The 144179-nt window shown below is 41.3% G+C and overlaps 4 protein-coding genes across 15 annotated transcripts in view; 2 read left to right on the top strand and 2 right to left on the bottom strand.

The window, feature by feature from the left end:
• Positions 1-15534, bottom strand: part of ORC1 (origin recognition complex subunit 1) — a 41058-nt gene extending 25524 nt beyond the window's left edge. Inside the window, exons 1-3 of one of the 2 annotated variants that reach the window (XM_043491251.1) lie at positions 15358-15534; positions 11856-11949; positions 10955-11082 (exon numbers count right to left, since the gene is read on the bottom strand). In XM_043491251.1, the coding sequence (XP_043347186.1) occupies positions 10955-11082; positions 11856-11944 (217 nt within the window). In that variant the 5' untranslated portion in view covers positions 11945-11949; positions 15358-15534. The remainder of the gene's footprint in view (positions 1-10954; positions 11083-11855; positions 11950-15357) is intronic. The other variant, XM_038414347.2, reaches the window with a different exon arrangement.
• An 88-nt stretch (positions 15535-15622) lies between these two features.
• PRPF38A (pre-mRNA processing factor 38A) lies at positions 15623-20607 on the top strand. Its single transcript, XM_038414348.2, has 10 exons — positions 15623-15872; positions 16339-16498; positions 17362-17483; positions 18006-18091; positions 18251-18361; positions 18922-19034; positions 19201-19227; positions 19306-19403; positions 19785-19833; positions 20178-20607. The coding sequence occupies exons 1-10, from the start codon at positions 15743-15745 to the stop codon at positions 20218-20220; spliced, it is 939 nt and encodes a 312-aa protein (XP_038270276.1). The 5' UTR covers positions 15623-15742; the 3' UTR covers positions 20221-20607.
• Positions 20608-25608: 5001 nt separating this feature from the next.
• TUT4 (terminal uridylyl transferase 4) lies at positions 25609-99533 on the bottom strand. Of its 10 annotated transcripts, none has more exons than XM_038414762.2 (32): positions 99372-99519; positions 96204-96261; positions 95484-95678; positions 88361-89036; positions 86031-86194; positions 84628-84744; positions 80298-80475; positions 76215-76303; positions 70630-70681; positions 65598-65667; positions 64112-64238; positions 60859-60978; positions 59021-59239; positions 58699-58873; positions 55447-56198; positions 52938-53088; positions 50628-50714; positions 48371-48474; positions 48139-48196; positions 47942-48045; positions 47199-47288; positions 42947-43060; positions 41549-41626; positions 40985-41162; positions 40562-40609; positions 40385-40467; positions 37394-37509; positions 36373-36533; positions 32010-32110; positions 29552-30077; positions 27203-27376; positions 25609-26124 (listed from the first exon to the last, which is right to left on the bottom strand). In XM_038414762.2, exons 4-32 carry the CDS (start codon positions 88920-88922, stop codon positions 26033-26035), a joined length of 4890 nt encoding a protein of 1629 aa, XP_038270690.1. In that variant the 5' UTR covers positions 88923-89036; positions 95484-95678; positions 96204-96261; positions 99372-99519; the 3' UTR covers positions 25609-26032. The 10 variants fall into 10 exon arrangements, 9 of the variants coding, with proteins under 9 accessions (XP_038270690.1, XP_043347182.1, XP_043347180.1 ...); XM_043491247.1 differs by having other exon boundaries at positions 88361-89033; XM_043491245.1 differs by lacking the exons at positions 95484-95678; positions 96204-96261 and adding an exon at positions 89301-89439 and having other exon boundaries at positions 88361-89033; positions 99372-99523.
• A 5820-nt stretch (positions 99534-105353) lies between these two features.
• GPX7 (glutathione peroxidase 7) lies at positions 105354-139617 on the top strand. 2 transcript variants are annotated; one of them, XR_006273904.1, is made up of 4 exons: positions 105354-105810; positions 129371-129632; positions 134091-134423; positions 137367-139617. XR_006273904.1 is itself a non-coding variant. In XM_038414771.2 (3 exons), the coding sequence occupies exons 1-3, from the start codon at positions 105577-105579 to the stop codon at positions 134252-134254; spliced, it is 660 nt and encodes a 219-aa protein (XP_038270699.1). In that variant the 5' UTR covers positions 105354-105576; the 3' UTR covers positions 134255-134708. The 2 variants fall into 2 exon arrangements, 1 of the variants encoding a protein (XP_038270699.1); XM_038414771.2 differs by lacking the exon at positions 137367-139617 and having other exon boundaries at positions 134091-134708.
• Positions 139618-144179: the final 4562 nt, after the last annotated feature.

The raw sequence follows: 144179 nt of genomic DNA, 5'->3' as shown, positions 1-144179 counted from the left end.
ATAAAGAATGCACGAACGTGAAGCAACAATGACTTTATTGCCTCTGCAAGCGGTGATTGAAGAGGGGAGGGGAGGGTGCTTAGCATACAGGAAAGTAGAGTGAAATCGGGGGGGCTCGAGGGGTCCATCAAGGAGAAACAAACAGAACTTTCACACCGTAGCCTGGACATTCCTGAAACTGGTTTTCAAAGCTTCTCTGATGCGCACCGCGCCCTCCTGTACTCTTCTAACCGCTCTGGGGTCTGACTGCGCGTAATCAGTGGCCAGGCGATTTGCCTCAATCTCCCACCCTGCCATAAACGTCTCCCCCTTACTCTCACAGATATTGTGGAGCTCACAGCAAGCAGTAATAACAATGGGAATATTAGTTTCGCTGAGGTCTAACCGAGTCAGTAAACTCCGCCATCGTGCTTTTAAACTCCCAAATGCACATTTTACCACCATCCTGCACTTGCTCAGCCTCTAGTTGAACAGCTCTTGACTACTGTCCAGGTTGCCTGTGTATGGTTTCATGAGCCATAGCATTAAGGGGTAGGCTGGGTCCCCAAGGATAACTATAGACATTTCAACATCCCCAACAGTTATTTTCTAGTCTGGAAAGAAAGTCCCTTTCCCTGAAGATGTACCTTTTCCGGCCATCCCATGTTGATGTTGGTGAAATGTCCCTTGTGATCCACCAGTGCTTGCAGCACCATTGAAAAGTACCCCTTGCGGTTTATGTACTCGCTGCCTTGGTGCTCCAGTGCCAAGATAGAGATATGCGTTCCATCTATCACCTCACCACAGTTAGGGAATCCCATTGCAGCAAAGCCATCCACTATGACCTGCACATTTCCCAGAGTCACTACCCTTGATATCAGCAGCTCAGTGATAGCATTGGCTACTTGCATCACAGCAGCCGCCACAGTAGATTTGCCCACTCCAAATTGATTTCCGACTGACTGGTAGGTGTCTGGCATTGCAAGCTTCCACAGGGCTATCGCCACTCGCTTCTCAATTGTGAGGGCTGCTCACATCTTGGTATTCTTGCGCTTCAGGGCAGGGAAAAGCAAGTCACAAAATTCCATGAAAGTGCCCTTACGCATGCGAAAGTTTCGCAACCACTGGAAATCGTCCCAGACCCGTAACACTATGCGGTCCCACCACTCTGTGCTTGTTTCCCGGGCCCAGAATCAGCGGTCCACACCATGAACCTGCTCAACTGACACCATGATGTGCACATTGCAGGGGCCCATACTTTGTCAGAAGTCTATGTCCCTGTCCTCACCAGTCTCGTCACGGCACTGCAGTCGCCTCGTCCTCGCCTGGTTTCACTTTTCTTGCAGGTTGTGGTTCTGCATATCCTGCTGGATAACGTGCGCAGTGTTTATAGTGCTCATAATTGCTGCGGTGATTTGAGCGCGCTCCATGTTCCCAGTGCTATGGCGTCTGCTGAAAAGTGGTGCGAAACGATTGTCTGCCGTTGCTCTGACGGAGGGAGGGACGATTGACAACATGGCTTACAGGGAATTAAAATCAACAAAGGGGTGGCTTTGCATCAAGGAGAAACAGAGTGGCCCCCTCAAGGATAGAACTCAAATCCCTGGGTTTAGCAGGCCGTTGATTTCATGGAGGGAGGGAAGAAGGGAGGAGAAAATGAATCCAAAACAAATCTGGCCTATTTCTTGTTTTGATCCACTTCATCTATCTTTATATATCTTGTTGGCAGCAGACGGTGCAGTACGACTGCTGGCCATTGTCGTCTCCTGGCTGCTCATTAGAAGACAGTGCAGTAGGACTGCCGGCAGGACTGAATTGCCATGAGACGAAACTTAAAAAGGAAATGACCTGGCTGAGTCATTCCCATGTTTGCCCAGGTGCCCCTGACTGACCTCACCGAGGTTGGCTAAAAGAGCACCCTGGAGTACGGCGACGATGGCTACCAGTCATACTGCACTGTCTGCTGCCAAAAGGCAATGAGCTGCTGCTGTGTAGCAATGCAGTACTGCATCTGCCAGCACCCAGGAGACATACGGTGAATGCTGAGCTGAGCGGGCTCCATGCTTGCCATGGTATGGCGTCTGCAAGGGTAACCCAGGAAAAAAGGCACGAAAAGATTGTCTGCCATTGCTTTTACAGAGGGAGGGAGGGAAGGGGGTGCCTGACGATATGTACCCAGAATCACCCGCGACAATGTTTTTGCCCTATCAGGCATTGGGATTTCTACCCAGAATTCAAATGGGTAGCAGAGACTGCGGGAACAGTGGGATAGCTACCCACAGTGCAACGCTCCAGAAGTTGATGGTTGCCTCGGTACTGTGGACGCACTCCGCCAACTAAATGCACTTGGAGCATTTGTGTGGGGACACACACAATCGACTGTATAAAAACGCTTTCTACAAAACCAACTTCTATAAATTTGACCTAATTTCGTAGTGTAGACACACTCTAAGTAGGCCAGACACAGAGAGGGAGAAAGAAAGTACTATTATCCTCATTTTCCAGACTGGAAATTGAGGAACATAGAAATTAATTAACTTCCACAAGCTCATACAGGGAGTCTTTGGCAGAGAGAGGAATTGAATCCAGAATGTCTAGGTCCCAGCCCAGTGCCTTAACTCCAAGATCATCCTTCCGCTCAATAACTAATAGCCACAGTCATTCTAGCTAGACAAAAATAGAAGGCACATAAATCCTTGTGCTACAGTGCATAAGGCTACCTTACCTGAAAAAGGTTAAGAAGAAATTCACGTTATGAACCGTTATTCCACAAGTGTTCACTATAGGGTTTGTTGCAGCTTTGTCTAAAAACTTCAGGTCACAATCAGTGAAAGGATACAAAACTAAATGGATTACTGGTCTATTTCAGTATGGCAATTCTTATGTGTCTATTCTACTGTGAAGCTGACAGGCCTGCACATAAAAATTGAAATCCAAAATTGTGATTTTAGGAGGAAAATACTTTTTTACTGTGAGTTAAAGTCTAACCTTTCTCCCAGATTGTGTGTGTGTCAAAAAAATGCTGTTCAAAACTGACCTGCTGCCGAGTACCAAAATATAAAGACGTTATAAGCATCTCTCTGTAAAACACAAATTCTCCCTCTCTGGGCATGGCTGAATGAACATCTGATTGGTGTATTTCTATGATTTCAGTTCCAATTTTTTTCTAGCTTTGTATTTTTGAAGTTATTTTTGTATTGGGAGTTTAGGATGGTTGAGATAATGTCTGTGGACTATGACCTCAAATGTCCCAAAATACTTATTAACCTGACTGACTGTCAGTATATTTTTGGATCGGTGGACTTTCTGAGCCCAAAGTTATAGGGATGGGGAAGTTCTTCATTTGCATGAAGGTGACCTAATCAGACCCCACTGGGTGATGCCAGTGATGTTGGGAGTGCCCCATTTTGATTCACTAAGAAGCATCTGGGAAAGGAGGAACCAAAAAGGAGGAACCAACTATATCACCATGTTCAAAAATTGAATGAAAGGAAGAAGTCTCATTACTGGTCTCGAGCTATGCAATGCCACAATGCCTGACAAAGAAGTGGTGACACTGGCAAACCATCTAACCTGTGTATGACCCATAACAACTTAACAAGAGGCATTACAATTGTATCAGGACAATTCACTTGTATGTGAATATCAAAGAGATGTACTAGACCAGCAATCACTAACCCATTAATTTATAGTAATAGAAATCAAGGGTAGATGCTAAATGTGTTTGTCTGGGTACCTGTACCCTTTTAGAAGTTTACCAAATTAGATTTTAGATATTAAATCCTTTTCATGTCTTAATTACCTTACATTATGTATGCAACTGTGTTTAGTTAACCTTAAGATCAAAGATGTGACACACTGCAGGAAATTAATAATAATATCTAATTGTCCTCAGCTTATCTATCCTTGTTATAATGAATGACCGGCTGTTACCTTATTGTGTAACTAGATTACCTGGTATGCATAGGAAATTGAATGTTAACTTCAAAGTGGTGGGTCAGTGTGTCCTCAACAAGGAAGAATCCTCAGTCACATGCTGTGCTCAAAACACTTGACAGCCTGACAGCCAGCTATAAAAGTGAAACCTCCGGCCTGGTCCTGCATCTCTAGTCTGCTGAATTTTAAACAGGGAAAGTTTAAGCCATGGGATTGAGATCTTCCAAGTAGTTATTTGGAATACCCTGGAAAATGCATGGAAAGACTCTAGCAGACTTTATATTTAAGTGCATTTGTATTCTAATCTTTTGGGATGATTCCAGAGATTTTTGCAAGCCAGCAGATTCATCCATCACTGCCACAAATCTGATATAAGGACCTTGCCGGCGTTTGTAATGTATATAATCTTTTAACTATTCAATAAGTCTTCTTTTCTTTTATTAATAAATCTTAAGTTAGTTTACTAAGAATTGGCCGACAGCATGAAGTTTGGGTAAGATCTGAGATACATACTGATCTAGGGATAAGTGTCTGATCCTTTGGGATTAGTAGAACCTCACATATGCTGAATTGGGTTTTCAGGAACCTCTCACTATATTAGATCTGTTTGCCTAGATCAGAGCCAAGGGCTGGAATGCCTAAAGGGGACTGTGTTTGCCTTCTTGTTAACCTGTATGTTGCTGCAGGAGCTCTTTTGATACTGGTTTGGTGAGACCAATTATAGAATAAACCTCCAGTTTTGGGGGACTGTCTGCCCTGAGTGTGGCATTTTCAGTGTGGTCTATCCCAGGCATCCGGTCTCAAAGACCTATGCTACCTCCACTCTTCTGGTTGGCCACCAAGGCATAGGAGTCCAACATACAACATCTATATCCTCATTGTCTAAATGACCACAAACATATATTTCATGGGTTACGAATTGTATACTTAATCCTGAGAAATGTTATTTCCACCTAAATTTGTCATTGAACTATTATATGTAACAAGATGTCCCATCCTGAGTTATATTGGAATGGACATAATGATAAAGGGAAGGCTAACCACCTTTAAATCCCTCCTGGCCAGAGGAAAAACCCTTTCACCTGTAAAGGGTTAAGAAGCTAAAGATAACCTCGCTGGCACCTGACCAAAATGACCAATGAGGAGACAAGATACTTTCAAAGCTGGAGGGGGGGGACAAAGGGTTCTCTCTGTCTGTGTTTTGCTTTTGCTGGGACCAGAGCAGGACTGCAGGCCAGAACTCCTGTAAAGAGTTAATAAGCAATCTAGCTAGATATGCGTTAGATCGGTTTTGTTTAAATGGCTGATAAAATAAGTCGTACTGAATAGAATGTATATTCCTGTTTTTGTGTCTTTTTGTAACTTAAGGTATTGCCTAGAGGGATTCTCTATGTTTTGAATCTGATTACCCTGTAAGGTATTTACCATCCTGATTTTACAGAGGTGATTCTTTTACTTTTTCTTCAATTAAAATTCTTCTTTTAAGAACCTGATTGATTTTTCATTGTTCTTAAGATCCAAGGGTTTGGGTCTGTGTTCACCTATGCAAACTGGTGAGGATTTTTATCAAGCCTTCCCTAGGAAAGGGGGTGTAGGGCTTGGGGGGATTTGGGGGAAGAAAGACGTTTCCAAGTGGGCCCTTTCCCGGTTATATTTGTTAGATGCTTGGTGGTGGCAGCAATAAAGTCCAGGGACAAAAGGTAAAATAGTTTGTACCTTGAGGAAGTTTTAACCTAAGCTGGTAAGAATAAGCTTAGGGGGTTTTTCATGCAGGTCCCCACATCTGTACCCTAGAGTTCAGAGTGGGGAAGGAACCTTGACATGGTGGCAAAGCAGTGGGATTAAATTGAAATCATTTTGAGATTTTTTGAACCAGCACAGATTTTAAAAGGAAATATTTTTTTTTCCTTTGGGCTGCTGCAAAGCAGGTTTTAAACTGAAAGGAGTTAGAGTTTTTTTGTCTCTGCTTGGGGGCCAGAGCAGAGACAAAAGGATTTTTGTCTTTTGTGAGTTGGAGTTTTCTTTACCTAAAGGCAAGGTAGTTAACCTCCTGCAGGGAAATTCACAAGTCTTCACAGACCTGAAGTTGTTTTGTTTTTTTTTTGTTTTTTGTTTTTTAACTTAAGAGCAACTAGAGGGGTTTTCTGTCTATTTGCCTAGAGACAAAGGTGTTAGTTGTTTTGTTTTTTTTAAAAGGATTTTTCTGTAGACTGACAATCACTATCAGAGAACATAGGTATCCAGTTACAGCACAACCTATTTTTTTTTTGACAAGCCAAGTTTTTGTTTGTTTGTTTTGTTGTTTTCTTTCTAACTCTCGGATGTAAAGTTAGTTAAAAACAGAGAGGCTAACATGACAAAAACCAAGGCACAACACGAATTGGAGTTAACCAGACTGGAGGCAGCAAAAGAGGCAGAAAAAGCCCTAGAGGCTGCCCACAGGAGAGCTATGGAGGCAAGGGAAAAAACTGAAGGAAAAAGAGAGGAAGCATGCACTGGAGATGGAGAAGGTAAGGGCTGAGCAGAATCTACTGGATAACTCTAATCATCCTTCCCCAAAAATCCACAAATGGGAGCAACAATGTCCACAGTATGATGAATCCAGGGATATTGCTGAATATTTTCTCACCTTTGAGAGACTGTGCACTCTCCATAAAATTCCTGAAGCTCAAAAGATGACTACATTGGTCGCAAAATTGACTGGAAGAGCTCTGGACATATTCAATAAGATGCCTATTGATGAGGCTTCTGACTATAATAAGTTCAAGGATTTGGTTTTAAAGTAATTTAGATTTACATCTGAAACGTACAGAGTAAAATTTCGAACCCTTAAGAGAGGGCCTGGATTAAGTAATGTGGCTTATCTAAACCAGATGAAGGATCTGTTAGATAAATGGGTCCAAGGAAGGGGTGTCACTAGCTTTGACGGAATGTGTGATTTGATAGCTCAGGAGCAACTCCTGACTATGTCCAAGGAGGAAATAAAACAGTGTTTATGGGATAAAGAAATGGACTCAGCAGAAAGTCTTGCTTCTTATGCTGATCGATACGAGCAGTCCTAGACCGCCAGAGAGGCGGGGCAAGCTGGAACAAAACGGGTGGAGGGAGGAGAGGAACAACCCTGGTCGCAGTTGGAGCAGATACCAGAAGGAACACCCTCAGATCACACCCTACTACCAGGGGCAGCCCAAGACCCCAACTGCACACCAAAGAATACTCCAGACACCTTATCGTCCTGCCACACCATTCTCCAGCAACCCACCTCGCCCCAGTGACCCGTCAGCTGGATGATGTTTTAAATGTAATGAGTCGGGGCATGTGAAAGCCAACTGCCCCAAGAACCCCAACAGATTACAGTTCATTGCACCGGAATCATACCAGAGGTCCTCAGGCCCAGATACCTCCCAGATACCCTTGGAGCAGAGGAAAACTGTGAGTGTCAGCGGGAAGAAGGTCACCGTGTGGAGGGACACCGGAGCGCAAGTGTCAGCTATCCATGCTTCCTTAGTGGACCCCAATTTAATCGAACCAGAGATCCAAGTGACAATTCAACCCTTCAAGTCCAACTCTTTCAATTTGCCTACAGCCAAGTTGCCTGTCCAGTACAAGGGCTGGTCAGGAATGTGGACTTTTGCAGTCTATGATGATTATCCCATCCCCGTGCTGTTGGGGGAAGACTTGGCCTATCATGTGAAGCTAGCCAAGAGGGTGGGAATGGTCACCCGCAGCCAGGCTAAGCAACCCATCTCGCCTAGCTCTGTTCCTGAAACTTCTACCAGGACCCGGTCAGAGGTGATGGAACCAGACCCCATGCCAATGTCTGCAACAGCAGTAGTGGATCCACTCCCAGAGACCCATACAGAGCGAGCCCCAGAACCAGAACTGGCGGAACAACCAACACCAGACCCATTGCCAGCACTGAATCCAGCACTTGCAACCCCAACACTAGAGGGCCCCACCAAACCTGAACCAGCAGCAGCCAATAACCCTACACAAGAGGCTCAGCCGGAGCCTGAACCCCAACATACTGCACCAGCGGAGAGCGGTTCACAGTCAACGGAAACAGCCCCATCCCCTACATCACTTCCAGAGGGACCAAGCCCAGATCCACAATCCAATGAGGAACTGATGTCTCCAGCATCAAGGGAACAGTTCCAGACTGAACAGAAAGCAGATGAACGCCTCCAGAGAATTTGGACAGCAGCACGGAGCAACCCACTGCCTCTCAGCTCTTCTAATAGATCCAGCGAATTAAAGGTTTGTCAGTTTACAGCCCAGGGAGGAGATGACGCTGAGTGGCTTGAAGGTGTCTCTACGAAGGGAAAAGTGGCGTGGAAGCGGCGAACCTCTCCATGACCCTTGGGCGTATGCAGCGACAGAAGATCAAGAAGCTGTGCACTAGCTATGCGCCGACGTTCTCAGCCACCCCAGGACTGACTGAACAGGCATACCACTCCATTGACACAGGTAATGCTCACCCAATTAAAGTCCAACCTTACCGGGTGTCTCCTCAAGCTAAAACTGCTATAGAATGGGAGATCCAGGATATGCTACAGATGGGGGTAATCCACCCCTCTGGCAGTGCATGGGCATCTCCAGTGGTTCTAGTTCCCAAACCAGATGGGGAGATACAGCATTTAGCTTACGGTAGTCCACGCAAAAATGTAACTCATCCAGACAACTATCCAACGTGATGCACAGATGAACTATTAGAGAAACTGGGACTGGCCCAGTTCATCTCTACCTTGGACTTAACCAAGGGGTACTGGCAGGTACCGCTAGATGAATCCGCCAAGGAAAGGTCAGCCTTCACCACATGTCAGGCTGTATGAATTTAATGTATTCCCTTTCGGGCTGCGGAATGCACCCGCCACCTTCCAAAGACTTGTAGATGGTATCCTAGCGGGATTGGAAGATATGCAGTCGCCTACCTAGACAATGTGGCCATATTTTCAGATTCCAGGGCAGAACACCTGGAACATCTACAAAAAGTCTTCGAGTGCATAAGAGAGGCAGGACTAACTGTTAAGGCTAAGAAGTGTCAAATAGGCCTAAACAGAGTGACTTATCTTGGACACCAGGTGGGTCAAGGAACTATCAACCCCCTTCAGGCCAAAGTAGATGCTATCCAAAAGTGGCCTGTCCCAAAGTCAAAGAAACAGGTCCAATCCTTCTTAGGCTTGGCCGGATAATACAAGCGATTTGTACCGCAATACACCCAAATCACCGCCCCACTGACAGACCTAACCAAAAAGAAACAAGAGTGGACCGAAGAGTATTGGAAGGCCTTTAACCAGCTTAAAGCGACACTCATGTCTGACCCTGTGCTAAGGGCCCCAGACTTTGACAAACCGTTCCTAGTAACCACAGATGCGTCCGAGCATAGCGTGGGAGCAGTTTTAATGCAGGAAGGACCTGATCAAGAATTCCACCCGGTAGTGTTTCTCAGCAAGAAGCTGTCTGAGAGGGAAAGCAACAGATCAGTCAGTTGAAAAGAATGTTACACCATTATCTACGCTCTGGAAAAGCTACGCCCATACGTTTGGGGATGGCGTTTTCACCTGCAAACCAACCATGCTGCGCTACAGTGGCTTCATACCGCGACGGGAAATAACAAAAAACTTATTCGGTGGAGTTTAGCTCTCCAAGATTTTGATTTTGACATACGACACATCTCAGGACCTTCTAACAAAGTGACTGATGCACTCTCCCGTGAAAGTTTCCCAGAATCAACTGGTTAAAATCGTCCTTGAGATGTGGAAAATATTGTTAGTCTTTATATACTTGGTAGTATATTTAGGGGTGCATGTGTCTTATTAACTCTGTTTTCTCCTAGAGCTCCAGGAAGAAATCACAGCCAGCGTTTCACCCTATCTGTGATTTGGAGGGCATGTCATAAATATAAAGGGAGGGCTAAATACCTTTAAATCCCGCCTGGCCAGAGGAAAAACCCTTTCACCTGTAAAGGGTTAAGAAGCTAAAGATAACCTCGCTGGCACCTGACCAAAATGACCAATGAGGAGACAAGATACTTTCAAAGCTGGAGGGGGGGGACAAAGGGTTCTCTCTGTCTGTGTTTTGCTTTTGCTGGGACCAGAGCAGGACTGCAGGCCAGAACTCCTGTAAAGAGTTAATAAGCAATCTAGCTAGATATGCGTTAGATTCGGTTTTGTTTAAATGGCTGATAAAATAAGTCGTACTGAATAGAATGTATATTCCTGTTTGTGTGTCTTTTTGTAACTTAAGGTATTGCCTAGAGGGATTCTCTATGTTTTGAATCTGATTACCCTGTAAGGTATTTACCATCCTGATTTTACAGAGGTGATTCTTTTACTTTTTCTTCAATTAAAATTCTTCTTTTAAGAACCTGATTGATTTTTCATTGTTCTTAAGATCCAAGGGTTTGGGTCTGTGTTCACCTATGCAAACTGGTGAGGATTTTTATCAAGCCTTCCCCAGGAAAGGGGGTGTAGGGCTTAGGGGAATTTGGGGGGAGGCAGGGGGAAGATGTTTCCTAGTGGGCCCTTTCCTTGTTAGATGCTTGGTGGTGGCAGCAATAAAGTCCAGGGACAAAAGGTAAAATAGTTTGTACCTTGAGGAAGTTTTAACCTTAGCTGGTATAAATAAGCGTAGGGGATTTTTCATGCAGGTCCCCACATCTGTACCCTAAAGTTCAGAGTGGGGAAGGAACCTTGACAGGAATGTTTTATTGTATCTATGGTGGAGTGAAGGGAGAGAGATCAGCTACCACTTAACCACCAATAATTTGGGAAAGCTGTCAGTTAAAATGATGGTGTTTTTGTTTTAAATGACATAGGTCCTGAGTTGTGTTCTGGCACTGACTTACAATGTAGCTTTGGGCAAGTCATTTAGCTTCTCTCTGCCTCAATATCCCTCATGCAGCCTTCATCTATAAATAAAATAAATGTAATACCTATTTGACAGTGGTGAAGAAGTTTAGTTAGCGTTTGTAAAGTGGCTTAAGATCCCCAGATAGAAGGCACGATGGAACTATTATAATGAAAATACTTGCTCTTACCATCTTCATATAGTTTCAGGAGTTTTGCCACAAAAGGTTGATCCGCATTCTCCCCTTCTACTAAAACAAATTCTCCAGGTAGTATACACATTTCTGTTAGACTTCTTTCTGATTTAATCAAGACCCCCCTAGAAAATGGAGGTACATATAGATTAACAAATTCATTTCATATTCTTTACAGATCAGAGACCATCAATTTAAGTCAGTGAGATTTGGGTCTTTTTCTCGCCCTCTTGCCAGATCTCCTTGCAAAGTCCATGCATATGTCTCCTCCTCAAATGCTTCAATTCTTTTCACCCACAACAGCAACTAATGTAGGTAGGTCAGAATCCATGACTAACGGGACAGCCAGCTAGCTTGCATGCAAGCCATGGAGTTACATCAGTGATGCTACTAAGGAATTATCAGAAACAAGCCCCCTCTCCCCCCTTAAAAAAAAAAAAAAAAAAGAGTCACAAACATACATTTTTATAACCCCTTTTGTCCCAAAGAATCCAAAGTGCTTTACAAACTCAAGCCCACACCACAAGAGTCACTTACCTCCACCAGTGAAATGTAGAAAATACAACAGCACAGAGCATATATATAAACTGTTTAGGTTGGAGTGTTGAATACCTTATCCAGTTGCCCAGATGTCTAATTTACAATGCAAGAGCTTTGTGGCCAGAGTCTTGTTTGATGTTTACAATATCATACATGCCAATAGCACTGAGCCTTATTTGAGATGATGGTTTTCATAAGATATTGCTTATGTTTATTCCAACCCTGTTACATATTCCTGACACAAGTGCTAGTAATACAGGTAGTTGTTACTACAGAACTTTTGTCCATGATTACTCCCTAAAAAAATGGCATGTTTCTTTAGGAGTCTCTGTCTCAGCCTAAAATAAATATTATTTACCTATATTGAAAGGTCTTCAATTGCTGGTCTGAGCTCTTTGCTCTTCCAACCCAGGAGTAGATGCGCTTGCACTGCTGTCTTGTGTTCATGATTTCTGCGGCGAGATTTTAAAAAGTATCAAATTGATTTTGCTGGTGAATGCAAGTAGTATTGTCTAATGACCAAAGCAACAAACTGGAGTCAGTATTCCTGGATTCTTAATTCCTAGCTCTGCCACTGATTCACTGAGTTACCTTGGGCAAGTCACTGGACCTCTCTATGCCCAAGCTTCTCCAGCTGTCAACTGAAATTATTACACATTTCAGAGGTGTTAAGAGAATTAGAAAAAAATATTTAAACTGGGTGGCTAAAGTTAAGCACCTAGATAAAGAAGTCTGATTTTAAAAAGTGCTGAGCTTCCAGTGATTTCCATGGGACAGAGTGCTTTAGCATCTTTGAAAAAAATCAAGCCCAGTATTTTATGTAGTAGGGCTCAATACCCATGTGGTAAAATTGTAGAACCACGTGATAACTGCACCTGCGAATGCCCAACTTGCACTCTCTCCACTAACGCATCTCCATTAGGACCACTTCTAACTTTCAAAACCTCTGAGCCACTCAAACAAATCCTAATGTGTGATTTCTCCCCTCTGATTATACTGATTCAAGATTCAGAACTAGTAATAGTCATTTCTGTACCCAATACTAGCACATGAAGGTGGGAAAAACTCTCCTTTCCCCCCAACCAGCAATGTCCTACTGAGAAAACTCAGCCTCTCTGGTACTGGAAAGAGAGAAGATGCAGAGATTTTTAATAGCAGACTGTCCTTGGACCCTGCACTGGGGCCTCTATTTTTTATATCAGCAGCTGGCTAACAATGATCTGATACATATTAAGCACCCTTGTAGCTGCTGGAAATGAGATATACGTGTTTGTCTTTTCACCCCTCCCAAAAGTCACTGCCAGGATTGAAGATCCTTCTTCTGTCTCTCACCAAGATCCTCCTGACTGTTGCAAGCAGGCAGTGAGATAAGGTCCATCTACTCCTCCCAAACTCCATTTTCTGTATCTTCCTCCCCCACAAATAACTCCAATGCCTCCTTCTGCTGATGGCTCAGCTTTTTCCCCAAGAGCAGTAGAAAAATCACATGATTGTTATTTATGGACTTGCTGTTGTGCATAGTCCTTGATAGCAGCAAAGAGGACAAACATAAATCTAGTCAATTTCAAAAGAGTTTAAAATAGTTTAAGGTATTACAATGGCCTGAGTACCACCACGATTTATGCTTTTTACAACTACATTAGATTGTGAGCTCTTCCTATCTGGGATCTATCTCCCTATATCTGTATAGCACCTAGGACAATGGGCCCATTTGAAATGTTTTTCTTTCTGTTACTGTGTCAAAGACCCACACAAACACAAGAGGAAACTGAAATTTATACAAAAAGAGCTGCCAGGCCAGAAGGGACCATCCGATCATCTCATGGCCACTAAACCCCACACATTTACCCATGTATTGAATCCAATAACCAGGATTAAACTACAGTATTATAACCCTCAGGAGACTGAACTATTGTGTGCCAAATGCAAAAAACAGGAGAGACTGAGGTGTACCAGCGCCCAAGACTCCTGCAATGGCAAAGAATTGATTTGCTGAGATATACCCAGAGCCCTGAAAAGAATTTTTTCTCTAGTCCTATACAGTAATTTTAAATGTTGTTTGTAACAATAGAAGATAAAACATTTTCAGACTCATCCCTTCAAACTCTGCAGAAATTGATGGGGTGGGTCTACCAACCACCAGAAATTGATATATTTAAAGTCTTCTGTTCAAAAAAGGCTGGTTTTGGTCCAGAGCCCACAATTTGCTGCACTCATGCAAACTAAAGTACCAGTAAAATCTTTTCAAACACAAGAAGATTTTTAAAGTAGTTTTTTTCTGAAATACACTATTCACAGAACCCTGACAGCATGGTGCACTTAAAGGTTTTATTTACACCCACCTGTGACCCATAACCATCATCCCCAGGTTATTTAGGGTATAGCTACAATATAAGTGCTGCTGCAGCTACACCACTGTAGCATAGAAACATACTACAGCAATAGAAGGGTTTTTTTCCTGTAGTTGTAGTATATCCACCACCCTGAGAGACAGTGACTAGGTCATCAGAATAATTCCTCAGTCAACATATTGGAGTTTTCAGTGGGGGTCAACCTAATTACATTGCCTCGGGTGTGAAAGTTTTCACAGCCCTGAACAAGCTAGCTAGGTTGACCTAAGATTTCAAGATGTCAGATTTATGCAAGACACGAGAAAGCACCAGGCAGGGCTCCAGCCTAGGTTAGACTTGAGGCTTGTCTACATGAAAGTTTAGGCCTTGTCTACACTTAAAGTTTATATCTATATAGCTACGTCTCTCAGAGGCATGAAGAATTCACACCCCAGTGTTCTAGCTATGCCAACCTATCCCCCCAGCGTAGCAGCTAGATCATGAAAGAACGCCTCCATCAACTAGCTACTGCCATTTGGGGAGGGGGACTACTTATAGCGATGGAAAAAACCCTTCCTTCACTGAGTCACAACTCTATGGCACTATAGGGCAGTACAAGGCTTAAATTCAGCTGTGTGGGACAGGGGTCTTGGGGCATTAGCCCCATGGGGGGGGAGAGGGAGAAGTTCCGGTAAATATTTTCAAACCCACAGCAGAAGCCCGGATGCACCACTCCACCTCCCAGCGAGGCTAAAGCCATGAGATCCCTGCCCCTGGGGCCCCGAATGTGTGTGTGGGGGGGGGAGAGGAGGAGGTGGTGTGAGAAGCTCCAGGAAATAATCTCTGAGAATTTAAACCCTGACGGTGCGAATGTACCACTGTAGTGGCGATAGCGTAGACGTGGCCTTAGTTTGCAGCAAACTGTGGTGTAAATCTAGTCAACCATGCCTTAAGTGTCCACATGGAGATCAGTTCCTTAATGCGCTTCGATCTGCCCAGCTTTGAAACCGGAGTAGATTAAAATGCACCAGGGGAACTTTTGCTGCACAGCAGCACGCTCCACATGGACACTTAGGGCACAGCAGGTTAGATCTAGACAAGCCCCGAGCGAACGCTAGGCAAAATTCCAACAAGTAAGGATTTCTCCGCACTGGAAAGTTAATCCGGATTAAGGGTGGGCGTGAATTTAAAGCACAATAATTCTAGAGTAACGCCACGTGTAGCCAAGGCCAAGGTCACAGCTGCTGTCTTCAAAGCCCAAGGCACCAAGGAGGTGTCGGACTGGGGTGGGGACCGGACTGGGCCATTGCCCCCCCCCACCACTGAGACCCCCAGGCAGAGGCTCCTGAGGGACCCTATAGCTGAGGGAAACAAAGGGAGGGAGGAAGCAGGAGCAGCGCTCCACGGGGCTTCTACCAACCGCCACCGCGGAGAAGGGTCAACAAGCCGGGCCTGCTCCGGCCGCTCCCAGGGCTCTCCCCCGGAGCCTTCCTACAACGGGGACCCCGCGCAGCACCCCCCGCTCCTCACCTGCTCAGCCCCAGGCCGGCTCGGTAGCTCGCGACAGCCGAGTCGCAGGATAGAATTTCGCGCCAAACCCAGCGGCAAGCTCCGCCCACCCCCCCGCGCGCGGAGGGGGGGGAGGAGGGAGCTAGAGCGAGCGCGCCCTGCCGCCATCTTGGTTCCGGGCGCAATTGAAGCCCGTAGCGGGCGGGTTGCCCGAAGCTAAGATGGCAGCCGGCGAGCGGCCACAAGACAAACTCCTCCTTTCCCCTCCCCTCCCGCGCGCCGCGAGACAGACCCGGAAGTGAAGCGAGGGATCTGGGCGGAAGCGGAGCCGTTCTCCCCGGAAGCGGAAGAACGTGAGCGCTCCGGTGTTCAAGTCCGTTCGTTCCTCTTTCCTCTCGGTCCGGCCATGGCGAACCGGACGGTGAAGGACGCGCACAGCATCCACGGCACCAACCCGCAGTACTTGGTGGAGAAGATCATCCGCACCCGCATCTATGAGTCCAAGTACTGGAAGGAGGAGTGTTTCGGCCTCACTGGTAGGGGGGCCGGACTGGGCAGGAAGGGCCGGAGTAGAGGCGGCGCCCCAGCCTGCCCGGTGCTGGGGTTTCGGGGGGAGCCTGGTGGGGTGCAGTCGGCCCCCTCCGCATCCCCGAGCCCAAGCGCTGGAGGGGGCTCTTGCGCGGGGTCGGCATGTTGGGCCCCTGACGTGGGCGCAGGCGGTGACCCAGGCTGGCAGAATCCTTCCTCGCGCTTACCAGCCCGGGCACTGAGTCCTCTCACCCCGCTCTGCTCTGGTGAGGACCCAGAGGCTTGTTCCCCCCCCCGCCCCGGGCAGCGTGAGTCCCCCAAATCCCCCTCCTATGCTCTGCCCCGAGCCCCGCTAGGGCTCTGGAAGGGGTGACGATTGATATTCGTTGAGAGCTGACAACGTGCTTAGCTCTAATTTAAAGCCTGTCAGCTTCGGATGTTTCAGCTGTTTCCTTTCGTAACCCCCTGCTCTAGCTGAGCTGGTGGTGGATAAAGCCATGGAACTGAGATATGTTGGTGGCGTTTATGGTGGAAACATCAAGCCTACACCATTCCTCTGCTTGACCCTGAAAATGCTGCAGATCCAGCCTGAGAAGGACATCATTGTTGAGTTTATAAAGAACGAGGATTTCAAGTAAGCAGATGTTGTTTTTCCTTTAGCGGTCATATCAGAGACACAAACTCAAAGCAAACAGGAAAAGAATAGGTGATATAGATAAAGCGGCCTGGAGTGCCAGGCTTGGCTGCAGTAGGGAGCCAGTTGATAGTCTTTCTCCCATGCACTGTTCATAGTAGAGTCCTCTGGACAAATCATGCATTTCTCCATGCCTACTCTCCAAAAATGTGCTCCACACCATGCAAGTTTCCCTGTCACAACTACTTATCTCAGTGACACATCCTTTCTACCATTACACGCACTTGTGTTTAAGGTGCTCAGATTCACCTGTTTCCTCTAGCATAGTGATATTCAGACCTCAGTGTTTCAGGAGCCAAATTAGTGATCAGCATTACCTAAAAGAGCCACAGTAGTATGAATTCATTGTTTCATTTACTACAGTCTATATATATTCATATTTAAACAGTATGACAGGAAATATTTAATTTATATATTCTCACAGTAAAATGACTGACCCAAGTATTATTATATTATCAACTAGAATTGGTTAATATAGTAAAAACATCCTGATTTGGTAAATGATATTAAAACATTGATTTAATTATGTGCTGCAAAGAGCCACAGGAGACACTTTGAAGACTCAGTCTGAGTATCACTGGTCTAGCGTTTTCTTCAGCTGTGAGACTGATGATGCAGTCCCTGCATGTGCAAAATCCACACAGGGGCTTGTGGGATTGGATACTAATTGAGAAGAATTGAGCAGTCTCCTGTATTGTGTGTGTTGTACTAAATCAGTCTTCCTCTGAGAAAGACTTAGTTTTAGATTAGCTGTGCAGAATGATCAGATTTGTAAACTGCTATGTGACACTTTTGTGTTCCAGATATGTCAGAATGCTTGGTGCATTGTATATGAGATTGACGGGCACTGCCATTGACTGCTACAAGTACCTTGAACCACTGTACAATGACTACCGAAAAATAAAAAGTCAAAACAGAAATGGGGGTATGTATGAATTCCTTATGTAACCAGCGTTAGGTACTGCAGCATAGACTGCCTTTTATCAGGAATCTAGAAGTCTGCAATGCTAATTGTATACTTTATCAACATAGGCTAAAGTATGTGGGGGAAGAGTATCTATTTGGTATATTGCTTTTGTATTTATTCACTGATCACTGCTGTTCATTCACTGATCCTGGACCTGCTACATTGCCTAGGCAGTATTAACTCAGCTGCCTTGATTCTGTGTACGTGTCTTCAACTTGTTTGTTTGTAACAGTGGAATTGATTTTCAGTAGACAAGAGAAAAGAGGTATGACCGGAGCACAGAATTGGACCTCAGGAACTTTGGAATTTTAGTTCTGCCATGATCTCCTTATCTATAAAATAGTTTTAATAATCTTCCCAGCCCTTGGGACTTTGAGGATTAGTTTTATACAGCACTTTGCATGGAATGACTCTCAAATGTTAAAAATGAGCAACTCAGGTAAAGGTGACTGCTCTAAATACTAATTCTTTTTCTTCCAGAATTTGAGCTGATGCATGTGGATGAGTTTATTGATGAACTCCTTCACAGTGAACGTGTGTGTGATATCATTTTGCCTCGACTGCAGGTATGTAGGCTGGTAATCAAAGCCTTGTTAATGATAGCACATTAGGAGCTTTCTAAATTACCAGCTTAAGGGCCTGTCAAGTGCAAAGTCAGTCTGATTTTGATGTACTGTATGTTCATATTTGGATTATATAAAATGAAAACTTGGTGTTTCTCTTAGAAACGTTATGTTCTGGAAGAAGCGGAACAACTGGAGACTCGGGTTAGTGCTTTAGAAGAAGATATGGATGATGTAGAGTCCAGTGAGGAGGAGGAGGAGGAAGATGAGAAGGTTTGTGAATTATCCCACAGTTTCTATTATTTTAAAGAGATATTTACTTTTGGTGCTGAAATCTCTTATGCAGTAAAGTGCTCTCAGATTATTCTAACTGATATGGGGAGGCCTGACCTTTACCTGTAGTCCTCACATGAGTGGAGAAGATATCTTCATGTACTATGCCAATGGAAATTTTCTTGGTCATAAAATAGCAACAAGATACTCTATTCTTCAGGATTCTTCTTTGCTGAACTCTACTAACTTGAATCTATTCTGTCCTATTTAAATGGATTCCTATACAAAATTATCAGCTTCTGATGATCTGATTTTTTTTAGTTTGTCCATTTTGATATATGTTTTTGGAGGGTAAGAGAAAAGCAAGATATGGGTTGCCTTAATTTTAATGTATTTGTATACCACACAATCATCAAAGCCAGGCAGTTTCATTTTATTTAAAGTACTTAATTTGAGTAGAAGCTACTGATCTTTGAATTGTTGCTTGGGCATCCTGGTTCATAACTAATATGAAGGTCAGGGGATTCTTACAAAATTGTGTATTTTTGCAATGCTTTCAGCTGGAGAGGGCACCTTCCCCTGATCATCGCAGAAGAGGCTACAGAGACCTAGATAAACCTCGAAGATCTCCAGCTCTGCGATACAGGAGGAGTCGAAGCAGGTCTCCTAGAAGGTGATGTATTTAAACCATCTTCTTTTGTTATAAATAGTTTCACTCCAAATAATATTTATCTGGTGATGCTTGCAAAGCATTAAAACTAATGTTAGTGAGTTGTGTGAATGCTTCACCAAAGTTCTGAAAAATCCATCCACTCTATTTTTTCCTTTTTAATTCCCAGGCGAAGCAGATCTCCAAAAAGGAGAAGGTAGGAGAGTTATTGCTTTAAAACTGCATTATAAAAATTGTTTAAAATTCAATTGTCTAACAGTCTTCTTCCTACTAGCCCCTCCCCACGTCGGGAGAGACATCGCAGCAAAAGTCCAAGGCGACACCGGAGCAGGTCCAGGGAGAGGCGCCACAGATCAAGATCTAAATCTCCAGGTACTCTAGTGCTTCTTATTAGTGACTTATGGCAAGCGTGTCAGCAATGCACCTGGTGGTGGAAAAATCTAGTTCCTGCTGTCAGTTAGTATATATGTTTAGCTTATTAAAGAGCTCAAGTTGTAACAAGTTAAATTTTGCAAACTGGTTTAATATGTGAGATTGCAATGTAAGTTTGTTTTTCAAATATCTCTACCAATAACTCAGTATTTATGAAGAAATTTTAAAGTTAACTGCCCACTGAGGACAAGTGTTCAGTTATTCTTTGACATTTTACATAGGGCATTGACACAGACTGCATTAATGGAAAGGGAGAATAGTCATGTAATTGTTCTGCTCATGATTACCACACAAAAGTAATTTTACCTTTTATCTTAACAGGGCATCATCGTAGCCACCGACACAGAAGCCATTCTAAGTCACCTGAAAGGTATAGGCTAGCTGTCTTATTTCTTAAAGATGTCCGTTCACGTTGAAAGTGTCCCTCCAAACAAATACAGGGGCTTCTTTCTTTACAATGAACCTGAATTTTGAGAATTTTTTACACCACTTTTGGGGGTACTGACTTCTCAATCACCTTTCTCCTATAATTGGTCTTTTAAAGCCAAGCCAGCTTATGGGGCAGCTTTCTATATTAAGCATGGAGTGATGCATCCTGAGTGCCAGTACTGGAATTATAGTAATGTTGTTTGTCCTGCATAAAGCAATGTACAATTTCCGTTGTCTCAGATTATCTTTAACACGTAATGACAAGTAATTTTGTTGCTGTTTCAGATCTAAGAAAAGCCATAAGAAGAGTCGGCGAGGGAATGAATAATGGACTAAATCCACTAGGCAGTTTAGGGACCTTGAACTACAATGTTTGTAGATAGTGACCTATTTACGTTATGGAACAGCAGGACAGGTACTGGCTGCTTTGGCAGTCAGATTTTTTTTTTTTTAAATCTTCCTTCCAACCACCCTTTTATCCCCTTCTTGTACAAGAGAGTTTTTTTTTTTTTTTTTTAAAGGCAGAGAAACTTTTAATGTACACTATTCGTTTATCCTCCTAGTAGAAAGCATTTCTTAGTGGGAGGATGGTTGTTGTCTTTAAATGGCTTTCTTGAAAGCCAGTGTAAAATATCATAAGAGCAAGATCGAGTTGTTTAAAATACTTTGTACATTTTTTAAAATTGTTATTAAATGCTCTTGTTCCTAAACGCCACTTGCTGTTCCCATATTACTTTGTTTGCATTCATTTACACAAACACTGCCAAATGAATTGAAAGAACATTTCTATAAATATTTTTGTTATAGTATTAATCAGCTATCAGATATGTAGCAATGCAACTTGTTTGTATGTTACATTTTTGGCGATAGTAGGTCTGTATGTGTTGTAAGCAAAGTATATCAGTACCATTCAACACTGAATACACATTTAACAGGCAGGGGGAGTCAAAGTGGCTACAACATGCAAAGCTCAGAGTTGCAACCCTCAACTCTTATTTACTAAGAAATTCTAGTTATTAAAAACCCCTCCATGTTCTAGCCTAACAAATCACATTGCTTTTTTTATACTTAAACCATTTTTATCGTAACACGTTAAATAAATCAAGCATACAAACTGCTAGTACACTTCTAATACTAGCTTCCAACTCAGGAAATTGGGCAAGTGTTAGCTCAAATGGGCAACTCAGTCTAAGGTAGTAATCGACTACAGTTATGTACATAAACTGTTCATATCATTTGGATCAAAGTTTAGAGAAACAGTTTCAAGTGTATAGTTGTAGAAGTATACAGTCCTTTCTCCCACTGATGATTATCTGAGTGGCACAAAGTTTTGAGTAGAACAACTTGAGGTTTATGAATAGTAACTGGTCTTAGTTGTCATTTATTTGGTACGCTACTATCACATTCAGCATCATGGGGAGGAAAAGCTTCACTGCATGATCAGTCCTTTATTCTTCCTCTGTGTATCTGTTTTTCCTTTTACACTTTCTTCTCTGTCTCTGCACTAATATTATCCATAATGAAGTAGCTAATGGTTAAATTATGAGCCCTCTGCTTAAGAATTAACACCTAATGAAATTGAGGGGTTGTGGGTTCCCTGTTAGCCATTGTTTCAGACTGTCCTTACACAGACTCAGGAAGAAAACACTGCATCAGTTCCTAGTGTTTACATTTGGAAGGCTTGTTCATAACCATGAAGCTTATAGCAGTTAACAAAAAGCACAGAATCTGAAGCAATTGCATCAGCCATGTAAGCCAGAACTGCACAAAACAGGATGGGTTGATCCCCTTGATCCCTTAAGCTGTGTCTTAATTGCAGTTAAGTTGGGCTTTTGTCTCTAATTCTCCCCTCCACACACACAAACCTCTCAGCTGAGTTTGGTGGTGTTTTCAACCCAAGTTAGTTGGCTCACTTGGGGCTATAGGCTAATGCCTGCATGAGACTTTTGCTTGGACTAGTAACCCACACACGCAGCAGTGAGGACACAGGTTAAATTTATCAAGTGTAGATAAGTATGTTTGATTAAACAGCAGAGGTCACTCAAACCAAAGCAGGTACCTTCTGGAACAGTGAAATCCACAATAAATGAAGCAAATAAAAACTGAACTATGGCTGGTAAGAAATCAACAAATTCCATGAAAAGTTATTCTTTATGTATAACAAAGGTAGGACATGAAGAGGGAGACTATCAAATTACATGTGCAGTCAAGGATCAGGCTCATTACAGATGAGATAAATTTCTTTACGTTGCAGATGACAGTGGAGAGACAAACTCTTCAGATAACAAGGTATCAGCAGAGACTGAAGAATAAAGTAGTACTGAAACAAGCTGATAAATACCCACAAATCACTCGGACCGGTCACTCAAGTGCTGAATGAAGTGGCTGAGCTGCTAATAAAGATGCACTCATTAAAATCAGTGACTGGAGAGCAGTGCCTATTCTGCTTAAACACACTTTAGCAACTCTTAAAAAATAAAAAGGCTTTAGGGGTGACTTTACAGACCACTGAGCCTTACATGTGTAACAAGGGGGGTAGTTACTACTCAATGCACAGCAGTGTTCAAACACAAACAAAATGTTGATGTATGAAGGACTGAAAGATGAGAATATGCCATCTAAATCAATAGAGCATTTTCACTAGGAATGCTGAGTTCAGGTTTGGTCACTCTGTCTTAAAAACGATATAGGAGGAGATAAAACAGAAGTAAGTCATCATATAAGGGCCATAAAAATATTCCTCTGTGAACTGAAATTGAAAAGACGAGGACTGGTAAATCAAATGTTGTTTATTGTCTAGTTTTACAAGAAGAAGAGTTTATCCAATGAAACTAAACAGCAATGCATTTTAAACTGAAAGGATTTTTTTAAACAACTAGTGCAATAAAGTGTCAAAGTCTAAGAGCTTAGCAGAACTCAAAAGGATTTTATATGATTAATGAGAATACCCTTTGTTAGAGAGGATTTTTTTTTTTTAAAGATGCTTATGTTTCAGGGCATAAGCCTGTCACTAATAGAAGGAGGAAGAAACTTCCACGAAGGCCAGGTTATTCCATAACAGTTTTACAGAGATTCTGACGCCTTTTTCTGAAGCATCTGGTACTAGCCACAGTTGAAATACTGATATTGAAATAGGTGGACTCCTGGTATGATTCAGTGGGGGAAATTTCTGTGTTCCTAGCAGCATCTGCTTCATTAACTATCAGCAGGAAGAGGGGAGTGACTAAGCCCATAGCTGTTTAATACATCTGAATGAGAACAACTGTACTGTCAACATTTCTGTTTATCTTTAATAAGAGTTTAGCAACTAAAAAGCTGAACGAGCATGTTGTTCCAAAGCCAAGGGGGCAAGAGCTGAAACATTAGCTTAGACTACCTTATAAACAAAAATTCAGAGGAAGGATATGCGATTTTCATCATTTAAAAAGTGTTATATGCTCTTACAAATAAACATGGCTATAAAATTAACACATCAACTGACACTAACCAAGTGATTCAATGAGGTGAGCTAGGGTTACCCAAAAGACCCCTACATAGAAAAACGTCTCAATCATCTTGGGCAAAAGACTGTGGAATAGATGGGGTTTAAAAATGTACCCCAAGGTCCACAAATACAGACTTTGTTGGACCAGTGGCAAGTGAATTCCAGAATCTGAGGTCCCTTACTGAGCATCCTGTCATTTAAATCTAGAACCTGTTAGCCCAAGCAAATCTCAAGCGTTAGCAAGAGGGAGTCTAAAGAATAGCCAGAAAGAGACTGACAGTCCAAATCAACATCTTGCATTGGAATCAGAACCAAACTGGAAGCCACAGTAGACAAGTATGTTGGCAGGCTGCTCCTTGTTTGAATCCGCCACCACCAGCAAATTGAGCAGCAATGTTTTGCACTAGCTGAAGTTTCCATGTTGTCTTCAGTTGCGCCACAAGTAGAACATGTGGCCATAATCAATGATGAAGGCAACAAATACATCAATAACTGTGGCAAGGTTACTCACCAAATGCAGATGGAAAATGCTACTTTGTCTAAAAGCAGTTGGGGATCCAGAAGGCCACATTGGATTGCATCCCCTATTAACAAATAGAAACATTGGATAGTCCTCTGGAGGATTCCCCATGCTTACTATGATGAACTCTGTCTTGTCCAAATGGAATGTCAGGCATTTAGCCCTCACCTAGGCCCCATTCCTAGTCAGATACGAAGATGGAGAGTTTGAGTATTATCAGTGAACTGAGCCTTTATTCTAATCAGTCCACACATCCTAACACTGAATTTGTTACAAATCCAAAGACAAACTAACAGCATATATACATAACATTAAGCACCTCTCATGACAGTCACCCTTTTCATCTCATGCCCTATCCCTTTGCTATCTCTTGTTATAGATGTGTGCACAGGTCATATTGTCTGTGACTCACTCATGCCTTCAGTGCTATATACAAAATGGTGAGGGCACCATCTTTTCATCCTCCTTCCAAGTGGATTAGTGACCAACCCTAAACAGGAGCAGATAACTGAACTTTCACACAAAAGAGAGCTCTTTGTACTAAAGAGCTATGCTCCATGCTCAACTCAGAGAAAAGAGATCCTGTCAAGCACCACACCACCTGTGCCAGTTGGAACCTGGCATCACATCAGTGATACCTCATGGTCAACACACTCAAAGGGAACTAATTTTTAAAAGAATTGTCTACTACATCTCTCAATCATTCCGTCAATATTTTAAATGATATGAAACTATGGCTCTTTGAGAGACTGGTGAGCTCCACATCCCAAAGCTTTCTCAAGGCCCAGGGCAGAAATAGTGCAGTTGTTGGTCATGTAGGGAACAATAATCTCTTTGGAAGGAATTTTTTCCACTCAAAAAGAGTATCTTGTGATGATTTTTCTAGATTTAATAGATTGATCCGAATCTGTTACTATAATCTGGAAAAAGACCTTCAGCCCATGGCATGCTAAAGACATAAGATACAAGCACAGGAACTAGACGCTCAGGACTGCAAGCAATAGCACAACCAGCTTTTAACATGTTGGATAGTCAGTCAATAGTTGACAGAGCTAGGTAAATTCAGAATGGAGTTTTAAGACTGCTACACAACAAGCTGGCTATACTATCAAATCAGCTGTTGAGTCAGATTGTCCTAAGAAAGCCAAACGAAAGACTAAAAATTAGCAATAAGAAATCACCTCCCTCTTTGAAAGGCATGAATTATAAAAAGTCAAGACAGAATATCTCTCTGCAGGTAAAAGCCTCTATCAATTTACAAAGTATATGATGCACAGTAAGCACACAAGATGCAATTTATTGAAGGATCAGCTTAATGACCGGTTCCTCTCCCCCTTGACTGAGGCCCTGTGTCACAGCACAGCTTGATTCCTGTTGAATACTTGCACATAATTGGATTTAAATCTTGTGAATGTGGAAGCAGATAGATGTACACTCTCTTCCTCCATATATACTGAGTACATTTAGAGGAAAAATGTGTGATCAGTAAAATACAGTAATAGTAAATGGTGATGGTAATGATTTTGGAAAAACTTGAAGTGATCAGGTACATTTTGGTTCTGAATATATGTGACCCATCCAAGCCACTTACAGCTTTCAGATCCCTTCTTTCAAAAAGATTTTAAGCTAGAACTATATTTTATTTGTTATATTAATTACCCAAACATGGACCAAACACATTCCAGTATACAAGTATGGAAAAACCTTAAACCCTGGTTTTGCACTTTTGTTTTATTTTCTCTTTTAAAAATTTTTTTGGCACTACATAGTTCTGTAAAGAATAGAAGTGACAATTTTTTTAAAACACATGAAATCCCTTTCTAATTTTATTTTTAGAACAATATATATAAAGTCTGAAGCAACCGAAGTATGAATACAGCTAATAGAAAATAAAGAACTTAATTTTAAAAATTCTCTCTTTACAGTTTACCAAGATAAAACAAAACACAATTGCCCTTAAAAATAGGGTAATAAAATAGATGAAATTTGTATCACTCAATTTTGTGATACTAGTAAAAACTATAGATCATATCTATATACAAATGATACAGTTTAAAAACAGTCTTAAATAATCTTGTATCTAAACATGTTGCATTAAGATTTTAAATCAGAACCTGATTTCCCCCCCATTACATTTCATTTTTTCTGCTGAATGTAATTCATATTCAAGTGTGGGAGTCCTTGAGACAGAAGCGAGAACCGCTGGTTATTCTGCATCAGTGGACCAGCTAAAAGAAAATGAATTACAATTATTTTAGCAAAATAGATGTACTTAAAAGTGCTTGGCTATATTCAATATATTAGGTATTTATAAATAAAAGCATCTACTTGACTGGTACATTGGATACCAGCACAACTAGAATCTCTATCTGCAAGACAGCACTATTTTAACCCAGTCTCTGAACATCCCACAGAGTCACCGATACACTTTTATTTGCACATTAGTTTATCTGAATTCATTTAAGTTACAGTAGGAGATAAAACAGGGTAATTTCAGAGGAGATGGAAATGTTGGCCTCGCTCATTCAATAGATGCAAGCGAAGGAAATAATTGGACTTACATACAGTACCTTTCACCCTAAGGATTCTATCTAATATTATATAAGATTGTCTATCATCATAGTATCCTGGCACCTTCAAATTTTGGGCCTGATTCAACTTCTACTGGAGTCAAAGGACATCTTTCCACTGACTTCAATAAGGATTTAGATCAGGCCCTTTATGAACTAAGAGCCCAACCCTGCAGGATTACACAGAAGTCACTAGAAGTTGAGAGTGCTCATCATGCTGAAGGATTAGGCCTTAAGGACCTATTCCTTTAACCTTTACTCACGCAAATAGTCCCCTGAAATTGATGTATGGAACACAAGCATAGTGAGTGAGGAATATTCATGGGTAACAAAGTTGCAGGTTTGGGGCATAACACACAGAAATTGGTTTACCCCTACTGAAATATAAATGGCTCTATTGTTGGGGGCAACAGTCAGGGGAGAAGGGTGGATGGCAGGAAGAAGTAGGGGGTATTCTGGTCGAGGAAAGCAGTGCAAACCCCTACTCTTTCAGAAAGTGCCATAGAATGTTTGTGCTCATGCAGTGAATATAGGTTCTTGGATTTTAAAGTCTCATTTAAAAAGATCCCAACATAGACTTCAATTGATTTACTATGTGAGGATGAAGTGTTGAGTTGACTCTGTTGGAATTCAAATTGTGCTTCCAGGGAACCTAAGTATTTGAAACATGATTCGTCAGCTTCTAAGACACTGAAACAGTCAGAGAGACACAGCTTTTCTTTATTTGTTCTAGTACCTTGAGGGTAGAAAGGTTTGTTCGGTGGATAGCTGGCATTTCCCTGCTGCATGTAGTTCTGAGGCATATTGTAAGGCCACGCTCCTCGGAGGAGAGGAAAATGGGTAGGGGTCCCATGGTCCCAAGGGACAGAAGGAGGGTTCATTTTACCAAACTGTCCTTGGAAACCCTGATCTATTTTTCAATTGAAAGGGAAAAGCATATTGCAAAGTTCAGATGAAATAATGAAACAGTCAGTCATAAAATACAATTTGCATCTCAACAAATTACTATGTGGGACTGAAAGCAGCTAGATTTGGAAAGTTAACATCTTAATAAATAAATTATATTTCACATAAAACTACTGTTTGTCACCTTAATGACTCAATTTTTAATGTAATACTATTAGCTTGTTGGTGCCAGAAGCTGAATTAGCACTTAGTATCAAGATATAAAATCTTGCCTGTCAGTATAAAAATAAATTAGATGTGATGTATGTAGCTCTAACAGATTCTTAAAAAAAATGTTTATATCTAATCCCGAAAAAATCTTCAACCATCACTGATGTCAGTGTGACCTGAGGGCAATCATCCTATTACAAAACTGGATCCTTAAAAGAAGTAATGTGATGGAATTTTACTAATTCTTGTACGTTTAATAAACTTAATACAATACATATACAAAACCAATTTCTCTTAATATATAATTCTAGAAAGAAGTATTAAAAAACCTCTTCAAGTACTATACAGTACGTATGCTAATCCATTCATGAATCAAGTATTACTGGAACATTAAGGATGAGAAATCGAGAACTCAGAAGTCAGGGCTTTCCAAAAGTTAATGTTGAACGCTCAATTGTAACTCTCTCCTCTTGTGTGTTTGCCTTACAATTTCAGAAGACAGAATATTACATATCATTTTTAAAAAAAAAATCAGATGAATGATCCATATTTATTAATTTCAAAATATTCTTTAATAAAACTAAGAGTATCAACACTTCTGCGATATCAGAGACCAACTCTCATGTAGTTCTCACTGCTTCAAGCAAAAAAGCTTTTACATATGCATTTACGTAGACTGGTATTGCTGATGAACCATGTGGTTGTCACATGATGGAATTTGATTTTTCATTTTTTAAAAACTTTTCAAATTATATACAAAAAACAGTATTAAAAGAAAGCACTCAAATTGTTAGGAAATGCAGATTTAAGGTTCCCTGTGCAACCTTAATACAGTCCCCTAATGAGTCTTTACAAGATCACACACCATTTTTTCCACAGGACCCCTGACTTATTCGGTGCACAGGATGAATGGTGCTCTAGGCATGAATCAGAGTTTTGTAGTAAAGGAGGCTGTTGTCTGTAGAACCTCTGCCTCATTTGTTGATAAAGCTGGAAGGTGTGTAATGAAGGTGGCAAGGGATTGCAAGAAGAGAAAGGACCGTCTCATGGTTAAGGTATTTGAATGCTGCCCTGGAGAATTGGATTCTATCCCTGCCGCTGCTACAGAGAAACTCCGTGATGCCACTTAAGCCACTTAACTTTTCAGATGCAGTCATTAATTGTGTTTTCCTCATTTTTTGGGTATCTGACTTGAAATCCTGTGATCTGATTTGCAGAAGCGCTGAGCACTTAACAGCTTCAACTGAACTCAATAGTAGCTGTGCTTGAGTATATAAAACGCTGTACAATGCTAAGTATGCTGAAAACTCAGGCCCTAGGTCTCTCAAACTGGGCACCTAAAATTAGTGGAAACTTTTCACTTTAATCTCTTGTGCCTCAGTCCCCTCACAAAAGTGTTGTGAAGATTAATTAATGAATGTTCATGAAGGGGACTGAATTAAGGCTGTACGGGCAACCTTAATTCTGGCATTTCCTAACTTTTGAGGATGTCACTTTGCAACCTTATTAATGTTCTTTTAACATAACTTTTTGTGTCTAATGTATTATAATAATAAAGGTATAAACTGAGAAAACAAATTCATAGAATTATGGTTGAGGTTCATATTTAATTATTGGAATTTTCTGAACTGAGTGCTTGATTTCTCAGCCTTACTGTTGCATTAACATTGCCTTTTTTACACTGATGTAAAGGTTCACTTCCTTCTGCCAACACTAATACTACTGGATTTCTCACTGGAAAGTGCCACCATGTTTCCTGTGGATGCTAATGGCAGGACCACCAACCCCTAATATCCAACTCAGATTTATGTAGTTTTTCTAGGGAAATTGTACAGCCAATGTCAGTGACTCAGTTCTTTAAACTTCACATTTCTTTAGGGTAAAACAGATTTAGAGAGTTAATTAGTTCTGTAACATTTAGCATTTGTACAAAATGTGTGAGATGTTTGATACAACAGAGAAGAGTTACCTGAATTCCCCACAGTGCCATTGTTCACCAGTGAGTTTGGAGTCACGGGGTTGTGCCAGTGTCCCTCATGAGAAGTGCTGGGGATTCCCATGGGCCTGGCAGCAGGCTGTGCAAAGATGATACTGGGATCATTCAAGCTTACACTGCTCTGGTTATTTGTGGTGTTGCTGCTGCCAGACCTCATAGAAAATGGAACATTTGTTGAATGAGGAGGGTTACCCGGTGCAGAATGAATAACGGGCCCATGAATAGGCCACGAAGTGTTGGGAAGTTGAATTTGGTGGTGATGGTGCATCTGAAGTAGTCCCAGGTTATGCAAGGTGGAATACTGACCTGGGGGAGATTGGGTAAAGTTAAACAAAGGCAGCTGGACCTGATGGGGTGGCTGTGCACCCTGCTGTGGCTGTGGAACGTGCTTAGACTGGGACATTGGCTGTGGCTGAGCCTGGTTAATAGAGGCTGGTTGAGAGGAATTCTGTGTAAATTGCTGAGGCTGTGGAGAGTAAGATGACTGATGCGAATCAGACTGGAGGGGAAAAAAAAGTACGTATTTCCATTAGTTCACTAGCTATTTACTGTTTCTCTTTAATAAGCACCTGACGTATAACACTCCTCACAAGGAATGCAAATGCTACCCACCAACACATTATCTGAGCTCTGACACATGTTGAGCCAAATTCTCTGCTGGTGTAAATTGAAAAAGCTCCAGTGACTTCCATTTTCACCAGCACAGAATTTGGCCTGTTAAAGCCATTTGGCACATCCCACAGTCTGAAAAGTTATGCTGGGCAACTGCCAACCCTAAGCCACTATTAGGTTCCTCCAACATCAGGTTCTGATTTGTGGTCAGAAGTGTCCTTTCTTGCCTATTCTTCTATAGCACAGAACGTCACTAATTCCCTCAAAACCCCAACAGGTTTACCTTCCTCCTCAGCAAAGAGTGGCTCTCAGCTCCACATGCATTTTTGTAAGTGTTTCCATAGTAAACACCCAGTAATTTTTAAATCTTTATTTAAGCTGTTAATGAGAAATTAGACAGGCAAGGTGGGTGAAGTAATATCTTTTACTGGATCAACTTCTGCTGGTGAGAGAGACAAGCTTTCAAACACCTTTCCAACAGATGCTGGTCCAATAAAAGATATTACCTTACCCATCTTGTCTTTCTAGGATCCTGGGGCCGACATAGCTACAACACCACCACTGAGAACAACATCTGAGAAATTGTCACTCCAAAGACCCAGCCTCATCTACCACTTCTTGATGCCAGGCTTATGAGGAGAAGTTATTAGAGCATGAGCAGGCTGTCTTTTTTCTCTCTCCAAGCTCTTCCCATACAGCAGATAATTGTAGGAGTACGGAAGAGCCAGGGAAAGCTGCTTGTTGCTGCCACAGGGTAGAGGAGCATGCCAAGAACTGGCCTGGCAGGGAAAGAGAGAATTTCCCTGCTCCCTTAGCACAGTTCTTTACAGAGTTCCTGCACCTGGTCAATTACCTTGCCTGCTCCTCTCTCTACCTAGGTCAGCAGGTTCTTCCCTCCAGCAGCCAGTAGAATAGTAACGCTTCCCTTAAATCTCTCCCAACCCTAGGTTTCTCTTCCACATTGACAGCCCACAAATTAGCTCCTTAGTGTGGCTGTGAATGACATGCAACAGGCGAAGCACTTGCCCCCTGCTGCTACTCCAGTTACTCCTGCATCAGTCTCAGCCAGTTTCATCAAACCAGAAAGAGAAGGCAAGGGTTGAGAACTGGCAGAGACAACTTCTGGTTTAACAGCTTACACAAGTTTTTAAAAAAATATAACTGAGAACTTACTACTATAGACATTTTTAAAATGTAAAAGTGTATTTGGTGGCAAGTAACCCACACATATTAGCAGATCACTATAACAAGGTGGTATATTACCAAGACTCTACACCTGTTACAGAGTATTCTATCATGAGACTTCTTTTCCCTTCTCCTTCCCATTTTTTCTACCTGCCCCTGATAGTCACCATCCCCACTGATCATCGAAAGGCCCTGACTTATTTCATCTTTTTAAGCTAGGGGAGAGACAGAATTACGAAAATCACCAATTCACAGTCTCTTAAACGGCTGAGTTGAGCTATGCTCTACTTCAGATTTAGTTTTATCTATGTGTATTTCTAGTGAGCTCATCTCTATGATAACTAGGCACAAAGCCTCTTAGTTTAGTCTGACTGGTAGCAAGGCTGGCCTTTAAGAACTGCTGGTTGCCCAGAATGAAGTTTGCCACAAGTGGTCTCTAAATGACAATGCATGGCAAACCAGATATCAGTTTCAGTAGCTGGTACTGTTGAGTAAATGCACTGTTGTCATTATAAAAACCAGAAGTCATTCAGAGCAATTAGTGCAAACATTTTACTAGCACAGACCAAGTTTGCTGGTTTCATTACAATTAAAAGTATTTTATTTTAAAACTTTCAAGCTAATTGGAACTTACACATTCTGACGGTTGTCTGGTACGTAATGGTCGTTCCACTTGCTGTTGAACTGATCCTGTCACTAGCTGTGCATTTACCAGGCTTCGGACCAACTGGGCACCTAAACAAGAAAATATCATAAATAGAAGTTTTAATATAAATCAAGAGACTATGCATTCTAAGAGACTAAGAAAAGCTATCCTGGGTCAGACCAGTGCTCCATCTAGCCCAGTATCCTGTCTTCTGACAGTGGTCATTGCCAGACGTTTCAGAGGGAATGAACAGAACACGGCAATTATCAAGCAGTCCATCCCCTGTCATCCAGTCCCAGCTTCTGGCAGTCAGAGGTTTAGGGATCCCCAGAACATGGGGTTGCATCCCTGACCATCTTGGCTAATAGTGACTGATGGACCTATCCTCCATGAACTTATCTAATTTTTGAACCCAGTTAGACTTTTGGCCTTCACATTATCCCCTGGTAATGAATTCCAAAGGTTGACTGTGCATTGCGTGAAGAAGTATTTCCTTACATTTGTTTTAAACCTGCGGCCTATTTATTATACCGGGGGACCACTTGCTCTTATGTTATATGAAGGGGTAAATAAAGTTACCTATTCACTTTCTCCACACCATTCATGATTTTATAGACTTCTATCATGCACCCCCCCGCCCCCCGCAGCTGTCTCTTTTCTAAGATGAACAGTCCCAGTCCTTAATGTCTCCTCGTATGGAAGCTGTTCCATACTCCTAATAATTTTTGTTGCCTTTCTCTGTACCTTTTCCATTCTAATATATCTTTTTTGAGATGGGATGACCAGAATTGCAAGCAATACTCATGTGAATTACCATGGATTTATGTCGTGGCATTATGATATTTTCTGTCTTATCTTCCCCTTTCCTGATGGTTCCTAACATAGTTAGCTTTTCTGGCTGCTGCTGTACATTGAGCAGATGTTTACAGAGAACTATCCATGATGACTCCAAGATCTCCTTCTTGAGGGGTAATAGCTAATTAAGTCCCCAGCATTTTGGATGTATAGTTGGGATTATTTTTTCCAATGTGCATTACTTTGTACTTATTAACATTGATTTTCATCTGCTAGTTTGTTGCCAGTCACCCAGTTTAGTGAGATCCCTCTGTAGCTCTTCGCAGTCAGCTTTGGACTTAACTATCTTGAATAACACTAAGCATAGGACCAGGAGCCAGAAACTCCTGAGTTCTAATCAAAACTCACTGTATGGTTTAGGCAACTCACTTAATCTCATTAGCCTTGTCTACAGCAGGAAATATACCCATTAATGAAAACAGGTATTAGCAATGAGTGCAACACAACTGGCCGTTTAACCTTGTTCTGAGCAATATGAATGCTCATGTAAACAAGACTCCTTATCTAGTAGACATGGAAGCCCCGGCACTAGTAGACACTTAAACCAGAGTGTCAAGAATTGCTACCAGCAGTGGAACTTTACCAGCATTAGCAACATTGGGAAATTTTTGCCAAAAAACCCTTAACGAATAAAAAGGGGTAAACATTTTCAAAAGCAACTCTGAAACATAGGAACCTAACTCCTTGATTTTCAATGAGACTTTGGCTCCAAAGTCAGTTTTTAAAATAGGACCTAGGCTCCTAAATCATTTAAATGCTTTTGAAAATTTTAGTCAAGGCCTTTGTGGGACTATATTTACCTGCCTGAGAGGGATGCTGCAGGGTTAATGTTTGCAAAGCACTTTGAAGAGGAAATGCACTACATAAATGTGAATTATTATCATTTATTATTAAATACATCAATCAGGGAATGAAAGGCATTTAACTATAAAACTTTGGATGGGGAATCAAATATATTCTGAAGTAAGACTAGAAACTAGACTACTTACATAATGGTTTTTAAGCAAGTCAGGCAGAAATTGTTGAAAATTATTAAGACACTTAAAAATCTATTCTAATGTCAATCACTGTTTTATGTAAGGGTTGCTCTGCCTGACACTTTTTCTGAAATTTTAAACCACTGATCCCCATTCCTCCTTCTGCAATTGCAGCATAAGAAGTCTCATTCTAAATACCTCTCCACTCTAACAGTATTTTTGCCTCATACAGCAGAACCTTCACTTTCAGAGAGATCCACAAAGCAGCAGACAGTATGTGGAACATTCTATTACAGCAGTTAATTAGAATTAGCATTTTTTCTTTGCTAGTCTAAAAAGCAAGATATTCTGTGGGTTCACAGAATTCGGTACTGTCAAAACAATGTGTGACAGCACAGAGAGACAAGGACATAAACTCTTACCAAGGGATACTGTAAGTGGTCTTGTGAATGATATATACAGGCAATACAAAGAACTAGTCCATGATATTTGGTGTGCTGGCTAAAGAGCAGGGCTGTAGTACGACTATCTGAGGCCTGGACACATCACACTTTCAGCACAGCTATATCGCTCTCCCCATCCAAAGACCTTGTCTACACAGAAACTTAGTGCAGGATAAATACGTGTAAATCTGTAGTGCGCTAGCTTGCCATGCACTGATTGGTCATGTGTACACTGCTTCTGAGCATTAAGCTCCATAGTGCACTTGGATGTATGTCAAAATGTATTCAGGAACTTTTAACGCATGGTAACAGGATTCACGCGGTGACTTAGCGTGCATCAGGCTACTGCGCTGTACATTCACATCCTGCGTTGTTGCGCACTAAGCCTCCACATAGACAAGCCCAAATAGAAACATCTTCTCTCAACACTTTCCTCCTTACTCTTCCTTCCCAGCTCCTCTGGCTATCTACCCCTGTTTGGTCTTCTTGTTCTTTCCTCACTTCCAGTCCCCATACTCATACTATACTTATTTTCTCACTGCTTTATGCTGTTGGGCCCCTTCAGATCACTCAGCCATGTCCCAAGGATCCTTCCTTAACCCACTCTTGCCAAACAGTGAGAAACTACACTATCATTTCAGAAAGAGATGTGCAAGGGAGCCTGATAATATTATTTAAGAGAGGTGTATGACCAAAACCCTGGATCATTAAACTCTAAAGGATTTGGGATTTCAACTTTACATCTTACACCCACCTCCAACTATAAAGCACTTCAATACAGAAAAAGGTATATAATTTAAAAGTATGTTTATTTGTGCGAAGAGACAAATAAAATCTTGTTTCAGAGTAGCAGCCATGTTAGTTCGCAAAAAGAAAAGGAGTACTTGTGGCAGCTTAGAGACTAACAAATTTATCTGAGCATAAGCTTTCATGAGCTACAGCTCACTTCATCGGATGCATCACGAAAGCTTATGCTCAAATAAATTTGTTAATCTCTAAGGTGCCACAAGCACTCCTTTTCTTTTTGTGAATACAGACTAACACGGCTGCTATTCTGAAACCTGTCATTATGCAAGGCACTGAATTTAGCCATATGAAGTGGAAATCTATCAACTTCATGAAAAAACTCGTACAGATACAGACAGACATCATCTTCCTTTCCAAATGCAAACAGATGGACATCAGACCAAAAGGACTGAAGGTATACAACCTAGTGTTAATTAAATCGCCATCCCCTTGCTGTCATCACTATAATGGAATGCACTTTCACACAGCAAGGCTCTGAATGCAACCCCCCTTATAAATTAAAAACACATTTTTTTAAATTTAATACCATTATAAATTCTGGAGGTGAAGTGGGGTTTGGGTGGAGGATGACAGCTTGTGCCGCCCACATATTAACCTCACAACCCCCTAAGGGGTCATGACCCCCATTTTGGTCTCAGTGAACAAGAGCAAGGATCCCTGCCCCCCGTTGTGGCTGCTTTGAGCTGGTCATGCAGCATAAAACAGTTCGGGATTCTGTTTACAGAGGGTTTCTGTTTAAACCCAAAAGGGATTAAGCTGGTGCAGCTGACTTTACACCAGCCATTCCTAGCCCTTCCAAAGTGGTGTAGTGAGGCTATGCCACTGGCCTACCCAAACATGCTAAATCCTTAGCCAGCAAAACAAACCTTCAATGGCCGTTCCTGGTGGCATAATTTACAGCAGCGCTTAGGTTGCTTTAAATTATGCTGAGGTCCAAAATACCTCTCCAACTTTTCCAGGATCAAAAGAGTGGAAAGGTGACTTAGATACACCTTTTTCAATCCATTCACTGTGTCTTGTGATGAACTCAGCACATCTGGACTCAAGAATCTGGTCCAAAGATTCTAAAGCTTGAGCAACATCCCTTCTAGAGAAAAGAGGTGCTTAAAATGAAGCTTGTGCTGACAATGACAGTGGGTGTCTTGTGCTGCAAATGTGAGAAGGTGCAATGCTGAGGAGGGTGGTGTAGAAACCCAAATAGAACAGAATAGCCTGAGAACTTTCTAATGACAATAACAGAAACCATCATAAATGAGACCGCTTGTTTACCTGGCACGCTGTTATTTCTCTGTCGAGTTTGTTTGAATTCAGGACAATCCCTTCGAACATGTCCCACATCCCCACAGATGAAACATCTCTTCTCTCTAGTCTCCCTGTCCTCTTCCTTCACTTCTTTTTCATCTTCTTTCTCATTCTCCTTCTTCTTCAGCCTACATGGTAAAGTTTATTAACACTGGTGCCAAAACATCATCTGTACAATTCTACAAGTCCTATGCCCAGGAAGGAATATCATGACCAACATATATACTGGAACACAACTACCCCAGAGCCCACAGGGAAACACTTTCCAGAGCCTGGGCTGGTTAAGGAACATCTTGTAGTGGAGTCAAAAAACTCAGTTTCTGTTGGATGGTAGAGGTGCTACAACACAAGGTATTCTCAAGAAGAATATATTAGCATCCTGGTCCTGGCCAGTAACAGCATTGATGGGTGCAGCATGAAGCAGTGGTGCTCTTTCAAATGTTGAGCACTAGCAGAAGAAATGGCAAACTGGAATTAATGTGAGAAATAAGAAACAACCTTTCTTTAAGCTGTACTGTTTTTTCATCATAAGCAATACAATAATCCACTGTAATAGTTTATACAGTTGTACACTTTAAAGTCATGTGGTAAAACGTAGTTCCCCTCCCAAAGCTTACAATCTAAATAGACAGTGTACTGACAAAGGCTACAGGACTGCTTGCAACAAAGAGCAGATGACAATACTGGTGTTTAGCAAATATCTTGTTAGTTCAACCATGCATGTGTGTTCACTTTCTTTCAGGAGAGCACTGGGAATTGGTTGTAGTGAGTCATACAGCTTGGGCAAGGCAAAAAGGGGAAGGTAAGGTCAATGGACTCTGAAGAAGGACAAATGGGAAGCTTTGATAAGAAAAACACTGTACTCTCTGTAATACGTTTTTCTTATCTGCATTGAACATGCAAGCCATGAAAGTCCTCCTCAGTTAATATGATGATCTGAATTAAATAAATTTTAATTTAAGAAGTCTGCTTCATGTATTTTACCCACCTTCTCCTTTTCGGACAGTCTTTCATGTAGTGACCAATTTTTCCACAGACACGGCAGCATCTATCATTGGGTGCCAGCTCCCCATCTGTCAATACTTTGGAATCAAAGAAGTATTCCTGCAGACAAGTATCAGACTTTTACACTACAGAAATTATTCATTTATTAATTTACAACAGCCAGAGAGGACAGATAAATCAGATTGTCCCAAAGACCTAAAGTGAGGTGGCATGCTTCATTTCCTACTCTCTCATGTTCATTCTATGACAGACTCCACACAGCCTTTAACTTAGTCTAAGTTAAAGCCAAAATATGTGTTTTATAAAGAAAGCAGCTTGGTCTACAGGAGTGAACGTAGTAACTCCCCTGTTAAAATCACAGCTCTGGGACAGACTCCCATTGTGAACTTGGGAAAATCATTTAACTCATCTGTATGAATGGGGTGTGATTTGGAGGTGTGGGGATTAGTTGTTTATTAAAATGCTTTGAATAAATAAAACATTATAACAGAATAATTTGTAGTATTTCCCTGATGTTAGGGTGCACAATTAGGGCATATGTTGACTTGGCCAACTTTTCTGTTAAATGTTGGATGAAACTTTGGGACAGAGCACTGCAAACTCAAAAACATCCAAGATATTTCCATTTAGGTACTGGAGCATCTTGTTGAATGCCCTTGCAAACAATGAACACAGATGCTGCTTGAGAGACGGTTGATTAATAATAATCTGTGATGTGGTTATTACACAGACACACATACATTTAGTTCATTTTATTCCTCAAACACAAAAGACTAAGTCTAACATGCTAATTTATTACTTATTAATTGTATATATGCAACATCCAAAAGCCCCAATCAGATCAGCACCCACTGGGCTAGACTGTCTAAACACAGAGGAAGAGACAGACCCTCCCACAAAAAGCATATGATGCAAGTTAAGACAAAATACAAGCGAGTATAACCAACAAATGGAAGGAGTGGAGGAAGGAGGACCATGGTAATTGTGATAGCCATATTTATTTACATATACTAGTTATATGTCCAATTTGCAGATTTTGAAGGTGAGGGGGTTTTTTTGTTTTTTTTTTTTTTAAAGATATAAGCAAACAGTAAGATTGAGATTTTCAAAAGCACCTAAGTGACTTAGGAGCACAAGTTCTGTTAATAATCAATGGAACTTGCACTCCTAACTCACTTGCTTTTGAAAATCCCTTCTTATCTAAATAATCCCATCTGGCCACCTGCTTAGCTATTATTTCAGGGGTGGGCAAACTACGGCCCACAGGACTGCCAACACGGTGGTGCCACAGGCCCCGTGCCACTCCCAGCACCACGTCCCTACGGTCCCTGGCAGGGGGAGTTGGGGAGGGGGGCGCGCCGGCACTGTGGGCTCTGCGTGCTGCCCTCGCCTGCAGGCATCGCCCCGCGCAGCTCCCATTGGCCAGGACCGGGAAACCGTGACCAGTGGGAGCTTTAGGGGAGGACCCACAGGCAAGGGCTGCAGGGACGTGGTGCCGGCATGGAGCCTGCCCTAGCCCCGTTGCATGCCACTGTCACCCTGGAGCTGCTCCAGGTAAGCAACGCCGGGCCGGAGCTCACACCCTGAACCTCTCCTGCACCCTGCACCCCAACCCCCCACCCTGAGCCCCCTGCCACACCTTGCACCCAAAACCCCTGCCCTCAGCCGCACCCCTCCTGCACCACAATCTCCTGCCCTGAGCCTCCAGCTGCACCCCATGCACCTCAATCCCCTGCCTTGAGGCTCCAACCCCCACCGCACCCCTACTTCACCTCACCCCCTACCCTGAGCCCCCTCCTGCATTTCCCACCCCCTCCTGCACTCCAAGCCCCCTCGTACACCCCGCACCCCTCCTCCTCCCCAACCCCTTGCCCTGAGCCCCTTCCTGCACACCACACCCCCTCCTATACCCCAACCCCCTGCCCCACCCCTACATTCATGTCCCTCCATGCAATTTCCCCACCCAGATGTGGCCCTCGGGCCAAAATGTTTGCCCACCCCTGTATTATTTCAAGGTTTTTCAAAGATGTTGTTTGTTTTCTGTCTAAGATACAGGTGTTTCAGCTAAGACCCTTCCTCGGGTGTAAACATCAGTCTGCAAGCACAGGTTCTTTGAAAAAACAATCGCTCAATGGAAACGGATTTCTGATAGTGGTTTACAGTGGACAGTACATGTTCTACTGGTTAAGCTTGAAAAGTTTATTTTCTTACTGAGCAACCAGTCATTACCACTCAGTGAAGAAATTAATAGTACTGGGTATGTGCAAAGCCTGATGGGATTGTTCCTTCTATTTAGCAACTAATTCAGACCATCACCAAAGTTCTTAAAGCCTTTAGTGTGTTTTAAAGCTGATTAAGCAACACGTTTTCTGACTGCTTTAGCAAGAAAACTAGTATTGATCATTATTTTAAGGATTCACACTCAACTTTTTGTTCCTAGATAAAATCTAGGATTCTCTTCCCTTTTGATGATGTATTTTGTACATTAGAGCTGCTTATCACATAGCTGGAGAGCCAAATGCTGCTCCCTGTCTGTAAGTATAAGACAAGAACAAAGTTCATCAGCTTCATATTTTTATTGCTGAGGAACTAAAGCAATAAGCAAGTTTTATTTGTTTATCAAATAAAATATAATGACAATGGTTATATGTGTACTTTTTTTTTTTTTAATAAAAAAGGTTATATAAATCTACATACAACTCGTGTGCTTCTGGGAAGTTGCCAGTGAGGTACTTACTATTGCAAAGGGTTTGATCTACTACATAGCTCCCTTCTCTGAGAATGCTGAAAATACCTGCCGGTCTGTTTCTATATACCTAGTACTCAGCCTTCTATCCAGTTGTACCTTTTTTATTCAGTTTATGCATGAGTGCATGTCACACACATTTGAAAGAAGCCAAGAGAATGCACCACTCTGATGGATATAGGAAAGGAAACTATATTAAAGCTTAAGACACAAACAAAGAGAACTTACAGCTTCTCTTCCCAGGATTGGATAGAATGGGGTACCAAACAGTTTTCTTCCATTGATAAATGCCTTCATTATGAAATTGGTCACTATTGAAGAGAAGATAAAATCATTGGAAGACAAAAGAAAGGCACTTTGCTTTAGAAATTAGTAAGAGCTCTGTAGTAGGAATAAATATCTTACTTTTTCTGGAGACTCCAGCACCAAGATTATGATTCAAGTCAAAAGGATCTAAGGGAAGGAAGAAAAATAACCAAGCAAAATATGTTGCAGCATAAAATAGTCTCTCACTTAATATATCTATTTAAATGTGTATGGTCCCTTATTATATACACTCATAGGTGGGAGAAGAGCAATTTTTAGATTATTGATTGCAATGAGTGTATCAATTGATTGCAATAGATGTGAATTGTGTACAGAAGAAATATTAAAAGTTAGGGGTCTATTGTCCCATTTACATATGCTGTAGGATTTGCAAACCAAAGTCTCATCATCATTAATGGGAGTTCCCCATGTAAAGATCCTGTGCATCAATGGGAGATCAGATCCCCAAGCATGTATTCATGGTTTTGTTGCATAACAGAACAGAAATTCAACAAAAGGTACCTTCAATGGCAATGCATTTGGATGTCCACTGTTTCTCAAAGGTGGTTAGTAGTTTCTTCTGCCGAATGCTGATCACATATTCCTTGAAGTCAAATTCTTCAGTGTAGAATCGCAGCAACCCCAACCAGAGTTCTCCAAGTGACTCGGTGTTCTTTCCAAGTGAAGGCAAACGCTTCTTCTACATGCAATTTAAGACACAGTTTGTATAGGTACAATTAATCAAGTACTTTCCCCCACAAACTACACATCTTAATAAGGGGCTTGTCTACATGAAAAAGTTATACCTGTATAAACTAAGCCACGACTTTAAATGGATATTTTTATACTGCCATAACTCCCCAGGTGGACATTTATTCCAGTACAAGAGTGCATTTTTCTGCTTTAACTTTGGAAGCAAGTTTGGAGTTTTTGGTTTAGATTACTCTTACACTGGAGTATGAGTATCTACACAGGGAGTTATAACAGTATAATCATGACAATTTAACTATGCTGGTATAACTGTTAAAGCTCTCTCATGTATTCAAGCCCTATGTTTTAGTGAGTATTTTGGAATTGGAACATTACCAGCTCTTCCATGTCATCAAAGAAAAAGGCATTCCATCCATCAACCATTCTCTGTGGAATCTGTTTTCCATCAAATATCTGCAAAAACACAAGAACAGTTATCTTCCTAGTGCTCACTGCCACCTTGGGTTTAAGTAATCATAAAACAGTGACAGTTTTGCTGTGAAGACTCTTGCAAGAACAGCTTTCTATTTCAGTATTAGTTTGAAAGGTGCTCGGCATTACATGGAAAACATTCAAATGCATTTTACCTAAAGGCAATTCTGCTCATCTATCAAATATTTCATGTATTTTAATTTCTTTGTTCCTTAAAACTAAGAAAATGTGCATAAAATCATCCCACCTGGTTGCAGTCAGCTGCTCTTTCCTATTAAGTCTCTAAATTAAGAGAGACCATAGCTGGCCTCACCCATCATGACTTTAATTTGGATAGGCCAAAGGAAGACTCAGCTGTTACTTAAATACAGCCCCAGAAGTAGCAATTATTAGACCATTAAAGTAGTGGCAATGAAGTGACTCAGCCAGAGTTCCTCTTTTATGCAAAGAAGGAAAAAGCAGATAGATCTGAGAATTATTCCCATCAGGGAGCTCCAGAAAACGCCAGCGTTTCAGGGAAAGGCAGATGGCTGAATAAATGCAGTTTGCCTCACCTTAAATAATAATGGAGGTATATAATGTTATTTTATTAGTAAAATTTCTTAGCATTTATGAAAAAAGAAAAGGAGTACTTGTGGCACCTTAGAGACTAACAAATTTATTAGAGCATAAGCTTTCGTCCAAATGCATCCGATGAAGTGAGCTGTAGCTCACGAAAGCTTATGCTCTAATAAATTTGTTAGTCTCTAAGGTGCCACAAGTACTCCTTTTCTTTTTGCGAATACAGACTAACACGGCTGCTACTCTGAAACCTTAGCATTTATGTAACACTATCTTCAAAGCGATAGGAACATTAATTGTTCCAACACCTTATCAGGTAGGAATATAAACATCACCCTTCTTTTGCAGATGAGGAAGCTGAAGAGCATTTGAGTAATATGCCCAAAGTCATACAGCAAGTCGATAGCGGAGCTGGAATTAGAACTCAAGACTTCTAACCTGGGCCATCATTACACCTCCTTGCTGACCGAGTCCTCTTTCTCTTGATTGTACAAACACCATAATTTGACCAAAACCCAAGAAAGTGAATGCAATAGCACATAACCAGGTCCAAAATACATTCCTGGTTTTGCTGCTGTTTTCTTTTTAAGTGTTACTTACAAAGTAAAAGTTAGAAAATGGATGATGAAAAGAGGCCCAGGATTTTCATTTGCACCCATTACCCCTAGGACAAAAAACTCTCAAATCTGACTTGAAAAAACAATGCCACTTTTTCCATTACATCTTTTCCTGAAAACCTACCTCCTGAAGAACTGGGATAACTGGGGGATTTCTCTGTTGCAGAAAGTACAACACCATAAGGATATAGGCATATGAAGATAGGCTTCCTCTGGATGCATCTCCAATGTCGCAGCGCTGGACAAAATACATTTTGAACAAAGCACTGAATGAAAATTAAACTACAAGGTATTTAACTCTGTGAACTATGGAAATGAACCAAAACTCAATTACTGTTTCAGAATTAAAAACTGTTTAATGAAGTCTGAAAGATAATTGTCAACAAATTTAGAGAGAGACACTGTCAAGCAGTTTAGGAACAAAATTTGACCAACTCATAAAGATTCAAGGATCTGATGGGAAAATGTCTTCCAAATTCTATGGCCCACATTTTCCAAAGCAGCCTCTAAAATTGTGCAGTTTTTGATATCCAGCTCAATTTAGTTCCAAAACTTCAATGTTGTGAAACCAACGTTTTCCTAACCTTATGTTAACGAAGATGCTTCTATATTTTTAGTTTTATTTTTTATTTTAAATTTTTATTTTAATGATTTTGATGTGTAGTTATTTTCCTGTGGTATTTGCAACTTACTTAATTGTTACATTGCACTAGAGTATAATACCCGCTAAATGTGAAACCAACTAGCCTACTTTCATTGCCTAGGCTCTATGAACATCACGCATAAATGGTGAATTACCTTATTAAAATTGAAAAATGTACAATTTATTATGGTTTTATTAGTCACAGATATGGACATAAGATTTTATGAAACATATCAATTTTAATCTGGCAAATTCCTTTTAAAATATTTTGAAAATATAAATGCTTGCTTTGCTGTAAAAAAAAAAAATTCTTCTTTAGCTATATATTAACTGTAACTATTATCAAAATGGAAGACATTTATTAACCTGGTCTGGAAAAATGAGACCAGTATTTTGTGCTACTTACTGACCCCTGAGCTCACGTGCTAACATACAGATGTGCTTTTAAACGCTGTTCCCATGTCTAGCATACAAATAACTCTTATTGGCCGTTCACTTTACTCTAAATACATACACACAATGCAGTGCAACTTTAACAGACCCTTATTAGGGCTGTCAATTAATTGCAGTTAATGCCTGCGATTAACTGAAAACAAAATTAATGTGTTAATTTTTTTAACACGTTAATCACATACCTCTGAGGGGGGAGGAAGGTATCCGCGGCGGGGGGCTGAAGCACTCTGGGGGCGGCAGGGGAGCTGAGGCCCAAGCCCGCAGCTCCGGGGGGTGAGGGAGGGCTGAAGCTGCAGCTCCAGGGGCGGCAGAAGCCACAGCTCCGGAGATGGGTGGGCCTGAAGCCACTGCTCCAGTGTGCAGTGGGGATGGGGGCCTGGAGCCACTGATCCGGGGGTAGTGGGGGCCAGAGCCCCGCATCCTGAGAAGGGCTGAAGCCTGGCGTCCCCCACCCCGAGGGGGGTTTAAGCCCAATGGCCCCCATCCTGAGGGGGGTTTAAGCCCCATACCCTGAGCGGGGCGAAGGTGTAGGGGGGGCAACAATTTTTTGGGGGGGGGGGGTCAAACTTTTTTTTTTTTTTTTAGTCAAAATGGGGTCACCATCACAAAAAGTTTGAGAAACACTGCCAAAGAGAACAGAGGCCTGGCAAACTCAGCTTCCCTGCACCAGCCTCTCCTCCCCTGCCGCATGCCAAATACCTGAGGTAAAATCCACCCTCCCTTGTGTACAAGAGCTACCTCAGCTAAATGGAGTTATGTAAAAATAATAATACACCTCTACCCCGATATAACGCGGGTTCGCATACAACACGGTGAAGCTCCGACACGCTGCTCTGAGCAGCATGTTAAGGGGGCCGGGCCAGGGGTTGGATAAGGAGCAGAGGGTCTCGGGGGCAGTCAGGGGCTCCCCCCACCCCCAGGGTCTGGGAGGCAGGAGCTGTGGAGGGGCACTTTTGGGGGCCCCGCAGTTCCAGAGTGGCCCGGGTGATTAGCAGGGGGCCGGAAGCAGCCCGCTCTGCTTCCCTCGTCCCGGCCCCAACCGTGTCGCTTGGGGCAGGGGGAAGGGATTCCCCCCGCAGTCACCGGCAGCGGAGCAGCCCAGCCCCAGCCCGCTCCACTCTACCAGCTCCCAGCCGCTGTGCTCCGCTTCCCACTGCAGGTGAGTGTGGGACCTTTCCCCACCCCCCCAGCAACATGGCGGGGGCCGGAGTAAGGAAAGCAGAGTGGGCTGGAGCCGCGTTGTTCCGCTTCCCGCCGCCGGTGAGTGCAGAGGACGTCCTTTCCCCAATCTCCCCGCACTCACCGGTGGCGGGAAGCAAAGCAGCCTGGCCCCAGCCCGCTCCACTCCTCCAGCTCCCAGCTGCGGTGCTCCGCTTTCCACCACAGGTGAGTACGGGGAGCATCCTTTCCCCAACCTCCCCGCACTCACTGCCGGTGGAAGCGGAGCACCGTGGCTGGGAGGTGGCAGCGGAGTGGAGCGGGCTGGGGCTGCGTTGCTCCGCTTCCCGCCACTGCTGGTGAGTGCCTGTCAGGAGGTGGGGGATGTAGATATGGGTCAGAGCAGTCAGGGGACAGGGAGCAGGGGGGTTGGGTAGGGGGTGGGGTCCTGGGGGTGATTAGGGACAGGGGTCTCTGGTGGAGGTGGTCAGGGAACAAGGAACAGGGGGGACACCAAAGCAAGTTCAATAGAACGCAGTCTTACCTATAACATGGTGGGATTTTTTGTCTCCCGAGGACCGCCTTATATCAGGGTAGAGGTGTAATAACAATTCTACATTTGTAAGTTCAACTTTCACGATAAAGAGATTGCACTACACTATTTTTATGAGGTGAATTGAAAGACATTTCTTTTATCTTTTTTACAGCACAAATATATGTAATCAAAAATAATATAAAATGAGCACTGTACACTTTGTAGTCTGTGTGGTAATTGAAATCAATATATTTGAAAATATAGAAAACATCCAAAAAACTTAAATAAATGGTATTCTATTATTGTTTAACAGTGCAATTAAAACTGCGATTAATTGCAATTCATTTTTTTAATCACTTGACAGCCCTAGTAAATATTAATCTAAATTCTTTGTTATTAATGAACACATCACACATTCCACTATCCCAATTTTGACAGACAGGGAAACGGAGGCAAAAGGATTTACGTGATTTGCAGGCCAGAGGAGGAGTGTCCCAGCCAGAGAAAGTCAGGAATTCCTGGCTTTCAGTCTTGGGCTTAGACCCCATCCCTCTCTCAGCTCCCATTGTGCTCTTCCAAATAATGTAAATACAGAGTCTAATCCCCACTTGTGAATTAATTATTAGCATAAGTGATAATACACTGGACAAATGACTGTCACGTTCTGGAACGAAGTCAGAAGTATATTTCAATTATCTCAAGGGACAGCAGTACATTAACAGCTTGCATTATGGTACAGCTCTGAAGCACTAATAAAACAAATTCTGCTGTCTTTTCATGAAAATCCATTCATGTAGTTAATTAAATAATGTAGAGCAAATAAAGAAATAGTGTTTCAATCAACAAACAAAGAGGCTGCATGCCAAGTCATTTACAGAGCCACATACCATTTATCTCCAAGATCTCCCTGCACAAAAAAAAATTTCTATTACACTTTTCTGCAAGATTATAGGGAAAAGAAATTTTTTTTTTTTTTAGCTAAAAAAAAATATCATCTGGATGCACAGTGCATTCTGATTCCCAATTATATTGTTAAGCTTTTTTGTTGGTGTAGCTGGCTTGAGTTCAGGAAATTAAAACCTACTTTTTCAGAATATCAGCTTTCCATCAAACACAAATGGTTCAACAGCCAACAGAGGGCATTTAGTCCAATTTCTGTTCTGGAATATGTTTGCAACTTCACTGGCTTCAATGGGAACTCACCATACATACCTGAGGACAAAATCTGGTTCTAAGAGCTTGTCTACATGGAGCAGCAATGCGCTCTAGAGGGGTGTGATTTCTAAAGAATATTATGGAAGATTAGTTTGTGCCAGCAGGGTCTACGCAGGCCACTTAGTGCACTTTAAAAGTCACACTCTTCTAGGGCACATGTATAGACATGCCCTAAGGCTTGAATATGCCCATACACAGCCACTCAGAAGGTAGCATCTTAATTCTCAGATTAAGAAGATTCCGCTTGTCTCCTTTCTAGCTGGCATCAGCATCACGTAAGCTCTTTGGGACAATGACAGTCTAGCACAGAGCGTAGTGCTATACAAATAATAAATATTGATAAAGTCATGTTGTACTGTATCTTTATATTACCTTAGCAAAAACTTTCATTGTATATCCCAAATATTGCACTCTAGGATCAATAGCTGCATATGTAGCCAGCATTCTTGTGTTATGCTGTGCCTGGAAAACAGACAAGTATTAGACATAGTTTAATATGGTACAGCTTGCAGTTCAGACATGGGGATGAAGAGAGCCAAAATATACAGGGAGGCAAATTCTATGCTCAGTGGCACCCATGCAACATTTCAGTGTGGTTGCAAGAACACAATTAAAGGCTGACTTCAGACCAGTATATATGTAAAAATTAGCACCTGAACACACAAGCTTGTTCAGAGATGGAGTCACTCAAAAACTGAGCGAATCTGGGGCAAATCCTGGCCCCTGCTTTGCTGATCTGGAGGGGCCCACGGCAGGAAAAGCTGTTTGTTTTCACAGTGTAAGAAAAGAGCCAGAAACTGAAGGACACACAGGTTCCATTAAGCTGAAAGGCCACAGTGACTCCTCTGCAGCTCAAAAAAGAAAGGCCCCTCCACCACTGTGCCACAAAACTAACCAACTACCTGGGCTGGGCACTGGGCTGAGGATTTGGGACTATTTTAATTAAAATATTTTAAAAAATAGGATATGGTAGTTTCATTTCTAATTCAGAATTATTCCCTAGTAACTTTAATGCTATCTCCATCTTTTAGACTTCCAAGCATTACCACCCGTAGGCAAACTTTCCAAACAATCCTGCAAAGTATGCATTAGTTTTTACAGAAAGAGACACTTACTAGCGTATTGTATAAGCTGATGTCTCCCTCTAAGCCACTCCGTCTGTGTTCAAATTTTACTATAGGCACTTTGGCTGTTGTTATAGGCAAGATGTTTTTTAAACCTGAGGCAGGATAAAATATTTCCATAAATGTTCAACATACAAATAGATACATGTAATTGTAAATATCATGTAGAGTACATTTAAAATACGTACCTGGATGCTTTTTAAGAATTTTTGCCAAACCTTCAATTATTTCCTTACAATTTAGTTTCTAGAAAAATAAATAGCAAAATCCGATCAATTCACTATGGATCCTCGCCCCACAAACTGAACAATTATATTATATTATATTTCATGGAGTAAGTGAATGAAGGATCATAAATCTTTTTTCATTTTCAGTATAAAATGTAATTCCAACATATATTTTCAAATACTGAACTCCCACCTCTGCATTTTCATGGCCTTCCAAGGTCATGCAGATATCCAGATCACTGTCCCGGAATCCAAATCCATTTTTTGAAGAGCCAAATAAGCACAGTCTGGCTTTGTCTAACCAAAAGAATAGACAAAAAAGTCACTGCTTACTACTGGAAATTGTTTATTTGAGATGAGAGGCTGGACCCAATTTTGCATAATATATTTAATGGACTTTTAAATCAGTTTTTATTGGACACCTCTGACATCTCATGTCAGACAACAGAAGTAACTAACTGGTACATTATTTTAATTTCTATGTGCAATTGATGAGAAATTAAAATGCAATTTTTGATGTGCCTGCTGTGTTAGGGACTCGGTAACTAATTATTACATATAAATTTCTACATGAATTAATTGTTTTTTTACAGTACAATAGAGTTTTAACAGTTTTGAAAAGTACGTAAGTACATGCAAAAAACTAGTTATAATACATGTTAATGACACCGATACTAAGGTACAGCTATTCGTACTTGATTCTTTGTGATTTTTTTGGTTCGTTTATACTTCCCATGGTTTTGCAACTGTAGGGATATAGACTGACATTAAACCAGGATGTACTATGGTTTTAAACTAGTTGGGATATTAGCATGAGCGTTAGGCTCAAAGCATGTGATCAAAAAGAATGAGATCATGAGAAAGAAGAGGAGTTGTGTTAAACTGGCAATGACCATTTGAAATACCAGTGTTATCTTATTTAAGGTTGGGCTGTAGTTATAAAAATAAAACAAGGTAAATTGGGAACCAAGCGCAGTAAATAATTGGCTATGTAAGATACTGCTTCATCTGGCTTTAGCTAAGGTCTGATAATTGACAATGACATCACTTGTTTGTTAATGGCTATAAAAAGGTAAACTCAGGAGTTCATTGCTAATACCTGCCTGATCAAGCTGGAGCTGACAATATAGGTTTAAGCACCCCTGGGTTCAGCCCATTTGTAAGTGCCTTGATCAAACAGCTTATAAATGGTTTGTTGCTCTTTGGATGTAATAAATGGCTTATTTAGACTTTATAGGCAGTTTAGAGCAATAGTATACAAATTATTTGGGCTTTGGATGTAATAAAGGAATTTAAGGTTAAATTGTTGTTGTGGTAATAAATACAGGTAAATAACCCTGTATAAATCATGGTAATTCCAACAACAAAATTCCATTTTCTGTTACTAGGAAAGTTTGATTGTTTGGGATGTTTCTCTGTGCCCATTAACCATAGTCTATGGTACAAGATACAAATAATGAAGCCAATGCAGTTTCTGAATGAAACTTTTTATTTCCATTTTGGGTTATTCATTTCCATTTTTGTTTGAAATTTATTTTCACTCACTTATTAATAAGCATGGTAATATAATTGAGAAGGATTTCTTTCTGAATGACCTGTTTTAGATCACTATAATTTGTTCACTTTGAAATCAGTGATAAGAAACTATGTCGATCAGCTCATGGCTACTTTCAAACCTTTGATGGAATCAGAAACCTTTAGTCTTAAGTTTTTGTGACAGAAAGGTAGTGCCCTCAATCCTTAGCTGTCACCAATAAGCACAGGGCACAGCTGAAGGGTGGAGCTGCAAAAGCAGCATTCACAGCTACCTGATCTTGGGGCCAATTCTGGAAGAAAGAATGGTCTTCTGGGTAAGACAATAGAGTGGAACTCAAGTGACCTGGTTCAATTCCTGATTGTACTACCGACTTTGGGTGCGACCTTAGACTTAGTTTTTCTGTGCCTTGGTTTCCACAATAGATATATATTGAGAATAATGTTTCCTACTTCATGGAAGTGATGCAAAGATAAATTCATTAAGATTTCAGAGGCACTCAAACACTATATTGACAGGGTCCATGTAAGTATATGGGCCACAATGCTGCTCTAAACTATATGCAGTTGGCTATAGCCCAATAACACTCTTTCCCTCCCATGGTAGGCCTCCTGTGCTTGGGGTCAGCTCAAGAGTTTTGGTTATGTCAACCTACATCGTGCAGGCTTCCCCCCATGCTGGGGAGCTGCATCAGTTGCCAGCATCACAGGGGCAGCACAAAGGGGCCAGAGAAGGGTTAAGGATTGAGTTTATATGTCTAAAGGTACCTTTATATACACACTCAAAGGGAAGATGCCACCATTTTAAAATAGACAAAGGAACAAAGAAAGACAGTTCTATATTAATGGGCTAGACAACTGGAATGAAGGGAGACATTTTAATAACAAATGATAAGTGGTTACCTATTATTACATACCATTGTATTCTTTTCTAATAAATCTTTCCAAACTTGCCAGAATTTGTTCTCTGTTTTGTTGCTCAGAGAAAGGAGGTGATAATTCATCTGAGAAAAAAAAGTTAGACTCTGATGTAACATTCCACTATATTTTTGGCCCTAAATATCTGATTTTATGAATTAAAGTATTTGCTAATATTTATTCTCTTTGAATACTGATTTTTTTTTTTTTTTTAAGTCTGACATTTTCTACGGTAGTTAGTACTGACTGCATTTTACTTTGGGACTTGATCCTGTTGTCATTACTTAGACAAAACTCTTGGGAGCCAATAAGAGCTTTGCCTGAGTGAGAGCTGTACAATCCGGCTAATACTGTGGGCTTGTCTACAGCAACAGTGCTGCAGCTGCACCAATGCAACTGTGCCGCTGTAGCACTTAGTGAAGATGCTACCTACGCCGATGGGAGAAGCTCTCCCATCAGCATAGGTACTCTGACTTCCCAAGAGGCAGTAGCTACATCGACAGGAGAAGCCCTCCTGTTGACATAGTGCTGTCTACACCAGGGGTTAGGTCAGTATAACTACATCACTTAGGGGTGTGGATTTTCTATACCCCTGAGTAACGAAGTTATACCCGAGCAATGTAGTTATACCAACATAACTTGGTAGTGTAGACCAAGTCTGAGGCCACATTGCTTACCGCACCAAATCTCTATTACTCCTGGGGGGATTCTGCATCAAATATTAAAAATTCTGCCCCCCAAAATTAAAAAATTTAGTGAAAAATTCTGCAAATTTTATTTGTCAAAATAATGCAATATAACCACACCAGTTTCAATTGTTTTGGTAAGTTATTTAAATTACAATATAGAAAAAAGTCACAATAACAATCAGCATTTCCTAAACACATGAAATTAAATTACAAACTCTTGTAACTAATACCCTGCATCCCAGTTATAATCCTGGATTTTCATTTAAATTAAATTACAGAACACCAAACAGCAATAAAAAAAAAGTAGAATGTCATTTTAAATTGCTCAGACTTTTACACATGAAAGTCATACAGTTTTGCTAATCATTGTCCTGGATCTGGCAGAGTACTTTGGGAAGTGCTTGGTTCTGATTGTCCTGACATTTTATCGACTGCTTGGTAAATGTTATATTTGCCCTCAAAGTCTTTTTTTTTTTTTTAAATGGGTAGGTAAAATAAATCTTGAGCTGTAATCTAACCCCATTGTGCCACTTTGGTATAGGAAAGAAGTTAGAAAGCACATAGACTTTCCTACCTGATTCCTTTAATGTCATTTATAAAATTTTACATCACTCTGGCAATGTAGGGGCCTTAAAACTTTTACACGTTTTATGCTCCTGGGGGAATTGACTGAGAATGGGAACCGTTAACTAACAAGAGGAACATTAACAATGTTACTATGCAGGGAGGCAGCTACATTTCTGCCTCAGGTAATGAGATCAATTAACCATCAACAGCAACATTAACAAAATGTGGGAGAGGGGAGGGGTTTACAAAAGCTATTTTCTTTAATTTAAAAACAACCAAGTTTCAGTAACATGATTCTAATATTTAATAAAGTGTTTTTTCCGATTCTCAAGAAGTTACAGACAAGTTACTAGGCAGGCAGGCAGCTATATTTCTGCCTCAGAGAATGATATCAATTAACTAGCAGGCAGGCTGCTACATTTCTGCTTCAGGGATAGAGCCTTCCTTGAGCATAATAAAAAGACATCCCCTCCCCTCCATGCCTGTTGAGTCGCAGTAGCAAGCGAGAGGAATGCAGTCTCTTTCGCTTGTTGGCCAGGCCCGCCCCATGACAGTGATCAACTTCTCCCCCACAGGCACGCATGCCCAGCCTCCCTACCCCCACAGTGATTTGCCTTTCTTAGGCTGCTTCAGGCACACTGGAACAGACTGCCTGGGCTGCCGGGGAACAGGTGCGTGTCCCCCTGCATATTTCTTTTGCATTTTTCTGTGTGGGGGGCACAGAAATATATAGACCATATGAATTCTGCGCCCCAGCAGGTGTGCAGAATTCTGTCAGGAGTACTCCATGCACATTGGCTGCCTATTCTCTCCAAAACCAATAATAACTAAAGATGAAAATTCTTGCTTATTTTGGGGCCAAATTCTTTGCCAGCCTAACTCTACTGACTTCAAACCGTATGACAAAGCAATATGGGCCAAATTCTGTTTCAGCTACATTACTGTACTTCCTCCCACTAAATTAAAGGGAACAGAATTCGGCTCTAGAAATTACAAATTACAGCCTGTGAAGTGAAAAGTCCTACACTAGTCCAACAGTAATACTGTACTTACCAAAGCATCTCTTACACACTATATCAAGTATTTCCCGAAATCTGTTTGTCATTGGTGGTAGTGGTTTTAGATCAATTTTCTTAAAATCCTCTGGGCAGTCATTTTTGGAATGGCCATCACGTTTGCAGATGCTGCATACTATAGTTGGAGGCTATTAAAAGAAATAAAATAAACAAATTTTAAAATATTTCAATAAATGAATACTATTTCCATAGGACTGTGGTGAGCAATAACAGCGTTTATCTACAGAACAATAGAAAAGCACCCCCCTTGACAAATCACTTTTAGCTCTTGCAGTGAACTACAGAGCTCAGGAATTCTGCCAGAGGATAAAGGGAAAGGAGACGAAGAGGAGGGAATCACTCTCCTACTGAAATCAAGAGCTTTTCATGAGGAGGAAGGGAACTAGCCTTCCCACTCCAAAACTGTATTTGCCACCAAGTATATGCACAATTAACCTCCTAGATAGCGACCTACTGACTGATCTGTTAAAGGTGATAAAAATGTAACGTTACAAGCCCAGTCATGTAGTACTTCTTTAACCTTCTGTCCCATAATTCTCTCCTAATTCTAAAAGTCAAGGAGAATAGAAAAGCTTGTTGGGCAGAAATCTGATTTTACCAGTGTCCCTTTAATAAATTGGACTTTTACAAAAAAGTCTGAAATGAACTAAAACATTTTAATAATCAAAATGAGGAAATATATGTTTATATTACACAGCTATCACTCACAACAGATCTAGGCCCTTAGAACCTCCACTTTCATAACATGCTATATTATCGTCTCTAATACCACATGTTATCTGACACTTTGAAATTACAATCAGACTGTTCTACAGTCTAAGTGTCAAGAAAAGGTGGGAGTGGATAAAAATCAATGTTTAAAACAAAATTTAAATATATTTTTATTTAATTTAAATAAAAATGATTTTAAAAAAATTAAATCAGATCTTTTTTTATTTACATTTAACACAGATTTATTTTTAGGGGGGAAAAACGAGTTAAAATTAAATTTGAAATTAACAACTTATGTTAAGGTCTAAACTTTTTACAATCGATTAAAATAATCTAAATTAAATACAGAAAATAATATTAAGCAATACGTTTCCTACCAAGTTGTAAAAAAGTCAAAGCAGCGAACCCATGGAAGTTACTTGCTAAACATCTGGAATCAGAGTTTGCTGAAATGCTACACTAGTTTTTGATAGCCTCTTCTACAGGTGCAGAGAAAATGTTTTCCTCATTTCAGTTTATTCAATTAATTCAGTTCAATGAATAGTTCATTCAAAGTTAAGAAAGCAATGGGAGTTAAAAAGCAGGAAAGCTTGTTTTCCTCTTCCGAATAATGAGTAGGTATGAGATTCACTAATTCTAAAATATTGAAAAACATGATGATTAGAAACAATAGTTCAAGTTACTAACTATATTAATAAAGACACTGTAGAAATTGCAGTAATCCTATAAAGTCTGCCAGAATTGAAGCAGCACGTACCCTGAACTCTCATTTAATTCCTTCAGTGGCAGTCAAAAGAAAAGAGATGTAATCAAGCTGGAGTCACTGATCATTTTTTGATAAGGCCTTTTTGGCTCTGGTCACTTTTGGCTGGGTGCAAACTGAGCGATATCAATTCGTTCTAAAACATCTAATATTCAGGAAGATACCTGCATACTTCTTATCACTGCACTGGCAAGTCTTTTCTCAGAGTTACATTTTTTAAAACTGAAAATCTAGAGTTTTCCATATTGAAATTTATTAGTTGTTTTTACCTAGAGAAGGAGAATATGAGGAAAGCCAACCTTCCAGTCCTTGGGGATAGCTATAGCCAGGGTGGTAGATAAACATTAGTCTGGTGCATTTAGCTAGGGTCAAATTAAGTAATGTTTGTACAATACTTTGAAAACTGGAAAATGATATAAAACTACTATCAATAAGTTTTATTCAACATAATAATTTTCCTTCTTACAAATGAACAAAAATAAAAAACAAAACAAAAAAAAAAATATCAGGGCCCAAAAAAGATGGGCTATCCATCTCTCTTTCATTCTCTTCTATGGAGAGCAACTGCACTGCACTTCCCAACTGTGGAAAAGTAATAAAGTTAGAAAATAGTCTATACTTCTCTAATCTGACACAGTGAGGAACATCACATTTATAACCAAGATATTTATACATCTCTTTGTACCATAGGTAAATGCGTCAAGGTGCTGGTAAAGCTATGTTGTAACTCCTCTCAAACCATGGTGATATCCTGACATGTTAACTTATTTCAGCCCCCTAACAATACATTCACCTGTGCTGAGGGAGCAAGTATTTGAAACAGGGAAAGTAGTAATCCATGACAGAGAATGGAACAACAACTAAACAATTCTCCCACCTAGCAGTCTAACAGTTTGGAAGCAGGAATACAGTTCTAACAGGTAGTGAAAGGAAATACTTTGCAGCCAAGTGTATGTTTTATTGATATGGAAGTGAAATAACCTCACTTACATATCTTTAAAATGCATCTTACCTTTCCAGAAGTCAAAATAAATTTATCAAACACATAATGCATTTCTTCTCTGGAGAGTTTATCTTCATCTTTAAGGTTACAAACATCTACCATTGCTTTGCAGTTGTGCGAGGTAGCTGATGTGCTAGTGCACTTATTCTTCTGTGAATACTCCATTACTGAACTCTGTCCACTTTCAACATCAACAAATTCATTAACAGAATTTGGGTCATGGAACCAATGTTCACTGCAATTACAATGGTGGCTTAGCTTGTCTTTAGTTAGACAAATTTCTGAAAGCTCTAGATCATCTTTCTCTTTGAGTGATTTTTGCTTTAATTCACAGGATTCTTTAGAAATAAGAGATACTGTTTCCTCTCTGTCTTCATCATAATTGGAGTCCAATGCATCTGTCTTATTTATTAACAAACTGTCTGTGTTCTCAGAAACACATTTCCTGGATGTAGATTCCATTTCATTACATTTAAGTTCATATTCTTGTATACTACATCCATTTCCTGCATTCTGTTTCTCTAAAATGTTTTCTCCCTGTGAAAGGCAACAGTTGGCTACAGGTTCTCCAGATTTTGCAGATTTCTTGCTGCTAATTTTTTCCTTTTCTTTTTGCTTGGTATCTGATTTGGATTTAATCCCATCTTTAGTCTGTGGACATGCAAAATATTTATATGCTGTCCTGAACCGCTCCAGGATGTACTCAAACACCATCTGGCTATTTAGGCTTCGTGCAACATTCCTCTTTAGTGCAAAAGGATCTAGAAAAAGACAATTCAAGTAGTAATTTACTACTTTACATTAAGTAATACTTACACAATAATGTATTTCAAATGCATAAATTATTAGTATTTTGTATTTCAAATTACAGAACCCTATAATATAGTCCAGAACTATATTTATTATGCTATACATCCTCTTCTTCATTTCATCCTGGTACCTGACTGTTTTCATTACAAGGCTGAAGAATATAATGGAATAAATAGCTCATAGACATATATTGTTCTTAAGTACCATTTAAGGATCTGGATCCCAAGGGAGTCTTTAGATTTTTCTGTATAATCACCATATATTTACTGTAAATGTCTGATTTAATTAATGAAAAATTGTGTACCCTTTCTGTTTTGTTAAAAAAATTGTCCACATTATGGCCGATTCTTAAACTTCAAAGTAAAATAAATATCCAGACATTACAATCAATCTTTGGGTAACTCTGCCCAATATTTTCTCCTTCTTTGATTTTTTTCATTGATTTAATTTGATAAATAATTTATTTAAAAGTGAAGCAACAGTCACAAAACTGACTATTTAAAATGATCTCATAGCATTTCATATTTAGTTTCTCCTTGTAACTTCCAGATCAAATTTGTGGTTTACATGTCAAAAGAGGACCTTCATAATGCAATTACTGATATTCCACCTCAGATCTTAAATATCAAGGTGGGTTGCTTCTTCCTCTTACATCAACTCCTGTACTAAAAATTCATCAAATGGAATTTAGCTGAAAACACTGTTAAAAGAATATAATCCCACCCTCTTAGAATAACCACTATTTGATCATTATCTTGACACACATTCCCTTTTTTCTCATGGTTCAGATACTCTTTGACTCTATTCAGTTCCTTACTGTAATCTCAGGGTATGTCTACACTGCAATAAAAGACATGCTGCACCAAGTCTCAATGCCCAGGTCAGTTCCTTGGGCTCACAGGGCTTGCACTGATGGGCTAAAAATAGCAATGTAGATGTTCCAGCTCTGGTTGGAGCCCAAGCTTTGAGATGCGGTGCTGCAGGTTTTTCTTTGCAATGTAGACATACATACCTTTAGGGACTCCAGTTTCCAGGATGATGACTAGGTTGGATTCTCATCTCCAAAACTCAAAGTCTATTCACTCAGACTTAACTTCCCCTCCCCAACATTTCTTTGATCATGCCCTACACATATCCATCTTACCAACACCTCCGTTACCAAGGTCATTAACAAACCTCCTTCTAGCAATGTCAGAGGAAATTTTTCAAATCCTATTTCACTTTGTCTCCTGCCTTTGACACATTTCATTACTGTTCTCTCTACCTTCCCTAACACTGTTCTCTTCCTGTTCTCCTCATACCTCACTGATTCCTCCTCAGCATCCCTTTGCTGACTCCCATTCTCCTCTTTTCTGTTGGCATTCTTTAAGATTCTCTACTTGGTCCATTCTTTTTCCCTCTATGTGCTTTATGAGACCTCAGGCACTACCATTTCTAAGCTGATAACTAACCAATCTACCTCCTACTTTCAACTTCCACCCCTTTTGTCCAGTTTCTCATATCTAGCCATCTCTCCTACACCTCCTCCTGGATGTCTCACTATCTCAATCTCTTATAAAAACTGAGCTTATCTTCTTTCCCAATGTTTTTTCCCACTTCCTCACTTTTCTATCACCACTGACAACAGAGTTCTGGTACATTATTTGCTGATCTTTCCTAACAAATACTGTTTATTTTTTTAAAAAACTAATAAATAAATAAATAAATAAAAGATTAATGTTTTCCAAATGGAAATGGATAAAACTTAGGCAGAGAAAGGGAATTATTCTTTCTCCCATCACCACATAAGGTATCACCATCAAATTTATTCTGCCTCAAGGCTCCCAAATGTATTACTTATGGTCAGACATCTAGTTTTTAATATATTTTCCAGGACATACTCATCATTCCACTATGCTGACAGTCAGCTTCCCAGTGTGGGAATATGGCCCATGGGAGCTTCTACTCCACTGAGCTGGTTCCATTCACTCTGATCAATGCTCTCCTCTCTGCTCTGCCCATATGTCAGAAGCAGGGGAAATAAATTGATGATCAGAGGCAACTAGAAAACCCAGTGGTAGGAATCTTGCAGAGGTAATGTTCCCACAACCCCAGAACAAATGGGAAGGAAGAATGGGTGGAGAAAAGTGCAGATAATGGGGAATGAAATAGATGGAGATGGTTCAAGGAGAAAAGGAACAGAGACAGAATGGAAGGAGAAAAGGCTGGGGGGAAATGGTGCTCCATCCATATTTCAGGAGTCATTGTACTCATACTGCAGTGCTGGGTAGATGACACATCCTCAAGTAGCCTGATTAACTTTTGTACATTTGCCAGCTAACCTTGTACTTTCCTCTCCATTTGCATCCAATGCAATTTCTTGTCTAAGTACTAGAAATAAATGTTAGGTAAGTAAAATCCAAAGAATAAAGCATAATGCCTGTAGATTTGGTAGAAAGAACATTACCGCACCTTCAATGGCTATTCGTCTTTTAGGCCAGTTTTTGTTCTCTCTGGTTAAGAGTTCTTGTACCCGTATACTGATGACATATTCCTCCAAAGCAAAATCCAGTGTGTAAAACTTCAACAGTTCTAACCATAGTTGCCCCAGGGATATTTGGTGGGGTTTTTGAAATGCTAAGGGAGACTGAAACAAACAAGAATGTTTAGTTGCAGTAAGAAATGAAAATTCCAGTATTTTTCTAAGTTTTTTTTTAAATAAAAAGTTTAAAGATCAGACAGCAGAGGTGAGAGACAGCAGATGTGGTCTCCATTCAGATAAACAATGACTCACTTTGCCATGTTTCTCCTTTGCATTACTTTGGTTGTCCGTTTCTGAGCTTGTTGACTTCTTACCACCTTTTTGCTGTTCAGCTTTAGCTTTGCCGTCTATACCACTTGAGTTTTTCCCCGCTCCATTATTTGGTGGCTTGTATTCCCATCTTACAAACTTCTCCTCTTCTATACCTCTCAGTGGGTAGTCATCTGCCCTCTTTAAATCAAAGCCTTCAATCTAAATACAGTTAAAGGATTTCTGAGAACAAGATTGTATGTCACATACCATACTTGGGCCAAAACACAGAAATGGCAATTTCAGGGCCTAAAAAAGATAATTTCACCAACACTGCTAATGCTGGTTATGCATGGTAAGAAAAGGGTAATCACATCTCAGTGTGTCAACTGAGTTAAAAATAAATTCCTTCTCCCTGACGCAAAGCACAGAATTGCACAATTGTCCATATGTATTATGAGAGTCTTTCACTTTCCTCAGAAGCAACAGGCACAAGTCAACCACACAAAGAAAAATGTGCTAAGGGCTTTATTTGGAGCAGGGGTCTCAAACACGCGGCCTGTGGAGTTATTTCCTGCAGCCCGCCATAGGCGCCGACTCCCCCTCTCTGCCCCTCACCCTTCCCTCCTCACCCCCTTGAGAGTGCCGCATCCCCACTCCTCCGCCTACCTCCCAGCACTTCCCGCCACCAAACAGCTATTTGGCAGCACTTAGGACTTTCCAGGAGGGAGGGGGGAGGAACGAGGATGCGGCATGCTCAGGGGAAGAGGCGAGGAAGAGGCAGGGCCAGGGCAGGGATTTGGGGAAGAGGTGGGAAGAGGCGGAACAGGGGCGGGGCATATACTGAAGTGTCGCTAGATACCCCTTGTTGCTATGGTGACACCCCTCTTTTCATTAGGTGCCAGCAATGTGCTTGGTAAGACCTCAAACAGCTTACAGTCTAGCAGAGCTACACAGTAGCCAGGATGCACAGGAAGACCCGGGGGGCGGAGAGGAGAGGGAATTAACTTGTAGCAGTCTGGGAGAGGGGGTTGTTTATTTGGGCATCTGTGGCGTGATTTGAATCATACCTGTCATTCCCCTTGGCTTCAGGGCTTTGTTGCAATGCAAGTGCTATCAGAGCCTGTTCTGAAAGAGAGATGGACTCAAGAGAGATGGGGGGATTCAAAACCTGCGTCCCAGCCCCTTGCTGTTCTGGACTGTGACCTGAGGCTGAAAAGTGCTGCCAGCTGCCGTCTGTGAGGTTCAGCGCATGCTCACGGCCAGTGGCTCTTGGCCCATCAGTCCCCATGACAGCTCCCTCTGCTTCCGCAAGGGTAATGCCAATGTTTGGAAATACATATATATGTGAACAGTTTTTCTCTTCCAGGAAGATTAACAAATCTGTGTTAAGGTCAAGGCTCACTGATGAACATTTGCAAGCAACACTGAGATTGGTTTCATCTCAGGATATCAAACCTAATATTGATGCTCTGGTTGATGCAAAATGCTGCCAGATAAGCGGCCAAAAATGGAACGACTGTCAAAATTAGCACTAACTTTTCGCATTACAGTTTTTAAAAAGTTAATACATTGACTTTTAATAGCATACTACATTACTCTTCATTTTTTTCATTTTTGACTATACTTTTGTATTGTTGTATGAAAAGGTTTCAGTGATGTGGCCCTCGGGCCAATGTACTAGTCCTCATGTGGCCCTCGATGTGATTTGAATTTGAGATCCCTTATTTAGACTATTCAATCTAGTATGACACATCTTATGATCTGTAAAATAACCGTGTAGCACTGCTCCTTAAAAATATTGCAAGAGTAGGATTATTATATTGTCAAAAAGAACTTACCCAAGTGCCTAAATAGGACGGTAAAATGGGTGGTTTTCTTTGTTGAAGAAAAAATATCACCATTAAGGCAAAAGAATATGAGGGAATCCCACCTTCTGCCTGGCAGTCAATATGGCACAACTACAAAAAGATAAGACAGCTATAGTTTTCTGATAAGATTTTAGCATTTTAATTATACAATACATTATAAAAATGAGCCATTAGAAAAGTTCAAAAGGAATAGGGAATATATGCTAAAGCTAACTAGAAAGTCTTTCATCTCAAAATCTAAGGAAATGGTAAACTTTTATATAGATGTTTTCTGTGTTCTCACTCACAATCCATTCAGAACACAGCACCTCACCTACTTTTTTCCACACCTTGCAGCTCCCATGTTACAGCATTCTTCAGAAAGTTACAGTAGATATACATTGGCCAGAGGATAAAATGTAAACTCTAATCATTTGTAAAGTTCTTCAACTTTGCTATTATTATTTATGATTACACTCATTGATTCTATTATAACTGTGCAGTTGTGGCTTACATTTATGCTTCTGCCAGAGATTTATGTTTTTGGTAAGAGAACCTGCTATTGTGCAATCGCCAGGTATTCTTCATATCTGGCTCTATGCTGATAGAATGCTTTTCCATGTGAGCTCAAGAGGTTTTTCACTGTTTTTAAAGTCAGACTTCAAACAGTTCTCTTTTCTAGTTTGTAATGTTATGTTCTTATGTATTGCATTAATCAATTTATGAAAACCTCTTCACAAAAATATCAATAATATTAATACTACTATATAATGGAATGCACTTTTCAATAAAGTCAAGTCATTTAAAGTCAAGTATTGCTTAGTAGTGACCCCAAACCTGAACTATAAAAGGATTTGACATCTGAAGTATACTTTATACGGCTGTTACAGCTCAATTCTTATACTCAGCAATGGTATCTCTAGATGACCCAGTGGGAGATGGAGACAAAAACTTGTACAATTGTTTTGCTGGCAGCGTGACATGAGCTCATTTTTTAAAACTGCCTTGATTTTGATGAGTGGTGGGTTTGGCAAATGATGCTTGCTTTCTTGGGATGAATTCTGGGAAAGTTCCCAGTCCTAGAATGAGGATCTGCAGAGTCCTGCACCTGTTGAAACTGTACTGTGGGTGATAAGACGTCCAATGTTTGCTAGTTGGTGTGCTTCATAATGTTATGGAGGCCAGAATAGAGCCAATGATATAGTGGCAATTTTAGAAGTGTGTATAATATAAATGAAGGATGAGATCCTCACCCCCTCTCTGGCCCCTTTACATCAGATAAAAGAGTCACAGCAGTGTAAGGGGGCATGTCAGAGGGAGGCTGGCCCCTGTGACTGAAATAGGTCCAGTGCCCCTGTGCCACAGCAGGTGCTCCTAGTTGGGCGCATTAAGGGGGTAGGGGCTGCACCTGGGCTATAAATGGTTAGAGGTTGCTCCAATACAGGAGGATTGGCTGTGATAATAGAACTGAGAAAAAGGCAGGAAGCCGCAGGAAGCAGGAGCAGCAGGACTACCACAGTCCGCTAAGAGGGGAGGCAGGGAGAGCCCAACATGTGAAGGTTGAGTGAGGAACTGTTTGTTTAAATTTGAATAATAAAACTGCTAAAAGGAGATTGTGGGTGTGGCAGTGTCTCTTTGCAAGCAGGGGAGAAGTCATGCCTTGTACAGGGCCCTATAAGCCCCAGTTCTGACTAGGGGAGAATTCCCCTGCACAGGCACTGTGGACAACAGCCATAAGATGGCCATTCAGCAATCTCCTTGCAAGCCCTGGAGTAGGGGGCATGCCAAGGGTGTGGATGGGGGCAGCACTGCAGAGATTCTGGACAGTACCACAGCCAATAGGGCAGCCTTGGACGGCATCCATAACTTTGACAGGTCCCATCCAGGCCCCCAGAGTAGCCCAGGATCAGGAGAGTACAAAAGTGACTTAAAGGTACCTTAGCTCTCTCCTCCCTTTGAGCTGTAAGAGTTCAGTGCTGGCAGAGCACAAAATCTTACCCAGTAGATCTTTGGCCAAGTTCCACTGGAAAACTCTTCATGAGTCACAAGTGTACTGCAACCTGGGAAGATTTCATGACTTTTACAAGTTAGACTTTTTCAGTCTGTCTAGCTAGGAATTTTAGCAACCCAAGTTCCTTAAACTTAGTTGCACCACTTGGAGTCTGCAAGCAATTTAATTTAAATCATCTCTCCACAGATGTCAAAAAGGCGGCATATACTTGCCTCTAGACACAAAGTGGACATATTCTGCATTACATGCCACTGCATATACTTCAACTCACAATACAGAATAGAAAAGAGAATTCAGAGTCGTTGGGTTTTTTTTTTTTTTTTAAACTATTGTAACCATGCACAAAACTATGCACACAGAGCTGCAATCTACTTCCAAAAAGAAAAGGAGTACTTGTGGCACCTTAGAGACTAACAAATTTATTAGAGCATAAGCTTTCGTGAGCTACAGCTCACTTCATCGGATGAAGTGAGCTGTAGCTCACGAAAGCTTATGCTCTAATAAATTTGTTAGTCTCTAAGGTGCCACAAGTACTCCTTTTCTTTTTGCGAATACAGACTAACACGGCTGCTACTCTGAAACCTGTGAATCTACTTCCAGGTTTTCATGATATTAATAAATCATTCCAGAGACAGTTCACTAGAACTCACAAAGGTTTATAACCCTTTTACATACAGCTAAGTCTGTGTTACTTCTTGTATTTCAGAATCCAGTTCAGAACTACCCTCCTTAAGCTTACTGTAGCCTACTTCATGGACCTTGTCTTTGTATTCCCTCTACTCATCTTGCACCTCTCTACTCCCTCTTTTCCTTCAACAAAATCTTGTCCCTCTTGATGAAAGAGTGCCTCCTCCTCTGCAGCTCCTCCTGTCAGGTCTCCATCTCTGCCTTAAGTCTCAGAAGAAAGTATTTTTCACCCTTGCATACCTCTCCATTCCTCTCTCCCATCCTAACATTTCTTTCTGTAATTGTGGGATATAAATGCTGAAGAATTTGGGGACACAGTTTACAGGAGAGATGGATGCTACATTTGACTATAGTACATTTTGATTCAGCAAAAAAAAGAAAAATTTCATAAGAAACTTTGATACTACTGTATTATAAATTACATGCTGGTGTCTGTGTCACAGGAAGTTTACTCCCATAACACATTAATTGCTGTATTATATTTTATGTGCAATCCTCAAGGGAAGAACAGACATGTTTAAGCGGTCTTTATTTGTATGAACTTACTCTAGCCCAGTAGCGGAAAGCCAACACCAAGGGAACAAGGACAGGTTCCAGTTTGCCAAGTGCAGCCAGCAAGTCAGTTGTAAGACAGGCCACATCATTTCTAGCACTCACTTTACAAGTTAAACCACTGTCATTAAGAGAGAAATAAGAAACCAGTTTAAGTTCATAATTTTAACTCCAAGTAAGCAGACAAAGTTTGAAAGATTGCCACTCCCAGCATACTGAAAGCAAATACCAGAACACCTCTCATGAATGAAAGTGACCATTTTAGCAAGCAACATGATACCTATCAAACTGAGTTAGATTTTCATTACTGCAGGAGTTGGATTTGGAACTCACAAAAATCCCTCCCAGCTATAACAATGAAAAATATCATAGATCATTTTTTTTTCCTATGCTCAACTCTGCCACTGATTAACTATGTCACCTTATGCAAGTCACTTAAACTTCCAGTGTATCTTATCTCCTCCTTCTATTTCCTTCCCCATCGTTCACTTGACATTAAATTATATTGGGTAGAGAATGGACATTTGACTGAGATGGGTTAGTATTCGTTGTCCTTGTGGAGGAATTGAATCTGCAGAAGCGGGAGGAGTGCCAAACCAAAGGAAACTTGGAAAAGCTAGTACTTTAAATATAAAATATATGGTAAACTAGGGCCTTGATTATCATCTCTGAAATACACTTTTCTGGTTTCTCTTTGTATTATCTTGATTTATCTTCTCTCTCAGATAATTTTTTTTTCTTAACCAAACGGTAAATCTGACTTTTTCAGATTAAATACAAAAACCAGAGCCCGCCTACTCGTTTAAGATCTATGCTATGTGTTTATTTTTTAATATAAGAGCTGGGATGTACCATCTAAATATTCTCTCAAGAAACTTCATTCTGCCTCCCTAAATTATTATTTACATTATGTTGGTACCTATAATGTGCTAGCAACATCCACACACATAGGAAGCAATAGTTCCTGCCCCAAAGAATAGCCAGGGACTCTCCTGGGTTCAACCAAATACTTCCTATCCTAAACTGTCATATAGTGGTGCTGTACACCATTAAACAGCAGCTAAATTTCATTGAGGTGGCTGCATTTCAGTAGTTGATGAAGTTATCTACCCATTTCCCCTTTTCAGTCTCTCATGTGGGTAGTGAGGCTTAAATTTGTGAAATGCTTTGAGATCCTTGGATTAAATGGTTGGTATAAATTTTAAGTATCCCCTGAGAATGACTTTCTCTTTTCCTTATTTAACTCCATCCAGAAGGGACATGACCAGACTCTCTCAACTGGTGTCCTTGGTGAATCAGGGCTAGTCCAAGTGAGAGGATGAAGCCAACCTCTCTTTCTGGGCTACCCTTTCTACTGTTAGCATGAATATTACATTGACATTTACTGCTGGGAGTGCAAGCAACCAGCTGCCAGGAGGTATGAATAAGCAGAATAAATGTTGATATACTGTTAAGGATCCTTTTGAACTTTTAAACACACCTTTTAACATCTCTGCAAAAGACAACAGGAACTTTGGCATGGAAATCTGACTCCACATCTGAGTAAAAAGCTAAACAAGGAAGAGAAGACAAAAATGTTAGCTATAAAAGTCTTCCATAGTTTTCCCTGTTTCTTTTAGCTGCTAGATTCAAATTAAGTAGATTTAAGTCGCAGGTGCCATATGTCTAAATATTTTCTGATCACTTTGGATTCTCACCACCACTATAGTACATGCAGTAAGGAGGAAAGGTTACAGTAACTATGGTTCTTTGAAATGTATTGTTCACATGGACTACATTCTTGGTGCACATGCTCCTCATGCATCAGATTCTTTTTTTGCCAGTAATGTCCGCTGGGGCTGCATCTGCACCTTCAATATCCTCCCATCCCCTCGCCCAATGGCATAAAGGGCTAAGAAAGCCTATACATCCCTCAGTTCCTTTGCCAATACAGAACCCCAAAGGAGGTGGACTCTATTGTAGCGGGAAAGGAGGTTGGAGCATGGAATCCAAATAGATAATACCTCTTTAAGAACCACAGTTACTGTAAGGTAAGTAATCGTTCTTTCTTCTTTGAGTGATGGTTCACATGAATTCCACTCTTGGTGACAAACAAGCAGTTACCTGTTTGCTTGGATGTGGATCAGAGAAGTCTTACTTAAACAATAATTGCAAAACAGGCCTGTGAAAATCAGCATCCAATGGAACCTCTACCAAAGAACAGTGTCTTGGAAATGTGTAGACTGAGCTCCACATTGCTGCCCTACAAATTCCGGAAATTGGACATACTTCAAACAGGCAGCACGGGCTGCTTAAGCACTATTGAAATGGGTCTAATATGTCTAGGTGTATCTAAACCGGTTAACTCTCTGACCAGTGAATAAGTATGGAATAGCCCTTGGAGGAACTTCGACACTATCAGATGGGGGTGGGTAGGGGGAGAAGGGAGCATGATTTTAGACGCAGACCATAAGCCAAAGATGGCCCTTAACAGAACTGAACAAAAGGCCAGTCTGTTTTAAGTGCGATAGGTAGTTGAGGTCTTTGGTTTTAAGGCCTGGATCAGGTCCAGAACCTCTTGAGCTGCCCATATTTCTCGTTTATGTTTTCCTGCTCTCTATTAGGACTTCCTGGACCTGAAGGGAGCAGTCTCTATCTATGATACTCAGCCAGCCAACAGCCACAGTGACAGTTGCAGTGACTTCGTATCTGGGTGGAATATCTGGCTGTGGTGCTGTGAGAACACTTTTGGGCAGTCTGGGAGCTAGATCAGTGTCTGAATGTGTATTAGTTGTGTATTAGGACATGTGTATTAGTTCTGTCAGCCAAAACTTGCTAGTGCAGAATATTAGACTAATCGTGGCTTTGTCTTGTGATTTTGGAAGTTACCCTGGGGATGAGGGGAAATAGGTGAAAATGCATACAGAACACCAGGAGATCCTTGCAGAAGAAAGACATCCAGTAACTACCCCAGGTTTACAACCCCTTTGGAACAAAAGTTCTGGCTCTTTGCATTGACATTGGGGGCAAACAGGCCTATCAGATGGTTCCCCCAATGCAAGAATATCGGCTCTATGATGGATTTCCTCTACATACGCTCGTGTGTGGTAACAGACTGACTGCCAGGTTGTTGCTAACTCCCAGAAGATGAAAAACCATTGGGGTTATCCCGTGGTGGTGGCACCATGTCCAGAGCTTCATAGTTTCTAGAACTAGGAGGAACAAGTGTGAACCACCTTACTTGTTTATATAGTGCATTGTTGACATCTTGTCCATCACGATCTGCACTGTGGAGTTTTGGAAAACAGGTAGGAAGGGCATACAGGTTAGTATGATGGCTCTGAGCTCCAGGGCATTGATGTGAAGCACCGTGTTTTCTAGGGACCAAGCCCCTTGCATCTTTAGATGGTCCGGTGGGTTCCCCAAGCCTGTTCCAGACACATCTGTGATTATAGTCCTTGTAGGGGAGGGAACCCACTGCACAGATTTGTGGGTTCCTTCCACCATCTGAGTTCTGTGATGAAGTGAGATAGAACCATGATCTTTTCATACATCTGGTGTTTTGCCAGGGAACAAACTGATCTGAGACAGATTTGGAATGGGCAGAAATGAAGTCTGGCAAGTGTCATCACATACATCCACAGTGATATATGATCTAGCACCCCAGACATGTCTGACTCATCATAGACAGGTTTGATTCTATCCCAACCACTAATGACTATACTGAAACCTCGAGTCAATTATGGCTCTTTTGCACTCTATTGCCTGCAATACAGTAAGATGATTTTGTTTAAGTTTACCAGGAGGCCCAACTGAAACAACAAAGTGTCCATTCCAGGCTTGCTGCCATCTCAATCTGGGATCTGCACTGCTTCAGCCAATTGTCCAGGAAAGAGTAGATACGAATGCCCTTCCTGCTGAGATGTGCCGCTACTATCACTAGGCACTTCATAAAGACTCTTGGCTCTATAGAGTCCAAATGGCAGTACCTCATACTAGTAATGAGTAGGCCCTACCATGAATCTTAGGTATTGCCTATAAGACGGATGGATGGCTATGTGGAAGTACATATCCTAGATGTCAAGAAACATTCATCAGTCTTGAGAAATGTAGACAAGCATTACCATCCTGAATCTCAAGTGGTGTATATACACATTCAGTCTCCGCAGGGCTAGGATAGGACAAAAACCACCTTTCTTCTTTGAGATAAGGAAAAATTGGGTGTAGTATCTCTTCTATGCCTTCTAGACAAAGCAATGAGGCCATTTCTGTTTATAACAGGCTCTTGTGAGAAGGATCCCTGCAAACGTATGAGGAAGAGAGCAGGGTGGGTAAAGTGTGGAAATGTATAGGGTAGCTTTAGGCAATTATGACTAATGCCCATTATAAGCTGTGATGGCCACATAGTCCTGGGGAAAGCAGCAAGGTGGTTCCTGAAAGTGAGAGAAGGCTCTGGATTGTCTTTAGGTATGCTTCAACACTCCGGTTAAAGCTGCTGCCTCCAAGAGGCTTGCCGAGGAGGGGCAAGATGGGAATCCCCTGAAGCATCTGGGCTTCTTTCTGTGTTGCTCCTGTCAACTCCAGATGTAAGAAGCAGTACTTTCTTTACTGGGGCTGGTGCTTGCATAGTCTTCTATAGAGAACCAGTATGTAGATTCCCAGGGACCACAGTGTGGCCCTTAAGTCACTACAGGAGTGTAGGCCTTAGTCTGTTCTCTGGCTGAAGAGCTCTAATCCATCAAAGGACAAGTCCTCTGCAGTAGCCTGTACTTTGCACGATACCTTGCCCAGTGCTTGGAGCCATGAGGCCAAAGCTATCGGAAGCCTGTATCCCAAGAAAGGGGAAAAAAATTCATAGGAAGGAGTTGTAGACCAAGCTGGATGAGCAAGCATCTTAGAGAGGTGATTAAGAAGAACCAGAAAGCATACAGGGAGTGGAAGATGGGAGGGATCAGCAAGGAAAGCTACCTAATTGAGGTCAGAACATGTAGGGATAAAGTGAGACAGGCTAAAAGTCAAGTAGAGTTGGACCTTGCAAAGAGAATTAAAACCAATAGTAAAATGTTCTATAGCCATATAAATAAGAAGAAAACTAAGAAAGAAGAAGTGGGGCCGCTAAACACTGAGGATGGAGTGGAGGTTAAAGATAATCTAGGCATGGCCCAATATCTAAACAAATACTTTGCCTCAGTCTTTAATAAGGCTAAAGAGGATCTTAGGGATAATGGTAGCATGACAAATGGGAATGAGGATATGGAGGTAGATATTACCATATCTGAGGTAGAAGTGAAACTCAAACAGCTTAATGGAACTAAATCGGGGAGCCCAGATAATCTAGTTTCAAACAATTTGCTTGGTACTGAAGTTACGCTTATTGGCCTGTAATTGCCAGGATCGCCTCTGGGGCCTTTTTAAAAAATGTGTCACATTAGCTATCCTCCAATCATCTGGTACAGAAGCTGATTTAAATGACAGGTTACATACCACAAATAGTAGTCCTGCAACTTTATATTTGAGTTCCTTCAGAACTCTTGGGTGAATACTATCTGGTCCTGATGAATTATTACTGTTCATCAATTTGTTCCAAAACCTCCTCTACTAACACCCCAATCCAGGACAGTCCTTCAAATTTGTCACCTAAAAAGAATGGCTCAGGTCTGGGAATCTCCCTCACATCCTCTACAATGAAGACTGATGTAAAGAATTCATTTAGTTTCTCTACAATGGCCTAGTCTTCCTTTAGTGCTCTATTAGCACCTCGATTATCCAGTGGCTCCACTGATGGTTTTGCAGGCTTCCTACTTCTGATGTAGTTAAAAAATGTTTTGCTGTTAGTTTTTGTGTCTTTTGCTAGTTGTTCTTCCATTTATTTTTGGCCTGCCTAATTACACTTCAATACTTGACTTACCAGAGTTTATGCTCCTTTCTATTCTCCTCAGTGTGACTTGACTTACAATTTTTAAAGCATGCCTTTTTTCCTTTAACTGCCTCTTTTACTCTGTTGTTTAGCCATTGTGGCATTTTTTGGTCCTCTTATTTTATTTGGGGTATACATTTAATTTGAGCCTCTTTTATGGTTTTTTTAAAAGTTTCTATGTGGCTTGCAGGCATTTCACCCTTGTGACTTTTCTTGTAATTTCCTTCTTGAAGTTAAAAGCCATTGTCTAGGGCTTCTTCGGTATTTTCCCTCCACGAAGATGTTAAATTTAATTACATTATAGTCACTATTACTGATCAGTTCAGCTATATTCACCTCTTGGACCAGATCCTGTGATCCACATAGAACTAAACTGAGAATTGCCGCTTCCCTTGTGGTTTCCAGGAGTAGCTGCTCCAAGAAGCAGTCAGTATCAGTCTAGCACCATTCACTAGCATTAAACTGATTGAAAAAGTCTACAGTAAAACATAAAATCTCTATCCTTTTTGTAACTCAAATATTCTGTGTGCTTTTTGTTGTATTTTTCCCAACAATGTTAGTACAAAAAGCAATTAAGTAAGCAAAGAGTTAATTACAGATAAAGAAGTTAACTCACCACAGGTTTTTAAAATGTCAAGCACCTGTATCAGAACATCCGGGTGACTCATCTAAAAAGGAGGACCAAACAAAATTAGGACAGGTTATTTTATTCAGAAACTGAGTTACTGAACTTTATAATTAGTTTAACACCATTTAAGTTATACAATTTAAATACATAATGTTTATTGTCAATTTTCCTACAATAATTCATTGTATTCATCTACTGATATTTATGAAAAATGTTAAATATGTTCATCTACTCCATGAAAATGGGCACTAATAAATAATTCAGACATCTTTCACTTTCAAGTTATATTCTATGAACTCTTCTGGTAAACCCATCTGCTCAATCTACACATTAAAAAATAATTTGAATCCTTAAGTACTGACATTGAAATCTGAATCCTCTGATATGGCATATGTTCAGCTGTGAGTGTTGGATCTTTACTCCTGGGGGAATTCTGCGCCACTGCGCATGCACAGACTTTATATCCCCCAAAGGTTTCTTTGCTTCCTCACAGAAAAATGACTTTCTGACAGGGAAGCAAAGAAAAGCCACAAGAGCAGCCATGCAACCCTCCCCAGCATATGTTTCAGGTGCCCAGGGCAGCCGGCAGAGAGGTAAATCACTGTGGGGCAGGAAGCAGGAGTGGGGAAGACCCAGCTGGTGGCTCCTACCCTGCGCCGAGCTCAGCGGCTAGTCCGGGCTGGACTGGGGAGGACAGAACTTCCTCTTCCCCCACACAGCATACGGGGCCGGGTCAAATCTATCTCCAGATTTTTCCTCCTGGTGCAGGAAGCTATGCAAATTCTCCCTTCCTCACCCCACCCCCCTGCTTCTTGCACTCATCGCTCCTCAGCTGCAGGGGGAGAGATCCCTGTACAGAGAGCTGCTACCCCATCCACCCAACCCCCTTGCATCCAGACCCCCTTATACCAAGACCCTCCCCAATGAGCCCCATCCCCGATGAGCCACCCGCACCCAGATCCCCATCCCACCGAGCCCCCCAACCAGTTGCACTTGGATCCCCACTCCACTGATCCCCACTCATCAAGCATCTGGACCTCCCCACTGAGCCACCCATTCACCCCCCGCCGAGCTCTGTCCCCCCACTCCCAGACCCCCTCCACGCTGAGCCCCAACCACCTTCACCTGGACCCCCCTGTAGAGTTCCATTACCACTGCACCCAGAAACCCCCAAGCCCCTGTGCATCCAGAGCCCCTCCGCATCCAAATCCCCCATTAAGCCGCCTGCACCCAGACTGCCCCACAGAGAACCCTCTCAACTCACACCTGGATTCCCCCCCACACTAAGCCCCTCCATATTTGGATCCCGCCTTGCTGAGCCTGCCTCCCACACCTGGTACACCTGGCATGGAGGGGCAGTGCCCTGGGGTGTTTCCGGGGCAGGTCCAGACCTTGCACTGTCAGGGTTGGGTGCAGCCTCACCACTGAGACCATGTCCGGGGGCGGGGGGAAAGCTGCACAGTGATCTCCCACCTCTGTGCAGCCAGTAGCCTGTGCTCCACAATGCCATGCTGGAGCCTCTACATTTATTTGACAAATAACATTTGCAATATTTTGCAGAATTTTAAAATATGTGCATGTGCAGTATTTTAATTTTTTGGCACAGAATTTTTTATTGTTTGGGCACAGAATGCCCTCAGGAGTAGCTCTTGAGCTCGTCAAATAAATATGTATCATGAACTTTGGTTTACTTAATGAATTTTGTTAAAGTAACACATTTTTATACATGGAAAAAAATCTTATTTTCCAGAAACCTAATATACTTTTCAAAACAATATTTTAAAGGTGAACTGGAAACAGTTTTAACAAAAATTAGTTAAAAATTATTTTTATGTGCTCAGAGACCCAACCAACAACAGACATGGAGTACTAAGCATATATTTGCTTTAAAAGGTATCCCAGTGTAGCTCCAGCTGATCCTAATTGCTGAAACACCTCAGAATGCAATACTTCACCCCAAAGTACCAACACAGATGTCATGTGGACACTTCACTGGAACAACATAGTCAGCCCAAAAGGGCCCACGGTAGTAAGGTTTTTGAGTATGTTTTGAGGGTGTTGTTTTTTGTTTGTTTGTTTGTTTTAATTATATATTTTGTTTCTTACATTACTTTTGTATTAAGTTAAAGATGATCACCCCATGTATTATAAAAATACACCAATAACCTTAGCTTCCTAAGGGACAGCTCCATTGTTCTGGAGGAATTTTTGATATTTGTGATATCTGAGATGTGATAGCAACAAGGAGCTGAATAGAATATCAAAAGAAATATTATGGCAATTTTAATACAACTTTCCATCAAGTTTGTGACTTGTTTAGTGACTTTTCAATACTTGCTATTTGGGCTCCTGCACATAAAAATACACATATTATTTGGGGTAAACTATTTGCATTTAATCTCTAATGCTTAGAAGCAGATTCAACAGAACAGAAAAGGAAACAGCTAGTAGCCCACATAAAGCTGCAAAAAAACTGAAATTAAAGCTACCACATAGATGGTATTTTCTTGAAATGATGCAAAATGATAAAACTTTTGTCAATTTGACTTACAATTAGGGCTGTCAAGCGATTAAAAAATGAATCATAATTAATCACGCAGCTAAAAACAACAGAATACCATATATTTACAGAGTTTGGCTGTTTTCTACATTTTCAAATATATTGATATCAATTACAGCATACAATACAAAGTTCCAGTGCTCACTTTTTATTTTATTACAAATATTTGCACTGTAAAAACAAAAAAAATAGTATTTTTCAATTCATCTAATATAAGTACTGTAGTGCAATCTCTTTATCAAGAAAGCTGAACTTACAAAGGTAAAATTATGTGCAAAAAAAAATCTTCATTCAAAAATAAAACAATATAAAACTTTAGAGCGTACAAGTCCACTCAATCCTACTTCTTGTTCAGCCAATCATTCAGACAAACAAGTTTGTTTACATTTGCAGGAGATAAAGCTGCCCGCTTCTTGTTTACAATGTCACCTGAAAGTGAGAACAGGTGTTTGCATGGCACTGTTGTAACCGACGTCACAAGATATTTACGTGCCAGATGTGCTAAAGATTCATATGTCCCCTCATGTTTCAACCACCATTTCAAAAGACATGTGTCCATGCTGATGACGGGTTTTGCTCAATAACGATCCAAACCAGTGCGGACCGATGCATGTTCATTTTCATCATCTGAGTCAGATGCCACCGGCAGAAGGCTAATTTTCTTTTTTGGTGGTGTGATAAATGAGAGGCGGGGGAGGCAGCTCCCTTTTATGGACCCAGTCAGCCAGTTAGCTATAAAATCCCTGTTAGCAGCTGTTCTCCACTTGCTTTACCGTAAAGGGTTAAAAGTCTCACTGCTATGCACAGGTAAAGGGAAGTGAGTGGGCACCTGACCAAAAGAGCCAATGGGAAGGCTAGAACTTTTAAAAATTGAAACAAGACTCCCCTTTTGTCTGTCTGTTGTTGTTGTTCTCAGGGAGAAGCAGACAGGGCTGTAGTTATGCTGTAAGAAGCTTTGGGCCAGGTAGGAAAAATCATCAGTATCATACCTAGAAACTACTCATTTGAAATCCCAGATATGTAAGTAGATCAGGAAATGTCTAGGAAGACGCGATTAGGTTTATCTCTTTTTATTTCTTTATGTCTTGTAGACTCCTCTGTGCTAACCCCAAATGCTTTTGTTTTGCTTGTAACCTTCAAGTTGGACCTCAAGAAAGTTATTCTTGATGATTAATCCTTGTGTTTGTTTTTTAAATCTAGCAATAGCCTGAGTTTCCAGATGTATTTTCTTTCTTTTTGTTTTTAATAAAATTTACTTTTTAAGAATAGGATTGGGTTTTTGTGTCCTAACAGGTTTGTGTGCATGTTGTTTAATTAGCTGGTGGCAAGAGCTGATTTCCTTTGTTTTCTTTCTCAGTGATTCTCCGGGGGGGGGCTTGAGGGTACCCTAACAGGAAGGAATTCCCAAGTGCGCCTTCCTGGGTCCTCAAAGAGGTTTTGCGTTTGGGTGGTGGCAGCATCTATCCATCCAAGGTCAGAGAAAAGCTGTAACCTTGGGAGTTTAATACAAACCTGGAGTGGCCAGTATTAATTTTTAGAATCTTTGCGGGCCCCCACCTTCTGCACTCAAAGTGCCAGAATGGGGAATCAGTCTTGACAAATGGTTTGGGGTCTGCAGTTTCCACTTCGGAGTATTGCTCTTTTAAGATTTCTGAAAGCTTGCTCCACACCTCCTCCCTCTCAGATTTTGGAAGGCACTTCCGAGTCTTAAACCTTGGGTCGAGTGCTGTAGCTATCTTTAGAAATCTCAATTGGTACCTTCTTTGCGTTTTGTGAAATCTGCAGTGAAAGTGTTCTTAAAAAGAACAACATGTGCTGGGTCATCATCCAAGACTGCTATAACATGAAATATATGGCAGAATCTGGGTAAAATAGAGCAGGAGACATACAATTCTCCCCCAATGAGTTCAGTCACAAATTTAGTTAAAGCACTATTTTTTTTTAACGAGTGCCATCAGCATGGAAGCATGTCCTCTGGCATAGTGGCGGAAACACGAAGGAGCATACGAATGTTTACCATATCTGGCACATAAATACCTTGCAATGCTGGCTACAAAGGTGCCATGCGAACGTCTGTTCTAACTTTCAGGTGACACAGTAAATAAGTAAATAAGAAGGGGGCAGCATTATCTCCTGTAAATGTAAACAAGCTTGTATGTCTTAGCTGAAAAAGAAGTAGGACTGAATGGACTTGTAGGCTCTAATGTTTTACATTGTTTTGTTTTTGCGTGCAGTTGTAACAAACAAAAATCTACATTTGTAAGTTGCACTTTCATAGATTCATAGATACTAAGGTCAGAAGGGACCATTCTGATCATCTAGTCTGACCTCCTGCACAATGTAGGCCACAGAATCTCACCCACCCACTCCTACGAAAAACCTCACCTATGTCTGAGTATTGAAGTCCTCAAATTGTGGTTTAAAGACTTCAAGGAGCAGAGAATCATCCCTCAAGTGACCTGTGCCCCATGCTACAGAGGAAGGCGAAAAACCTCCAGGGGCCTCTTCCAATCTGCCCTGGAGGAAAATTCCTTCCCGACCCCAAATATGGCGATAAAGAGATTGCACTACTTGTATGAGGTGAACTGAAAAATACTATTTTTTTTTTATCATTTTTACAGTACAAATATTTGTAATAAAAATAATACTATAAAGTGAGCAATGTATACTTTGTATTCTGTGTTGTAAGTCAAATCAATGTATTTGAAAATGTACAAAAACATTCAAAAAATGTAATACGTTTCAATTGGTATCTATTGTTTCACAATGCAATTAAAACTGCGACTAATCACGATTAATTTTTTTTAATCGTGATTAATTTTTTTGAGTTAATCACGTGAGTTAACTGCAATTAATTGACAACCCTACTTAAAATATATTAAAATACCAAATAATGTTCAAACTATGGGCTATTTGCTATTACAACAATTAGCCTTAGTGGAAGATTCAGACAATGGAGTAGATATAAAGTGCAGGTTATTAACTCTTTTTAGTTTGACAAGATACTACTCACCTTGGAGGGAAATTTTATGTCAATATTAACATCACTGGTTTTAAAAGCAAATCTAGTTAGACAGGAGCCATACATCCTCAGTGAACACTCTGGAAAACAGAGAAAGGCTTTGTAACTGGGCAGGCCGCCTCCACTACGCCCCCTCATGGCCTAAGGTAAGCTACAGGTAGCCTGCCTCATTTTCCCCTCTTGGACTGTTCTAATAAAATTTCCCGTCAGGCTCTGTCTTGGTCAAAAGCAGCCCTCTTTGAAGACTGGGTTTATTAATAAAACTCAAAACCCCAAAACAAAGTCCATTCATAAGTCCACACATCCCAAGATTTTTCTTTCTCCTCCCAGATCTTCCTGCCTGGGACTTTGGCAGTCTCTCCCCTGCTTGGAAAGAGTCTTTCCGGTAATGCGGGGAGGGCTGGGAAAGCCAGCAGGAAGTCTTACAGTGTGGGACAACTGACTTGGCTTGCGCTAGGGGATAAAAAATAGCAGAATAGACATTCCTACATGGGCTCTGAGACCTACCCCCTTCACCATATTTCAGCACAAGCTTAGTCAGTTAACCCAGCCTCTGAGACTTGTTGCATGAGTCTGCTTGTTTTTTTAGCAGTGTATATGTATCATCCCAGGCCTCTGTGCCTAAGCTTTCCTCAGTCTCTGCAGACTCCCCCACAGCTTCCTGGGCTCTCCCCACTTCACTGCAACTTTCTGATTCAGGGCTGAATTGCCTGATTCAACTCAAGTATGCCTCATTCTGTAATCAAGGTTAGTTAGCTACAGCTTTCCTAGCCCATAAGTGGCAAGCCACCCTATTATAGGTTTAAGTGATGACGGGCCAAATTATCCCTTCACTGAAGACATTTAAAACTTTCTTGAGACACTATATCTAACCTCAGCAGTTATACCCTAATGAATGATTAATTACCTCCCCCACTCGGTTACTCATTCTAGTGACACTTCCAATGTGGCATCACAGAAAACAGGAAACTCAAAGAACACAATTTTCACACTCTCATAGCAAAGAAAATATTGTTCTCTAAATTTTTATGCTGTAATTTATTTATTTTTTATCCTGTAAACTACAGTTAGCGTCATGGTCTTAAGTGTATACTTTTTAATAATGTTTAGGTGGTTATCAAGTAGCACTGTTCCACCTGAGTATCCAATCACCTGCAAAACTTTTGTCTTATATACTCCTTTGCCATAAATATTACTCCTTGTATTTACCATAGCATCCGTGCCAAATAATTAGATTAGCAAGTGCTTGTGCATTATTCACTAGTAAAACTTACACACAAAACATAAGTTACCAACCTGGAAACCATCATAGCCACAGAAGTACAGTATCTACTTAAACAATTGTACTTCTATTGCTACAATGGTTTCTGACCAGTTGAAATACACATTAGGCCTGTTCTAAGCCAAACAATGGTATCATAAGCAAATACCATTCCATTGCACATCATCATTTATCAAACATTTTGATATAATTTATGTAGGAGACTATTATTCTGTGTTGTTTGTGCTGTAGTCATTGGACAAAATCTGGCTAGCCACAAAACTGGGAGTAGTCCTTCCTCCCCCCAATTTAGGACTTGCTGCTAAAAAAGTGTTAGTTGCCTTTATCCTGGCTGTGATCAAACCAAAGAATCTACAGATTTTCAGGAGAAATCATGGTTTGGTAGAAACTATTTTCCATATATATACAGAACATTCCACTGACCAGAAGTAATGAGGCCCTGTGGAATAGACTTGTGTATGTTAACCATGGAGCTAAAATTGTCAAAGTCATCATTTTTCATGCATCCCTGCAAGAGGGGAGTTGACGTGTTTTTATGGTGGGCTCATGTGAACAAAACAAGCCAGAATGTTCAATTGTTCCTGGACTTTTACTGGATAAAAATTTTAGTCAGATTTTGATAAAAAATAAAATCCAGAAACCAGTTTTTAAAAAGGAGCACAACAAATTGTCTTTCATTACTGGTATCATTTTCTCTATTTACTATCATATTTTAGTTAATATACATAGTTTATGTTTAAGAAGCATAAGAGATCATTACCCCTAAAATGAACAAAAAAGTCATAATTACTACTACACTTTAATTGAGAAGGAAAAAAGTAGCTATTTATCAAACGAAAAAGATGATAACATATTAATTTCTAGGCAGTTTTAATATAAATGAAATCTGCTAGAAAAGCTATTGTCTACCACTGAAAGACCAATATCTCATTCACTGCAGCTTCTCTGATAATTGAACTATTGCTAAAATAATGCTGACACATTTGTCTAGCTTCAAATATCTGCTCTCTTGTTTTGAGTCTACCAATTAGCATCATAGGAGATAACAAGAAGTTAAAGCAAAGAAGGAAAATAAAACCAACAATATAAATTATAGGGACATACATAAATTGGATTTGAAAGTTAAATATTTTGTTAGTGAAGTAATGTGAGGGATGGCTGAGGTATGAAGGTTTACAAAATATGTGATCAAAATAAAGCAAGAGAAGGAGGATGGATAAAGCTGATACTGAATCTACAGAGAAGTATTATGTATTTTGGCTGACACTGCAGAGACAGTTTGCACAGCTGTTAAGAACAATAAAGGCATTCAGGTGATTCTTGGAAGCCATAACAGACCTCCAGAGCTGTAAGAGAAGGAGAAGAGAGGCAATAAAGGCAAAATTAAAAAATTACATATAGAAGGTTTTGATGAAATTGAACAAGACAAAAGTACTTTCATCAATAAGTGGAAATTCTGTAAAAAAAATAAGCAACAATGTTATCTAGTCTATTAATTTAAATGGAATTTACATTTTATCAAGAAAGCATATATGGCCTGATTTTAAGAGGTGATCAGCACCTGCAGCTCCCATTGACTTCAGGGGGTTTGTGGGTCATCAGCACTTCTGAATATCAGACCCATAGTGAATGTTAAACAGCAACTTTCTTGATAATTTTCAAAATTCTGATGTTACTATCCATAACCACTACAGGCCTTTGCAATGCATGGTTCATATTTGGCATGTGCAATAATACTCAAATCACTGAAAGTCCAAAAAAGCCAAACTTAAGGCCAGAGTTAATCCCACTAGAAATATACACCTATCAGGAATAATTATTTAAAGAGATCACTGAGACTGAAATATCACTGACTGCACACAATCTTTTCCATTAACAGATGTGCCATCCTGGTTATTTACTAATCCCCAGGTTGTTTACAAATTCAGTCAACCTAGTTTATGTCATTACTGGATTGGTGAGGGTCACTCACCATTGAGCCTCTACCTGCCAGTCATTAAAAAGAGAGAGCACAAACACCATGACATAACATTTGGAATTTAAATTCTCAAATTTAAACAAAACTATCAACTTCTACAAGCAATTTTGCTCAGTTGAGGATCCACTGCCCTCATATTTAACATGAAGAGACCTCTGAGAGCTATGCTCCTTCTTGATTTGAGCGACCTCCACTTTCAGTAAAAGAATGCATATGAGGATGTGTAGGCTGTGTTTCACCTATGTATCAAGAGTGAACTGTAAATAAAACTACTGGGGTTGGGGGGTTTTTTTTTGCTGTTTCTTTTTAATTTTTTTAAAATTTTATTAATTAAAGTCTTGTCTATCCTGACAGATTCCACAGACAACTGTAGAACTGGTAGAGAAAAAGTAAAAATTAATTGAGAAGGGAAGTGATATTTAGTCACACTGTTTAAAACTCTTTATTTTGTTTACATCTATTTAATTTAAATGCATTACAAATACTTGTAAGAAGAAAGATTTTCATTGTAGCCGCACCACTACGATTAAGGACTGGAACTTTGATCCTAAAAATGCTTGTGTAACATTAAGCGCAAATGTAAGAGTTTGTGCAACTGGGAGCTAAATCTCTTTGAGACTTCAAACAAGCCAGCTAACAAAACCAGGGAAGGTAAGACTTGACATTCCCGATACTTCTAAAGATATAACAAAGATATTTCAAAATAAAATTAACGATTCCAAACTGATGAAGAGACCAAGACTTAACTTATAATTGTTAGAATAAATTAAGAAAATGTCTTGTATTTAAAGAAAATGAGGGAGATCACGTATACCTGGTAAGGGCTGTTGAATAATCTTCTCCATCTCGTTTACAATTTCTTGGCGGATTCTGAAGTCATCATCTGATATGCCTTGTTCATTTGCTGCCTCCATGAGCGTAAAGGTCAAAGCAGCCACCTGTGCAGGGGAGGAAGGCGGCAGGCCACGCAGCTCATTTTCTTCCTGTTTTTCCTGGAGAATTTTTGGATGATAAGAAGATAATTGTACTTGATAAAATTATTTTTAACTCGAGGGTTTGCTTTATATGGTGACCTGACCAACCCATTTCCACAGGATTCAAACTCTGCACAGCCCAATTGGCATATATGACAACTGGGCTCATGGAAATGACACTGGATGCTCCATTTAGCAAAGCAACAGGTTCTTGCAGAGCCAACAGCCAAAGAGGGAATCTGAAGGGTTATGTTCCCTGAATTACATTTGCATGGCTGAGAGCTCTGAAACAGAGTTTATCCAAAGACATGAAAGAAGATGTATTTTTTTTCTTGCACAATAAACACTAGTGATTGAAAGATGAGCCCATGTGCAGGACTCCAATGAAGCAAACAGTTTCCTCTGACTCCCAATTAAATATAAGGGGCTGGTTCTCCTCTCACTACAGCCCAACCAGTTACTCTTATCAGGTGCTAGTTTTAATCAATAGCATTATAATAATTAACTTCATCTATTGGAGATAACTACTTTAGGAGCATTAAACCTGATAAATCTCAGATCACATGGAATCAGCAGTGACCACCACTTGGTTCTGAAATTCACTGATTAATTGAAATTGTATGACTCACCATGGAAACATCTTAATCAATAGCATAGTTTTTGAATAAGTGAATAACAACCTGTTATTCCGCACAACATACCACCATAATAAAAGTGTTCTACCAGATCTCCACACTTATATGAACACAGTTAAGTTTATTTATCACGTTAGCTCTATTTTGATTTCCTTACTTTAAAAATTAAAACATGACAACAAAAAATAATATAAATTTTGCAAGATTTTTTATAATTATTTATTTTATCACTGTTGGGTTTGTTTTTCTGTGGGGTTTGTTTTTTGTTTGTTTAGGGGTTTTTTGGTGCAGAAGCTGCTATTGGTAAGTTTAGTCACTCATTAAGGTAAATGTATTTATCCTCAGCTCTACTGGAATATTAATGTTAAATAATATTAATAAAAGAGTGTATACTTAGATGTATAAAATTAGAAACACACGATATTTTTAGGGCTTGATCCGAGTCTTAGACCCATTGGATGTGAATGGGTGGGCATATTTTACAAAATACCATTTAAAAGTTTATTTTGCACCCATCATTGCGAATCTGGGCTTACGCTATAAATTAAAATTACAGTGGACAACAAATGGCATAGATCAAAAACAGCTCTCCACCCATTAATTAGAAGTACACACATCTCACCCTCCCACCCTGACTATTCAGATATACCAATGTAGCAACAGTGGACAAAAACACCTTATTTCACATCTCCTGGCTAGATCATGCCCTTTGGTCTCAAATACAGAACTAATTATTGGGATCTGTGATTTTTGTCACTTCAGGATTGGATTATTACAACACACTATACCTTAGTCTGACCCAGAAGACAACCCACAAACTGCAGATAATTCAGCACACAAAAATCCATCTATTAAGTGAAGCAGACCAATGACAGCACATCATACCAAAACTTTGTGCCATACATAGGCTGCCAGTTCAATTCTGAGAAGTCCAAGAGCCCAGTCCTTATCATTAAAGACCTAAATAGGCTAGGACCAATCTATCTCAAGGACTTCCCCTTTCTGTGCAGCTCCCCAAGTAATTTATATTCAATAGAGATGTCATGAGTAATGGAATCCTGGTATGAATTATAAGCTGAAGAAGAGCATTCTCAATAGTCTCAATAGAGTGCTCTCAACTGTGGAATATGCTACCACTAGAGATTATGGTATGGCCAAGTCTTGCAACCTTCAGACCACAATATAGAACTCTTCATCAGGTATTTGCTCCAACAACTAAACTTCAGAATGTCCCCAGCAACCCACTCCAGGAGAAAAACACCTATATCCATCTACTCATAATGGAGTGGCTTAAAAGTAAATGGTGACAAGGGAAGAACAGGTTCCTTCTCTTGAAGGATTAATGAAGACCTTCTTAAAAATGTTATGGCATTGAGATATTACAGAGATAGACATCTTAGAAATTACTCCTGGAGGAATTCTGCACTACTGCACGTGCACATAATTAATGAGCCGCACATATTTCTAATTTTTTGCACAGAAAAAAGCTTCTGATGAAATATGGCTGCAGTTCTGCCTTTTTCCCACCTGAGGGCGCTGTGGCAATAGAACACAGCAGCAGTTCCCAGCCAGCGAGGGAAGAGAAAGAGCCTGCCTTCTTCACAGTGCCAGTCAAGCCAGGTCAGGAGACAGGGGCTATGATGAGACAGAGCATGGGCTGCTGGAGGAGAAGGGGTGTTCAGACAGGGGCTCATAAGGGCTAGTGGGGGAGGACAGACTGGGGCACAGGTTGAATGGGAGTGGAGGCAGAGGGCCACAGGGGGGAGGGAAGTGCAGGGCCACATGGTGATGGGGTGGGGGGTTCAAAACTACATAGGGACGGGAGTGGCTGGGCAGGGGCACAGAGGCACACGGGGACTGGAGAGTGGGGACAGGGACACATAGGGACAGGAGGAGGGGTGCAGGGTCACATGGGGATGGGTGGAGTGGGTATTTGAGGGGGGTGGAGGGGACACATGTGGAAGGGGGTGCAAGAACACATGGGGGCACAGGAACACAGAGACAGAGGCAGATGTTCCTGACTGAATGGGAGAGGCTAGGGATCAGCCAACGTCTGAAAGGGAACACTCCCTAACAATGCCTCCCTAACCCCCAAAAAATTTTGTTCCATACTTTTCCCATCCATACCCAACAACCCGCCAAGTTCACACCCAGGCTCCTTTCCAGCAATTTACTTCCCTCTCCCTCAGCTCCTCCGTTATCCCTGATTCCCCCAAGCATTTGTACTGCTTCTGAGGGGTGCGGGAAATACAGTTCTGTATTGTAGTTTAAATGAACTGTTACTCATAGTTCTGTATTAATATGCCTAATAAGGCATCTATTTGTCAAAAAACAAAAACATTTCCTGAATCTTTTTTGTTGTCTGTGTTGTTACAGACATACTTGCTGACAAGTATTTTGAAATAAATGACCAAAAATAATTGAAACTTGCGAGATTATATTGTGTTATTTTGACAAATAAAATATACTGAATTTTGCATAATATATTATGCACATAATTTTTAAATTTTTGTTGCAGAATTCCCCCAGGAGTATAAAAATGCTTCTGAAAAAACGATTACTATTTGTATATGCAACATTGTAATGGCCCACACTAACTGGCTAACATGGCAATGTATCCCACAAAAGTTCTGTTTTTTATAGGTAGTACTTCTAAGAGTGAACTTTATCAAAAATTTTAGCTCCAAGTATCAGAGGGTGAATTAGACACTTCTGAGTCACCTGGATAGGTTTGTGGATCAGGTATTCCACATTCTGTATTTTCTAGTTCAAAGGAAATTTTATTTTATATAGAGAATTCTGGTTACAACATAAACAGTATTACCATATATATTCGTTCACAAGCCAAATATTTTTGGTAAAAAAATGATGCATCAAAGAGCGGGGGTCGGCTTATAAACGGGTCTACACCAAAATTTGATTATTTTAAACTCTATGAAATCACTGAATTGAATATCTAATACATTGTCGTTTTGTTTACCTGGAGCATCTGCAGGCAAGGAGTCCCTCAGTTCCCTGTGGCCACGGTTTGCTGTTCCCAGCCAATGGGCGCTGCAGGAAGTGGCGCTACTTCCCGCAGCGCCCATTGGCTGGGAATGGCAAAGCGCAGCCACTGGGAGCTGAGGGGCTCCGTGCCTGCGAACGCTCCAGGTAAACAAAACATCCCAACCTGCCAGCAGCTTACCCTGACAGGCCAGGAGCCGAAGTTTGCCTACCCCTGAAATATAGGGTCGGCTTATGAAAGGGTCATACAGTTTTTACCATTTTTACTTATCCATCTTGGGGGCGTCGGCTTATAATTGAGTAAATAGGATACACACTGTAAAGTACATTATAAAAAGATTAATAACCTGAAATAGATTCAGTTACAAAATACTTAGCCAGCACTAATCTCACAAAAACAATTAATTTTTTTTTTAGTTCTGATTTATCAGATTCACAGAATATGCTATCAAAAAAGTAACCTGAAATTCTTGCTACAAAACAAAATTTATGTATTTCACCACAGACTCAAAGTCTTCATTAATTAACTTACCATTATATTTTTCTTATGCCGTTTTTCTTTAATGTGCTTGTGAGCTCCCTGGATATTTTCAATGTGAACCAAGCAGAGTTTGCATAGATACTGGCAATTGGCATATTCTGGGGAGCGCTGAAAAAAAGAGGCCAACATTTTTTTTAAAAGAGACAAATACTTCTGCCAGTAATCCATGACCAATTGTGTCAATAATAAACAGTACTTAGCATTAATACAGCACTTTTCAAGTCGAAGTATTTTACAAATATTAATTAATGAAACTTCACAAGACCTCTGTGGGTTGGATTATCCGCACTGGACATGAGATGAAAGTGACTTGCCCAAGTTCCACATAACATGTTAGTGTCAGAGCCAGGAATAAGACTCACAAGTTTCTGGCTTCTAAACCTTAGCTCAGGATCACTAAGCCACTCCCTTCTCTTTCTCACGCTCTTAAAATGTAAGGATCTGTAAAATCTCAGCAGCAATCCTCCCAATGTCTTTTTCCACATTGACAAGAAGGGATATATTCACCATAGTGAATTAGAATATTCAAATAGTATGGGGATTAATGCACAGGAAACATTCACTTTAAAACACTATTTGCTCTTGCTGAATTTGGTCTTTTGTGGTTTCACAAAAGCTTGATATTTTCCAAATACTCTTAATATTTTCTGATTAAAATGTCAATGTAAAATAAAGTGGCCATTTTGCTTTTACCAATATAATATTCTGAGCCTTTATTTCATTTGTTTGAGGAAGAAACCTAACAAGATGAAGCCAAATATCAATCTGCTGGGGCTCGTTTGACTAGTTTGGGGGGAGGGTGAAGGATCTCCTCAACACTGAGGCAGACCAAAAAATCTTCTGAGTACACTTCAAAAGCAGAGTGAATCTTTTTGTTTTCTTAAATACCCATATACTGATTTGGGTATTGCTTTAGATCAGTTTAAAAGGAGGTGTTTTGGGGATGATTTTCAGGGATAAAAATGTATGGGGAAGTTTGGCATTCATTATTTACAGTACTAGGACAAGTGACATTCTGTAAACACCTAAAATAGATAAGCAGTGGATCCTTTAGATCTATAAAATTAAAAACACTGGTAAATGCCCTACATATGCCATATGGGAGATCTATGTTCAATTTTCAGTCAATGTTTCTTGCTCTCCAGGCCAGCAATACTGAGGAAGCAGTCAGCTGTAATGGGCAGTGTCTTATGTCACCCAAAAGAACCATTCTAAATAAAGAAGGAATAGTGGCAATAGGGTCAAAAGGAAGTCCTATCCAAACAAAAGTATGGTGATCATGATGTGAAGTCTCATAGGCCTGGGGCTAAAAGGGCTCTTTACAGAGCTACAGAATACACTGAATTTCCCTTCGTCCTAGACAAGAAAAAAGGAACAAGAATATCACAACCTACTTTTTCTAGTCGGGAGATATAATCTCTTTCCAGTCGCTCTTCTGCTTGTTTCAAGCCTAGTTGCTGTTCTGCTGTCAAAGTAGACTCATCAATCACAGCAGTGTTTTCTAAATATTCAGTCTCCAAATTATGTTCTTTAGTTGATTCAGGATTCTTCATTTTGTCTGGAGAAAGAAATAGGCACTTAATTATTGTTTTCCAGAATAACTTTTTTTAAATGGGGAGGACGATGAGGTAAGCATTAGAAACAACATAAGGTATTCTGTAGGTGCTTTCACGCAGGAGTCAACTCTGTGGGCTAAACATGAGAACACTCACTGGTACTTTTTAAATAGCATCACACAGGGCTTTAGTTACTTGGTTCCCAAAGATATCAATGGGAATCAAATGGAAAATATCATAAACAACAACAATATAAGTGTAACCTTGTGTCTCTACGGAGAAAAGACTATATTAGAATCTCTTCAATGCTCTTAAGATACCATACCTTCCAATGATGCATTACAGGCGAGTCTTATCTTACGCTGGGGTTACATTCCGCAGTCAGCGCGTAAAGCGAAAATCACATATAGTCAAAATTACATTGAGTGTAATGGCAGACGGAATTGCCCACACTACAGGCACAGGATTTAAACTGTTATTTTTCTCTTTTTCGTTGTTTATGCCGACCGCACAAAGCTGAATTCGCACATTTTAAATGCACATAAGATGAGAGTCGCCTGTACTATTGTTTGTTTACCTCCCTTAAGAGGAACTAAAGAGCCAAGTATTTAATATACGTGTTCTATCAAAGAAGAGAAAAAATGTAAGATATCAGTACTGTGTAAGAGTTTTGTGCAAAGACTATGTTGTAGGATGTAAGCTCTTTGGGGCAGGGATCATCTTTTTGTTACGAGTACATACAGCATGTGGCATAAAAGGACCGTGGTGTGCCATGAGAATACAAATAATAAATTATAATAAGATTTAAATTGTTACACTGCATGTTTAGTCAAGAAAACTACCAGAAAGCTACTTTAAATAAATTCACAGAAAAATGTTTTACAAGGCTACTATCTAGACCTTTCAATTGCACCCACTTACTAAGTCAATATGATGTTAAGAACATACTTATGTTCTGTGACACATTAGCATTCTAAGGCTGTTCACAGCAACCATGCTGCATTGGAATGTTGTCATTTATAAATATATAAGATTTTGAAATTACAATCCTGCCTGAAGACTATAATCTTTACAGTTTGTTAATGTACGCAACCGTCTACAGTGTACACTATTCTTATGAGCAGAGACCACATCAGTGGGAGTGTTTCCAAGAACAACTAGATTTTACAAGAGTAAGGAGCAGAGGGCATTGAGATAGATAGCCTGGGGACACAGACTGGAAATTGCTTAGTTATCTGATCCCTAAGTATGGTCTGTGGATGACTGGTGGTCCATGCAACACTTGCTGGTGTTCTACATATAGCTGGCTGGTCACATGCTATTGGTTTTCCAAACTGGCTCCTGCTGCTAAATTTTATTAAGACAGTTAAAACACATTAAATATTTTACTAATATTACTTTTCCACATCAGTAGTTGCTGTATTTACCACAGGGATGTAGTATGACCACAAACAAAAGGGAAAGCAGTCTTCACAATAGCAAATGGCTCATGACCCATTTCTATTAAAAGCCACACTTTGAAACAGTTCAAAAATTCCTGAACTAAGAGGCTAACTCGGAAGGAAATGAACTCTGATGCATGGATTACATTCTGAAGCTGAAGCAGACTTAAATATGAAGGGTTCACAACAGTGGCTGCTGGCAGTATCTAGACTGAAAAGAAGCCATCTTTTTTTTGCAGAACAAAAATAGCATAGCAATCAGGTAAAGGGCAAGTGTGTGTGTGTCTTCTTCATGCTTACAGGCAAGTTTTCTTAAACTTGGATGTAGTTGATTTTTGTCTGCACTTTAAAAATAGTATTACTAATAAGCATCTAGGTAAGAGAGCATGATATTTTGAAGATTTCTGTTTAAATGTTTTCTAATTTCACAAAATAGCCTGAAATTGACACACAATCAGTTAAAATGTGGTTCTAAATACATTTAAAATATTGCATAATCACTTTTAAACAACATAGAAAAGAAATTTAGTTAAATGCTATTCTTATGACCTTTATTCTCCAAGTAACAAAGGGTCTATATTCACAGTACACTCCTTGTAACTGTGCTTGATGATTTTCTGTATGTAACTGAGAAGATATGCAAAGCAGAAATACTTCAGAGCCCATTTCCGATTGTTAACAATTTCTCAAAGAAACCTGAATGAAGTAGTGTGCTTTAATACTCACTGAAGTCATCAGACTTGTGCTCCACTGTTCTTTGATCTGAAACTGTCTTACCAGAGTCACCAGTCTGATCTGTGCTTGTTTTCGACATATGAACTCCTGGTGGATTTTCCAAAACCAATTTCCCTCTTTGTGTAGCTGGTAAGGTTTCCATACTGACTCCATTCCCAGAAATATGGGAGCTTGGAGAGTTTTCTCCTGTCTGCTGAACTTTTATCTGTTTCAGGTTTTCTGCTGCTGCTGGTAAATTAGATATTTTTTTTGCTTTGCCATGACTTCGATCCAGAAGGTTTGACCCCACATCTTTAGATCCAGGAATACAACTATTTACTTTACATGATTTATATTCTCCTGATTTTTCAGAACAAACATCATTTTGTTTACTCTTTTTACTACTGTTCCCACTTGGAGAACTTCTCCCAACATCTTTTACAGATTTATCATTTCTACTGTGTTTATAATTCTGATTGTTTATAATTCTGACTGCTTTGCCTTCTTCACAGACAACACGGGTAGACTTTCTTGAGTCATGATTTCCATTTTTTGAGCTCTTGGCCTCTTCCATTATAGTGAAGACCTGCTTCTTCTGTCACTTGAGACTACTTGAAACGCAATTCTCCAGTAATATTATGTTGATTAAAATCCACTGTTTGGGCATGGGAATCTGGCTGATTGTCTGCTGGAGAAAAACAATAGTAAGCATTTAAAAATATGATAGGAACAATATCAAAACTCTAAGAAAATATGTATTAAACAGACCTCTCTCTAAAGAGTAAGAAAATGTATTGAATTGAATTATGTTGAAAGGAAGAAGTACTTTTCCAAAAACAGTTTTCAACAATAAAATCTATATTATTCTTAAAGTAAAATAATGAAAGACTCAAGAATATTTTCCTAATAGGGGACAGGAAGAGACAAAAGAGCAGCAAGAAAACTCTCACACAGTTTTAAACTGTCACCACATCTGTTTTCTCTCTTTTCTACATTGTTGTTGTGGTGTTATATATTGAATATTTGTCATCAGATACCATCTCCTCTTCTTTTGGCTTTAGAAAAGCAGTAAGAATTAAAGAAATCTATAACTATAGTGAAGAAAATAATTGACATTTTAAAAACACACAAGACAAAATTACTCTAATAAAATGTATGACTAAAATCAGCCTCTGAGGAAAGCTAATTCAGTTCTATCAATTCAAGAAAAATAATTTTTTTCTCGCACTCAAATGATTAAGCAGCATGGATTTGGCCCTCTATTTATTGTGGCGCCTGTATGCACAGAACCTTGGGTAATAAGCTTTTGGACATAAACTACTTAGACAAAATGTCATGACAAATACATTAATTTAATATAACATGTAGCTTCTTTAACCGCTAGAGTTGTCTAAATAGTCTACCTAACCTTAGATTAGCTAAACCCCTTTGAACCCTGATTCCTTGAGGAGGGCATCAGCCTCACTCAATTCTGGGGTACTGGGCTTATTTGTTTGACCAGGTTTTCAATTTAATTTAACAGTAAATGGGAAGACTGATAAGCAGTAGGATTCCATTTGTTTGTAACAACTGATTGTTTGTGTTAATGTGAAGCAAGGAGACGGATTTGTGATAGGCACTAATACAAATGTCTAAATAATTTTGAAATGATAAGTATTAAAAAGTGCTGAGAATTGAGTGATCCATAATATGCAGGCAAAAGAACAATTCTATATGTAATTCAACAATATGTGAATATAAAACATAAAGCTGACACTTTACCAACTATGTTACATGTTGTGGATAGCAACCACAGGAATTTATGGGTGCTTACTTAACCATCAAAACAAGTACCCATATTGTTCTATTGGGAAAAAAATATAAGACTGACTAAACGGCAATTAAGTTCAAGCCACTAGATTTTACTACATTGTAATTCATGCAAAACTTTATTAAAAAACTACAGTGGAAAGAACAATCAGGTTAAAATTATATACTTGTAAAAATCAGATTTCCTTATATGTGTTATAAAACCTCAGATTATCTACACTGAACATATAAAAGGCTAATGTACTAATAGTCACTTATGATATTTTACTTTCAGCATTTCTCTCAGCTTGAAAATAAACTAATCAATTTCACTTTCTGGCTCATTAATTTGTATTTTTTGGCTAGCAAACACTTCAGGAGAAGGTTTAAATTCCCTACTAGAAACTGTTGGAAACCATGTATTTATATTACTGGTTTTATAAAACCTTACCTTAAAAAAAACTCAACAAACACCATCACACTGTATTTTGGACCTAGATCTATAAGGCATGTACAGTAGTTTTAAATTATTGTGTATTTTGCCTCTTCAAGAGCAAAGAGAAGAAGAATAATTGTCCAATATTTCAGCTATAACTTTCTCCATAAACAGAATGAATATTATCACTGTTTTCAATTGGTTATGTTGGAGCATATAGATTTAAAAATAAATAAATAAATAAAATAAAGTAAAAAATTGGTCTTTGTCAAGTTAAGCCTCAATAGTCATCAACTTTAGTTTTACATAAAGCCACATAAAATGAACATACTAATGACCTACAGATTATCAAATTCATTCCAATGCACAGGCAGAAAAGATTCTCTCTTAAATATACTGAACTGATATTACAACTACCAGCTATTAAAGTGTTATTACACTTCACTCTAACTCTAGCTCTTGGCCCAATGGCCAAAAACCCAAGACAGTAAATGTGATTCTTATTGGGCTTGGAATTAATATTTTTACATTCCCTCTCTCAAAATCTCTCTAGCGTGAGAGATATAAAATACTACACAGATAACTGTAAGCTATACTACTGTTGGATCATATTAAAGAAGTTCCGTATTAAAATCACAAATGAGTTTGATTCCCCATAGTTTAAATTCCAGGGTATTACTAATTAAGAGTCTCTTGGTTTTTGGTACTGTTTCTCTCCCTCTCTGTGTGAAACTTGCAAGCTGCTAATTGTGTTAGTACATTCTAAGACAGAGTCTGTTCTCAAAGCAATTCTTTGTAACAACTACTACTCACACAGAGAGAGACTCAAAGCAATACTCCGTAAAAACAGAAACAGCACCCAGAGACTCCCCGCCCTTTTGTTGTATTCATCTCACTTTGTTAACAATTGTGATTAAAATAGAGAGAGAGGATATATGTGGATGGATGCTTGGTGTGGATAATAACTGAATGATCAGGGAGGTGCCAACTTAAGAATCCAGTGTCCATCAGCTGAAGAAGGCATCAAGTGGAAATAACCAGAGGACCCCCGGAGGGCAGACTGGAATCCAACCAACAGCCTCAAGAATGGGAGAACCAAAAAACAAGATAACATCTGGCAGCACGGAGCCATCAGCAATGTGCCATCAGCTGATTCATCATGCTGTTGCTGAATCAAGCAATTCCCATAGACTGGCACAGGAAAAAATTCCTATAAAAATGGACTCTAGAAAGTGTGTGTGTTTATGAATGAATGTGTGAATAAATATGAAATTGAATGGAATGTTATAGCTATAACTAACTGCTCACTATGATTCTTTCTGTATTCATAATAAATGTGGCATTTTGCCTTTTCCCCTTCAATAAGAACCTGCTGGTTTTTATTTTATTGGTATAACACTACCTCACAGGATTTTGTGGCTCTACAATGAATCTAAAGATGTTTGGGTATCATCAGAACCCAGTCACAATTTTCCAATGTTTCATCCATTTCACAGACATGTCTCAATCATATATAACATATATTACACACCCTCTCTGCTGTCCTTTGGGGTTTAGTTGTTGTAATTTTGAACTCCATAGGATTATCTTTGAGATTTAATACTACTGGAAAAAATCCTTCAAGACACCTGTCAGTCAGCTCTGTGTTGTTACAGTGTGTTGTGGAATTAGAATATTTGAGTTGACCAAATCAATCTATGTAGAGCTGACTTCAGCTCCTTTTCACAGAATATACACACCAAAACTTCCAGTCACAGTGAGTTTAATGCAATTCCTATTGGCTCTCCCCCTTTTGACTCATAGAATGGCTGCCTGTGAAGCACCAGAGTCCCATTTTGAGTCTTGGCGGAGACAATATGCAAGCCGCAATCCAAACTGGGACTGGGTACCCTGCTTTAAATTGTTCTAATGTTTGACCACCAGTTGGCAGGCACAAGTCACTGCTATAACGACTAGTGAAAATGTTATATCTGTTAAACAGACAATGTCAGGTTAAAGAAAGTTCTATTTTTAAAAATTTCCTATGTTACAAACAAGACTTTAGATTAAAACTCAAATAATTTTTAAAATCTAAACTATTACTGTTTGTTTATTTTGCATTTTTCTCATCCTGGACCATTAAAATAGACTACTTAGTTTCACTCTTATTTCTAGTTAGTTTCTGACTTTCATGCACCTGAAAAATACTTGAATTTATAGACTTTCTACTCGTGATAAAAGCCACTGAAGTAAAGCTTGCATAGGCCGACTCCAATTAGAACCTGTAAATTATAGTACAACCTGAAAACACATGGACAGTTAACAGCTATTAATATTGGTTACTACTAGCAACACCAATACCAAAAATCAGAGATGTGAAGTTTAATTTGTATTCTAAACAACATAATTGAAGAGTGCTTATCAATACTGCAGCAGCAGGATGGCAACTGCTTTGTGCTTTTACTAAAAATCAAGACACATTTCTATCAATTGCCTTGCTTCTACATAAATAATAAAAAGTGTTTTTCCAAAATAGTGATGTGGGCTTATCTAACTTTGCTCGACAGATATTGCAATTTGGGCTGTATATTTTTCTTTAGAGTAGAATAACAAGTCCACCATCATTATGTGAAACACTCGTATGAAAACATAAGTTTGCCTCTCCTTTGTTCATAAAACTGCTGCTAAATTAAAGAAAAATAGCAGAAAAAGTTGAAAACAAGATAGCTGCTAGCACTAGAGACATTGGTAGTAAGTCTGATCATATCTTAGCAGGCCACTATTTACCAGGTTTTAATTAATTTAAATCATTATTAGTAGTTCTGGGGACTGGATGGCTCAAGGGACTAATAATGGAGTAATTTCACCATTAGGTCACTGCCTCAAATCCAACACAGATAGTGATCAAAAGTCATTATTTTACATTATCTAAAGACTATTCTGTGACTAACATGAGCCAGTTTGGTGGTCTAAGTTGAGTTCCTCGAAAACATGAGTCCACAGCTAAGTTGCCACTCAAATAGATTTCCTTGCAGTAGTTAGGAAAGAGGACAAGGAAATATATTGAATATTAAATTATATTTAATCAAGATAGCCATACATTTCCTTAGATTTCCTTCAGCTGGATTTTTTTCTGTCACATTTAAAACACCTCGACCCTCATAGCACAAGAAATTGAATGCTATAATAATGTTACATATTGACAGAGAGAAAATAATCAATATTAAGTTAGTTATGACCAAAGTACAGCAGTATTTTATCTCTGAGACAATTATAAGAGAAAACAAGTGGGCAGTTCTTAATACTTGGGTATTTTCTAGGCTCCAAAAAGGTGACTATTTCAGAGGCCAATTTTAGCCCTGGCCTAAGCAAGTGCAACTCCATTGTTGTCAGAGTTCCATTTAATGGTGCCAGGTCTGAATTTGGTCCTTCTTGCACAAATAATTAAAGGAATTTAATTTGCTACACTGCTGCAACATGTACTCAAGAGTACTTAGATTTTCTAATTATAGGGTAAACTGAATAATCCAACTTTTAAAGAATTTGTTTTACATGATTTTTTTAGGATACTTCCTTGCATTACTATAATTGACAAAAGATATATAAAATCTAATTTACTCTTCTCCATTTTTACAATTCATTTGGCTTGCACAATGAAAGAAGTAGACATTTTCACTTTTGTTTCTTGACAGTTTGTAAGTTTCACTTCCTGGCTCTCAGACGTCAGTACAGGCGAGTCTCATCTTATACGCATTTAACATGCACGAATTCAGCTTTGCTCGGTCGGGGGGGGGGGGGGGGGAAAGAGAAAAACAACAATTTATATACTGTACCTGTAGTGCTGCGATTACACCCGCCATTACACTCAACGTAATTTTGACTATACGTGATTTTCGCTTTACACGCTGACTGCGGAACGTAACCCCAGCATAAGATGAGACTTGCCTGTATTAGCAAATATAGTGTTTAAACTGCAGGGAAATATTTAATCCAAACAGTATGAAAAGCTCTTTTTATTGATTTATTACATTTCATGGAGACATTTCTATCATTTTGTAAAATCTTTCACCCCACCCAAATAAAAAGTTAAATTTTGCACTTAAACTACCTTTAACTATCCTTTTAAAACTTTCATTTTGTATCTGATTTTTTTTGTACCAACATACTTTGGGGTGGGGAAGAGAGGGATTTTGTGCCCAGACTGTATATGGCCTTGGTCTACACTTGTGCCTGGCTGCATATACAAACCAATCACGCTTCTATCTTACTTTATGACAACAAAGTATTACTTATCCTATAGTTGAGAGCAGTTAAATCTCCATTCATATAATTAGATCTGGATTATGTTATGAAACCAAAATTAAGGAGATTTAAAATTCAAAGAGGTATTGTCAGTAGCTACTGGAGGCTGCAGCTCTTTAGATTTAAGGACCAACCACCAATAAACCCAGGCCATAGGTACTTTTTAGTTAATGAATGTAAATGCTGAAGGACAAACACATTATAGTACTGTTTCTATGAGAAAGACCAATATTGAAAAACTGACAAGAACCTTACTCCAATCAAACAGAAAGAGCAGAAGAGAATGCAATGCACACAATGTGTTATGTGTAAGATTGTCATTACAACATATCCAGTAAAAAGTTATGGATTTTAATACGGTAACAACCCTAACTCTAAGGGCAAATAGTTTTGGCAGTGTTGTTCCAAGTACAGACTTTGATAGAAAATATTCCATGCAAAGTTTCAGCATGGGTCAAATGCTTTATATCCTCATTATACAGCTGCCTATTGGCATTTGCTTGATGTGAATTTAGCACTTAGATATGGTACAAGCATTAAGATTATTTCCTTAAATCTCTAAAACATACAGGACAGTCATCATTTACAAGATATGCTTACTACAAGCTATTTCTATTTGCAAAGACATACTTTTTCTGAGCTGTCATTCTTCATACTGGGTAAAGACGAACAAGTCAGAGAGGAGGGGACGGGGTGGTCTCAGCACAGGACCAAGAGCCAGGGACTCCTAAATTCTAATTCCTGCATTGATAACAATTCTCACTGCAGCTGGGCAAGTCACAGTCTTAGTTTCACCACCTGTAAAATGAAGCTAAAAATATTCCCCTATCATATAGGGGTGTTGTGAATGTTAGTTACAGTTCATCTTGCTACGGTACTGTGCAGATGGAAAAACACTATGAACCTGATCCAGAGCCCACTAAAATCAATGGACCCACTGACTTTGGTGGGACCCACTAACTTTTGGATCAGGCCCTGTAAGTGCTAAGTATTATTGTAATAATTCCAGCAAAATATGTATGTATTTTATAAGTTACAGGAATGTATTCTACCACACCACTTAAACAGGACAGCATTTTATCTTCAAAGCACTCCACAAACTATGGATTACTTTAGAATTAACTGTAAGCAGTTGACATGTTTTTGGCATAGGAATTTGTATGGTAGAAAAGCTGTGGCGAGAATATGTTAAAACACTTCAGTATACAGACCAAGTCTTGGCAGTCTGCAAACAAACTATTGATAGTAGTCTCACAAACCAACACTTATTTTAGTCAAGAAAGAAATTCTGAAGCTACTTATCACTGCCAATTTTATATTTAAAAAATAGTTTTTATAAAAGGCTTTTACCTCAGCCTTATTTCACAATGGCTGCATTTAGGAATATCATCTATTATTGTCAGCCTCACTGTAACAGAAAAAGATAGCTGATTTCATAATGGAAATTGATTTAATTTCATTTGCAGACAAAATTAGTTCAAGTATAGGTTTGTTGTAACATCATAGCCAAAGGGGGCTAATTAGAAACCATGTACTGTGTATACAATTGTACGTGTGATTCTAAATAAAAAACTGGGGTTACTCGCAAGATTATTAAAATCAAAGGACAGTGTATAGTAACTTTGTAAATTATAATACTGCAAAATTCAAGAGATAATTATTGAATTATCCACAAGTTAAACAGAATTTGTGACTGTCACCAACTCATAGTTTAGGTTATATCAGTACATTGACTGATAATGTGTAAAAAGCTGTATAAATATTGAGTAATACATTAGACTTTGATCCTGCAACTGGGTCCATATGAGCCAGTGGCATGATCAGGACTTTAATTTGTGTGTAGCAAGTAATTTACGCTAAACTCTTCTACAGTTCATTCAGTGGGACAGGGACAATGATAATACAGAGAAACTTTGAAATTTAGAAAAGAATACCAAAGACCAATACTAAGAAAACATTAGGATCTACTAATGCTGTGCAAGATTTTGCACTGGCTTATAAAAAGAACACTGTGACTACAAAAAGCAAAATTATTATTCTACAAGCAGAGCCATAACAGAGCAGAGGAAGTCTATTTCACAAGAGGGGGTGGCTGGAGGTGTTTTGCTTTCAGGGATATTGGAGGGAAATGTGCTCATTGGAAAATTGTGCCCCACCCCCATTTTGAAACTCTTTCCAAAACAGATCTCCATGCATTTTTCTCTGCATAGGTAGAACAAGACCACCATGGCCTTGTCCCCTGACTATCCAGATACCCCATGTGAGTAATTCAGTACTGCAGGCACCTTCCTTCTAGGTGTTTGTTCACAGAGTGCAGACAGCCAAATCATGGCTCCTTCCTATGGAAGTCTTGGAGATACACCATGTGGAGAAAGAGACGCCCTGTTCCCACTCCTCCTACGTGCACTTGGCAGCCATAATTTCACCTGAAAAATCAACTTTATAGGGGGGGACTTTCATACTGTGGTAGGTTTGGCAGAACTATTACACAACAATCAATTACTCTGCAGGAGGTGGAATTGCTGATATGTTTGGATAAGAGATCTCTTCCTCCAAACTTAGCTTCTTCTGCCAGATGCTGCAATTAAGTCATACTTCTGTGGTTGTGTGGTTCCTCATCATGGAAATAATGTCATAACCATTTAGGACTGGATTATCAAAAGCACCCACGGGAGTTAGGAGCACAAGTCTCACTGAAAATCAGAAACATTATGACTTCTCCGTAGATTCAAACAGAAGGGAAGAATCCTGGATCTAATGCATATTGTCCAGGAACCCAAATCAGCAGGAAGTAGTGTGAGACAGCATATGTAAGGTTATTAAATCCCTGTTTAAATACAATTTTATATTGTACCTAGTATGACAGTCCCTCTCTAATGATTAACTCAATATTTCAGAAAATAAGTCTACATCTGCCTGTTTTGCCTTATCTTCAGTGTTTACTGCTACTTTTTGAGACCTCTTTAAAAGAAGGCTCAAAGTAACCTGACATTTTCAGCCAATTGACAAATCCCCTACATATGGCAAAAGCATGTATTCGTTCAGCTGCATTTATACCTATTTTAAGCCAACACAAGGGCAGGAAAAGATTAGCTAAAGTGATCCCTGTGTACAGTTTGCAAGGAATATTGGGGTCTTGTAGGATGGATGACTACATACTCTAGGAAAGAAAGATCCCTTCCACTCCATTACCCCCAAAACTTTAGTACATGACTTAGAAACAGCTAATATGATTCTTAAAACCTTACAAGTAGCACCAAAGTGCAGTAACTGTCATTAAGACTTCTAGGATAGTAAAGAATACATGGGGAAATCCTAAACTGATTTAAAAACAATGCAACTGGCTAAGAAGAAAGCAGGGAATTATGCCAGTTTACAAACCATATAAAGCCTACCCCCGACAGTTTATCTTCCAAATGTAACATTAAAATAATGAATTACCATGGAGGTTAAAAATCAAGAAGGCCCTGTCTTGATGGGCAAAAGTGTGTGTTTTTCAACTGAGTTAGTTTAACACAACTAAAAAGTCATGTTAAGATGCAGGCTAGTAAGTTTGAAGTTGCATTCACTGGCTGGGTTACAGTCTAGTGGGGGAACCCAGACTGCAACATGGCCTGCTAACACAGCTTCAAACACGTTAACTTGCATCTTAACAAGGCTATTCTGTCGTGCTAAGCAAACACGACTGACACACACACCCTTTTCACTTGTCAAGATCTACCCAAGGAAGAATGGCCAATGGGAGGGGGGAGGGATTCTTCTTAGGCAATGTGAAACATGAACAATTCTGTTACTTCTCAAACATTCATTTAGGTGAAGTAAGGAGGAAAACAAATCACTTGAACAGGATATGAAAACATATCTGCAAAAGAGTAATCTATTAATAAACATGAAGCATAGCACCGTGGCTATAGCCAAGGATCAGGAGCTGGGAGATTGTTTTGCGTTGTAGATCTGAGATGGACTTCCGGTGTCAACTCGGGCAAGTGGCTTCACCTCAGCTTCCCCAGCTGCAGAATGGGGCTACTGCTCTCCTCTCGCCAGCCATTGCCCCCCTGGGATCGAGGGGACTGGGGAAAGGCAGAGCACTGCTAAGGCTATCATGTCTGTCATGCCTCCCACCCAAGGACCTCCACGGCAGGCCCGCCCCAGGCTCCCACCCCCAGGGAGCATTTAGTGCCCGCACCTGCCCCCTCCACAGGGATTTATACCCTCTCCCCCCCCAAGTGGAGAGAGGCCAAAAGCAGGGAGAGAAACTGCGGAGCCTCCCCAGCGGGAGCAGCAGGGCTGGGCGGGACGAGTCCCACCACAGGAGGGCACCGGGAGCACAGCGCCGAAGGGAACGTGCCAGGTAAGCAGGAGCCCCCCCGCGGGAAGAGGCGGGGAAGGCCCGAGGGGGGTCCCCAGGAGCCGCCGCCCCCAGCAGAGGGGAGAGCCCAGAAGCAGGGAGGGGAGCAGCGGCCGCCTCTGAAGGCCTCGGGGCTCCCAGGAGCCTCCCCTACGCCCCGAGCCCGGTACCTGGCTGCTGCCCTAGGGGCGCGGAGGCTGCGCCCCCCCCATGCCCGGCTCTGGCTGCTGGAGGCCCCGACGCGAGCGGCTCAATCCGGCCCGGCCGCCATGTCAGCCGCGCCGCGCACTGCATTGTGGGGGAGAGGGGGCTCACACCTCCGCCTGCCCGGAGGGAGGGGGATGGCGGCACCTCCAACCCCTGCCCCGCCCCGCCCCCCGTCCCGGGGGCCTCGAGGCGGGGCAGACCCTGACCCCGCAGAGAAACCTCTGCCCCTCGCCGTCCCAGGGGCTTAAAAGGCGGGCGGGGCATATGATGGGCCCCTGGCAATGCAGCCCCGCGGAGGCGCCTCTCCTGGCCTCGCAGCCCCGCTCCCCAGCCCGGGACAGGTGGCTGCGAGCCTGCCGTGCCGAGGCAGCCGGCTGTGGGGTTTGTCCCTGGCCGACGAGCGCTTCGCTAAGTGGGGCCTGCCGGGAGTCCCCGCCCTGCTGCTCTGCCTTAGGCCCTGCTGCCTGCTCGGGTGAAGGTGCCCGCCCGCCTCTCGAAACCGCTCTGGCCTCCGCCTGACCTTGGCCGTAAAACCCTCTTTGCAGCTGGGGACCGGGTCTGGGCCCCTCCAGCCTGGCGGCCGCTTCCCAGCTCTCACCAGGGGCTTGACTGGCCTGTGGGGCCCGCCCTTGGCATTGCACTGAGGGAAGCGGGCGGATGTTTAGGTCGCTCAAAATCTCTGGGTGAACCAGCGCTGCCCCTGATGAGCAGCAGGCGATTATGGCATTGGCACCTAATAACAGGTAAAGGAGGCCTCCTGAGAAAAAGGGGAATTGAGGATTAATGTAGCACCATTCAAGAGATTCAGAGGAAGCTCTTGAAAATAGTGTATGCTACTAATAGAAGAAATAGCCCATTGCTTTAGACTTTATATGTCTAAGTAAATAACTGCATTAACTTTATTGAATGTTACACACACTGGAAAGATGTGCTCTTGACAAGATGCAAAAAAAAAAAAAAATTGTAAAAATGGCATGAATTGGAAAAGCTAATGTGCTCCCTCCTGGTGCAGTTGAGACCCGGCAGTTGGAAAAGGGTGAGGATTGTTGCCAAGGTAGGAGGCCAAAAACATCTGAAATTCTTTCTGTAGATCAGCCAAGGCTTTTCCGTGAGTCAGCTCCCAAACCCAGATTTGAACCTGTCACTTCAAGTATAATCTGTTTTACCATTGTACATTTGATGTGTCAATATCCTCTAGCTTCCCCAGAAAGAAATGGATCCTCCTTCAGTTTGGCTTGTTACTGTACTTGTCATTTTACAGGACACAGGGGAGGGGGTGAAGAGTGTGCAGGAGCTCAAAGACATGGAGGGGGTTGAAGGGAGACAGGCAAACAAAAAAGGTAGAGTCTTAACCACCTTTAAAGCTTTTACACATTTAAACATTTAATATGCTTAAAGTTTTCATTGTGGATAAAAGACTTCCACTGCATTCCCCTCCACCATCCATTATCCTCCATCCCAGTGCCATGGGTCTTTTTTTCAGTCCCTACCCCAAAACTTCTTATGGACTCAAAGTCTCTAGTAGGGGAGCCCTACTTTGGTGGGCCTCTGGAGAGCTTTCAGAATATATAGATTCTTCCTGATTTTCATTTATGTTAAGGCTGCTTTACACAGCATTGGCAGAGTAAACAGGCCTTAAAGTAGCAGTCCATTTTAAGGTCTCTACACTGCCAGGACAGAACATTATTCTCATTCATGCAGTGTAAAATGGATATAATAATATTTAATTTTATTCTGACAGAATTCTACAAAAAGAAGGAAATTTACAGACAACATATCAAGGATAAAAAGAAAAGGAGTACTTGTGGCACCTTAGAGACTAACAAATTTATTAGAGCATAAGCTTTCGTGAGCTACAGCTCACAAATGCATCCGATGAAGTGAGCTGTAGCTCACGAAAGCTTATGCTCTAATAAATTGGTTAGTCTCTAAGGTGCCACAAGTACTCCTTTTCTTTTTGCGAATACAGACTAACACGGCTGCTACTCTGAAACATATCAAGGATAATATATTTCACGTTTTTGTACTGAAAGGCTGTGACAAAATAGGTAAGGTTATATTTGCCAGCGGATACTCCTGGGGGGATTCTGGGTGCCTGCAGAAAACGCCCCCCCCCTTGCAGAATTTCTGTGTTTCCCTGCAGAAAACGGCAGGGAAGCCCCGCGGGGGGGTGGGGGCGAGAGCGGCGATCAACCATGGGCACAGTTTTTTGGGGGGATTGTCCCCCTCTAAACCGAGGCGAGGCATGGGGGGGCACACTGAATTACCTATCATTGCCCCCCCCTTATTTCTGCAAGCGCAGAGCTGCCCAGCTGAAGAAGGCTGCGTCCGAGCTCCGCTGACTCTGCAGCTGAACACCGTCTCCTGGGTCCTAGTGCCGGTTGTATTCCCCTTCTGTGTGCTGCGAGCCTTCCTGTTTTCTGTACTACAGGAAGTGCCCGCAGTGGGGCTGGGTAAGGGAGGGGAGAGGCGGTGGGGGGGTGGAATAGGGCAGGAGTGTATGTGGGAGTGAGGGGAGGGGAATGGAGAAGAAAAGGGGATGGGGGAAGCGGGAGCCCAGCATGCTGTGTCCCCTCAGCAGCAGCTGGGGCGCCCCCATTAAGCAGGCCCATCGAACCTTCACCCTGACAAGCCCTATCCCCCTACACCTGGACCCTCTGAGCCCCCCAGACCTCCACCCCACTGATCCCCCAATGAGCTGCCCCTGGACCCCCACTCCATCAAGCCCCACTCCCCCAGCAGAATTTTAAAATGTGTGCTTAATTTTTTGGCACAGAATTCCCTCCAGAGTAATAGGAGAGACCTGGGTTCCATTCCCAGCTATCCTGAAATGACTGTATGAAACCTCTCAGTTAACTTATTTGTAAAACAGGGGAATGATACCTGAGTGCTTTCTATGGCAGGAGCCTTTGCTCCATAATGAAAGATCACAAGTGAATAGAAATATAACAGTAGTCAGTAGAGGGGAGATCAGAACTCCTGGTTCCCAATTCAGTGGACCTTTCCCTAGGCTGCTTAGGGGTGGGGATTTTTTTTCTCTAACTCATCTGTGGAACATAGCTCAGTTTGATGGGAAATAGAACAGGCAGCGTGATTTAGCAAAGATGTAGAACATCTCACAAAACATAGGAAACAAATGTTTCAGCTAGTTCTCCATTGCCATATAATCCTGCCCCACTCACCTATTTACTTTACCTATCCAAACTTAATGTAGACCCCTAAAATTTGCAAAACTACATGCAAAAGTGAAAACAAATGACTAGATTGCAGAATTTAATTTCCTATTCAAGGGATCAATTTCCAATATACTATACATATGCTACTACCTTACTCATTATAAAACACTACAGGTTATTTCCCCCTTTGCCAAAGAGTAGCTGAATTCCTGACATAGCAAGTCAGTTTCCCCTTGGAGCAGAAATTGGTGACATGGAGTCAGGTATTTGGTGTAATTTATTTACAAGTACACATGTCCAGTTCCTTCAAACAAGGGTGAAAATAAATGGCACACAGGCAACTCCCTTGAGCAAAGAAATCTCTTGTAAGACCCTAAAATAGGTGTCTTGCTGTTCCTTTCAAGGCTCTCACGCCAAACTCACTGTTTAACCCTAGTTACTAGTTCCAGCCCCAAGCTCCTGCATTTTTACCTGGAAAACCCTGCTAGCCCCCAGACTCCAGGGGTTGAATAAGTGACTTGACCATTAACCCCTCCTTGGTGAAGCTGCTCCGCAACACAGAGCTCAAAGAGGCCTACCGAGGGATGTTTTAACCCACATAAGGGGTCAAGAGCAAGCAGGACAAATGCCCACTTCTGTAAAAAAGTGGGGTGCAGAGAAACGAGCAGGGGGGAGTGGTGACACCAGCCCTGCGCAGGGGGGAAGAAGTGTTCATGTGTGGGTTAGGCAGGGCTCAGGCAAGCAGTTCTGGCCAGCTCTGTGTGAGGCAGCCACGGGCAAGCCGCTCAGGTCAGCCCTGCACAGGTGGTGGTGTGAGGAGTCTTAGGCGAGCGGCTGGGGTCAGCCCTGCGTGGGGGGGAGCCTCCGGTTAGCCCCACACAGCGGTTGGGGGGAGGGAAGAAGGTGAGGGCTTGGGCTAGCCTCAGCCAGTGTCCCATTTTCCCTTTGGAAAGTAGTCATTCTACTAATGCTAGCTGAGTTGAAAGGACCAGCACAGAGCCAGACATTTATATGTTTCAGAGTAGCAGCCATGTTAGTCCGTATTCGCAAAAAGAAAAGGAGTACTTGTGGCACCTTAGAGACTAACAAATTTATTAGAGCATAAGCTTTCGGGACCTACAGCTCACTTCATCGGATGCATTTGGTGGAAAAAACAGAGGGGAGATTGATATATACACACAGAGAACATGAAACAATGGGTTTATCATACACACTATTTCACATTTGGGGACAATGTATACCTTCAAATCAGCGGCACTGCGATGGGTACCCGCATAGCCCCACAGTATGCCAACATTTTTATGGCTGACTTAGAACAACGCTTCCTCAGCTCTCGTCCCCTACTGCCCCTACTCTACTTGCGCTACATTGATGACATCTTCATCATCTGGACCCATGGAAAAGAAGCCCTTGAGCAATTCCACCATGATTTCAACAATTTCCATCCCACCAACCTCAGCCTGGACCAGTCCACACAAGAGATCCACTTCCTGGACACTACAGTGCTAATAAGCGATGGTCACATAACCACCACCCTATATCGGAAACCTACTGACCGCTATTCCTACCTACATGCCTCTAGCTTTCATCCAGATCATACCACGCGATCCATTGTCTACAGCCAAGCTCTACGATATAACCGCATTTGCTCCAACCCCTCAGACAGAGACAAACACCTACAAGATCTCTATCATGCATTCCTACAACTACAATACCCACCTGCTGAAGTGAAGAAAAAGATTGACAGAGCCAGAAGAGTACCCAGAAGTCACTTACTCCAGAACAGGCCCAACAAAGAAAATAACAGAACGCCACTAGCCATCACCTTCAGCCCCCAACTAAAACCTCTCCAACGCATCATCAAGGATCTACAACCTATCCTGAAGGACGACCCATCACTCTCACAGATCTTGGGAGACAGGCCAGTCCTTGCCTACAGACAGCCCCCCAATCTGAAGCAAATACTCACCAGCAACCACACACCACACAACAGAACCACTAACCCAGGAACCTATCCTTGCAACAAAGCCCGTTGCCAACTCTGTCCACATATCTATTCAGGGGACACCATCATAGGGCCTAATCACATCAGCCACACTATCAGACGCTCGTTCACCTGTGCATCTACCAATGTGATATATGTCATCATGTGCCAGCAATGCCCCTCTGCCATGTACATTGGTCAAACTGGACAGTCTCTACATAAAAGAATGAATGGACACAAATCAGACGTCAAGAATTATAACATTCAAAAACCAGTTGGAGAACACCTCAATCTCTCTGGTCACTCGATCACAGACCTAAGAGTGGCTATCCTTCAACAAAAAAGCTTCAAAACCAGACTCCAACGAGAGACTGCTGAATTGGAATTAATTTGCAAACTGGATACAATTAATTTAGGCTTGAATAGAGACTGGGAATGGATGAGTCCATTACACAAAGTAAAACTATTTCCCCATGGTATTTCTCCCCCCACCCCACCCCCCACCGTTCCTCAGATATTCTTGTTAACTGCTGGAAATAGCCTGCCTTGCTTGTCACATGAAAGGTTTTCCTCCTTCCTTCCCCCTCCCCGCCCCGCTGGTGATGGCTTATCTTAAGTGATCACTCTCCTTACAATGTGTATGATAAACCCATTGTTTCGTGTTCTCTGTGTGTGTATATCAATCTCCCCTCTGTTTTTTCCACCAAATGCATCTGATGAAGTGAGCTGTAGCTCCCGAAAGCTTATGCTCTAATAAATTTGTTAGTCTCTAAGGTGCCACAAGTAGACATTTATATGTATGCACCTACAACGGGCCTTATTTACTGTTGCACCACACAATACTTTTTTAGGAAATATTTTTATCCCCCAACATTCCTGGAAATTGCATATTCTTGGAGCATTGTGTGACACAGTCACGCTCCCAGATCTTGAGAGAGCTAGTGCTGCGAACCCTTTTGCAACAGCTCTTTCTTTCCGGCAGTGCTGTGTGATTTGTGCAAGTGGTCTATGCAGCACTATGCTCGGCTGTTTTGCAGCATGCTAGATCCTGAGGGCAGTGTGGAGCACAGGGCTTCCTCCTCCTTCAGAGTTTTTTTCATCCCTGTAGCCATGCTCCTTTCTGTAGCAGCGTTGTTTTTCTTAGCATTTGCCGCCTCGCAGCAGAAAGAGAACGATTTTTATACATTTAAACTGGTAAACATCAGGGGCAAACTAGTCTCTCTGGAGAAATACAGAGGCTCGGTAAGTTTGCAGGGAGATTAGCAGCTGCTCTCATTGCAGACTATAACTAACCAGCCCATCTTTGCATGCTTGCATAAGGGAGTGGGGATTCAGAGATTGTACATTAATTTGCATGCATGCACGTTTATAGTGTCATTTGTGCATTTTGTGTAACGGATCTGGAGTATTGCTTGCATGTTTACTTTGATATCGTTCCATAGGTTTCTCCATTCTTTTAATAAAACGTTTGCTATCTAACCCTGTGTGTATGACTCTGTTTCTTGGGCAGGCTGCTCTGTATACGTGGCACATGGGGTTGCTTGCCGTTCATTCACTATACATAGTACTCTATTATGTCTATGATTAATCATGAAAACATTTCTCCATGATTGGAAGCATGTGGCATTTTAAAGCAAAAATCTGTATTTCAAGATATTTCCCCATTTGAAAGATTTGACTTTTGCTGATATTGTTTGAGGCAGAAGGGAAAAACGAGGATGGTGTTTAAGAAGTATATCAAGGAATGCACCATAATAATCAGTAAATGAAACTGAGAACATAAAGTAAATTATGATAGTAATCTACAATTAAATTATAGACATTAAAGATAGTGTGAGGAAAGGGGCAAGACAGCAGATCTGTTTAAAAACAATTAATTTAAATGTTACTGACATATTACTCAGGGAGTCCTAAATGAAACTCTCTCCCCAAAAGATGTACGCATTTTCTCAAGTTCTTGAAATGTGATTACGATAGTCATAAGGAAATTTATCACAATTATGTATATTCAAAGGTTAAGAAATAACTTAGTCAGCATATGCATTTAGAAACTGAGGCAAATCAGGGCTGGTTCTTCATGCGAGAATGGTGGAGAGAAAAGCAACTATAAACCGGGCTTTACTTGCCCGTATGCTCCATCTTATTTGTGCGGCTCTGGGGTGGCACAAGGCAGCTGGACTGTACCTGTGAATTTGGCTATAAAAGTTAAAATTGGCGAGAAGGACCTAAGGTTGATCCTACAGGTCTTTAACTCATTAAAGATGTCAAATGATAGCATTTTCTTTAGTTTCTTGTTCAGTGTTAATTTATGAAAATATTAATAAAGTAAGAAAACAAGGAAATTTCCAAAAAAAAAAAATGTTAAACTGAAGCTAAGGTTGAGGGTAAATATCAGTAATTTCAGAGTGGGGAAAAAAAAATAACAAGAACGTTTTAATTATTCCAAAAATAAGCAAATTAGAAACCCAGAAAATTCAGAGTTAAGTTAACTTTAAAAAATAATCTACACATGTTAAGAAATGAAAATGCACAGTGAAAATACCCAAATATTTTAACTCTGCCCTATAGTGATTCCATAAGGAAGCTATTATGAACAAACCTAATATACTAATCTACCTTTAAAATGAGTTTATTCTAATGTGGGACCATAAATACTTAATATGGGTACTGCATTGTGTAACTATAGGACAGAGTTAGAGACTAGTCAAAGGTAACAAAGCAAGTCAGTGGTTAGAACTCCAGGAACAGAAACAGGATTTCTTGACTCCCACTCCAGTGCCCCATCTAGTGGAGATGAATTGTCCTAATTTCATAGTGCTTTTTTGTAAGTGTTTATGGCCAGAAGGGCCTGTTAGGGTGATCTACTCTGTCCTGCATAATACAGGCTGTAGATTTCACCTGGTCATTACTGCATCTAGTGTAAGATTTTTCTGGTTGAACAAGAGCATATCTTTTAAAAAGATAGACTTCAGAGTAGCAGCCGTGTTATATCCGCAAAAAGAAAAGGAGGACTTGTGGCATCTTAGAGACTAACAAATTTATTTGAGCATAAGCTTCCGTGAGCTACAGCTCACTTCATCAGATGCATTCAGTGGAAACTACAGTGGGGAGATTTATATACACAGAGAACATGAAACAATGGGTGTTATCATACACACTGTAAGGAGAGTGATCAGGTAAGGTGAGCTATTACCAGCGGGGGGGGGGGGAACTTTTATAGTGATAATCAAGGTGGGCCACTTCCAGCAGTTGACAAGAATGTGTCTGAGGAACAGCGGGGGGGAGTGAATAAACATGGGGAAATAGTTTTACTTTGTGTAATGACCGTCCACTCCCAGTCTCTATTCAAGCCTAAGTTAATTGTATCCAGTTTGCAAATTAATTCCAATTCAGCAGTCTCTCGTTGGAGTCTGTTTTTTCAAGATTTTTTGTTGAAGAATTGCCACTTTTAGGTCTGTAATCGAGTGACCAAAGAGATTGAAGTGTTCTCTGACTGGTTTTTGAATGTTATAATTCTTGACGCCTGATTTGTGTCCATTCATCCCTCCACGCAGAGACTGTCCAGCTCGGCCAATGCACACGGCAGAGGGGCTCCGCTGGCACATGACGGCATACATCACATTGGTAGACGTGAAGGTGAACGAGCCTCTGATAGTGTGGCTGATGTGATTAGGCCCTATGATGTCCCCTGAAAAGATATGTGAACACAGCTGGCAACGGGCTTTGTTGCAAGGATAGGTTCCTGGGTTAGTGGTTCTGTTGTGTGGTGTGTGGTTGCTGGTGAGTATCTGCCTCAGGTTGGGGGGCTGTCCATAAGCAGGACTGGCCTGTCTCCCAAGATCTGTGAGAGTGATGGGTCATCCTTCAGGATAGGTTGTAGATCCTTGATGATGCGTTGGAGAGGTTTTAGTAGGGGGCTAAAGGTGATGGCTAGTAGCGCTCCGTTATTTTCTTTGTTGGGCCTGTCCTGTAGGTAACTTCTGGGCACTCTTCTGGCTCTGTCAATCTGTTTCTTCACTTCAGCAAGTGGGTATTGTCGTTGTAAGAACTCTTGATAGAGATCCCGTAGGTGTTTGTCTCTGTCTGAGGGGTTGGAGGAAATGCGGCTGTATCGTAGAGCTTGGCTGCAGACAATGGATCGTGTGGTATGGTCTGGATGAAAGCTGGAGTAATGTAGGTAGGCATAGCGGTCAGTAGGTTTCCTGTATAGGTGGTGTTTATGTGACCATCGCTTATTAGCACTGTAGTGTCCAGGAAGTGGATCTCTTGTGTGGACTGGTCCAGGCTGAGATTGATGGTGGGATGGAAATTGTTGAAATCATGGTGGAATTGCTCAAGGGCTTCTTTTCCATGGGTCCAGATGATGAAGATGTCATCAATGTAGCGCAAGTAGAGAAGGGGCAGTAGGGGACGAGAGCTGAGGAAGCGTTGTTCTAAGTCAGCCATAAAAATGTTGGCATACTGTGGGGCTATGCGGGTACCCATAGCAATGCCGCTGATTTGAAGGTATACATGGTCCCCAAATGTGAAATAGTTATGGGTGAGGACAAAGTCACAAAGTTCAGCCACCAGGTTTGCCGTGACAGTATCGGGGATACTGTTCCTAACGGCTTGTAGTCCATCTTTGTTTGGAATGTTGGTGTAGAGGGCTTCTACATCCATAGTGGCTAGGATGGTGTTTTCAGGAAGATCACCGATGGATTGTAGTTTCCTCAGGATGTCAATGGTGTTTTGAAGATAGCTGGGAGTGCTGGTAGCATAGGGTCTGAGGAAGGAGTCTACACAGCAGACAATCCTGCTGTCAGGGTGCCAATGCCTGAGTTAATGGGGCATCCAGGATTTCCAGGTTTATGGATCTTGGGTAGCAGATAGAATACCCCAGGTCGGGGTTCCAGGGGTGTGTCTGTGCGGTTCTTGTGCTTTTTTCAGGGAGTTTCTTGATTTAAAGACTCCAAGTGATAAATAATGTACCACATCCTTTGATCTATACCAATGGTTAATTATCCTCGCTGTTAAAAGTATGTATATTTCCAGTTTGATATTTACTCAACTACTGTTGCAGAGAAAATGCCTGGCACACAAGAATCGGTTGCACGTGGTTTCATGCAAGGATTGTGGTCACTTAAGGACATTCTTGCATACTCTATTCTATGTCATTGTGCTACTTATATATGATTCTTGTACGTTTGCCAATAGGAATGAGAGCTGAAGTTGGGGATTCTGGGAAAAGAGTTAAAAATATCTAAGCTCAAAAGGGAAGCTCCTTGGTAGTTTTAGACTAAACGAGGCCCAGATCCAGTTTGACCAAAGCTCCCAACCCACCCACCCACCAATTCAAACTGCTCTTAAGTGGTACATAGGCCTCATGTTGGCCCGCAACATAGAGGAGAATTTTATCCATTGCACACACAGATATTTGTTTGTTTCCAGGAGTACCCACAACTTGCTAAATGCTGTACAAACATACTACATTAATGTTTGTCTAAGTGTAGATTAATATATATAAAACAATGTGTAAATATATAATGTGGTGACTCTCCCTGATGGACATAATATATATGGGATACCATCAAATTGCTTGTTATTATACAATAGTTGGCTTTTTTTCAATAGTTTGTTCCCATAATTTCTTCCAATGGGTCTGTCAAGAGTTAATAAATGCTCTGACTGGAGCACATCTTATCTGCAGGGCACCTGTGGCAGCTCTGGCTTTTGAAGGAGCAAATACCTTCTTCAGCTTCAGAATTCAGAGCCAGAATCTCCTGCGGGGAAGTTGAGGAGGAAAACTCTCCAAAGTTAGGTTTCAGAGTAGCAGCCGTGTTAGTCTGTATTCGCAAAAAGAAAAGGAGTACTTGTGGCACATTAGAGACTAACAAATTTATTTGAGCATAAGCTTTCGTGAGCTATAGCTCACTTCATCGGATGCATTCAGTGGATCTTCAGTCATCTAAGTGCATAGAAACAAGGCCTAGGCAGTGAAGAAGTGCTATAAGAGAATCAGCCAATGAGATGAAATGCCAGCTTTTTTTATCTGTTCCATCTCAAAGCAACCTACTTTTGCTTTATCTATGACATTGAGAGAGAAAGTGGGTGAGGTAATATCTTTACTGGTGCAATTTCTGTTGATGAGAGACACAAGCTTTCACAGAGCTCTTCTTCAGATCTAGGATAAAACAGTAGCATTATATGATCTACCTATATTAGATATGAAGTGCAGTGAGCCAATCATAAAGAGCTATCAGAAAATAAGGAAATTTGTATCTTGAGGTAAATAAGGAAAGCTCATATTTTATTTTAAAGGTTTTATTGGTTTCATTGTCACTACTCAGCCGAAACTGGGAGGCACTGTTTTTTAATGGCTACTGCACATATGTAGGAGTCAGCACTTCTTGGTTCTGGTCCCCTCTCTTCCACTTCTCTGCTGTGTAATTTTAGCCTCAGTATACACATCCAGGTATTATAGCACTTACCTATCTATTATGACATGTACAATTCTCACGATAAGCCTCACAATAGTATACTTAGCTAAACTAATTAATGGTAATAAAATGTTTTGAGAATCTTGAATGAAAGGCATTATACAAATGCAAAGTATTATTCTACTGCTGGGGGTAACATTAGGTGTTCTGCGTGAATCAGATCTCTCTGCAATCTGAGAATTTAGTATTATGAGTAGAAATAAAGTTTAAAAAAAAACAAAGCTGTGGATTTTTTGGATAATGAGTCTGCAAACCAGTGTAATTTGTCATTTCTGGATAGGTCATTGTTGGGTATTTTGACGGGGCAAGGCCAGATGGCTATAGAAAAGTAGTGGGAGATGGATATATTAGCTCCAGGCTAAACAAATCCCTGGTACCAGGTTAAGTGAAATGGAAACTGCTCCAGGTCAATTAAGACACCTGGGGCTAATTAAGAACTTTCCAGAAGGCAGGGAGAATGCTATGTTGATTGGGACACCTGAAGTCAATCAGGGGCTGGCTGAAACTAGTTAAAAGCCTCCCAGCCAGTCAGGTGGGTGTGCATGTCAGGAGCTGTGGGAAGAAGTTGCACGGTTGGAGAGGCTGAGTAGTACACACCATATCAGGCACAAGGAAGGAGGCTCTGAGATAAGGGTGAAGTGGAGCTTGAGGAAGTGAGGGCTGCTGTGGAGGAAGTAGCCCATAGAATTGTACATGTCATGTTTCTAAAAGGTCAGCTACCATAGCTGATACTATTAGGGTCCCTGGGCCTGGAGCCCGGAGTAGAGGATGGGCCCGGGCTCCCCCCCCCCCACCTTTACCCCCTGTTTAATCACTGAGACTGGGAGACAACAGAGCCTGTGCAAGGAAGGATAACTTCTCCTCACCTCCCTCGCTGGCTTATGATGAAAATGGCTCTGTAGACTATGACCTTTGTCTCTAGAGAAAGAAGGGTTACGTGGAGGGTCACAGTGAGCCTCTGAGGCTAGCGAAATCTGCCAGGAAATGTGGGACCCACGGAGGGAAGGACAGAGCTTTGTCACAACTGGGGTCAGGAGTGGGACTTGGTTCACAGAGTGGTGGAAGAAAGAGGTTTTAAAAAAGAAAATGTGCACTGGGGTTTTGGATTTTTTTTTTTTTTTTTTGGTTTTTGTTTGTTTGCTTTATACCACAATGGAGGAGGTGGTCAGAGTTCTGGTACAAGCCACGGCAGCCCAGCAGAAGGCCAGCCAGGTTCAGGCAATGGCACAACAGGAGTCTATGCAGCTACAGCAGGAAACCAATCAATTATTGATGAGCCAGACGACCCAAGATCGTGCCCTCTTGAGAGAGGTGGTGGACCAGCTGAAGATCCTCACCACCCAGGCCCGGGCGTCCGACGGGACGTGAACCCTGAGGGCCACTGCTTGTCTGCCAAAGATGACGTCAGGAGATGACATAGAGGCATATCTCTTCTCATTCGAAAGGACTGCTCAGCGTGAGGCCTGGCCCCAGGAGCAGTGGGCCAGCATTCTCGCCCCTTTTTTCTGTGGAGAGGCCCAGAAGGCCTACTTTGACTTGCCTGCCATGGATGCCACTGACTATACCTGTCTGAAGGCAGAGATCCTAGCACGATCAGGGGTAACGGCAGCGGTAAGGGCCCAGAGGTTCTATGAGTGGAAATACCAGGAGAACAAACCCCCGAGGTCCCAGCTATTCGAGTTCATACATCTCGCATGGAAGTGGTTACAGCCTGAGGTGTGCAGGCTGGAGAAGGTTTTGGAGACCCTGGTCATAGACATGCGGGGACTGCCACCAGATCTCCGCAAATGCATAGACCAGAACGATCCGTCTAATGTACAATGAAATGATCACACTGGTAGAAAGATGGATGACAGCCAGGGAACTGACCCGACTACCCAAAGAAGGCCCCTTTCGAAGCAAGCACCCGACCCCAACCCTGGAAGGTTGGGCAGCCAAACCCCTGGGGAGTCCTAGATGGAAGAAGGGGGGGCCGAAAACCAGTGGGGACCCCAGAAGGAAGGGATTGGCCTGAGTGGGGGAAACCCCGGGACTAAACCCCCTAATCCCTGGGATGGGGAGTGATTAAAAGCAATTATAGATGTTATGCATGTGGGGAGTGGGGACACATAGCAGCACAGTGTCCCAGCATCGAGGAGCCTATGCAATGTAACTTGGGGGATTGGGAGGTCCCATGCTCCCTTATCCACCTTGCAGGGGTCACATTAGCCCCGCATAATTACACCAGGCCAGTGAGGATAAATGGAGGAGAGACTACAGTGCTTGTGGACTCTGGGAGTGCTATCACCCTCATATCAGGTAAGCTGGTAAAAAATAGTCAGCTGCTACAAGCCAAACACATAGCAGTGACGTGCGTGCATGGGGCCGTGAGCCATTATCCCACCATCCCAGTGGAGATAGAGGTTCAGGGAAACCCCACTGAGGTGACCGTGGGCGTAGTTCCTAAACTCCCATATCCTGTAGTCATTGGGAGGGACTATCCAGGGTTTGATGATTTACTCCCCCTGGAGAGGCTGGAGGGAGGTGGGGACCCTGAGGACAGCGACTCGTCACTGGGGGAACGTCAAGCCCTGATGTTCACTGAGATTTCTCAGGATCTGTTCTCAGCCCCCCAAAAGACCCGGAAGACAAAAAAAGAGAGGAAGGCCGCGAAGCCTTGGGAACCCAGATTCTGACCCAGGGCCAGAAGACCTCCCTAGTAGGCAAATGGATGTGAGCAACCACAGAGAAACTTCTACCACAGAAGGTGAGCCAGAAGCTGCCCCCAGCCATGACAGCGGTGAGCCGTTGGAAGAAGCAGAAGCCGGCCCCTGGGAGCTTGGGCAGGTTAGTCCCAGGAGAGAGATTTTTGGGCAGGACCAGGTGGAGGACCCCAGATACGATAACGCCAGGAAAGAGGTGGCTGAGATCAATGGGATACCCATGGATGGGAAGGTCCGGGGTCCCAGATCTTACTTTATAGGGAAGAAAGATCTCCTGTACCGCGTGGTGCAAATGCAGGAGCAAGAAATACAACAACTTCTGGTGCCACGAAAACATCAAAAAGCCATATTGAGTCTTGCCCACAGTCACCTGTTTGGAGGACACCTAGGGGTAGAGAAAACCCAGGCACGGATCCTGCAGAGGTTCTTCTGGCCAGGAGTACATGAAGATGTCAGGCGATACTGCACCTCTTGTCTGGAGTGTCAGTTACATAGCCCTCGCCCGCCCTTGTGGGCTCCTTTGATACCTCTTCCAATAATAGAGGTTCCTTTTGAATGGATAGCCATGGATCTGGTAGGGCCCCTAGAGAAGACAGCTCGGGGCCACCAACATGTGCTTGTTGTACTGGACTATGCAACCCGGTACCCAGAAGCTGTTCCCCTGCGCAACACAGCTTCCAAGACAATAGCTAAGGAGCTAGTACAGATCTTTGGCCGGCTTGGGCTACCCAAGGAGATATTGACTGATCAAGGGACACCTTTCATGTCCAAGTTGATGAAAAATCTCTGTTCATTGCTCCATGTACTCGCCCTTCCGATCTCTGTATACCACCCGCAAACAGATGGCCTTGTGGAAAGGTTCAATAGGACCCTTAAGGCCATGATCAGGAAAGTGGTGAGCCGGGATGGGAAAGATTGGGATATCCTATTGCCTTACCTCATGTTCGCCATCCGGGAGGTTCCGCAAGCCTCCACGGGTTTCTTTCCATTCGAACTACTATAAGGGCGCCACCCTTGGGGCATATTGGATATAGCCAGAGAAGCCTGGGAAGAGGAGCCAAATCCCGGAAGGAACATAGTTGAGCATGTACTGCAGATGAGAGATCGGATAGCCCGAGTTACGCCCATTCTACGGGAACACTTGGAGAGAGCACAGGAGACCCAATGAACCCATTATAACCACCAAGCGAAGCTTCAATGGTTCCAACCAGGGGATCAGATGATGGTACTGGTGCCCACAGCAGAAAGTAAACTGTTGGCGCAGTGGCAGGGACCCTACGAAATAATCGAAGCTGTGGGAGAGGTGAACTATAAGGTGCAGCAGCCAGGCTGCCAGAAATCGGAGCAAATTTACCACATCAATCTTCTAAAACCTTGGAGCAATCAAGAGGCATGCTTAGTCATGCAGGAGACCCTTCCCCAGGAGGATAACTTACACGAGCAAGTGAGGATATCATCCAACTTGATGCCGATCCAAAAGATCGAGGCAGCCGACATGATTAATTGCAACAGAGATGTGTTCTCTACAAAACCAGGATGGATGACTGAGACCTATCACCATATCCAAACGATCCCCGGAGCCAAGGTAACATTGAGACCCTACCGAATCCCAGCAGCCAAAAGAGGAAATCAAGGCCGAAGAAAAAATGTTAAAGAAAATGTTAGAATTGGGGGTTATTGAAGAATCTTACAGTCAGTGGTCCAGTCCAATTGTTCTAGTGCCTAAACCTGACGGTACCATGAGATTCTGTAATGACTTTTGCCGACTGAATGAAATATCCCAGTTTGATGCATACCCCATACCACGCATCAACGAACTGGTTGACCGACTGGGTAGTGCCCGATTCTTGACACTGGATCTGACAAAAGGGTACTGGCAGATTCCTCTGACCAAAGAAGCTAAAGAAAAGACAGCATTCTCCACCCCGGATGGGCTTTTCCAGTACACGCCCTCCCTTTTGGGCTACATGGGACCCCAGCCACATTCCAGCACCTCATGGATAAGCTGCTGTGCCCCCATACTAGTTATGCAGCTGCGTGCCTAGATGATGTCATCATCCATACGCCAGACTGGGGAACCCACTTGGAGAAAGTTGAGGCAGTACTGCACACCTTAAGGCGGGCTGGCCTCATTGCTAATTCCGCTAAATGCGCCATAGGGCTAGCAGAGGCTAGGTATCTGGGATATATTGTGGGAAGGGGCATAGTGAAGCCCCAAACAAATAAGCTAGAGGCAATTCAAAACTGGCCCTGGTCGACCCGAAAGAAGCAGGTCTGTGTGTTCCTAGGCGTGGTAGGCTACTACCGACGGTTTATTTCCCACTTCGCCATTAGGGCAAGTCCCCTAACAGACCTGGTGAAGGCCCGAGGTCCAGACATGGTAAAGTGGACTGATGCAGCAGAGGGGGCATTTACAAAGACCTTTGGAAGGCCCTCTGTAATGACCCCATACTCATAGCCCCAGACTTTAATAGGGAATTTATTTTACAAACACTCTCTTCCGAGGTGGGGTTGGGAGCAGTTCTGTCGCAAATGGAGGGAGAAGAGGAAAGCTTCTCCCAAGAGAACAGAAATAGGCAGTAGTCAAGAGAGAATGCCTTGCTGTCAAATGGGCTATGAAGACACTGCGTTATTACCTCTTAGGCCAGCGATTTACTCTTGTGACGGACCATGCCCCCCTCCAGTGGATGCAGCGGAATAAGAAAAAGAATGTAAGGGTCACCAAGTGGTTCTTATCCCTCCAACCATTCCAGTTCCGCATACGGCACAGGGCTGGATGCCACCATGGCAACGCTGATGGTCTGTCACAAGCATACTGCCTGGTGTCCCAAGTTGTCCAACTCTGTGGTGTTGAGCAGCTGGGGGGGGGCGGATATGTGACGGGGCAAGGCCAGATGGCTATAGAAAAGTAGTGGGAGATAGATATATTAGCTCCAGGCTAAACAAATCCCTGGTACCAGGTTAAGTGAAATGGAAGCTGCTCCAGGTCAATTAAGACACCTGGGGCCAATTAATAACTTTCCAGAAGGCAGGGAGAATGCTATGTTGATTGGGACACCGGAAGCCAATCAGGGGCTGGCTGAAACTAGTTAAAAGCCTCCCAGTCAGTCAGGTGGGGGTGCATGTCAGGAGCTGTGGGAAGAAGTTGCGTGGTTGGAGAGGCTGAGTAGTACACACCATATCAGGCACAAGGAAGGAGGCCCTGAGGTAAGGGTGAAGTGAAGCTTGAGGAAGTGAGGGCTGCTGTGGGGGAAGTAGCCCAAGGAATCGTACATGTCATGTTTCTAAAAGGTCAGCTACCATAGTTGATACTATTAGGGTCCCTGGGCTGGAGCCCGGAGTAGAGGGTGGGTCCGGGCACCCCCCCTCCACCTTTGCCCCTGATTAATCACTGAGACTGGGAGACAACAGAGCCTGTGCAAGGAAGGATAACTTCTCCTCACCTCCCTCGCTGGCTTATGATGAAAATGCTTAGATTTTCTAAGTAAAAGAAGGAAAGTCTAGTATTGTAAGGTCCAGCAAAGGCTAATGCATGTTGCAGCTTTATGAAAATATTTTTGGAAAAGTCAAGGTTTAATTGTTTGCACTGTAGACGAGATGGTGCACTTGACTCCCATTCAAAGTTCCATGACAGGGTAAGATTAAATGAAGCCTACATTAAACTCACATGTTTTACTAAATAGTGAATGGCTTAAATAATTAAAATTTGAGTGCCCAAGTGAGACAAAAAGTAAAGCGACTTATTTATAAAGAAAATTTTAACATGCTGCAAACAGATCAACTCATTTAATCTTCTGTAATGCAGAACAGAACCACTTAAAGATGACCTGCTAACAATTTAAAAAAAAATAGTTTTGTGTCTTTTTTGCTACTTTATGATGTTTAAAGAAGGCATGAAAGGATTTCTATTTTTAATTTTTTTTTTGTCTGCTTGTTTTAGTACTCAAATCTCACAATCCTAGTTTTGTGGGAGAATCTCTGGAAGGTCTCAAAATGTGCATTGTGAGCACTCTCATGTTATTTGAAGGAGTTGTGCTAGCAAAAACTTCTTTCTCCAAAATGTTAAGTCATTGAAGTTAAATAGATGTTAAAAAAAATCACGTTTTTATTGACAAAATTCTTTCAGGCCTTCTTTACAATTACTGTATATTATAATCAAGCAAAAATGACAAGCATTTTTTCTTTGCAGGTCATCTTTCACATTTCTTCACATACCCATAGAATTCTATACATTTTTATTCCTCTGTAGCCACCTGGAATAAATTGTTTATCAACCCCGGATTGATTTTGGGTGGGGCATCAAAGGGGCATTGCAAACTGCAAGCCTCAGGTAGGTAGTTTAGTGTTCAACACAATATATAGTACAATATATATGATACAATATATAAGAATGGCCATATTGGGTCAGACCAAAGGTCCATCCAGCCCAGTATCCTGTCTACTGACAGTGGCCAATGCCAGGTGCCCCAGAGGGAGTGAACCTAACAGGTAATGATCAAGTGATCTCTCTCCTGCCATCCATCTCCACCCTCTGACAAACAGAGGCTACGGACACCATTCCTTACCCATCCTGGCTAATAGCCATTAATGCACTTAACCTCCATGAATTTATCCAGTTCTCTTTTAAACCCTGTTATAGTCAGCTATATATATAATGTTAGCTTGTATGTTACTTGAGTGTTCTTGCAATTGCTCTGCTATTTGTTCAATTTTCACCACTTCCTCTCTCAGTAAAAACAAGTGTTCATGGTGGTGGTTACATAGTATTTTTCTATATAAAGGTATTCATGCAATTTTCAGCCATATCAAAAGTTCTACTGCTAAATATCAGGAATCCCTATGTAGTTAACTGTATAACTCCTACTATGAACTTCTAGAATGTGCAAGCTCAAAATACATTGAATGATGAAGGGCTATTTCCAGAACTTCTCTATCACTTCTGCAGTACACTGGCGTTGTATTCAATTTTAATGGTTGAGAAATCTGATTAGCTAATCTCCAGATCTTTTATGAATAGGTTGAATAGGATAGAATAGGTTGAATAGGATTGGTCCTAGGACTGACCTTTGGGGAACGCCACTAGTTACCCCTCTCCATTCTGAAAATTTACCATTTATTCCTACCCTTTGTTCCCTGTCTTTTAACCTGTTCTCAGTCCATGAAAGGATCTTCCCTCTCTTATCCCATTACAACTTAATTTACGTAAGAGCCTTTGGTGAGGGACCTTGTCAGAAGCTTTCTGGAAATCTAAGTACACTATGTCCACTGGATCCCCCTTGTCCACATGTTTGTTGACTCCCTCAAAGAACTCTAACAGATTAGTAAAACATGATCTCCCTTTACAGAAACCATGTTGACTTTTGCACAATAATTTATGTTCTTCTATGCGTCTGACAATTTTATTCTTTACTATTGTTAGTTTCAACTAATTTGCCCGATACTGACGTTAAACTTACGAGTCTGTAATTGCTAGGATCACCTCTAGAGCCATTCTTAAATATTGGCATTACATTAGCTATCTTCCAGTCACTGGGTACAGTAGCTGATTTAAAGGACAGGTTACAAATCATAGTTAATAGTTCCACAATTTCACATTTGAGTTCTTTCAGAACTCTTGGGTGAATGCCATCTGGTCCTGGTGACTTGATACTGTTAAGTTTCTCAATTAATTCCAAAACCTCCTCTAGTGACACTTCAATCTGTGATAATTCCGCAGATTTGTCACCTACAAAAGACAGCTCAGGTTTGGGAATCTTCCTAACATCCTCAGCTGTGAAGACTGAAGCAAAGAATTAATTTAGTTTCTCCATGATGACTTTATCATCTAAGTGTTCAATAAAGTATTCAATATAAAGAGTTCTGCAGAGGAGACTGCTCCCAGCTTGCACCCCTGAGGCAGGAAGTCTCAGAATTTTGTTTATTAACAGCGTGATTAACATGTGATTAAGATAAGAAAGGGCTGTTAGGATGTTTCCCAAGGTTAAATGATCTGTTCCAAGGTTTGTGAACTATAAAAAGTAAGTAGCCTAAATGATAGAAAGTAATTGTAGATTTTTCTACAGTTGTTTCAATTGTTGTATTCAAGAAGTAGTAACAAAGTTATTAATATCATTCTTTGAGAAGATAACTAATTTTTTTGACAAAAGAAATGCTGCAGATCTAATCAATCGAAACAGTCAGTAAGGCATTTGATACAGTTCTAAATGAGAAATTATTAGTTAAACTGGGGAAGATGGGGATTAATATGAGAACTGAAAGGTGGGAAAGTATCTGATTAAAGGGGAGACTGCAACAGGTCATAATGAAAGGTGAACTGTCAAACTCGAGGGAGATCTTGGGACCAATCTTATTTAACATTTTTATTACTGACCTTGGCACAAAAAGTGGGCATGTGCTAATAACATTTGCAGATGACACAAAGTTGGGAGTATTGCCAATATGGAGGAGGACCAGAATATCATACAAGAAGATCTGGATAACCTTGTAAACTGGAGTAATAGAAATGGGATGAAATTTAATAGTGCAAAGTCATGTATTTAGGGACTAACAACAAGAATTTTTGCTATAAGCTGGCGACTTCTCAGTTGGACGTGACAGAGGAGGAGAAAGTCGTGGGTGTATTGGTTGGTTGATCAGAGAATGACTATGAGCTAGCAATCTGATGCGGCTGTGAAAAAGGCTAATGTGATCTTGGGGTGCATCAGGTGAGGTATTTCCAATAGAGTCAGGGAAGCATTAGCACCATTATACAAGGCACTGGTGATACCTCATCTGGAGTACTGCGTGCAATTCTCCCATGTTTAAGAAAGATGAATTCAAACTGGAACAGGTGGAGAGAAGGGCTACTAGGATGATATGAGGAATGGAAAACCTACCTTATGAGAGAAGCCTCGAAGAGCTTGGCTTGTTTAGCCTAACCAAAAGCTGAGGGGAGATAGGATTGCTCTCTATAAATATATCAGAGGGAAAAATACCAGTAAGGGAGAGGAGTTATTTAAGTTAAACACCAATGTGGACCCCAGAACAAATGGCTATAAACTGGCCATCAACAAGTTTAGGTTTGAAATTAGGTGAAGGTTTCAAACCATCAGAGGAGTAAAGTTCTGGAGCAGCCTCCCAAGAGGAGCAGTGGGGGCAAAAAATCTAACTAGCTTCAAGACTGAGCTTTATAAGTTTATAGAGGGGATGGTATGACAGGACTGCCTACAATAGCATGTGGCCCATCACCAACTGCTAGAGACAGGACAGTAGATAGCGAGGGCTCTGAGTTACTACAGAGAATTCTTTCCCAGGTATCTTCCTGGTGGGTCTTGCCCACTTGCTCAGGGTCTAATTCAGGGATCTCAAACTCAAATCACCACAAGGGCCACATGAGGACTAGTACATTGGCCCGAGGGCCGCATCACTGAAACTTTTCATACAACGATATAAAAGTATAGTAAAAAATGAAGAGTAATATAGTATGCTATTAAAAGACAATGTATTAACTTTTTTAAAACTTTAATGCAAAGAGGGGTTTTAATAAAATATAAACACTCAGGAATGCACCTCATGCATTTACTTTTAGATTTACTTTTAGAATTACTTCGGTTAAAGCCCCCCGTCTCACCCCAGTATTGCCCCCACTCCACCCCTTCCATGAGGCCCTGCCCCTCCCCCACCTCTTCCCACCCCATCTCTGCTCCCATTCCAACCTCTTCCCCGGCCTGGTCCTGCCTCTTCTTCACCTCCTCCCCTGAGCGCGCTACATCCCAGCTCCTCCCCCCACCCTCCTGGAAAGTCCTAAGTGCCGCCAAACAGCTGGGAGGTAGGCAGAGGAGCGGGGACACGGAGTGCTCGGGGAGGGGGGCTGTAGTGAGGGGAGCTTGGCTGCCGGTGGACTCGGCACCTATGGCAGGCCACAAGAAATAACTTATGTTTGAGACCCCTGGTCTAACTGATCACCATATTTGGGGTTGGGAAGGACTTTCTCCCCTGGTCAGATTGGCACAGACCCTGGGTGGGTTTTTTTTTTTTATTTCCTCTGCAGCATGGGTCCACTTGCAGGTTTAAACTAGTGTAAATGATGAATTCTCTGAAACTTGAAGTCTTTAAACCATGATTTGAGGACTTCAGTAACTCAGCAAGAGGTTAGGGGTCTATTATAGGAGTGGATGGGTGAAGTTCTGTGACCTGAAAGGTGCAGGAAGTCAGACTAGATGATCATGGTCACTTCTGACTTCACTAAGAGTATCTGAGTAAGAATACGCTTTATACAATTTTGAACCTAACCAGTGTAACTTAAGTGATTTGCCACAAGATGTCAGAACATGATAGTATTAGAGCTGTGTGGGTCTAATATTTAATTTTCTTTCTTGATATAGGAATTAGATACAATACTCCTGTCAGATAACTTAGAAATTATCTGAAAAAAAAAAACCCTAGAATTTTCAGTTGCTTAAGTAGCCCCTGGAATCATGGTTAAAGTTGCCCCCCCAAAAAATCTGAAATGGTGCTCCTGTGGGCAGGCATGGAATTTGCCCCCACACGCACAGCCCTGTTGGCCTGATTGGAGCCACCCCCCAACACAGAAGTCAAAATACACCTATGTTATTAACTATTGTATTTTGAATCCAGTAGTAGGGGTTACCATTCAAATAGGTATAACACCACTAACCTATATTACATGCTTGTTGCAAGGCTCAAATCATGATCATAAAGTATTTTTATATCCTTCTATGAAAGGAACCACGGGCTGTGGGTATTGAAGCCCAGGGGAGGCTAAGCCTCCTCTAACCCAGGCCATGGCCCTCACTCCCCCTCACCCCTGAAGCCAGCAGGAGCTCAGGCCAGCAGCCCAGAGAGGCTAGGGCCGGCGGCCCGGTGCTCAGGCTGGCTAGCGGGGGGAAGAAGAGGCCTGAGGGCTAGCCTCCCCAAAGGGGGAGGGTTCACCTGCTACCCATGAAAGGAACTGTATGTAAGTGCAAAGGATCATAACAATTTGATCTTTGTTGTAACAGTGTAAACTATTGTTAATAATGGTTGGTAAGAATAAGTTATTCAGGCATACTTAAACTTTCAATAATAGGTTGGTGTTCAATTTATTTTAGGACTGTCAAACGATTAAAAAAATTAATCATGATTAAGGCTACATTTTAGTTACGGGTATTTTTAGTAAAAGTCAAGGACAGGTTACAGGCATTAAACAAAAATTCACAGCCCGTGACCTGTCCATGATTTGTACTATATACACCCCTAACGAAAGCTTGGTCCGGGACCCCCATGGGTGCTCTGGGGGTATGTGTGTGTGGTCTGGAACCCCCATGGGTGCTGGGGGGAGGACGGGCAGTGGCACGCAACTCAAGACCCCTGCTGGTGCTGGGGGGGAGTGGGCGGCGTGCAGCCCAGGACCTCACTGGTGCTGGGGGGGGGCAGGGGGGAGAAGGGTTGCAGGGAACCACAGCCAATGGGAGCTGCAGGGGCGGTGCCTGCGAGCATGGGCCGCATACAGAGCCCCCTGGCCCCTCCACCTAGGAGCTGCAAGGACATGCCGGCTGCTTCTGGGGAGCCCTCCTGCCCGGAGGTAAGTGCCACCCTGCACCTCAACTGCCTGCCCCAGCCCTGAGCTCCCTCCCACATCCAACTGCCCCATCAGTGGCTGATGCTGCTGGTCCAGGGGCTGCCTGCTCTGCCTTACGAGACCCAGAGCCAGCCGCACTGGCCACTGCAGAACTCACAGAATCCGTGACTTCCATGACAGACATGCAGCCTTAATCACGATTAATCGTGAGATTAAAAAGATAGTCATGATGAACTGCCGCGTTAGTCGCACTGTTAAACAATACAATACCCTTTAAATATTTTTGGATTTTTTTTTCTACATTTGCAAATATATTGATTTTAATGATTACACAAAATGCATAGTGCTCACTTTATATTTGATTACAAATACATGTACTGCAAAAACAAACAATAGTAGTATTTTTCAATTCACCTCATACAAGTACTGTAATGCAGTCTCTTTATTGTTAAAGTGCAACTTAAAAATGTAGATTTTTTTTAACATAACTGCACTCAAAAACAAAGTAAAACTTTAGAGCCTATAAGTCCTACTCAGTCCTACTTCTTGTTCAGCCAATTGCCAAGACAAATGTAAACAAACTTGTTTACAGGAGATAATGCTGCCTGCTTCTTATTTACAATATTACTGTACCTGAAAGTGAGAACAGGCATTTGCATGGCACTGTTGTAGCCAGCACTGCAAGGTATTTATGTGCCAGATGTGCTAAACATTCATATGCCCCTTCATGCTTCAACCATCATTCCAGAGGACATGCTTCTGTGCTGATGATGGGTTCTGCCCAAAGCAGGGCAGATAGACACACATTCGTTTTCATCAGCTGAGTCAGATGCCACCAATAGAAGCTGGTTTTCTTTTTTGGTGGTTCGAGTTCTGTAATGTCCGCATCAGAGTGTTGCTCTTTTAAGACTTTGACACCATGTTCCACACCTCGTCCCTCAGATTTTGGAAGGCACTGCAGATTCTTAAACCCTGGGTGGAGTGCTGCTGCTATCTTTAGAAATCTCATATTGGTACCTTCTTTGTGTTTTTGTCAAATTTGCAGTAAAAGTGTCCTTAAATCAAACAACATATGCTGGGTCGTCAACAGAGACTGCAATAACGCAAAACAAGGCAGAATGTGGGTAAAACCACAGAGCAGGAGGCCTACAATTCTCCTTTACAGAGTTCAGTCACAAATTTAATACATCATTTTTTTTAATGAGCATCAAAAAGCAAGCATGTTCATTCAGTCTGTATCTATATGTTGATACTTTGAAAGTTAGCTAGATGGCACCAAAACATACTTTGTATGCCAGTGCATAGGGATTCCCTAGATTGTGCCTTGTTGTCACAATAAACCATTAAGGATTATTAAAATCAACTTTTGCTTTATGGGTTTGTTTTTCTGAGAGAAAACTAAGGGAGGATGTACAGACCAGTTCTAAATACTGTATTATGATCAGCTATACTGTGTATGTGCATCATTGCCCTCTATTAGGTGCAATTAGAACTGCCCAACTGCAGGCTATAGACCAGGGGTCCCAAAACTTTCTATCTTGTGCTCCCTTACCCCTACCCCCACCCCATAGAATCATAGAATATAAGGGTTGGAAGGACCTCAGGAGGTCAGCTAGTCCAACCCCTTGCTCAAAGCAGGATCAACACCAACTAAATCATCCCAGCTAGGGCTTTGTCAAGCCTGACCTTAAAAACTTCTAAGGAAGGAGATTCCACCACCTCCCTAGGTAATGCATTCCAGTGTTTCACCACCCGCCTGGTGAAAAAGTTTTTCCTAATATCCAACCTAAACCTCCCCCACTGCAACTTGAGACCATTACTCCTTGTTCTGTCATCTGCTACCACTGAGAACAGTCTAGATCCATTCTCTTTAGAACCCCCTTTCAGATAGTTGAAAGCAGCTATCAAATCCCCCCTCATTCTTCTCTTTAATAGACTAAACAATCCCAGTTCCCTCAGCCTCTCCTCATAAGTCATGTGTTCCACTCCCCTAATCATTTTTGTTGCCCTCCACTGGACGTTTTCCAATTTTCCCACATCCTTCTTGTAGTGTGGGGCCCAAAACTGGACACAGTACTCCAGAAGAGGCCTCACCAATGTCAAATAGAGGGGAACAATCACGTCCCTAGATCTGCTGGCAATGCCCCTACTTATACATCCCAAAATGCCATTGGCCTTCTTGGCAACAAGGGCACACTGTTGACTCATATCCAGCTTCTCGTCCACTGTAACCCCTAGGTCCTTTTCTGCAGAACTGCTGCCTAGCCATTTGGTCCCTGGTCTGTAACGGTGCATGGGATTCTTCTGTCCTAAGTGCAGGACTCTGCACTTATTCTTGTTGAACCTCAGATTTCTTTTGGCCCAATCCTCCAATTTGTCTAGGGCCCTCTGTATCCTATCCCTACCCTCCAGCGTATCTACCTCTCCTCCCAGTTTAGTGTCATCTGCAAACTTGCTGCGGGTGCAATCCACACCATCCTCCAGATCATTAATGAAGATATTGAACAAAACTGGCCCGAGGACCGACCCTTGGAGCACTACACTTGATACCGGCTGCCAACTAGACATGGAGCCATTGATCACTACCCATTAAGCCCAACAATATAGCCAACTTTCTATCCACCTTATAGTCCATTCATCCAGCCCATACTTCTTTAACTTACTTGCAAGAATACTGTGGGAGACCGTGTCAAAAGCTTTGCTAAAGTCAAGGAACAACACGTCCACTGCTTTCCCCTCATCCACAGAGCCAGTTATTTTGTCATAGAAGGCAATTAGATTAGTCAGGCATGACTTGCCCTTGGTGAATCCATGCTGACTATTTCTGATCACTTTCCTATCCTCTAAGTGCTTCAGAATTGATTCCTTGAGGATCTGCTCCATGATTTTTCCAGGGACTGAGGTGAGGCTGACTGGCCTGTAGTTCCCAGGATCCTCTTTCTTCCCTTTTTTAAAGATAGGCACTACATTAGCCTTTTTCCAGTCGTCTGGGACTTCCCCCGATCGCCATGAGTTTTCAAAGATAATGGCCAATGGCTCTGCAATCACATCTGCCAACTCCTTTAGCACTCTTGGATGTAGCGCATCTGGTCCCATGGACTTGTGCTCGTCCAGCTCGTCCCCACACACACTCCCCTCGAACCACAGCTGGGAACAGGGCGACGGTCATGGCCGGGTTTGCAGCTGGGAGTGGGGCTGTGGTCAGGGCTGGGGTCCAAGACCAGAGCTGCAGCCGGGAGCCAGAAGCAGGAGCACAGCTGGGGCAGAGTTGGGGCTCCCTCCTCACCCCTTGTGGGGGCTGGCCTGGGCCCCACCATGTTCCCCAAACATTCTGCTGTACCTTCCCTCCCCCAGAGGGCACATCCCACAGTTTGGGGACTACTGCTTTAGACCTTAACCTTAGAACAGCTAAAGGTATTCTCGCTCAAGTGAATGGAGCCTGTGCTTTTGGTGCAGGAGAACTTGGATTCTCTCCTGCTGTGAAGTTCTGAATGGCCACAGTGTCCAATATAATGGCACCTATGAATTCTTGGTGGCTAAGAATTTGTTGCCCTATATTATTGTACAATATGTAATCATATTTTATTTTTCCCTTTCAACAAAATCAAGTTTTGATGTGCTTTATTGATTGGCCTATGATATTTCATTGTGAATTTTATAGCAGGGGGAGGAAAGGCTCTGAGAGAATTTTTAGTGCTCAGGAAAGGTGTTGGGTTAACAGCCCTGAACCCCTCTGCTCATCCACATGACATAACTACCACCTTACAGGGAGGTGGATTAACTACACTGATGGGAGAGCTCTCTCCCATCAGCATAGAAGTGTCTTCACTTAAGTGCTTCACTAAAGTATATAGACCTGCCCCCAGTCTATGCCTCAGACTCCCTTTTTCTGTTACATAGGTCAGTATCACTGTTCGCGATCTCACAGTGGTCATGTAAAACTTGATACATTAATTTGTGCAACACTTTGAGCTCTTTGGTTCAAAGATGCAGGATATAAATCAGGGCAGATTAATTGTATGGCCCCATTGAGTTCAGTAGGGGTGCACAGGTGTAAGCCTGGTAGGATTTGGGCTGGAATCCTAACTTTTTCTACAATATACTTGAATTAAGTTTTCTGGTTGAGAAGAAACTTCTCTAATATTCTAACTGGTGAATTTAATTGGTTAATGTTTATAAAGTGCTATTTAAAGTGAAAAAGTTTGTAGCACTATGCAGATAACATGCAGCACTTCATAAGTGCAGAATATTGTAATTAATTATTAGAACATCAGAAAGATCTATGGCAATTGGTTTTAATTGCCTCCAAAGAATACATTAGAGGAGGGTTATTTTAGGAAGCGAGTTGCAGTTCTCCCTTGCAGCAGCTGCAAGAATACCCTAATATCTCCTGAACGTTTTGTAAGGATTAAATATTTTAAAAAATCTTCAAAGCATATTTGAAGCCCACAATAATAATAACTTCCACTATTATTTGGAATTTTAGGACTGTTTTAAGAACTCAAATCATTTAACTAAAATACATGAAGTCTGAGTTCATGTACAGATCAGGAAAGAAACACATGGACAAATTCTGCTTTCAGTAGCCCCATGGAAATCAGTGAGATTAAAAGTAGAATTTAGCTCCATGGGCAGATGTGGCCATGGTTGGTGTAAACATTTGTGACTCAGCTGATTTCAGCAGAGTTGGATCTGCTTACACCCAGACTGACTCTGGCTCCACAAGTCCTAACTTTGAACCCCAATCCCAAACCAGGATAGTCAGTGGTGAAACTCCTGTTCATGTCAATGGGAGCAGGATCAAACTTTCTTATTCAAACATGTAAAAAGGGTGTAAGAGCTTCATTTCAGTGGGCCACGATATTCTCTTTACCTCTATGGCATATTTGAGATCTACACACACACAAACACACACACACACAGACTGAGGGAATGCTTCCCACATGACCTCATTTCTCCCCTCCTCACTCTTGCAGGTGCACCATTGGTATGTGGCTCTACTGAGGTTTGGGGACAGGCACCACTATCTTGCTCTGTCTCCAGATTCTGTGGAGGGTGCTTCCTGATGTTAGGGATCTGTCTGTAGAGCACTGTGTGTAAGGTACATCAGGCCTGGGGAAGGTCCCCACCATGGATCCTTTGCAGAATCTGCTTAACAATGATTACAGCTTGAGGCTGTGCTATTGTTCAAGTGAAGCCCTACTATGCTGCACACACTCCCACCAGCAGGGCTCCAAAGGCAGTGGCATGTGGGAGAAGTGTTGTAGTCCACAGAACGTACATTTATAACAATGTAATTGTTTGTAATACAATAGTCCAGAAGCTCAAGAATGATGGAAGATGAAGTCAGAAAAATTCCAACTGGAAAAAGGATTCATATTTTTAAGGCTACTTAACTACTGAGGCAGCTTCCCAAGGGAAGTGGTAAATTCTCAACCACTTGGAGTCTTTAATGGAGACTGGGTGGCTTTCTGAAAGATAACCACAAGTTAGTGGGCTTGATGCAGTAATCACAGAGTGAAGTTTATGTCCCATGTTATGTTGGTCAAGCTATATTATCATGATGGCCCCTCTAGCCTTAAGTGCATCAGTTGATTCAGCATCAAGGCTGTGAGAGTGAAGATGTTGCACATCTAAAAACATTTGAAAGACCTACAATAATTAATATGCACCAAACAACCTCATCTGAACAGTCATTTCTTTACATGTGCTGGATTGTTTATACTATAATGAAGGTTTAGAAAATGCCAAGGAGACAGGACAGACAAGATGCTGGTTTTTCTGAAAACAGAATTAATACCCCCAAGGAATTTAGGATGTATTTTCTCAACATGGATGCTACATCTGACTTCAATAAAGTGAATATTAAAAACTAAGTCTCCCTAAATAATCAAAAGAATTTGAAACATTTTCAAACAGTAGCAAGATGCTCAATCCCAGTTCACTGAAGATTCTCAACCTGGATATTTTTATTCTGCTGAGAATGATCTGCGGTCAAACCTCCTTGGGGGAAGCTCATGTCAAACAGAGATATGCAGTGTGTTTTAATCTCTTGTGTTTAGGTATCTCTGGTCGTCAATGTTGCAAGTGAGTGCGGATTTACAGATAGCCACTACAAAGCTCTACAACAATTACAGAGAGACCTTGGCCCGCATCATTTTAATGTGCTGGCATTCCCATGTAATCAATTTGGGCAGCAAGAGCCAGACAGTAATAAAGAAATTGAGAGCTTTGCCCGAAAGACTTATGGTGCCTCCTTTCCTATGTTCAGCAAAACTGCCGTCACAGGTGCTGGTGCTAATGCTGCCTTCAAATATTTAATTGGTGAGTAATATCTAGAGAAGCTATATTTAAGGAGGTAAGTCGCTGGCATTGAATTCATCTGATCTGGCAAGACTTTTGTAAGGATTATTTATAGTGTTCATGATAGCAAATGCGCCTGTTATGATGATTTCACATACACATTTATTAAATATCCCTATCTAATGCCTATCCAAATAGGGATTCAGAATGTCTAGAAATACAAATTTTGTGTACATGGGAGTATAATACATTCCCTCTGTACCTGATCACAGGGTCATGAACGTGGGCAGTTGTGCTTGGTTTTCTCCACTTAGCAACCATTCCTCCAGAGCATTTGTGTCAGGACACATCAGGGGCTGCCACAGGCCAGATTTGATCAGATGCATTAGCAGAGCTGTAGGGTAAGAGAAGGCAAAATGTCCTCAGTATCTATCCAAACCCCTCACTTTCACAGGCTTTGCATTCACTCACAAAACAGTGCAACCAGGTGCCGATAGAGATTTCCTGGAAAAATTCCTTCCATGTTCCTCACCAGGAATATGGAACAACCAAATTGTAAAACCCATCCAGCTATTTGTACAAGAACCAATGCATGCTAGGATAGGAGTCTTTGGGAGTTTTTGTTGGTTCCTGGCAGACAGCTAACAAGCCTTCAATAAATCAGGTTATTCTTATCTAAAGACTATATTTTTCTGCATTGGTTGAATGCTCCAAACACTATTCATATACTGAACTGAAACTGGAATCTTCATCCAATTTTTTAGGAAATGAGATAAATCTAATCAAACCCACCATCACATGACAGCACACTGAGTCTCACCTCCTCTACCCAGCAACAGTGTTCCTCCCACACTCTCCCATGGACTTACAGCACAGTTGTTTGTACTACTTTTGGCTGTTACATGCAGTCTTCCAGAGCTGACATTCCTGCAGGTGAAGCTTTCCCATGCTCTTCTTGTAGAGTTTAAGGCCAGAAGGGACTACCAGAGCATCTAGTCTGACCTCCTGTACATCACAGGCCACCAACTCCAACCAGCATCCACAAACTAAACCCAACAATTAAAATTAGACCAGAGTATTACAACCCCCAGGAGACTAGACTATTATGTACCACAGGCAGAGAATAGGAGGGACCAAGGTGCACTAATGCATGAGTCCCCAGCAGTGACAACAGCATGATTGAGATCTAGCCAGGTAATCCCGGTAAGTAACCCACACCCACAGCTGCAGAGGAAAGACCCCAAGGTCACTTCACACTCTTCCATTTCTGGTTCACCAGGTAGGATTGCTGCTGTGATGGGTTGGGTCACAAACTCCCTCAAGACGGTCACTAGATGTGCTGGGATACCACTGAGAACAAACCCCCCTGCCAGAAAAGGCTTCCCTCTGCTTCCCCACACCAGTCAGCTTCAGCACAGACCAGGAGATTGGGCCACACATCCCTGCAGTTCACAGAAACTAAGATCCACTTAGCCCAGGGACTTTTCCAGCACCTAGTATTCAGTCTTTCTGGGAGCCTAAACCCTGAATAAATCCATTTTACTCTGTATAAAGCTTATACATGGTAAACTCATAAATGGTCCAACCCTTATAACATGGATAGAGAGATATGCACAGCTGTTTGCTCCCCCAGGTATTAATCACTTACTCTGAGTTAAATAATAAACAAAAGTGAGTTTATTAAGTATAAAAAATAGGATTTAAGTGGTTCTAAGTAATAACAGACAAAACAAAGTAAGTTACCAAGCAAAATAAAACAGAACATGCCAGTCTAAGCCTAATGCATTGAGAAACTGAATATAGGTAAATCTCACCCTCAGAGATGTTCCAATAAGCTTCTTTCACAGACTAGACACCTTCCTAGTTTGGGCCCAATCCTTTTCAGACCAACGTTGTAGTTTATGGCCTGGGACTAGCAATCACTCAAACCCCCCCAGTTATAGTCCTTTGTCCCAGTTTCTTTCAGGCATCTCTTTGGGGTGGAGAGGCCATCTCTTGAGCCAGCTGAAGACAAAATGGAGAGGCTTCCAGGGCCTTTTATATTCTTTCGTGTGGGTGGAAACACCTTTGTTCTTCTGTGCAAAATCACAGCAACAAGATGGAGTTTGTAGCCACCTGGGCAAATCACATGTCCATGGATTCAGCTTTTTGCAGGCCAATGCCATTGTTTACATGTTAGTTTGAACGTTCCCAGGAAAGCTCAGATGTGGATTGGCGTCTCCCAAAGTCCATTGTCAGTTAAGTGTTTCTTGATTGGGCACTTACTCAGAATAGTCCTTTCTCAAGAAGCTGACCAAATGCTTCACTGATGCTACTTAGAAACAAACACATTGAGATACAAGTACATAACCAATATTCATAACTTCAAATACAAAAATGATACACGCATACAGACAGCATAATCATAACCAGCAAATTACAACCTTTGCATAGACACCTTACTTGACCTCCTTTATACAAGATTTGGTGCAACTGTAGGACCTTGGTTGCAACAATGATCTATACAGTCACAGTTCATGTCAATAATGTCTCAGCTGCCACTTGCATATCACATGTAGATTGCAAATTTCATCCTTCCCCAATGCTCCACATGTAGCATGAGGCTGTGAGAGTGGTACAGTCACCACTGCAACGTGAAAAGACAGTCACCAGCATAAGCCTGGTAGTGCACTGTGACAGGAAACACTCATCTCTCTGCTCCCACCACCCCTTTTCAGCAGTTAACCTCATCAGGTAGGTCTTCACTTGTCCAGCTCTCTGGCCAAGTGACATACAGTCAATGTACATTAACAAACCCCTTCCAGGATAAGAGGTCCAAACAGGGCCTGTCCCTGTGCCCTTGTTAAAATCTTTAGCCATGTTTCTGTGCTCAGTCCTCAGCCCCTTCTAGGTTGGTTTGAAGACCGTGCCTGCCCTGGTATAGAACAGTACCTCTGGGGCTTTCTCCCTGGAGACTCTTTGCCATAACAATTCTTATTGCCCCAACTGGGTCACTCCTTCAAGTTCAGCTCCCTTCCAGGGGACAGGAGTAACAAAGTTCAACATATGATTGGCCCTCTGCGGGGTCTTCAGCTATTCTTGAGTCCTTTAAGTTCCATCCCTGGGCTTGGGCTACTAAACAAAATATGCCCCCTTCTCAGGGCATTGGCCACTTTGCCAGTGGCAGGATCCAGGCCTATCCACTAACTAGGTCCCAACCCAGGGACCCTAAAAATAGCAGCTACACACTGCTTCCTTTAATAGTTGCTGCTGCTATTCCCCAGGCTGCTTCCCAAATAGCCCTTTCCTCTTCACCATTACCTCAGGGCTGAAGTTCTCTACTCTTCTCCTGCATTACCAAATGCCATTTCCACCAGAACCCATCTTTTGTGTCTCACTTGAGTTCTAGCAAGGAATACCCTTCCTTACTCCTCTGGTCCCAGTCAGGGACAGCACCGCATACAGCCCCTACAGCTCCTTTTGTCTGAGCCTGCTGTGCTCTGATTGGCTGCTTCCCTGCTCCTTTTCTGGGGAAGGGTGTGGAAGGACCATGAGGTCTCCAGCAGGGGGCCTCAAAGGGTCTGGTACACCTTGTCACATGCACCTTGGCAATCTGTCTGATTCCACATGGGGGTTTGGCCCAGAAGTGGCAAGAGATATAACCTTGTCACAGATGAAGCATGTATAGCTCTGGACCTGCACGTTCTGTGCTCCTATCTTATGATCTCACATTTCTGGGCAGAAACTCCTGCCCTTATTCTAAAATGCATTCCTGAACTTTTTCATTTCATAAAATAGAATCATAGAGGTTAGAGCTATGGGAAAACCTGTTAGGTCATTCAGAGAATAACCCAATTTCTAACTAATGAGGGTTAGGAAGAAACTTCTCCTAGGGGTAGGTTATTCCATTATTTCCTACTGCAGAGTTTCTTGAAACATTCCTCTGAAGCATCTGGTAATGGCTACTATCGGAGATAGCCTACTGGACTAGATGAACCATTAGTCTGCTCTAATATGGATGTTCCTAAGTACATCTCCCTGCCAGTGCATGATTATTCCAAATAGTATATTTTCTGGTTTCAGAGTAGCAGCCGTGTTAGTCTGTATTCGCAAAAAGAAAAGGAGTACTTGTGGCACCTTAGAGACTAACAAATTTATTTGAGCATAAGCTTTCGTGAACTACAGCTCAGCTCATGAAAGCTTATGCTCAAATAAATTTGTTAGTCTCTAAGGTGCCATAAGTACTCCTTATATTTTCTGGTGCTATCTCCCGTCTATATGTCTTAAGGATTGGGCTTCTACTAGTTCCCATGGTAGACTATTCCACAGTCTAATATATCTCCCTGTCAGGAAATCCTTCCTGATAATCAACCTAATGTTTTCCCCTTGATGTTATGTACTTTCTTTCCTTAAGGTGCTAATTAACACATCATCATACTCAAATGTCAGGAACTGGTTCTTTTATTTTCTCTTCTGTTTGTATTTTTTTTTCTTTCACAGAATCCACAGGAGAAGAACCAACCTGGAACTTCTGGAAGTACCTGATAGCCCCTAATGGGAAAGTAGTAAAGGCTTGGGACTCAACTGTCACTATAGAAGAAATAAAACCTTACATCACTGAGCTTGTGAGGAAAATCATCCTGAAGCAGAAAGAAGAACTGTGACTTTCAAAAGTCCCATCATGTCTATTATACCTTGATTAATAATTAGGACTGTAATTTGACTGTTTGCATTCCAAAAGAGGAAATAGAGGGACAGGAAATCGTTATGACTAATTGAAGTTTTCCCCATCATCCTAAGAATACAGGAAACAATAACTGAATGTGGTAAAAGGTGATTTAACTTAAGTTTGTGCTACAAAGTTAATGAATTTAATATGTGCCTTCTTGGAAAGAAAATTATCAGCCATTTGTTCATTTTACTATCTCAAATCATCAATTGTTGATGGTATTATGAAGAGCCAGTTAGGATCTTTTTGGCAGCCAGGTTCAGTTCAGCTAGAATTTCCTTAGAGAGACCTTACTAGCAACTGATTTTGACCATGAATTTCATTTAAAAATGCAACCCAAAGTAGAAGAGTGCACTCAACATAGTATGGATGCAGTTATAAGGGGCAGGCAAAAATAGGTTTCCTCAAAGCAAACACTCTTATAATGACATGTGTCTGCTTAGTTATAAAGAACAGACACTTCACTTTCTTTATTTGTATCATGGGTAACTGGGGGAGAAGGGCATGGAGAGGCCTCATCTATAGAACTGAAATAAAAGACAAAATTTCCTACAAAAAGATTCTCCATAAGTTGTGTGAACTGTCTTTAAATTCTTTGTTTAAAAAAGAGTTACTGAGTGACATTAGTAAAGTCTGTATAATTAATTTGAACATCTATAGGGCCAGATTCTCCTCTGGCTAAATCAGTTTAGCACCATTAAAATCAATGAGCTAAGATGATTTATCCCAGCTGAGAATCTACCCCATTGTTAAGTTTCTTTTTTCAAAAAGGTTTTTGTATGATGCTTCATGTTTTGGGAGAAAGAACAGTACTCATTCTGAGTCAGAGTTAAGGTGGTTTTGAAATCTGCTGGCACCATCTGAATAATGTGTTTGTTTTTTGGGCAATGTAAGATTAATTATGTCCTTGATTATTCAGTTTTAAGTGCTTTGTTTTGATAAATGATGTGATAGCCAAGTCCTCTGATATCACCCAGAAACTTTAATTATTTTTAAAATGTAGCCAAATGTAAGACAGCATTTTTAAACTTTTAAATAAATGGGATTGGACAGATTATTATATTAAAGGAATTAGTGGTGCTGTCCAAGTTTAATGGCTTCTGCAGAGCCCTGCCTCATTCAAAGCACATCTGACAAAAGCACACACATTTACCATTGGGCTGCTCTAGTGTTTGATCTGCTGTCCTAGGTCCCCTGTGGAACCTGGGAAGCAGAGAATAATCATATAAATATAGAAACATGTTCCCAATGTACCCAGTTGCACACGCTAAAAAAATAAATAAATACATGTTCTTGGTACTCTTTGCAGGTGGTGGTGGTGGTTTTGTGTTTGTGGGGAGGCGAGGGAGCACGAGGTGGATTAGAGCAGGCCTGGCATTGTCTGTACCAGCTGGTGAGGCTCTTTATGTAGGGTATATTCTCAGGGGATTGTTTCTGCCAAAGCAGCAAAAAGGGACCTTAGTATAACAGAGAATTACATACCAGTACAGTATAAGGGGGCTACAGCATAATAAAAAAATGAGACTCCTCAATCACTCAGTTCCTCAGTCAGGAAAATGGACCTGTACCACATTCACCCTAGACCAAAGGGTGGATCATGCAGGAAGGAGAATCATTAAACCAGATCCTGATCTTTCCTTTAACTCTGGAAAGTAGCCTTGGCCAGTTCAGAGCTCCATGGTGAAAATATTCTCAGTCACTGTGATATTTTTTTCCTCAGTTTCACTGACAGAATCATGACAAGTGAACAAGTAATGGAAATTTCTTACGCATTTTACTGTTTTTGCTTTTGAAAACTGCCTCTTGTCTAAACCAATGTTAAAATCTATGTTCAGTTTATAATTCAAATCTTTTGGTGTAATGTGATTGCATTGGGCAGATCTAAGGATACAGAGAAACATTAGAAAATGCAAAATGTTCAAACTGGCGCCACTGAAAAATGGTTTAATCTCAAAAGGTACTTAATCAGTTTAATCAAAATGTACAGAAAACATTGCAGTTGCCAGTGAGCCTTAACCCTAATTATTTGAAAGCATAAAGATTTCTATCTTTCTTGGGGGATAGGGAGGTGAGTAATAGGGAGAGGAAGTGATTGTTACAAGGAAGATTAAATCCGCCTTAAAATTGGACTGTGATTGGAACCTTAAAAATGGCAATATTCTCCCCTCACTAATATAAAACTTCATAGGCCTATTCAGCTGAGATAAAAGCTCTATTACTTTAGCTCCAAAAATATGAGGCTACTACCACTTAAGTTAAAACAAAGATCTCTGTTAGCTGTCACCTACAGAAACACTCATAGGGTATCTTTTTTAGCATAGCCAACCAGTGGAGGGTAACATGTACTTGCACACATGGTGTCTACACTACACCGTTAACTGAGGCTCTTACTTAGGTTTTAGCCTTACCCCTCCCTGCCATCCATACAGAAAAACTTCTGAGCTGGGTTTGGAGGTGCTTTAAACCTAGGTTAGCTTACTCAGGTGTCGGGGGTTAGAGCTGAGGTTGGAGCCTGCCTATTTTGCAATGAGGACATAGGCAAAATCATTTAAATGCTGATAGTCCTCCAATGCCTTCCCATAGTTTTCCTCCAAAAGAATACACAAGTTCTCCCACAGTTGACAGGGAAAGAATCCTAGAGCATCTCAGCACAAAGAACCAAGGGGTACGCAATGCCTGTCAATTGTAGGATAACTTTTCTACCCTTTGAGGGGAACTGTGGGAAGGCACTGGAGGACTATCAGCACTAGATAGTAAAATAAGGCAATTATTTATAAAACAAGCTCTAGGGGCCAGCATGCTCCTAACCCTAGGATGCTTTAAAAAAGTATAACATTGCCCAGTTATAATATTGTTGACAGAGTAAAGCTGGTTTGTGCTGCATAGTGTTTTTAAAATGGTAAAACAATAAATTTTTTAGCATTTTGCATACACTGTAAACACTTTCCAAATGGCTGTTGCAATCATACACATTCATAATTATGCCAGTGTACTCCATTGGAATAAAGAGGTGTGTGTGTACCATGATGCCTCCTGTCTTGCAACAGAGTAAGGAGCAGATGAACGGATAGAGAGGAAAGGAGAGAAGCCAAAGTAATTGATGGTTCCTGGACTTGCACAGCTGCTGCTAGGGTCATGGATGCCTAGCAGGAGCAGTCCAAGAGGGTAGAAGCTGGAACTGCCTTGAGACTTGCAGAAAGGCCAGGGGAACTGGAACCTGAACTGTGTTTTCTACTGCATCAAGCAAGCTGACATCATCTGAGAAAATCTGATGAGTTTTAAAAATAAATAAGGAGAATAAACGGAAAAAAGTGTGTGTGTGTGTGGGAGGGAAGACAAATAAAGGAGATGGAGGGGGAGATCACAGCCCCAAGGCAGAAGGGCAAAGAATCTCTGAGCCAGCTGCAGTTGGAAATTGTGGAAATTTCCAGAATCAGGCACTATTGACGCTAATTAACATATTCAGTCCTACAAACAGATGTTAGACTAAAATGAAGGGTGTGGCTTACACCTATGCAAGCAAGGAAAATCAGTGCTAGTGGGCGTGGCACATAGATAGATGGGCATGTAGGAAGAAGAGAGCAGCAAACCCCTAGTTCTTTTCTATTATTCAGTCTATTGCTAAATGAGTCGTAGCACCTCAGGCAGTGACTTCATCACACCTCGCAAGTGAAGGAGAGTCAGGTGTGTCTGTTATGTGGCAGGGAGATCACCAAGGAGAATCCAGGGTAATGGAAGAAAAGAGATTAATGATTCAGTATGTGGCTCTCTTCCCTCTACATAAATACAGAAACAGTGTCCTAGCATGGTATTGGCAGGCATTATGCTGCTGGAAATACTGTCCTTTGGATGAGGTATATAACTGAGGCTCTGACTAGCACAGAGCACTCTTCATAATAATAGGAGCATTAGCCCCAGTGTCCTAGCCAAAGTTCAAGTGTGGTAATTAATACATTCTGGTTCCTTAAATTCCTCTTCACTTTTTGTCCTAAACTGGTGGCTAGTGATGCTGCACAGCGTTAAACAGCTGATGCAGTCCACCTTACTAGTGGCAACAGTTTAGCGGTCGATGAAATGAATACTATGTAAGCTAGTACATTTAAACACTGATCCAGTAAGGGACTTGAGCACATGAATGCTTACATTTAAGTTAACAGAAATAGTCATGTGGTGAGAGTTAAGCATATAACATTTTTAAATCCTTTGTTGGGCTGAAGTCATAGTTGGTAGAGCAAGTTTAGATATTTCAGGATGAATGGTGCTAGATAAATGTAAATCATAATTTTTTTATTAGGAGAGAAATCTGTCCTCTAGTCATTTGATATGATCTTGTCACTAGATAGACAAACCATAGATAACAAGCCAAATTGCAGTGGATTGTATTTGTTCTCTGAGGATTCAACAAGTGTGTAGATATCAGAAATTATTCCTTTGGCTTATGAATTCTAACACTGTTCAAGTCTGACAGGGATCTTCCCCAGGGCACCTCCTGGAAACTACGTAGAACCACTGAATGTGCCATGCTTAAATCTTATCTGCATTGCAACTTGCCTGTATTACAGAAAGATTTGGTATGTGTTAACAAACATACATTTCTGTGAATGGATAGCAATTGTCTAGGGCTTTAAGATTTATAGCATGCAGATCTGACAGATGTAGACTATCCCTGTAAGAAATACATCACATTAGTTTAACGTCTAAGATAAGTGATGAGATACATAACTGCACGTTATTATATGTCCCTGTATGGTATGACAGAGGAAGAAGAAATCACTTCAGAGACTGGTCTCACAGCCATTATTCAGACAAAATACCTGTTGACTTTAAGAGTTTTGCCTGAGTAGACATTGCAGAATCAGACCCACATAATACAAAAAATCTGTTTGCAAAGTGGGACTCGTACCCTGAAATATTTACAATGAAACAGGGGTTTAAACATGTATTTTTGTTTGTTTGTTTTGTTTTTTGGTAAGTGACAAGCTTTATGGGTCTGGTTCATCTCTGTGTTATTCCAGTTTTATGCTGGGATCATTCCATTTTCATAAATGGAATGACACTGGTATAATGCTGGAATAACGCAATGGTGAGTAACGCCTAATGTGACTTTGTTGGGTGGTACCTAATGCACCATTGACAACATATTAGCTCATTGCTCAACAACTGGCTGAATGTGGTCCAAATTACTAAATACAGACATCCATTTGTTCAAATGGACTGAGTTTTATGGTAAACTACAGTCAACTCTTGGATCAGCCAAATAAATCTGTTTTTGTTGTTGTAAATTTGCTTATGTTTATTTATTTGTATTTTAAGGACATATAGAACAAATAAAACTTAGCAAGATTATGATTGAGTAATACACAAAAACAATTAAGTGTTTTCATCATGTTCTTAAATTGCTTGTTAAAAATGGAAGATGAGTTTGAGTACGTGACATTGGGTGATACAGAGTTAAGCTCTTTAGCTTATGCAGATAACATCATACAATTGTCAGATATGTTTGAATTAATTATGATCCTCCTGGAAAATTGGTGTAGTTGACTTGTATTTACAATAAATGCCAAGACGACGAAGTGGCTGTATCTTGGAAAAGGTGAAATGTAGCAGCAGTGAAATCATAGAACAAGTAAAATCCTAGGAAGCTTGATTGGTACTGATGGCTCTATCAAGGATGAGGCTAACAGGAGAAGTGCTTTAGCTACAAGTGCTGCATAAAAGTTGATGAGATTATGGACTGACAAAAACCTTCCATTTGGTTCCAAGGTGAAAGTTTCTCAAACCAGTGTACAAATGTTATTGTTCTGTGGTCTACCAGCAGATGCATTAAATGAAACAGACATCTGAAGGCTGGAGACAATAGAGATGAGAGTTCTTTGGAAGATGGCAGGTATAAAGTGAATGATTTTAAGATGAAGCAGTAAGGCGAGACAGATATGAAATTAGGATAAGGGATTGGCTGCAATCAAAAAGATTACCAAAGAAAATAATGCAAAGAAAATAATGCAAAGGCAACCAAGGTCAGAAGAGCTAGAGGCCAACCACCAACTAGATGTCAGGACATTGTACCCAGGGACGTGACCAGGCTGGGCTGAATGGAGGAACAAGCTATGTACAAGAATGATGGGCAATTCTATACAGCTCCTGTGTCTGTAAAGATGCTTTGGGATGAGAGAAAGCAGGTATTCTCAACAATATGGTACAAACAGATGCTAGAGTAGATATGTCAATGACAAATTATCCTAGGTGAAACTCAAAGCACTTTACAAAGGTGGATAAGTATCATTATCCTCATTTGGCAGATGGGGTAAATAAGATGGGGGCAACAAAGAGGATAGGGAATTTGCCCTAAATAACACAGGAAATCTGTGGTAGAGGAAAAATACAACACAAGGGGGAAGATTCTCAACTGGGTCTGAGCTCCAGTCAGACATTTTGAGGTGGGGCCCATAAAATAGTGGTGGTGGCTCCCTGATCCCAGGCCACCCAGCCCCAGCACACATAGAGCCAGAAGAGAGTAGTCTAACTTACGCCCATGAAGGATCGGACAATGTAGCTCTGCTGTGTCATGCCCTGCCCCTAGAATGCCCCTAACCTACCTCTTTCCCCCTATGCTGTGGTGGTTGGGGGTGGGGAATGGCAATTACAAGATGTGGCTAAACTTTCTCTGCTGGCTTTACACCGGTGGAGAGATCCCCTGCCCGAGGGTAATTGTCCACTAGCCATTTCCAGCCTGGAAAATCTGACCAAAGTTGACTAACTGCCAGTCTACTGTCTTATCCATTAGGCCATGCTGCCTTTTCTCAGAGTGTCAGAGATACCTGAACACAAGAAGTTCTCCAATAGCTAATCCCTGGAAAGGGAACATTCAGGGGATCACTATATTTTAGGTGAGCAGATGCGTGATTTACAGTGTGAGAGACAAATACAGCTAGATGAGTTTTAAGATACTGCTGGAAAATGCCTACTTTCTCACCCCTTTTCTTAGGAGGTGCACTTGCTAGAATTCTCTCCAAAAATTTAGACTAACAGTGCTCACAAAAGGACACTATTGCTCTGCATGATATCAGGTCACTTGGTTTCCATGCATGGTATGACAATGGCAGAGGAAAAAACTGATACTCCAGAATAATATAAAAGGCTAAAGTGCAATCATTTGCAGAACAGAAGAGATAGGCACTTTTCTGGTGCCAACATGTGCAGATCCAATGCTGTAAAACTGTTTTCTTTTCCCAGCAAGGGATCAAAGAAATCTTTGTTTCCTTGCAATTATAATTTTAGTTAAGTGATAAAGCATGACAGGGAGTGGTTACTGTGATAATAAGAAGCCCAATGCTCATTTCTTTCTTTTCCTCAGAGGTGTGACTCTTTCAACATAAAATAATTATACTTTTATTTGGGGAATGGCTATTGCAGATGAACTCTGTAATCCACACACTGTTCATCCAGTCCTTATAAACAGATATGCCACAGACTGCTCCTGAGATCCATGGACTTGTATAATGAATGGTAATTCCAAGTTTAAATTATAATCACTTTTTCTTGCCCTTTATTGTAGTCATATAATTTATTTTCATGGTTTATATTACCATTCGCATGCCAGGTACTTTACAAATATATCGATAGACAAGTTGCCACTAGATCTGGGTGGGAAATAGTTCTTCTGTCCTGTAGGAGTTTTCTGGGTTTTTCTCCATCCCGAATGGGGACAAAAACTGGAAATCTCAAAATTGTTTGTGAATTGATAATCCTAATATCTATCTATCTCTATCTGTTTATCTATCTGGATCAAGTCAGTCAAAACGTTTTATTTTAATCATTTCAAAATGTTTTGTTCTGATTTCAACAGGTCTTTTAGTATAAATGAACTAACATTTCAAAATGAAAAGTTATTTTGAATCAAAAAACAAAACTTATTACAAAGCTGTCGAAATGGGACATGATTACTGCAAAATTGCTTACTTTCCCATTTTTATCATACAATTATAAAATAAACTAATTGAAATATACATTTTGTACTTACATTTCAGCTTATAGTATAGAGCAGTATAAACAAATCATTGCCTATACGAAATTTTAGTTTGTACTGACTTCACTAGTGCTTTTTATGTAGCCTGTTGTAAAACTAGACAAATATCTATGTAAGTTGATGTACCCCCTGGAAGATCTCTGTGTACCCCTGACTGAGAACCACCAATTTAAGTGACTTGCCCAGTGTCACTGAGGTGACAATGGCAGAGCCAGGAATACAGCCTAGGACTTGTAGTTCCCAGTCCCCTGTTCTAATAACTAAGAACATATGTGTCCAAGAGATTACATATGTGCTCCTAAATTTAATGCTAAGTAGAGAAATCTGTATCACCTGTTGAGTTTTTGGGGACCCAGATCCTACAAATGCTTAGTACTGAGAGTAGCAGGTGTAGTGCTTACTTCCTTGGGACTCCTCACTATGCCTGATAGTCAGTGTTTGCAGGAGCAGACCCAAACACAACAGAGAAAGATGGAGGAGAGACGTTTTAAAATTATGTGAACCAATTTCTGTTTCTTGATCCCCATGCCTAACTGCCATTATTTGTTCTGGTTTTGGTTTACAATCCTTGCTTATTCTCAACCTCTCTCTAATGGTAATAGGATCTCAGAGGATAAGAAGGATTTCTGACATATTTCCACTGAAGAGTCTTCTGTGAGGGGGCAGGATGTGTGCATGCGTGAAGAATGGAATGGAATTGTTTTCTACCTTGGTTCCAGAAGGTAGGATCAGGCTTGGTTCTAATAAAGTGAAGTGGTCCTAATTTGGTGGTGTGGTTCTGACATGGTTCTAGAAGAGTGGGTTGGTCACATTCTTTGACTCCATAAGACCAAATGAGAACCACCTCACCCTGCCAATGCAAGCCTTTTTCATGTCATTGTCTGGAACCAAGCCGGGAGCATTCTATAAAGCTAGATCTAGTCCAGTTTGACAGTTACTTCCCAGGAGTGTGTACTTAGACACCCCAAATCTGCATTAAATATATACTCTCTGTAAGTGATCCTGGCCTGTGCCACTGAGAATCTCATAGCATGAGCATCCCCATTCTCATAGTTCAGTCTGTTTACTTCAATTTATATTCTATTAAAATTTCATGTATAAGCACATTAATATTTATTGAAAGCTTCCCACAGGGAGCTGTGTTCTTTAATAATCTATTGTGAAGTATAGTAGAAGGGGCCCAATCCTGTTAGATGCTGTCACCTCCCATTTGGGGGCTCAGTCCTTTGCAGGACACATGCAACACCTCATAGGCCCTGGGCCTGAAATAAACTAGCAGTGCATTCATAACAGGTGATGCAGATTTCTGCATTCGGTTTCCATGTTTGGGGCATATATGTGAATTCTTGGACATCACACTCACAGTGGTTAGAGAAGGGCATTAGGTTCTATGATGCCTAGACTCCATTCTTGGCTTTGTCACTGTCCCCTTCCTGATAATAAGCTAGTCAATGAATTAATCTGTGACTCAGTTTCCTAATCTGTAAAATGGAAATAATAATAGTTAGCTAATGCAAGGGAGTGTTGTGAGGTTCAATTCCTAAATACCACTAAAACACTGTGTTACTTGCAGGGATGATACTAGGGAAGTCCAAAGTATTCGGATTTTCAAAGGAGCCTAAGGGAGTTAGAGACTTCACTCCCACTTTCAATCAATGAGGGTCTAGCCCCTAAGTCTCCTAGACCCTTTACAAATTGCAGCTGTATTATTGTCTCTTAGGATGTCACTGGGCTCTTCTTCCAGGTGTTGAGCCTATTATTGCAGGCATCAGTTCCATCAGACACAGACTGTGATGAGTTCTCATGTGTAGTCAGTCAAGCACCACAGTGTCTC

This window comes from Dermochelys coriacea, chromosome 8 (genome assembly GCF_009764565.3).
Source record: "Dermochelys coriacea isolate rDerCor1 chromosome 8, rDerCor1.pri.v4, whole genome shotgun sequence".
Classification (NCBI taxonomy): Eukaryota; Metazoa; Chordata; order Testudines; family Dermochelyidae; genus Dermochelys; species Dermochelys coriacea.
This window is presented reverse-complemented; position numbering and strand designations above follow the sequence as displayed.

Bases quoted from the DNA above. Each gene is read 5' to 3' on its own strand.
- GPX7 (XM_038414771.2), top strand. From the start codon at position 105,577: ATGCAGCACTATGCTCGGCTGTTTTGCAGCATGCTAGATCCTGAGGGC. The intron at 105,811-129,370 runs GTAAGTTTGCAG...TCTTGTGTTTAG, and splicing joins TGGAGAAATACAGAGGCTCG to GTATCTCTGGTCGTCAATGT. The intron at 129,633-134,090 runs GTGAGTAATATC...TTTCTTTCACAG, and splicing joins TGCCTTCAAATATTTAATTG to AATCCACAGGAGAAGAACCA.
- PRPF38A (XM_038414348.2), top strand. From the start codon at position 15,743: ATGGCGAACCGGACGGTGAAGGACGCGCACAGCATCCACGGCACCAAC. The intron at 17,484-18,005 runs GTATGTATGAAT...TTTTTCTTCCAG, and splicing joins AAGTCAAAACAGAAATGGGG to AATTTGAGCTGATGCATGTG. The intron at 19,035-19,200 runs GTGATGTATTTA...TTTAATTCCCAG, and splicing joins CGAAGCAGGTCTCCTAGAAG to GCGAAGCAGATCTCCAAAAA.
- TUT4 (XM_038414767.2), bottom strand. From the start codon at position 88,922: ATGGAAGAGGCCAAGAGCTCAAAAAATGGAAATCATGACTCAAGAAAG. The intron at 56,199-58,698 runs GTGCGGTAATGT...GTCTTTTTCTAG, and splicing joins AAGACGAATAGCCATTGAAG to ATCCTTTTGCACTAAAGAGG. The intron at 36,534-37,393 runs GTGGGTAAAATA...TTTACCATGTAG, and splicing joins GACTGTCCGAAAAGGAGAAG to GCTGAAGAAGAAGGAGAATG.